The sequence below is a fragment of the Megalops cyprinoides genome, chromosome 13 (assembly GCF_013368585.1).
Source record: "Megalops cyprinoides isolate fMegCyp1 chromosome 13, fMegCyp1.pri, whole genome shotgun sequence".
Lineage (NCBI taxonomy): Eukaryota > Metazoa > Chordata > Actinopteri > Elopiformes > Megalopidae > Megalops > Megalops cyprinoides.
This window is the reverse complement of record NC_050595.1, coordinates 27,726,549-27,870,727: the sequence shown is the minus strand read 5'-3', so window position 1 is coordinate 27,870,727 and position 144,179 is coordinate 27,726,549. Positions and strand designations below refer to the sequence as shown.

General features: G+C 45.6%; 1 protein-coding gene across 2 annotated transcripts; it reads left to right on the top strand.

The window, feature by feature from the left end:
- The first annotated feature begins 31,559 nt into the window (after positions 1-31,559).
- Positions 31,560-130,839, top strand: LOC118787966 (SH2 domain-containing adapter protein F-like). Of its 2 annotated transcripts, XM_036543755.1 has the most exons (7): positions 31,560-32,255; positions 52,765-52,894; positions 104,021-104,236; positions 111,557-111,703; positions 119,118-119,292; positions 120,381-120,500; positions 128,814-130,839. In XM_036543755.1, the coding sequence occupies exons 1-7, from the start codon at positions 31,815-31,817 to the stop codon at positions 128,998-129,000; spliced, it is 1,416 nt and encodes a 471-aa protein (XP_036399648.1). In that variant the 5' UTR covers positions 31,560-31,814; the 3' UTR covers positions 129,001-130,839. The 2 variants fall into 2 exon arrangements, with proteins under 2 accessions (XP_036399648.1, XP_036399649.1); XM_036543756.1 differs by lacking the exon at positions 111,557-111,703.
- Positions 130,840-144,179: the final 13,340 nt, after the last annotated feature.

The following is a 144,179-nucleotide window of genomic DNA, read 5'->3' as shown; positions in this document are numbered from 1 at the left end:
GGAATTATTTTACCCTATGGGTTTTTACTTTATTTATGTATTTCCTTACATATTTACCGACTATCTTTCGAATAAGTTATATAGCTCTTACTCAGTAGTCCAACTTAACTACTTTAAATGTGCACTTGGGATGGTTACATTTTTAGCCTCAATGCTATATTGTGTGCAAATGTACATCTGAGAGCAGAAATTAATTCAGGCACAAATTCACAGGCGGACGTTAATACATAGATAAGGCTATGTAATTAAATGTCTGAGACATGGAATATCTTTCATGTTATCTTTAACTTAAATGAAAGATAAAGCAAGTGCTTTGGCACTAAGCTAAATTCAGTAAGTGGAAGTAAATTATATTTATCAGTTTTGTGTTTGTCTGTATACATCCGCGTTTTGGCTTATTTGTCTATAGTGACGTCATAATGTCATTTATGAATTAACCCAGTGTTTTCAGTGGAAATTTCCCATCTTGCTGTTCCAAATGCTACCCTGTCTTGCCTGTACAAAAAGAGGCTATTTTTCTTTATTATTTGAATATACACATAACTGTCTGTAACATATAGTAGCTTCTGTACAAATGTGTAGGATGGTTGTATTGACCAGTTTTCATGTGAACATTGTTCAGTGAACATTTTTGTGTGCAAGATTTCACTCTATCATTGCAGCATGTGCTAATTAGAAATAGAGGTTTTCTGGCAATCTGGCATTGAACCTGCCTTTGAAAGTGGTCTGAAGAGACAATTCATTTTCATTACCATAGGAGAGAACAGTTCCATTGAATCCATCACTGGTTACATCACACTACCAGTGAAAACAGTGATATTGCTGTCAGTCAACACCATGACATTACTACTGTACATGACTTTTGAATCTAATTAAGCTGTATGAATGACTGTTGAATAGCAGTAGCAGTTGAACAATTGATCGGTTTGTGGAGGGAGGGTGAAGGCGTAGGGGTTAGAAACTCATGACCCTGATAATGGGTAACATTTTCTGGTGAAAGGTCACTGTCTTTTTTCAGATCTCTGAATGCAGCCATATTATTCTGAATTGCTTTCCCTCCACTCATGTGCTTTTTATGGACAAAACTTCTCACAAAAGAACAGAATACAATGAGCTAATGTTAAAAACAAACACTAACAAACCAACAAACAAAACCGGCCTGAGGAAACAGTCATCCGAAAAATGAGCCCTCCAGCCACACACCTGTATGTAATATTCCTTTAATTAAGCAGGTGTGGCTCATGAATCAATGGGCTGGTTCACACAGACAGAGACAATTATCACTTCACAATTAAACAATTATCCTGTATGGAATGGAATTGATCAATGAACTCAGTTATTTACAAGGTTGGAAATAGTAAGACAGCAATCTTTAGATATTCAACAAGCAACAATTTAAGAGTCCTGGGGAAAAGTGAAGGTTCTCTTTCACTTTTTTCAAAAGTAAAAGTCAAGCGCTTGTTGTTTGTAGAGGGCCATAGCTAGCTAGATACAGCTTAGCTAGCTATCTGGCCAGCTAACTGTTGGATATCAAGCATTCAGGTTACTGTTCTGATTGTATAACATACCTGTTGTCTAACATTTCACCTAAGCTGACCATTCAAGTATGCATGGTTATGACAACCAGCCATTGTCTGTGAGGGATTCACTTTAGTATGCATCAGCCACCTACAATTCATTACAGGTAACTAATTTGCTTGATAGCTGGCTATACATCTGGAAGCACCACTGAAGTGCCATTGGGGTACTAGGCTGTCACTGATCCTTGGGCTGGTGATGTAGAAACACTAATCTATATTTCTGTGTCTTTTATATAGCTATAGTATTGTATACAGTCCAGTCCCTGTGCTGAGTGATAGCACGACTGGACGTGTTGCTTTGTACTTGTTGTACTGGATTTATTCTGCTTTTTGTTATTTATTTATACTGTAAGTGATACAGTGTGAACCGTCATGTGTATCACCTCTCTGAGAAAAATGAGTCCTTAGGGGATGTTAAAAGGCTGCTAATTCTAATTTGGAATCTAGTTGTACTGAAGTGATGCACAGATGTTGGAAGAGACTGATATATGACTCATGAGAATTTAATTACACAAAAAGACTGAATCGGTGAACAACCAGTGAACATCAGGATAGGTCACTGTAGTAAGTTCAACAGTTAGCAAGCTTATTTGACCACATGATTTATTGTAACATTCATTAAAAAGAAGCTCGCTAGTCTCACGTCCTTCATCTCTGTGATATTTAAAATGATTTGGATTTTAACTACAAGGTTATCATTCACACAAGATGCTCTTTCCATTTTCTCTATAAGCGCTGCAGCAGAAAGTCCAACCCAGACAAAAGAGGCGCAGTTCCGCAGCCTATAACACTGTGTCAGTTTCTTTGTTGGCTGCTCCTTTGTTTGAAAGAGTCAGCCAGTGAGTGAAGGTTATTTACCTCTATTACGTGCTGTGTCAATGGGCTGGATTAAGGGTAAAATTGCACAGAGGCAGATCAATGAGGAGCACAATGCACTTACTGCAGTGCCATCTATCTTACCTGGGAGGTCATCCACAAAGACCATAAAAAAAAAAACAAGACAATTGGGAAGGTAAGGAATGGGATTAACTTCTTATTGTCCTATTATTGATGTCATCTGACTTGTTACAGCTATACATTTATATTTATTCACAGAGAGAGAGGGAAAATTTGTCTAATCCATGTGCTGTGTTGAGGTTATGATTTTTCTTTCGAGTGCTGCCATGTGAGAGGACATTTTCGGCGGCCCATTTTTTTTTATACCGAAACCGCAGGGCATTGGCGAGGACCGAGACTGACCGGAACATCGGCTCTCCGTCACATCCACCCCTCTCTCTCCTGTGAGTGAAGCCTGCCCCGGGGCCGCCACAGTCGCTGACCGCCCAGGTGGAGCACGTGCTGGAGGGAGGGGGGGGGGTGCTTTATTAATGACACAGAGCATCGGCAGACAGGGCCGCCTGATGGCTTCATCGGGTAAAGGTGGGGGGGGAGGGAGCGAGGCGAAAAATGAAGCTCACGGAGGCCCGGCCCAGCCGAGCCAGGCTATTTACTACCCCCACGCCCCCTCCTCTCTCTGTTCCTCTGCTCTGAGGATCTGCAGGGCAGGCAGGCTGGGCTGGTGACAGATTGCCAGGGGTGAGGTGTTGTTTAAGTGGCTGATGAATGGGAAGTCTGGTTAAATGGCTTTGTAGCATCCTCTGAGAGAGAGAGAGAGAGGGGGGGGGGGGGGGGGGGGGCAGAGACTAAACACGCTTCTCTGCTATCATGGGGAAAGACCAGCCTTCTTTGCCTTTTGATAAAAGAAGCTACTATATCGGACAGGGATGTAAACTGTTGCATGCATGATGCATACAGGCATGCAGGCTTGGAAGCTGGCCTTGACTTTAGATGGCAAACAGTGTATTTACAGTACATGTGTATTTATGAAGACAAGGTAATGAATAGAAAAGAATGATTAGTTTGTCTTTGAGGTGACTGAATTCTTATGCTTTCACCTTATGTTGAGGGTCTCTGTTGTTGATGTTTCTTTTGGGTTTTAGAAATAGAAATTCCCTTTGGGCATTGTATTGAGTGTTCCTTTTTTCAGGTATGTAGACAGTATGGTTACTCATTAAATTTGATAGGCTTCATATTACAGGCTGTACCTGCACAAATGAAAACAGAATATATATTGCCATAAATGCCATCTTTAACGAATGATTAGAAGCGCCTTGGATTAATGCCCCACATGATCAGCACGTCCACACAGTATTAATAGGAGGCCACATTGGCTGCTTACCCAGTCAGATTATCGGTGATTGCACCAATTGATCAGTAGGATCAAAAGCCTCTGACCAGACAGAGGTGAGGCTAAGGCAAAGCCGGGCTCTCAGTACAGGTTTCCACCACGGACCTGAGACTGCACTTACATGATCTCTGTCTCTGCGCTGGGAGGCCAGAGGGTAAGAACACCCCGGAGAGATAAACCACCAAGCCTTTCGGGCGGGATAACCATCTTATCAGCTCGCGAGCCTTACCCTGCCAGGAGACACCTGCCATAATACACTGCTAGACAACCCCAGCTACCTGCAGATAAAGGCTGATTACATGTCTCCCTCTGCGCTGGTGCAAAAAACCAGGCAGATTACTCTCTCAGTTATTTCGGGGGTCGTTTTTCACACTCGGCACAAACGTTGAGCTTGTTTTCGAAAACTCACTCAGCATCATTTGTTACCATAGATGTTTGTTCCCCCCACCCCGTCCCAACTCAATATTCATCATCATCATATTTTAAGTATATGGTAATGTGAAATGTCCGCTCCACCGATTAAGACATCCGTTATTTCCTATTTTCTTTACCCAATTAGGCTGAAAGTCTCCAGGCTGTTTTCCTTGAAATATGAACGCGCTGTATTGTTTTTTTGTTCTGACAGCCTCTGCGGAAGCACTTCATTTCACACGTGTGTGAATTATGCCCTAAAGAGACTGCTTGGGATCCCCCCCAGCTGGATTGAGGGGGATGGGGCGTCGGCACACGTCCGGGTGTCATCAATCAGCGGGTTCATCTGGTTCATAAAGAGGGGTCCTTCATCTCCCCCTCGAAACGGTCCCCCGTGCCAGCTCTCACAACGGGATCCATCAGCAGCCACCACGCCAGAGCGTGATGTTCATACATGTTATGGATAGAGAGAGAGATAAATACATTGCCATTCTTCCCATGAAGGCCACTCCCTCTCTGCACTGTCCTCTCTACCTTCAGCATCCCCCCGGTGTGACATGCTGCAATCCATCACTTACAAAGCCGCCTCACCGCAGTAAAAGTGGCAACCCATGATCCGTCTGAACGACCATATAAGGCTAAGACAGTAATGAAACCTGTCAACCTCTTTGATTTAGCACAAATCATTAACATTTCCACAAGCAGCGATTGACACAGTTATGTTTGTTATTGGTCCCCAAAAATTGCTCTGATTGTTTTCAGCAAACGCATGCTCCTACACACACACTCTTACACACACACACACACACACACACTCTGTGGTTTTCCAAGCAGTACTGAACATTTGACAACTAGGCTGCTGTTAGAGTCATCTTGTACAACTCTCACATCGTGATGTTCTCCGTAATCAGACAAAACGATTTCCTCCCGCACACTTAAACCCGTGTTCTTGTGTCCCTCGGAACAGGGTAAGGAATTAGCCATCCTGAACATCTCTGCCTGATCTTGACGTGCCTCACAGCGACAGAGCGGCAACAGAATGCAGGACCGGCGGCTGCTTGTTGCCTCGCTTTGATGCGCAAGCTGCTGAATTGCTTTTAACTCATAAGCCACTTGACACGAATGTCGGGGACATAAACAGGGTCCTGTTTCCAAGACAACCATTGCTGTTTTGAGAGGGACGCGTATGACAGCGGTAGATTTCGAGTATGTGTTTCTCTGGAGCGCTGGAGCGACACGCAAGCCTCTAACCCTATTTCCCAAACATATCTGAAGATGTGTGTGGTTATTACATGTGCCCTGTATGCATTTTTTTCTGTGCTCGACAGGGAGCTTAATGGACATTGTCAGGCTTGTGGGGGAATGCCGCTTCCTCACTCACTTTTGGTGTGCGGTGTTTAACTGACACGTTTCCTCCTGGTCTGTAAAATATATAAACGCTTGTGATGTTCATTTATTAGATATTTAATGACCTGCTCATAGCGATTTGTGTGATGAGCCGTGTGCCAGTTATTCATAGGACCTGACCAACCAGGATCTGAGTGCTGAGAACCACGGGCACTTTCAAACCCAATTCACTTACAGGTATGAAGGAGGAGCCTTCATCTGTCCCCAAAATGGCTGCAAAGTTATATGGTGTTAGTCATGTGTTGTGTTGGTAATTGTTTAATCATCCTTATTTGTTTTCCAACATACTATATTTGCCATAGACAGACTACCATCAGCTTCATTCCATACAGGTTAATTGTTTAATAGTCAATTGATAATGGTCTTTGTCTGTGTAAGCCAACCCATTGGTTAATGAGTCACACCTGCCTAATTAAAGGCGTATTAAATACAGGTGTGTGGCTGGAGAGCAGGAGGGTCACTTTCTTCACCTGACTGTGTGCTCAGGCTGATTTGTTTTTTGAACACTTGTGCTTTCTTTTTGTTTTTGAAGTGTCACCAACTTCTCTACACAGGTGATACACATCTGGTCTGAGATGACCTGTTTTGTTCTGGTCATCTGTTTTAATTCACATCCTGGTGTGGTTACATCATGGTCAATATTATGTATGTATTCTCAAATTGAACCCAGCTGCACACCTGTTCAAATCAAAGAGCCAAAGGTGTGAAAATGCCCCAAGTGTTTTGTATGTTGTCGTCTGCGTTAGTAAGGGGTTTGAACCAATTCCCATCCACAGCTTGTTTCTTCAGTGAACATTACCACCCATGATGCTTTTGATTCCTAAAACCCAACAGGTCATCTTTTTAATCATTACAGTGACAGAGGAGGATCAACTGGTGTCAGTGTGTGTGACTGTCCAGTTTAGAGCTGTTTTGAAATCCTCTGTAATCCTTTGCCCAAACTGTTTCGAAATACAGCCTCTGCTTTGTCCGTTGGTTTTCCTCCTGTGTTGTGACCACTGTAATTGTTTCTATCCCTGTGTAATCCGTAATAATTGCTTTTTAATCAGGGAGAGAGGTTGTGGATGACCTTTTCTGTCTGGGGTGGGTTTGGAGCCCAAACATGAAGACAATGCTACTCAGAACTCTCTGAACAGGCCGATTCTCTGTGGAGTGGAAGGAATAGATGAGGGTCATTTTAATTACTGCCTTCTCCCCATGGGCCGTGCTAATGACCATTTCCCCCCTTTTAAACAGGCTATTTATATGCAAAGTCTGTTTTTTATGGATTATTTTCATTATTTATCAGTAATGTATTAATGTGCTCTAATGGCAAGATGTTGTGAGCGCTAATGTTATGTGGTTTCAGTTATTACAGGGAGAGGCTATGCCAAGGGGTAACCTGGGGACACTGAAGTCACCTGTAGAACACTTGTCGCTCCCTTCCTCCCCCACTGTCACCCTAAAGAAGAAAAATCAGTTCTATGTTTGTGGTCAGGAATTGTCACTGCAGGTAACATTCACTCGGTCAGTGAGTCAGTCAGTTAGTGACATCACCCTCCTCTGCCTCCTCTAGTCTTAGCCCAGATGCATTTTAGTTTTACCCAGAAGGCTCGGTGGAGTCATTAAGCAGCACGTGACCCTTTTATGATTTCCTCCTTTTGCTGTTCTTGTTTGACCCTGACGCCTGTCATATAAACTTTTAAGGACCCATTATAACATTTATAACATTATATCCTGTCCATAAGTAGCATCATTCACTCCAATTAACTCACCAGTGCAATTCTGATTTAATAGATTCCAGAGCTGGATCTCTCATGGTAGCTACTAGCTGTTTGGTCACAAAGTTACTGGGGAATTTCTTCTTTTCTTCTCTTTCTTCTTCTTCTCCTCATTATTTGTATGAATATTTTATTAGCATTATAAGTGTTGCAATTTCCTCAGAGTAAATTGAGTTCAAGGCTTGGTTTGGAAAAGAACGTGCTGTACTTTCAAGTGTGAATCTGTCTACAGCTACACCAAAAAGCCAACTTCCATTTGCTGCTGTGGTCAGAGTGTTCTGGCAATGTTCTTGGTTATGGATAAGAAATGGAGAAGGGCGTAGAGACAGCAGAGACACAGGAGCACCTTGCCTTGCCAAAGCGGCCTAATCCGATATATAAGCTCGTCCTTTATATCATTATTGTACAGACTATGCCGCTCGAGTCAAACACAGCTCTCACTTCATTATGTGCATGACTCCATTCTGCCATTTCTAAAAGCGTTTTCACCTTGAAGGTTGCCCTTTTAAGTACCCCATTACCCCTGTAATCAGACCCACATTGTGGCGAGAGGAGTGTATCTCCGTCTCCCGGCTCCTCCACGTTTTCCCAAATAAAAGGTAAAACACGATCCACTGTCCGCGGTCTCTGCACTCCATTTCCTCTGACCGCCAGTTCCATTACAGGCGACTGCTGCCCGAGGGGGGGTGGAGGGGCTGCTGAACCTCTTACAGGAGCAGAATAAGATACGCTGGGACGGTGAGCCTGGGAGGGTGTCAGTCCCATCCCACAACGAACCTTATTAATTAGCCCTTAAACCTCCACTGCTTTGGGCTGTCACTGGCGCCTTGAGTCCAGCCCTTCTCTCTAAGCACACAAGTCCTGTAATTAGAGAGGGACATTTCTTATTGCCTCTGTTTCATTTATTTATATATTTTGCCATCTTATTAAAAAACACAAAATCTTCCCTCCCTAAGCCTCAGACTACTCCAGTTTCGGGTTGCTCCATAATTCCCTCTTTCTACATGAAGTGTATTTGATTTCCACATGGGGGAGAGGGGTTGGGAGGGTGGCTGGTGTTTAGGAGAGTGGCAGCACTGGGTCCGGGAGCCATTGCTGTCCCCATTGGGCCTCGGATACGCCGCTGCCTTCCAAAGGAGGTGCGCAGACAGGAACCCTTGTGCAATTATAAATGGTCGTCCGTCCAAATTGAATTTGTAAAAGTGGCTTCAGGGCAGCCTTTGGAGAATACTATTAATTCTCTGATCTGGCTCTCAGCGGTGTAATAGGAGCGCGGCTGGCCACATCCTGGGGGAGGTCAGGAGCAGCCCCTGATTCAACCGTGCAGGCTTTCTTCAACCAACGAGAGCTCTGCCACAGACAGTTAATTGTGCACATACCTGTCAAGGGCGCCTTGAGATTTTACCAGAGAGACCATTTATTTTGAACCCATTAAATCAAATCGACTTGCTGTCCCATTTCTTACGGAGGGCTGGGAGTCCACGTCCTTTTGCGAGTTTAGCAACAGGATATAACTATTTCATTTCGAATCAAATCGCACTACATGTAGTGTGGAGCTGTGGTTACATGTATATTTTCTTCTTGCGGGCTTTCAGTTAGCTGGATTACACTTGCTTGTTTGTATCAGCTCCAGTGTGAAGCTGCAGAAGTGCAGGACTGCGAGAGAGTGTTTAGAACTTTCAGAGAGAAATTTAAATCTCACAACAATATGAGAATGACATTCTCTGACAGACTGTCCTGTGTGTGGAATTTCCATCATTCCTGACAGCATTCTTCAGTGCAACCTGTGTGTGTGTGTGTGTGTGTGTGTGTGTGAAAGTCTGAAGAGTAGGCATACCAATAATGTAATATTACACCTCACTCAAAAGATGTGTGATGAAGGACAGTGTATTTACTCAGTAGGTGAACTATAATTCTGGACTGTGAAAGAGGGAAGGTAGATATATATACAGAACTAGTTGTCTTTGGTAAAAAAAAATAAATAAAAGTGCAAGAATAAAAATAGCATCATTTCTGCAGCAGGTGTATGCTGTGTGCCGTATGCTTGGTTGCCCTCATCAAAATGCTACACTTCATAGATTATACAGCAGGGATGGGCTGTTTCAGGGCTCAGGGGATGCAAGATCTACTAGCTGTCTCTTTCCTCATCTCTTAATTGTTAAATTGCCACTGTTTGGATCCGCAGTCAGCCTGGATGGTGTATCTGGTATAAACCAGTTGCTGACTGAAGGGTAACACTAAAGCTTGCAGGACTCTGGCCCGTGTGGGCAGGAAACATCAATCCCTGATATACCGTTTGTATGAGGAGGTCCAGTATTGATTTACAGTGAATGGCAGCTTTATTTATCTACAGGAATAAAAGAGTGAGGTAATTACATACCACTTATGGGAAAGGGGATACACTGTCCTCTACAGTTGCTCATGACATCATGCGATCTGATTTATGGTGTGTGCTCTGGATGGACTTTTAGACAAGATTAAAAAATCTGATGCCCTTGCGGTTTCATCAGCTGATCACCTCAAAGTCATCTTTCCATGGCCGCAATTAAGAGGAGGAGGATTAAAACGAGCCTACATGGTCTGATTAATCTGAATCGTGACTGATATTCACTGCTAGAGCATGCTGCGTATAAAGTCACTGTTTCTCAAAGTTTCTGCACTGCGTTCCGGCTACTATTCTCTGCTTTTGATTGATATGTAGGTAAGGTGAGCCTTGCTTTGTTCTGACTCTGGCTTCATCGATTCGCCAGTGAATTGGTTCGTTCATCTCTCATCTTCTTTTCAGCCCTTAAAGCGTGATCCTGTTTTAACTTTGCTGTGCTCCTCACATCTTTGGCCTGTTAAAGGGCCGCAGAGGGGAGTCTGCGTCCCTCCATAAAGCGGTGCAAATCAGTTGGCATTTAGACCTCTCATCCCCTAAACCCCCTGAGTCAAATATTTGGTGAGATTTCATTTTTCAGAACGGTACAGTTGATGAGCGGAGGGTTCCAGCATTGCAGAAGCAGGAGGGACCGGGGTGGGGCGTGGGTTGTTGGAATCCAATGGTGGCGGTCGACTCTCAGAGGGGGGCGCAGGGGTGAGGCCAGCCGGGCGCGAGGGCCACCGATCTGCACATTGGATTGTTGCATCAAGTAGCTGGTTATCTGGCTGAAGGAGTGTGGCGGAGTGTCAGCACAGGGTGAGCATTCTAATGTTGACCGCCAGAGGACGGAGAGAGAGGGGCACTTAAGTGTGCGCGCACACACACACACACACACACACAAGCAATCACAAATATTTTGTTGCAGAGAGAATGGCTGGTGCAGGGCAGGGCACAGTCAAACACTCAGCTGCCTGGGTTTCACATAGGTGTTTTCATTAATGGTCTCTTAACATTTTGAAAGGCCCATTGTCTGTTCATTGTCCTCATCACCATAGTCCCAATTCTCCTACTTGCAGTACAACAGCACAACAGTACAACTGAATCTTCCTGCAGTGCGGGAAGCCATTATATGAGAAGCTGTTGTGCTTTTTGTGTGCAGTTGCAAAGAGCACTGTACAGGACCACCTGAGCAATTCTTTTCAGAATAAACTGGTAACAACGCAGGGGAAATTATTTATGGAATTATTCTCTTTGATACCCAATATGTCAATCGATATGGCTGTGGGTTGCAAACCTGGAATGCAGGTTTGTGTAAGTTTCCTAAAGGCAATAAAATTAATGTTTGTTTCTTATTGTTGTGACTTCTTACAGTCTAAAAAGTAACTAGGTGAAAGTTACAGCTACAGTCCTCTTCAGTTTATTATATTTAAATTATTTTTCATTGATCTGCACAGTGATATCCGCATTCCTGTTGAATGATAAGGGCAACCCACGACAGAAGTAATTATAGTTATGTTTGTTCTTTGTACTTACATAGTACTTACGGCTGAGGGGCTAGGCATCTGTGATGTCACACAAAGACAGCCCATTACAAGGAAAAATTCTTAACAGTCTGATGAAAGCAAGACACACCGTGAAAGGCCTGCAATCTGTGTGGATGGGATTACAGTCGCTGTTCAGCTGCTGAGGTTTTCTCCCTGCAGGAGGAGTCGTTCAGGCAGTTTACACAGCCATAAACCGCCTCTATGTTCTGCTTCACCCAACTGAGTCAGCTGTTTGGCTTTTTTAATTCATCCTCCATACCTGGCTTCCTGTGTACTCCCACAGGAATGCCTTTCAAATGCCATATGCTGCAGTTGCAGGAAAGCCTCCGAATCAAATGGCAAGGACAGCATTGTCTCAAGGCTAAAATAGCCTAATTAAAGTAAAAGGGTGTTAAGAGTGCTTCCACCTGACACCGCAGAGGCTGATAGAGTGAGAGGGAGGGGGCTTTTCCCCCCATTAGATTTCAACTTATACTGAGTGCATTTTCAGCACCTGCTGTTGTGTGCAGGTGTGGTCCAGCCATATCCAAAAACAACTTCCTTCCCAGCCCATTGTTCCAGTACCGGTCGTAAAGGAAGAGCACCGGCGTCTGACTATAAAAAGGCCGCTAGATGAGTGGGACTGGGCGCGCCGAACTACGCTTGTGCGCTATCTGTTGACGTACACCTTGGCCAGAGGAGTGCGTAGCTCTGCGGGGCCGTGGAGCTGCTCTTTCCCAGCGATTCCCAGCCTGCCCATTGCCTCCGCAAGTCACATATCTGAAACAGAGGGCCAGTGGAGAGATTTGCATGCCACTACTCTGACCGAATTGGTATAATTATACCTGCACGTGCGTCTCCTGGGAGTCACCCTCTGTCCCGCTGCGTGTGCGCACATACAGGGCAGCTGGAAGCAGGTGCACGGTTGGCGGTACATGTTCGGAAAATGCAAACGCAAGAACCCACTCATTCACACTGAAGCGTTAGCGCGTCTGCATGTCTGCAGTCACCTTCGGTTCGTCGTTACTCACATTCCCATAGCGGGGACAAGCCCGAACGGCACGAAACCTGTAGCGCACCAAGAGCGAGCGCCAGGGGCAGCCACTCATGATTCACCCACCCTGTCAGGTGCAGAGAAAGGTCCTCGGGGTTCACGTGTTTCCATATTAGAAATGTCGATGTGATCCATTTTTTTCCCAGCATACCTTTGCCCCTCTTTCCCGGTGCGTCGTCTGTCTCTCCCGGATTGCTGTGCACAGTGAGATCTGATTTAAAAGCAGGTGAGATAAAATAAGGTGGGTTTCAGAGTGAGGGCGGAAAAGTGGAGTGGCAGGACTGCATCCCCCACTGGGCCAGAGGGTAATGTTCCGCCCACCTGCCGAGGGGGGTGAAGGGACAGCAGGTGGAGGAAAGCTGAGTTCTGTGGGGGGTCACGCTCTAAAAAATTCCCCTCCAACTCCAGGTTACGCACCATACCCTCATATGTCACAGACGGAAGATACAGACAGAGCTCACTTTTGGTTCACAGCCCTTAGGGTGCCCCCGAGCAGTACCACCTCTTTCAAGTGACCGCATAAACTCAAGGTTCATTGGATTGGCTTCCTCTGAGAACCCTGCAAAAATCGACACTTGACATCACCTGCGGTTTTGGTAATGATTTGTTTGCAGGGAAAATATGCTCTCACCCACGCCTCACCCGCTGCTCTCATTTACTTGGATCTCTGCAGATTTGTTAGCTGCTGATTATTCAGATTTATGGATACTTATTTATTTTCTGAAGATGGGGAGCTGTTCCAGTGTCCTTCCTCTCTCCCTGATGTCCCCGGGTCCCTCTCCTGGAATGTGATGCTGGCGGGCTCCCTGTCCCGAGGTTCCAGGAGGGCTTTGTACGGGGGGGCGCTGACTTACAGGCTCTGTCGGTTTGCTTACCACAGTCCCCCGCGCGGGCTGGTGATTACAGTCCAAACTCGGGGAAATCGAGTCACCGCCAATCTCACTCAAACCCACCCCCCCTCCCCGTCTCCTGTCTCCTGTTCCTTTTCCCATTCTCTGGCCATTATTTGTGTTTCGGCAAAGGGACCCCTCTCTGTATCCATTAAGTTTGACGTTCCATTCTGGTTTTTAATCACCTCCTTCAATTTGAGCCGGCTGGAGCGGGCTGAGAGATATGGGGGTATTGGGGTCACGACACACATCCACTGTCCTGGAATACCATTGGCTCTCACACACACACACACACAGACACTCACAAACAAACAACCACAGTCCCATGCCTAATCTGTACAAACAGACATCAGGCCGGATCCAAAAAAAGCTTGGAACGTGTGGCAGTGTGTATGCGCCTGCCGCACATTGATGCATGGGTCCGCTAAACTGCAATGAGCATCATGAAAGGCGCTGACGTTCAGAGGGCAATATGAATGCCCCTCTGTTGGATATGTCTTTTAGGAGTGACAGGTGAGTCAAACACACGTTTGCAGTTATATTTCAGTCACCACTCCCCTAACCTTCCCCAACCACCACCGCTGCACCCCCAGAGAGCACTGTGTGCTCGGTCATTCCCCTGTCAAGTGAGATCTGTCTTTGGCCCCCAGCCCTCCCCTCTCCCTTACTGGAGGGGATGTCTTTGCCTGTCCTTGGAAGACAGCAGGGTGGGGGGTGCAGGGGGATGGGAGAGAAGGTTGCTGTTTGTTTTTTTTTTTTGCTTCAGGGATAGGCATTTATATTCTTCTCTCGCCTGTGACAGAGAAGGGATTGGGGGTTGGGGGGTGGGGGGAGTCACGGCAGGGCTAAAGAGGGGCTCAGAGGTGCCCAAATCAAAGACTAAACATTCTAAACACTCCCTAATTCTATCCCTCTCTCTCTCTCTTTCTCTCTCTCTGCCTCCCTCCTTCTTTTGCTCTCTCTCTCTCTCTCACACGCACATGCACACACATAGATTTTTAGCATATGTAATCAGAGAAGGGGTGCTCAGCCCTGTTCTGTACACTATGGATGGAAACAACTGATCTGGTTGGTGTGTGATTACAGATGGATGAAATGGAACATCAGACGAATTGAATTTTTAATGCCTTCAGAGAAAAAAGGCAGGATCAGATAGGCCGCAACGACAACAAGGCTGCACATTTGAATGGTCGTTTAAATTCTACAGTTGGCCTCTATGGTATCGCGCAACGTTCCTGGTGTAGATAATTCTATCTCTCAAGATATAAAGCTGCTATCCACACACATACACGCACACATACACACACATGGTCACTCAAGTCGGTCCTAGCCATGAGACAATTAGCATTCTCAATGTGCAATATAGATATCAATTACTAATGAACTGGGTGTCACACTGGAGTTGTTGACAGCATGTAAACAATCCCATGGCAAGGATACCGATATCGATCACAGGAAAGAGCACAGCAAACGAGCTCTAAGTGGCACGGAAATGGCAGTCTGTCACAGATATAGTGTCATTATCACATCACTTAAACCCAGAATGACTTCCTCCGTCACTGCGGAACAGAACGAGGGCCGGCTGCATCAGGTATGCTGATTACGCAGCCAGAAGTGCAAACGGTCAGCGCTGCGGTGCTGAGTGAATGAGAGGGAGGCTCAGATTCCTGAGGGGGGGAGGGCGGGGGCGGGGGGGGGAGGGCGGGGTGGCTGCAGCCGTTCCCCACTGAAGCTCTGACAGCCCAGGTGCACCGAGGTCAGCTGAGAGACAAGGGAGTCGGCCGCCGTGACCCAGTCAGAGCTTTGCTGCAAGTTTGCCAGCGGTGCTGTCTGGGGAAGAAGGGGGAGGATTATGGTGTGCATGTATGCATGTATGCATGTATGCATTGTGTGTGTGTGTGTGTGTGTGTGTGTGTGTGTGTGTGTGTTTGTATGTCTTATTGTATGTATGTGTGTGTGTGTATGTGTGTATGCATGTGTCCCTGTGTGTGTCAGAGAGAGACAGGGGCAGTTCAGGGGAAGTTCTCAGCCTCAGCACTCCCCGGCCTGACAGGTGCCGTGGAGTGTGAACCGACCCCAGCGCAGGACCGACCTGCTGCCGCGCCGACTCAGAGGGTCGTGACCCCTCTCCCTGGTGCTGTCAGTGCGTCCAGCCCGGTGCAGGCAGAAGAGAGGGAGCACACGGCCATGCAGAGTCTGTCAGTGCGCAGGCAGGGGATGCGAATTTGAGGAACTGCGTAACTGCATAATTGCATGACTGTATAATTGCCCATTCTGTAGTCAATGCAAAAAGCCCTTTTATCTGATGAATGTGCACATGCAAAACACTGCCTGTGTATAATCTTCTACAGTAATTCCTTTTTTCCTGGTATGGCAATAGTACTTATGTTTGATTTATCCCTTTGGTTCCTTCAGTTCAATTAAATATATTGTGAGGGCATTGTGCCCCTGGGGCTCTTTTTTTTACCACTGAGTGCTAATCATGACAGGATGTGAGGAATGGACAGTGAATACTCTCTTATGTTAGCTCTGAGAGCAGGTGAAGTCCAGTACTCATCGTGCTGGAGTTACAATCAGCGCATCAGAATTTCATTGTACAGTGTGAGAGGTGCAATGCTGGCACAACATGCTTTCCCACAACAGGCAGATCACTGTGTCCTCCCGTCCAATTACCTTAGGCCACCCAGGGCACATGTGCGCACACCCACTGACCTGCACACTGAACCACACACACGCACACACATACACATACATTAGAACCCTCTGTCTGTTGTCTCTTTTCCTCTCCCCATCTCCTCATTTTAGCCACTCTCTCTTGCACACTCCTCAGGTTTTAAATAGTGAAGGTGCAGACAACGGTGCTCCTGGGAGATGAAGGGAAACAGCCACATGGATGCATGTCCGGAGGAAGGGGGAGAGTGTCTGTGTGTGTGCCTGTCTGTCTCAATAAATCAGTATGATTTTGTACATTTCCTTATGTGTTCTCAGACTGCCAGCGTTCGCAGGCACCATCAAGATTGTAAAACGCCAATCCCTTAAAATGAACTAATTCTCCTGGCATAAGCTGAGATCCATGATAGCTTTTACAGTACAGGAGTCTCCATGCATTGAATACAGCACTATAATCTGCGCTATTTTAGCCTGATAAAACCGTGGCCTGACTATTAGCAGAGAAGCTGTAATCCGTCAGCCTCAGGGAGGAGAAAGGGGGGCATCCACTCAATTAGGAGCCCCCTTTTGTCTGAACGGCAGCTTGACGTGCAGCCCTGGATTTGACAACTATAATTTATAATCAGCAATTTAACATGGTTTTGTGTCATTAATGTCAATTTGAATAGACCTCAGTGGGTTCATTTCTGGCACAATCGGTGACGTCTTTGTCACTCATTGTGCCATCCCATGTGACACTCCGCTCATCTAAGAAATTGGCTGGGAAGCAAATCTGACACTCAAGGAATATTCACTCCTCGTAGTACACTCTCCAAGGAAATGGTTGCTCTCGCCTTGATGGATGTGACATTAGCAGCAGGCCCTCGGACTCATGGCTACTTTTTCTGCCTGCTGTTCAGATGGGGATTTGAGGCCGGGGCGAAAGCCCAGCGCCAGGGTAATGCAATGGGGAATTGTCAGGGAAGCAGAAGTTTAACGTACACAAGGACTTGCTTTGTAAAGTGCAACGAGGTCTCTGAAAAGGCGCTATGTGGGAAAGACTGGCCATGGGGCTTGCGTCAAAGGGAAGCACAGCGTGTAGGTGCACGAGTGCCCGTCTTTGTGTGTGTGTGAGAGGAGAGAGATGGGAGACAGAGGAAGAGAGATGCAGAGATGGAGACATTCATCTTATATATAAAAATTTTGTTTAAAATTTTGTAAGGAAAAAAAAACAAGTAAGAATCTACAGATAAAAACCTGGAAAAATCAAGCACAGATACAAACCTAAAAATATGATGGAGAGTATGTCCCCTGGTCTGGTCAGGATCTCTCCCACTGATTCTCAGCTCTCATATTGGGAAAAAAAAACAAAATGAAAACAAAGCCAAATTCATTTTAAAAAACGCCCGCATCATCCCCAATTCTCACAATATCATGAGAAAATTACAACCTCAGTGACAGAAGAGCAGCCCCGCTGGCTGCCTGGAGAACCTGGCCAATCTGTCAGATGCCCAGGGACACCGTGGCCCGCGCTGCACCTCGCGGAACACAGTGTGCTCTTCCCTTTAGCGTTAAATCATACGCTATAACACAAGAAAGTGTCATTTTTATTTTTTTCAACACTTACACAATATCTTGACTTTGCCATCTGCAGACGCTGACATGAAATGTTGGCCCGAGACCCAATGATAAAGCAATGCATTAAATTCACAGCTTAGCCCAGTGTGAGGTGAACTGGCATCTGTGGAGCACATCTTATTATTTATTTTAGATCCATTGTTAAGGTTAGTGGTCATGATATTTATTTCATTACTAAATGGAACATTTGTATGCGTTATGTTTATGCGGTTGTTGAATATTCTGTGTGCTGCCAGTCACTCCCTTTTCTAAGTGAAATAAATGACTGGTGACTGTATGCTGATTACTATTCATACCATGTTCAAGGCCTAACGGGACGTGAGCAGTGAAAATATGCACAGAAATGTGATCCATCTCAATAAGGCGTTTCCGAGTTTGAATGTGAGAGAGCGGGAGAGCTGGAGTTCGTTAAAGACCTGTGCAAATTGCTGAGCGCGTGGCAAAGACTGTGGAGAGGCTCCAGCTCTCCCGGCTGCTTCTCCAATGCACCATGTTCCTGGGCTCATTATTTTCAATAAGGCCCACTGTAGTGTCAGCCTGAGAGGACAGCTAAGGACAGGAAGCCACCGTGTGTAGCTCTTTAATCAATCAATCCATCTACGTGTCAAGGTGTCTGCTTTGCCTCGTCGTAATGTATGAGCGTGCACGGGTGATTCATTAGCCCTTCCCGGCTGGGCCAGGGAGCCCGTTCTTCAATGTCCCCTCAGCTTACAGGTTCAGCACGGAATGACATCTCCGAGAGGAGAGACACACACTGCAATGAATTATGGGATGCTGGAGTTGTGTTTCCTCCAGGACAACTGTTTCCCCTGGCCTTTTTAATCCATGTCACAGTATATTGTTTCTTATAGCTACCCAGCCTTTACCCAAGGGAGAACCAGGGGGACTGATTCAAGCTGGCACTAGTTCGAATTTGCACCTGGCTATTTTTCTCAAAGATTCCAGGTCATATTTTCACAATGGGAGGTTAAACCTGGCTAAATGCACTTATAAAGTCAGTTCAATGATTTTATTGATATTAATTAATATAAAAACAATATTAATTAATTGGGATATGTATCATTAGAAATAAATTACAATTATATGCATACTTAACTCAGCTTATTACCAATTACTTATAAGAAACACACATATCTTTCTTTTTACCGAGCAAAAACGTTTTTTCCTGTGTCAACGCACAGTAGTTTTATATAACCGCTACAGCTGGCTTACCCCCAATCTGTCCTATCTATCACTGGCAGCGAGAGCAGTACTGCTTTGAACCTCTCACTCTCACTCACACTAAGGAGAACGCCACCATTAGAAGTGGCGTTCTCCTTAGATAAACTGATTTAGGCCACAAGGAAACAAATGACGCTCCCTTCGTTAAGTTTCTTTGCATCTCAATGGCGGCGCTGATGAACATCACTCAGCTGCTCTGTATTCACCTCCACTGCACAGAACTCACACAACAAATCATTTAAGTGTTGGCCCATTAGAATAATGGCTTATTTGTGTGCTCCGCTCTCTGCTTGGTGTTGATTTGCAGAATTTGTTGGCACATCACACGGAGAACTTATTCAAGGGAAGGCCTCTAAACTCTCGCCTTGCCTCTGCCCAAGCTTGATGCTTAAAAATGTTGCCCCCCCTTTTTTTTTTCTTTAAGTTTTCTTTTCAAGAGATTCAGCTCTAATTGCCTGCAGAGGGAATCCTTTCACATCAGGTCAAGAGTTTAAGAAAGCAGTTCTGGTTCGCTGCAATCCAGCAGGGGGCTTATTTCATCTCCAAATCCACCACAAATGCTCTTCTTCACCTCAATAGAAAACCAGTCTCTTTTTACAAACAATCCCTTCACCTTTCCAGAGAGGTTGCGCTAAGGTTTACAAGAAAATTACAGGAATGGGGTGCTATTTATTTTCATCTAGGTGCTTGCTTTTGCCATCTAGAGCACGCAGTACTGTGCTGATACTGTGAGAGATGATACAGAGCATGATGCTGTTGACTAGAGAGAAAAACATCCTCACACGATGACTTGGCTAAAGATAGCTGAATTACCTGCAAAAACTAATTTAATCATATAATTTGAGTTGAGTGTGGCTACGAGCTAGCCATACACATATTTTTTTTCATGCTTTGGATTGACGTCAATAAAACAGACAGCAGCCACAGAGGTGACGTGAGACCAATTGGCCATTAGTGAAATAGGTTCTCTCTGCCGCAGTAAAAAGGGCAATCAAAGCTGACATCATGGTGGCTGATGAACAGCTGTTGTGTTTCCAATCACGGATAAACAATGAATCACAGTAATGCCATAATACATCACCCATTTTTCTCCAATGCTGGCCCTGACTGAAGTGATCCATTGAAAGAAAATGCATGCGTACCTGTAGGTTTAGATTTGCCCCGGGTGTGCATTAAATAAGATCTGTCATCTCTCAGGGCTCTGCAGGGGACATAATACATTTTCTGCAGATTGAAAAATGAAACAAATAGGATGTGGATGCTAAGTATATTCATATACCCTACAGTGAGAATACTGTACAAGCTGCCAGGAGAGACAAATGTTCACTTCTGAGAGCAGTGGGGGCATTATGGTTATGGGACTGGACTCTGAGTTGGAGGATTACATGTTCATATGATGAAGTATGACACTGGTATTACCTACGAGTAGGATACCTCAGATGAACTGCTGGAGTAAATATCCAGATTTATAAATGGGCAAAACCTCAAATGTGTGTCATCTAGAATAAGGGGGTCCATCAAGTAAGTAATGTAAATAACAGATACTCAAAGTTCTGTTTCTTTCTATCTTTCTATCTTTCTATCTATCTATCTATCTATCTATCTATCTATCTATCTATCTATCTATCCATCTACCTATTTTTCTAATTGTCTACAGTATCTATTAGTTTTAGAATTAAGTACGTAGTTTCCCCTGAAATTGTGTTTCTCTCAAACTGGATGTCCTGCCATGAGGCCATAGAATAGTCACTGTTTAGTGTCAGGCAGTGTGGGTGTTAAATTGACCGTGGGTGGTGCCACATGTCACCGGTGATGTCCCAGAACATGTGCAATGAGTCTGTCGCTGTGACCGGAAGTGGCGGTTTTCAGGAGTTGACTGAACGCCCCGCAGTCTCCAGAATCCCCTCTGGGAGTCATCCATCATCTTCGCCTCAGTCCTCCTGACCGGTGAGCCTCAGTGGCAGAGCCTCAGGCCGCTGTGCCTGCAACCCTCCGAGGACAGGGCCTGTTTATCATTCACGGGCGGGTAACCGTCGCACACTCTCACTCTCGCTCACAGGTGTCTCGAACCCTTTTCTCTTTCTGTCTCTCTGTTTGCCCCAGAACATTTCATTTCAAGTGAAACACACACTGCAATAATCTCCCAGGATTCAGGTCCATTAAACACTGAAACTCTGTGGCTAATTTGTCTTGAAAGGTGTTAAGAGGTACCCAAGAAGGCTACATTTTGAGGCAATTTTGAGGCAAAGAAATCATTAAGTTAACGGCTCTGTCCACCAGCAAACACGGGCACACAAACTAGTTATAAAATGCAAACTGAATATCCACAGACAGAATTCTCCCACTGTCATATTAAAAAAAAGCATAAACAAATATTAACCTATACTTCTGAAACAGCGAAATTGGTTCAATTCATTACACTTCACTATTGTATTTCTATAATACCAAGAGGCAAATACATAGTGTGTGGCATAGTACAGTATTACACAGTAGATCTGTAATCCATTGTGGAGGATATGTGCCACAGAGACCAAAAGAGAAAACAGTTTTAATGTATTACATCCAACAGTCCCTAAGTATTTATATAACTACCAAGAGCCAGTGGGAGGCTTGCCTTCCTAGGTGTCTTGCAGTGCTATAAATGCATTTTTTTTTCATTATATCAGAGGGGAAATTAAGATTGTACAAGCCCTGTGTGGTAGCCCTTAAATCCTTAAAGTGGTCTTGTGGTCTTGCCACATATAAAAAGTGCAAATAACATTCCTCAAATAAAGGTGAGAAATCGATACATAATTAAAAGACAAACAAGTTATTGATATCAACAGAAGATGCCTGTTATTCAGTGAACCGGGGCATGAAAACACAAGCAAGAAATCGAAAGATAATTAGACCAACATAATCACTCCAACCCACCCTTGTGGTTCTATAAATTCTCCCACATGGATGTAGTTTGGTATACAGAAGGAAAACTCTGCAAAAACGCCTGAAAAGGGGTGCTTTTCCCTCAAAGTGACAGCTAATGATGGAGCACCATGCCTGCTGTCCTCTCGTCAGAGAGTTTGGCCCACACGTCGCTGCTCATTTGATGCCTAACCCACCAGCAGTGCCGCGTTTAGCTGTCAGATCCGTGTTTATCGCCAACATCTGCCTCCGACGGTGTCCTGTCACTTCCGATGCCGGTTAGCAGCATGATGGGGCAGGTCGGGCGGGCCGAGGCTCTCTCCGCACTCTGCGATAAAGCGCACCCGAGCTGCCCATTTCCGCAGAGCGCGGCGGAGTGAAGTGGAATTAGCATTAGTATAAATAGAACGCCGTCTCTGGAGAGAGGCAAAGTAATCATGTCCCCACGTCTGCCTGCTTCCTCTGTCCCCGGCAGACCAACAGCTGGCATAATTGCATGACGACAGCATGAAAGACAGCCAGAAGGACAAAGGGGACTAAACCCCTCCAAAAAAAACATTTTTGTTGAAGAAAAAAAAAAAACCCTTGAGGTGATCCTTTTCAGCCTTCCTTGCCTCACGTTTAAGTCGGCAGTTGGATGAAAACCCGTCTTTTATAACCTCCCTGAGTACCCAAGCAAAGCACGTGCCTCAATGTTTCGAAGAACCAGATGCTTTGAACACTTTGCTGTGAGGTGGCAAAACACCTCAAATACCACGCAGCCCCCCCACTGCCCCTCTTTTCAACCAAATAAGAGGTGCGGTCTACCTGCACAGCGGGGAAACAATGCCCATCTGAAAAAAAAAAAAGAAAAATCCATTAAAACAGACAGAGCGAGACAAAGGGGGAGCCGTTTGGGCCGGCTCAGTGCACCATTCTGGTAGCGCGACCGCTTGGCAGACACCAACATAACCGTTGGCAATTCCGACTTTTATACTTGTGAGTCAGAATAATCAAATCATTAGGCAGGCATGACCAGCATAATGATCACGGTTTAATTACAAGTGCGGAAAGAGAACAGCGGAGAACGCGTGCACCATGCTAATTCATCCACGGGAAGGGTGCGTTTTACTGCGGACTCATGTCGGTGCATTACAGCGCGCATTAATATGGCCGCGCGTGGCAGAGGTTTATGAAGCGCTTGGGTGAGGAAGCAGAACGGAACGGGAGCTGGCTGCGGACTCTCATTCGTCAGCTGCTATTGAGCGTGGCAGGCTGAGCAGAGGGGCGAGGCTGCGGTCAATGCAACCGCGATCCATCACAGTCAAAGGGTACAGTGAGTTACAGCGGGGGAGGTGCAGCAAGGAAGAAAGGGAACCAGGGGGGCCTGAAATACCTGCCAAAAGGCATGATGCCCACATCCAAAACGAACTTTCTGAAAAATGATAAAACCTCTGGATACAGCAGCTTCACATACTGTGATTGATTAGACATTCAGTGCATCAGCCTGTCATTAAAATTACTTTCCAAAGTAAATGTGCAAAGGCGTATTTTAGATATCCATTGATATTACTTACAAAGCAGTTTTACATTTGGCACTGTAGACATACAACATATGTTCAATGTTGTCGAATTCTAACTGAAGAGGAGCCCAATCATCTTGACAGGACTGACTGAACAATGTGTGTGGTCTGTGTATGCTAATCTGATTGAAAAAGGTCTGATGGATTTGACCTCCTAGCTCTTAAAACATGCCCTGTAGCCCCTGGGGTCACAGAAGTCAGACAGAGTAACCTGCATCAAACCAATCTAGGGTCTGGTTTGCTGATCTATACCAGAAACAGGCTTACATTGGTATAGCTATGTGTTTACTGCTAATCAGGGCTTCTAAAGACAATGATCTGGTGTGTGGCAGCACATGGCTCAGTAGTCATCAGGTCATATTTGTGTGACCTGATTTGAACACCTCACTCTGACTCCCTACCTAATCTTTGATGTTAAGAATGGCAGGCCCTTTCAGCTATAAATATCAAGAGCACCATGTTAGACACAAGACTTTCATGTCAAGAAATATTTATTACTCTGGGTTTTGTGGACCATACATTTTGGCCGTGTTTCCATACTCCCAGTGTAACCATCCCAGATCAGTGCACAAGCTGACAGATAAAAGTGAGGTTCTTTTATGACTTTCATGGAACTAGGTGACACAGTTGGAGGGGGTCATTAGGTCGTATATATCATATTCCATGTCATGGTGGCAACAAAGTACAAAACTCCAGCATAACAACATCAGCGGGGAAATAAAATAAAATAAGGTTGGGAAAGTGAGGAAAGAGCTTTGGAGAGATAAGAGATGCACCTCATGAATAATTGACTTGACGTGTTGCAAACTTTGATATGCTGTCAAGATCGAAAAGAAGGAAAGGTGAAAGAGGACCTTAAGGGATGAAATCCACACACGAAACATATTCAAGCTCTGAGAGGGGAAGAGGGGCCACGCATCACCTCAGGGGGAGTTTTTAACCTGAGCAAGAACATCGGAACAAACGAGTTTTTTATTTATTTTGCGGGATTTTATAATCCAAGCCCCGTTTGAATGTATATTTATAGAGCTTGAAAACACCACCCCCACCCCAATCGCACAAATAAGTGGGCCATCCCAGCAGGTAGTCCGTCTGTGTTACTGAGGACTGACGCGCTGGAATACGACTTCAAAAAGCAAGTATCCGAATATGCTTAAACGGCTGAAAACCCATGAGGCCTGATATTGAGGCACACGCACAAATGCGCCTAAAAGAAAAGAAATTGTCCATCTTAGGGAAGTGGCTGTTACTAGGTCCTCTGTCGTCTTCTCTACTTTGGTGCTGCTCCTCAGAAATAAAGTATGAAAATGATTTATTGTAAGTGTGGTGTTTAAAAATAGCTGCGCTCGCTGATAGATGAACGTTAAGATGAATGTACCATTGGTAGAAGCAGACTGATGGCAGCACAGACAAACTAACTGTAGACAGCTCCCGTTACATGGTCTTGAACAATCAAATTAAGAGGCCGCGTCCAAGTCTTTGGCACTGAGATCCCGAGAGATCATACCTGTTGTTGACCCCACACTGTGTGACCCTTTCTTAGTGTTATACTTTTCTCTCTCTCTCTCTCTCTCTCTCTCTCTCACACACACACACACACACACACACACACACACACACACACACACACGCACAATCACAGTCAGCTTCAAAGAGGTTAAACCTCCAGCACGTGGGTCTTCCTTTGTCCTTTGCAGATGAGACTTCTCTGTGCACTGGAAAAGTTATTTCAGGTTGGAATTCACATGCAGCTGTGCCCATGGCAGGGGAGCCTACATCTAAATCATCTAAATGGCTATCCATCCCGCTCTCCCTCTTTGGGTCAGGGCAGCATTAATATTGCATTTCATTTAATCTCCGGGAGCTTTAATCAAAGGCTGCAGGTGTCTGAGACGATGGAGTTGTACGAACTGCAAGAACCACCTGCCCTTAGCTGACGAGCCTTGTGTAACCTCTTCACACACACACACACACGCTCACGCACACACACACAAACTCACACTCACACTCACAAACATACATTCTGCCACATACACACACATACGGACATGAACACACACACACACAAACACATATACTCACACTCACACATTCTCTCTCTCCCTCTCTCTCTCACACACACACTCACGCACCTCCAGTGCTTGATTGATAGAAGAAGGAAGCAAGCGAAACCGTGCAATCAAATGGCACAAACTGTGAAACGGATCGCTCTCCAGGCTGAGGCAAAACAAAAGGCGAGACGCTGACCTGGAGATTTGCCGCAGTATTGACATATCGCCAGAAGATACAGGAGGAAGGAGGGGACACTTCAATCCTGGTGATTTGCTATGCAACCTTTGCATTTTGCACTTTCTTCTGCAGAAAGTCTTTTTTTGGACACTTTTCGCCTTCCCATGGCTTGATTGATGGGCCAGTCTTGGAGAGGGCAGATCCATATATAGGGTATATATTTCAGATGGTGTGCAGGCTGTGGATGCTGGCCTGCGTTCAGTGACTGATGTGCTGGGTGAACTGGGTGATGTCAGTGGCTGAGTGAGTGTCTGGGAGCACAGCTGCCGAGGGGGCTTTTCAGCACATTTAAAGAATATCTGTGTCCTGCAGTCACCCACAGTATTAGATTACTGGAAAATAGCACGCCCCTTGCCTCAAATAAATCAAACTTTTGGACACTGGACTATCAGTTACCGTAAATGTTGGGTTTGACTTTAATTGAATTATCGCTAAAGTAACTGGTAACACATATCTTTCCCTTGCCGTCACTACTTTAACTCTTTTTTAGTTCATGAAGTAACCAAACATTTTAAAATGTACCTATTCAAATCCTACGAAGGGTAGTGGCGGGTGCACATTTAGAGTCTAAATCCAAAAGACTTTATTAAGAGGGGCAGAAGCACATTCAGGTTATAAATCTAAAAGAGTTTGTAAAATGTTGTTTATAGCTTTTATAAAGTATGTTTTTTGGAAGACATTATTTTTCACTACTAGGGGGCTGGTAGGCCCTTAAAGGAGATCTCCTGTCAAACATTAAAACCCGATATGTTTTATGATATGTACCTGGTACTTACATGCATGATTGAGCATTCTGGACTGTGTCCTGTAAGCCTAGAACCCAACCCTCCTCCTCCAGTGGATGACACAAGCCTGCCTTTGTCTGGGAAACTTTCCTTTTAAAACAGGTCTACAAGTGCAACAGCGCCTACCAATAATACCCAGATTTATGAATAATGCAGTTTCAGTCATCTTCAGATGCATTTCTCATCTCGAGCTATAAAATTGGACTGGAATCGATCATTCTTTTGAGTAAATTTGTTGGAAAATAGACAACGTGGATGGAAAGATAATGTAGATGGAAACAATATACAACATTTTCCCTAAGGTGGGGAGACATCAATGACATTTACAGCTACATGGTGTATATACCAGACAAAAGTCAGACATACAGACAGACCGCCTCTTTTTGGGGACAACCAGGGATCTGTATCCAATCTAAAATGGATTACAGTGGAGTACAATGTTCAGATGGATTTAAAATTCTGAGACAGTGCTTCCTTCCTGAAGCTAGACCTGGAATCCTGCCTGTGTTAACTCAAATAAATTATCAAGGTAACAAAATGTGCCATCAAAGACAGGCAGCCTTTCAGGCAAAATACACTTCCTCTGTGCAGTTTATGAGTTCACTTTTCTATGGCATTTGTTTATCAGTGAAAAGCGTGTAACCGCTTATCACTACAGTCCTTCTGTTGCAGCCATCACTGTACTGATCCACCAAAGTGGATTCAATAATAAAAAAAAAAACATGTAAAAAAAAAAATTAGCCCCTTGCGCACCCTGTGTCAGACAGTTATAAACATGCCTGGTAGAGTTTTCTCATCAGCCCGGTTCTTTCCAAGCCAAGCAGAACCCAGCCCTCATCATCACCGAGCGAGCCTGCAGATTGAACGATTGAATTTGAGACTGCAAGTGTCAGAGGTGTTAGCTAGCAAGGCAGATTTGATGGAAAGCATTGACACGAAACAATGCTGGAGAAAAAAAAAAAAACGCACTGCTGGGAGGAGTTAAAATGGTTGCTATGACAGCAAATTGATTATTGGGTAAGAATCTTTGTTGCGTAGTTTTCCTGCTTGAAGCATATGCAGGGTCAGATATAGTTTTGGTATGGTGAATACTTATGAGTGATCATTGTGATGATGCTGACTGATCATTGACCGAGGCTTATACAGAAAAAAAGTGGAAAAAATCACTTGAGGATTAACATTCACAAAGTATCATTTAAACATTCAGGACTGATCAATTGTAACCAATCAGTGCTCTTCACTGTGATGAGCAGAGACTTGATTTGCATAGATCAGTCAGTCATTGATGAAGCAATCGCCTGAAATGAATGTTCTGTGACTTGCCTTAGTCTTTATGACACGCCTTTCCCTACCCCATATCTCATACTCTTTATTGATCTATGAAACCATGAAAACCCATTGACAATCCCACTAGACTGTAGGCTAATGTATCCAACTCATTTGCTATTCTGTTGTCATCTAGAAAGATGGGGTCAATCACACACAGAAACTTATGACATATTGGTTCTTCTACAGATTTCAGACCTTCAACAAAAATACGGTACCTTTATCACAAATGACATGACATGCAGTGATACCGAGGGCTATACTGACATCAGAAAACAGGAAAAAACAACCAGTGTTGAAATTAGGAATGTGAAGATGACATTTCAAATAATTTCTGTTTACGTCCTTACCGAAACCTTAAAGAGTAGGAGCAGTATTAGTCATTGGGGCCTCATTTTAATTTGGGCAAACAAACTGCAATTTTGTTTAATAAAACTCAAAAGTGCTCCATTCTGTGGAAAGAGCTTTTTTAATGGATGTGTCATGTTCCTGCAATAAACAGAAATCTCAATCCTTCCTGTGTCCTTAACTCAATATCCTGATCGCCCCTTCCATCCATTTATGAGTGCACTCCTGCTCCGCTAACAGCTTTTCCTGTCACAGGCTGGACTGGAGTAGGCCCGCTGATTGGCCAAATATCGGAAGGAGCTGACCATTCAGGGTGCTGGTGTGGCAAACTGACCACCCACCTCACGCTGCTTATTGCTTCGCTCCTAAATTAGCTTCATTGCGGGGGTTGGGCAAGCAAATCCCTGTAGTGGTCGTCTGTATTGAACATTCTGCAACCCTTTCACTCAATGGCTTTGACAGTTGCGCTGCTGCTTGCAAAATGAAGTATGGCGGCAGCGATTTTGCGAGATCCACTCCGCTGGTTCATTCTGAACCGGGCCAAATGAGGCACACTTCACCTGTTGGCGCTGATGTTCATCAATCAAACGGACAACGACTGCTGTGACGGAAAGGTTATTAATCTAGCGCCTCATTAGTCCCCATTGCGCAGGGCCGTGAATGCTAGACAAGGAGCTCTCTGCGCCCTGTGATGCTCCACATCGGCGGAGGGGCTTGTGGGGGTTAATTATGGAACCATGCATCCCACGGTGAGCCTATATGTGGAACACATGTTGGCACAGCAACAGAATGCCACAGCTCTAATTAAACTTACACCGGCGCTGCATCTTTTGAGCAAATTACCTTATCGCTCAGCTGGCTTAACCTCTCCCTCTGTTAGATGTCATCCCTTTTATCTTCCCATTTAAAACATTTAAGACGTTTGCGGGAAGACCTCGAGCACGAGCATGAGCGGGATGAGCGATCAGTGTTGTGCACAGCTAGGTGCACTCACCGCAAACGCAAGCCATGGTCACACTTTCATAAGCTGACATGTAAATGGGCTCCAACCTCTAGGCTGGATAACCTATAATGCCGCAAGATTTGTCTCCAATTGCTTCTAATCTGCAATGCAAATCTTGGAGCCAGCAGTGACCCGGGTCTATAAAGCCTTCGCCTGATGGCAGGCCGGTGATTGATGACGGCCAGCCTTGGCACCCTCTTCCTGGAACGGACTCATTAATCTCAGGGGGGCTGTGCTGCTTGTCTCACGGAGAAAAGGTGGGTAACCTTCCTAAGCTGGTTATGGCTGGTGCCATGGAGGATCCTGATGTGTCTTGCAGTCATGCAGCATGCAGGAGTAACTAAATGACTAAGCACAGCCGAATGAATGCTGCTCCACCCCCAAGACAAGTACACACACAGAGTACACATTTTCTCATTATATTGTTTGTTCTTCAAAATATTTCGTTTTTGATGTTACGGAAGGGATTGCATGCAAATTGCACCAATCCAGGGCTACCAGCAAGCACGGAGCGTGTTTTCCACCTGTATTTAAGATACCACTGCCTGCAGAACTGGAAAGTAATGCTAAATGTGTTCAGTCAAGCTAATGATTAATTCAGTCATGTGCTTGGGTGCCAGGCTGGAACAGAAACCTGTTTTCATTGCAGCTGCCCTAGACCAGGGCTTTGTAACGGAACACATAACCCATCTCTGAACACTTCTAAGCATGCAGTACATTATTTATTCAGCAGATGGCCTTACCCAGGGTGACTTATTTAGCTTACAGTCTGATATATTAATGAAGCTATTCAGGTTAAGTACCTTGAAGGGTACAACAGCAGTGTCCCTTGGTGGATTTTAACTGGCAAAGTTCAGATCATGAATACAGTTCCCTAAGTTTCAATGTTATGTCAGATGTTTGTGGCCACAGGTCTGTGCCGGGATTTTTACAGCATGTGTTTCTCTTCCCTTTCCACATGATCATGTGATGTCCCCACCACAGATGAAGACATTACACACAAAGCTGAGAGAAGCAACATAATCACTGTTACAACAACAATAATAAGAATAAGAATTATTATTATTATTATTGTTTACTGATGTACATATAGGGGCTGTATGTTGCTCAGTGATTGGACTTCTGAACACTGAACCTTACGGAATACTGCTGTTGTGGGACCAGAGAGAGAGAGAGAGAGAGAGAGAGAGAGAAATGAGACATCAAGCTCTGTGGATAAAGCACATAGGGTTTACTGTAACAAATTGCTACTCCTCCAAAAGTCTTGCAGATTACTTTTATATTCGATAAATAAAGATGTTTTCCCCAAGTACAAGGTTAACCTCCCAGCTGCATAGTGCGTTCTTTGACTAGAAAACAGTTCATTTAAAAAGACATATTGGTTCATAAAAAGCTATGGTGCTAGGCCCCATTTGTCTCTATCCATTGATGTCGCATTTCCACGTGAAGAGGCACTGCCTGTGTAAGTCGCCAATTCAATTAGAGTTTCAGACATGCGCTCAAGGTCTCTGTGTTGTATGCGGCTTTTTCAATGTGTGAAGGGACCTAGACTGACGGAAACTGTCTGACACCCACGGTATGCTGCGTTTCTTTGTCTTTTACAAATTATACAATGGATAACGGTTTAAACAATTAAGCATTAAAACTATCAATCTGAAATACGAGCGCTGCAGCCATCATAGTTCCAGTATTGGTGAAATATGTTTTCAGTTACAGGAAATGTTTTTAAATGAGTGTTCTGCTTAGGAATTAACAAAAGAAGCAAGCAAGGCACCAAAGGCAACTACAATTCTCATGGCAGATCAAAATGACTTTACCTGCTGGAATTCTAAGCTCATCTGCGTGCAAGGCTCGGCAGGTCGGGAAGGATTTGTCATGCTGGCAAGGGCCAAGCGCAACTGAGTAATTGCAGTTACGTGTCATTCTTCCGGTCAGCTGCAGTGCATGCCATGATCAAATCAGCCTGACTGGTCATTGAGATGAACACGCCCCTCCGCTATATGCACACAGTGTAAGCTGATATTCACCTTTACCGCTGTGCTGCTGTAGGACTGTCGAAAAGGAAATGTTGACCTCTTAAACTTAATAAAATTTAAACACGCTAATATTTCAGCGAGAGAACGGCACGTATTTGGCAACAGCGGTGTAAAGACTTTCAGCACAACAAACTGTGACAGTCACCAGGGGGAAAAAAAAACTTGCGATAGTGTTGAGCTACGGACCTCGAAGGGGTACAGTTGTCTGTTGCACAGATCTTAGTAACGAGCGATTATGCCTTTATTTACCATGTCAGTAATACGTTGCGACTGTTTCAGGAAGCTGTATAAGCGAACTGGTTTAATCAAATGGGGTGGCTTAATCAAGAATAGTTTACATATACATTATTAATATTTGTTCATTTTCTTTGTACATTGGAAAAGGGAAAAATATAATGGCTAAAAGCTTTACTGTCATCATTATTTCTGTTGCCATCATAATTATTATCATTATTGGTCACCTAGTATCACAGTCGAACACTAGTTTTGAAATAAAAGTAACAGATCAGCCCGGTAGGTGGCAGTGAATGTTCTCAGGTAACTGGTCTGGGAAACTATCGTATCCCATAGCCAGATGCGCGCTCCCCCATATTGCTCGGCGGAGATCGAGCGCAGAGCGCTTTCGCTGTCAGTGCGATAGTGCCAGAGTTACAGGACAGCACGGAGTGGTTCGGGCTCTGCGCACTTGGTCAGCGCAGGGTAAAAGGACGGAATCTGAGCTGGAGAAACACGCAGCAGCAGGTCGGGGAGAGCCGAGGACTCAGCCGCACACGGAACGAGGACCTCGGCAGGAAAAGTGGAACGAAATATTAAAACAGACTTGTGAGCAATGCGCTGGCAGCATGGCCAAATGGTTCAAGGAACACCTGGGATTCAAAACCACCAAGGCGCCACCTCCGGCTCCCCCGAAGCCGGACTACAGACACTACCACCCCGCTGTGCCCGGAACGCCAGGCTACCATCAGCCAAGCTCAGGGGCCACTTCTCACTACCCGAGCCCCGCACAGCCGGACATTCTAGCTGCCTACAAACTACAGAAGGAATTGGACTTCGAGGACCCTTACACGGGAGGCGGAAACATTTCATTTTCAACAGGCTTGAGTTCTGTGGGGTCGCCGGACATAAAATACGTGTCGCCGAAACACCGGCTTATCAAGGTGGAAACGATCGAGAAAGGCAACCCCACTACAGGCAGTGGTATTATAGCAGCCCCAGCTGTTTCTGCTGGGAACGTGAAATCTCCCACATCACCTCCAGTAGAGCAGGAAAACAAGCAAGAAAAGGTAATGGCCCTTGCCGTCTTAAAGGGAGACAACTTCCGAGTAGCCTTTACACAAATCACCACATGCGTGTGCGAAACCCGGAGAAGTTTACAACAACTTCGAAGGGAAAAGTAACTTTTTTCTCGTTTTGTTTTCTATTAACTATTTTTAAACGGCGACAGTTATTGTTGCATAACACTTAATCGAGTTCCTAAATACTTGCTGAAACAAAAGTTACATATCCACGCCGCACATAGTCATTTTACTAGACAGATAACATGAAAACCGGCAGAACAAGTTATTTAATTAGCTCCTGAGCGGTGGACACAAATCCATGCCAGACAGTGCACGTTGTTACCAGGTAGTGACAGACATTCCCCAGTTGACGCTAGACAGATGCTCTTTACACACTTGACTTTGCGCACTGAAACGGCGTCACATTTTTCAGACGTGTGTTCCGTCTTCACTTGAGCTCTCTGAGAGCAAACAGAAATGAGACGAAATCACATTGTACGATTTGACGTGTAAAGAGGAAACCGTTTTTATCTACATCGTGCTGTACAACGGCTGAAATCTGAAACCTATTGCAGTGTTTATGTCAATAATGTATAATTCAGATACACAAGATTACATTCAGTTTAGAGTATTGTTGTAATGGGATATCGAAAATGTGAAATAAATGTCAGCCACAACCAGGCATTCAAAACAGTCTGATATATAGATAGCATGTATAAGCAACTCTATTCGGCTAGACAGAATAAATTGTAAGCCTTGTTCATAACATATGTTTATAACCACATACAGCTTCGTATATCATTCCATAGCTGGTATTCATCCCTTAAGTTTTATCTGGAATGGGATCATAAACCTGTACTGTCCGCCACTGTTTTGAAAATGGTCTCTGGATAAAACAGGGGCAGCTGCCAATCTTGATTTGTATTCTCTGGTTGCTTTGGTGATTTTGATATTCCATTGGTACCTTCATGGCTGATGCTGTTGCAACAGTTTGAAAATACAGCATTCATGTTTTATGTAGGTCGTACTCTGGGAGAGGTTCAGTTTATGCCGTTTGTTTCTCATCGGCCCGGGAAACTAAACTGTAGCAATTTTCTGTTTCATCAAGGAAATTAGATGTCATAATATTTTTTGTTAATTTTGCTTTTGTTTGTCAGTTGACACACTCTGATTGTGCTATCCATTGTTACTTGTATGCTGAATTTACATATGTGTGGTCTGAAATGACCATTCTTTCAATTCTGAGCAATCCTGGATTGATTGACAGGAAGGGATTGGTGATGCAATGGCTGACAGCCTGCCGATGTTCTTTACTCTGCGACATTGTGGAGTTCAGTTCATTTCAGTGCTTTTTTCACCTACATGGTTTTTCTTTATTTCTGTGTATTCTCCGCTATCCACTGCATATGCTGTCTGTGTTACCCTCAGAATAGCACTTTTGCTCTCTTTTCAAGAGGGTTTGGAGCCAAGCTGAGTCTGTTTTCACTCAGCGTTCACACAAAGACGCTTGCGGAGGCAGGTGCTGAAAGTAATGAAACGCATTATCGACTAAGTTTACAAGCAAACACAGTTTTCAGTTTCCTCCGCGCGCATCTGTATGTGACTGCAGCCTGCAGTGTCTGCCTGCCAAACACGACCCAGGGGACACATGATTTTAGAGTGTGAGGGCTTGCTTACTGCACTGGCTGCAGTCACGCTTTGGCATATCTCAGTTTGGCAAAGAGGGCCCAGGGACTGTGGATTTGTACGTGAGAGGGAGTGCAGAAGTATTGCCCAATGCAGGCAACACCCTATCTGTAACTCCCACTGCGCCCGCAGTTGCGATTCACCAGGGACCAGTTTTGTTTTTTTTTTTTTTCCCCCCCCCGCCGCCGTTCCTCCATTTGGCTCAGTGCGTCAGATTCGATCATAGTAGTTTTGAAGTAGGAGGAGCCCTGCCGGAACACGATCGAGGAATGCACTCCGGAGTGCTGCTGGGTATGTGCAGCTTCGGTGACTGTGCAGTGTCTTTCGCCCCCATTGTCCAATGAGGCGCTTCCTTCACGCTTCATGTCCCACGCCTACTGGTTCAGGGCGTGGCTAGCACATTGCCGAAGGCATGCTCACTGAAAACTCCCGAGGTGCTGTTTGAGGTTACAGCCAAAAAGGTTTGTTTTTAATTTCCTGGAATACTTGTCACCACACTCGTTGTCCTGTATATGCTGGACAATTTAAGAAAACATTTTTTTTTTTTTTCCGTGGCCTTTCGGCTTTGTGTGTTCCTATAACAGCAGTTTTGTGCCGTGTTCCACCCAGGCGTGAGTGAATGTAAGGATTGCAGAGATTGCTGGTATTGCATTGTGCTGTCACGTTCTCGGAGAAAGCAGCAGCTGTTATCTCTGGTTTATGTCCCCTGGTTGAATCTGATGACCGAGCAAGGTTTGCGTTTGTGTAATAAAGACTGTTCCGGAAGAGTTCATCAGATAAAGGCGATGGGGAACTGAGCGACAAACTGTTTTTCCTGAACAACTGAAGCTGCTGCTCGTCTAATTAAAAGGATTACTGCTTTCTCTTGTTAATTGGGGATTATTTTGTTCTCAGACATCAATTAGGCACAACATTTTCAAGGAGCGATGAGAACGTTATGTCTGCCTCCTCCTCCTCTTTATCCAAATGCAAAGAGTAGGGACAGGAAGCATATTCTTTTGGGGTAAGACAGACACACTCATTAGGATGAGCGAGAGCGAGGGAGGCTTTTCTGTAAAGCTAGCATGAGAATGAACCTGTGAGGACTCTGTGATGTTAGGGAGGCAGTCAGTGAGATCTTCATCTGATGCTATTGTGCCAGCGTTGGCTGCTGCTCTCAGTGACTTTGACTGGCAGCATGGCACTGCTATGCCACAGAATGGCCTCCTTAAAATTAACATACAGGCCATGTAAGAAGGGGCACTTCAGGCAAGAGACTATGGGAGGGGGGCAATGCTGCTCGTCTAGGCAAAAGTGAACAGCTGTGAAATGAAGTAAAATAAAAAAGAAATAAATAAAAACCAAGAACACAGGGGAGATGTTGAATGGATCACTCTATTTATTGACCAGAGAGGATAAATTATACGCTGTTAAGGGACAGAGCTCTAAAATAAAGTTTAAAATAGCACATGGAACGGTGTCTTAAATAAATCCGCACGTAATAGCCAATTTCACGATTCACAGAGAGCCGGGGAGGGCCACCTCACTCCCGAGGGTTGTCATGGCAAAGACTTAAACTGGAGGGGGGCCCAATCAGATGTAGCAGCAACCAGAATGGCTATTAAAAACTTTCCAACCCACCCAGAGCTCAAATATGGCAGGACTCAAACCAAGGAGGTTGTTTTCCATTTTGGTTTTCTTTGGTTGGCACAGCGGTCTGACAGCTGATACAATTGAGCGCGGGAGCGAGGCTATCATTTCGGTCCTAACTGTGGTACTTGGCTCTGTGTGATGCAGGACGTCTGATTGCAATCAGGGGGTGGAATTTCAAGCAGCCGTCAGGTATGATTGCGTTTATTTCAGTGAGCCGTGCTCTTAGCTGCTGAGAGTTATAACCTTCTCCTGTGAATTTCTGAAATGTGTGGCCGGTGCCACTTACAGAGCACTTAGGAGTGTGCTGCATGCAATGCTTGAGTTGAATTTAAATTGAACGCACAGTCTTGCCACTGTCCACACTCACCTGTGCAGGAAAAAGATATATTGTGGTATATGTTCTCAACGTACATTTAAACATTTTTTTTTAATGTTTTGCAGTGGCTCAAAAATATTTGTTACATTATTGTCATTTAGCAGACACACTTATCCAGCTTGCCATTTATACAGCTGGATATTTATTGAGGCAATTGTGGGTTAAGTACCTTGCCTAAGGGTACAGCAGCAGTGCCCCAGCGGGGAATTTAACCAACAAAATTTGGGTTACGTCTTACTCCTTACCGCTACACCACACTGCTGCCCTAAAACATGTAAGTATATTAACATATATGCTAAATGTATCTTGGAATATCTGACAACACAAATCCTATGTTAAGAAAGGAGTGAGCATATATGCTAATACTGTGAATTCTGTTTTCATTAGCATATATTGCGATACATTTCTTGCCCACAAGGACACCACTGCCTCGTACTTACACTGGAGAGAGACCACTTTCACTATATACCTCACGTTCACAAACGTGAGCATGCTTCTATTCGGTGCAGGCCTTGTCATGACAGAAGCGTGTTTTTTAGCGGAGACGTGGAGGCCTTTGTTTGACAAACACCTAATTGGCTGGCCAATTGTGCAGGCACAAGCCAGGTTTGAAGTGGTGGAGTGAGAGAGTGAGAGAGAGAGAGAGGCAAGTTACAACTCTCAGATTTACTCCCTGAGCTAGATTGATGTTTTAATTACTCCGGCAGTGGATGCTAATTATGTAACCGCTTACCTAATGCCTGTGCTGCCAATAGTTGCGTCCAGCGTTTTGCTGGATGGTTAGCGTCTGAAGTTCATTATTTATTATTCTCAGTCTGTGGCTGTCAGCATGGCTGCTAGTGGAACTCCTTCTGGAGTGAGTCACTTGATTTCATGCACACGGCAGTGTGATATAGCTTGCCTGATTAGAAGTCCCACCTGAGGCGGTTTCACTATTTTACATTTTGAATGACAGGAGCTGTAACACAACAAGCACATAGAATAGGAAAAAAAAACCAACCACATTAGCTTTGATTGTTGTTGTTGCTGCTGTTTGTAAATTGTATTTTGTTTATAATGACGAGACCTTCATGGTACAGTGAATGGAAGGAGACGATCAATTATTTGGCCACCGTAGAGCTAATTAAATCCTCCCTCTCGCAGCCCCCCTCCCCTCCAGCACAAAGTTCTCAAAGACACTTCAAAGTTAGGGGAGGGATACAGAGAAGATGAACTTGCAGTCAAAACAAAGCAGAAGTGCAGATCATGGAAGCTGTCTCGTAAATAGAAAGCTGAAGGCTTGCCGTTTGAAGTTTGTTATTTGTGTGACTATGAAGGACTATTTAGGCCCTAGCTTACTTGGCTTTTATTTAATTACTGTGGTTCTTGTCAGTTACAGTTTAGGTGAACTTAGCAGTTAGCTTCATTTCTTTCAATCCTGTGCACTATTTTTAATGTATGTATTTTACTTGACTTTGTCAAATTTAGAAGGTAAATTTATCATTCCCCCAAGAGACTATCCAATGAGATTCCGAGAACATTTAGGAGAGGGAGACAGGTGGACCATGGATTCCCAGCATGCCTTGCCTCTGGGATTTTGCAGTGCCACATGTACTGTATATGAAGCACGCATGGGAGGCTATCTCTATTTTAATGATTATGGTGGAAAAAAAAGGTTGCCTCACTGATTGTGTAAATGAGAGGGACCGTGACATTACCCTTGCTGGGGGTCTTTCTGGTTTCTCTCCCTAGACTTCTGAGTAGCAGACTATGAGACTGGCTACAATTAAGGGTTTGATTTAAGTGAAAGTATTTCAACTATTATGGTTCCCTCAAAGACCAATAGCCCTGCTTTATATCCCTTTCAGTAAACAAACTGTTTAATAGACACAAACATCTTATCACTCTTTCTCACATGGTTACTGTGCGGGCTACCAATACACGCTGCACTGACAGATTTGCTTCACAGTGATTTGTTCATTTCCTTATTCTTCTTCTGCTTCTCCTTATCTTTTAATTGTTCTTGGCAAAATGTTTTCACAGACTACTATGTGTAGAGTTGTGGTTCATCATCTGAAATCATTTTGTTGTTGGTTGATAGCTGCACCCCAACGCCCCCCCCCCCCCCCCCCCCACCCCCCCAACAAATTATTTGATGTGATGAAAACCGAAAGCACTCATTTCCCTGAAACTCATCCAGTAGTGTGTTTTCACAGAGGAAAACAGCTGAACTCAAAGATACCCATTTCATTTCTTTTCTCGTTATCATTATTATTTCACTGCCAGCTATGTTATCTGCCTGCGCCTCACTTCAGTCACTTTCTTACTTTCTTTTTTTTTTCATTTCAAAATCCAATTTCCATTCGACTTGTTTTGTTTCTCAGCTCTGTAGCAAAGCGCGCAACGTTGTTTTACATATTCATGCGAGAGCACATCGCCCTTCTCACACCGCCTCAAAATGGACGCAGGAAGTAGGCCTCAGCTGCTAAACCTATATTGTCAGGATCATATAACAGATAATAGAATCAAAGGAGATGGAGGCATCCAATCAGGTGTTGTTTGGAGGAGTCCTTGAAGGGACAGTTTTGCGTAATTAGTTTATGAGAGCATTTTATGTCATGCAGAGATTTAATCCTGTTTATTTTCAGTAGAACCAGCATCATGGCACTCACAATGGTTTCTGCTGTCTACTTACTCATGTTCTGTTTAATCAAATATATTTTTTTTTACATTTTCATTTCCTTTTCGGCTGTAATGATCATGTTTGTCTTATTCATTTTCTGTTTGCTGAGTTAGTTATGGGCACATTCCTGGGAAGTGAGAGGAGTCGTTTTGCTGCTTTGTAAAATCAGGGCTGCAAACGCGCGAGGTTAATCTCACTCTTCACTGATCTACCTGCCCTCCTCTCTGCCAAGATTTCATTTTCCTTTTGAGGCTGCGAGATGGAGAAGTTGTCTTTCAGTCTTTAAGGGAGGACATGCTTTGAGCATCTTCCCTAGCCGCTGCTCTCCGCTATTGCACAAAGACGCGACACCAGTGTCTGAATATTAGCTGGGTTTCATGGTATGAATGTGAACCCACCATTGTGTTTTGTTTCTTTGGCGCTAAGGAGGGAGCGTCAGTGTGAACGCTGTCATACCCCTCCTGTCAGTGTTCTGTCAGGATTCACAGCTAGCTCTGCTGAATGTCAGATGTCGAAATAGTGCTGGAGCGGGGCCCTACAGTCACACTCAACCTACCCGTGACCCGGGTGCCTTTGGATTGCGCAATGTATGCAAACAAGCAGCCCCCCGAGCCTGGACAGGTTTACATAAGCAGATTAGCCTGGCGGACGTGGCCTTTGTTCTGAATGTTACTCCAGTGGCCAGGAGCGAAATGCAGACGAGAGGTGGGGATTTATGTGGTTCACCAAGTTTTATTTCCTGCCCAGAATGAAGCCCGTGTGATTTACTGGGGATGGTTTTGGGTTGTGAGCTGGGCGGATTGGTTAGATGGGCAGCGAGGCATGCTCTCTGACACATGCTGACTGCACCAGGGCACAGGACTGGGGGAGGCGCCTTCCAAAATGTCAGCCCCTAATTAAGGAGCCCATTGGCAGCATTACACACACATGGAAATGCTGGAAAGCAACCCATTCCAATTAAGCCTACCTGTATCTCTTGCCAGGAGTTAGCAGAAAGTGCATGTGTCATTAATTTAAAGAGCGGCGGTGTGGCGTTTTGGTTAAGGGACTAGGCACACCAACCGATGGCTGCCGGCATGAGTCCCAGGTGGAGCACTGCTGTTGTGCCACTGTGCGAGGCATTCAACCTGAATTGCCTCAGAAAATATCGGGCTGTATAATTGAATATGCAAATGTGTAAACTTGGAGCTTTGCAAGTCACACAGGATTGTGTGGCATCCGGCAAACAAATAAATAATTTTCTCATGAATACAGTCATGACTCTGTTTGCATTTTTTATGTTTAGTAGTAATGATACGACAGGGGCCATTTTCAGTAACCCGCATATCTTCTCTTCCAGTGTAATCTCAAAGCACATGAGTCGTAATGGAATGCTCTTTCATGGTCTTATGACCTGTTGTTATTGGCAGGATGACTACATAGACGCAAAAAGATTATTGTCAGTGACTTTGGTATGCGGTTGAAATGTTTGACGTCAGTCCTCAGGTCACTGTATATGAGACAATCAGATTATTCTCTATGGTGCACTGTAATGCTATACACCTTTCAAACTGTTTGAAATACCCCACATATTTTCTAGAGGCAGGACAGGTGTGTTTGAGTGTCAGGGTGCAAAGAACATCCTGTCTCCACGCCATGCTACCGTGTTTTGTCAGAGGTATGCTTTCAGACCCTGATAAATGCATGGATTATTAGAAGAGGAGTGGTACATTTTACCCCATCACAGAGTGGAAAAGACTGACACCACTGAAGGTTGAAAATATCAAGCTACATGGGTCGCTCTGAAATAACTGTGAAGTGTTGTCCATTTTTGCTCCAAGTAGGTCTTGATGACAATACGTTATAACCATAATTGCATGTAACCTCTTTGTTTTTGAACTGTTATTATTTTACAGTAATAATATATTTTACAATAATAACATATTGGCACACAAAACAACTTAACACTAGTAACTATAAGTCTCCTACACAATGCAGGTTGTTGAAGTTTAACCCCTGGAAACATGCTGAATGTACCAAGCACACATTAATTGAGCGGCCATTACAAGGCTCATTCATGAATGCCTGATACAAACACCTTCCCTGTGTTTACCCTTTCCAATGTGGTAAGGCCGACAACAAATGATCTTGTCAAAAACCGGAGCACATTGACAGCGCCCTTTAAGCGAAGTATTTCTCTGCAGTCCCTCAGAAGCTACTGTCCGTACTACCCTGTAGCTCAGCTTGTTAGCTAACACGCGTCTGAGTTCGTTTGATCCAGGAACTCTGGAAGTCCTCACGGGAGGAAGGAATTCGGGCGTTTGCGAGGCCTGCGCCGGCCCCGGCCACGTTGTTTACAGCTGACCTCAGTGTCTGGATGATGTCATCTGAGGGGAAAACTACAGGAAGACTAGGTAGCCCTAAGAAAGGAATTTGGCTTGGAATTACATGCATGTAGGAAAGGGAAATCTTGTGCAGCAGTAGGTACGAATTCATCATAATTAAGGAACCATAGCAGAGTGTGGATTTTTCTTTTGAGTTACTTTGTAATTCTCACTTCTTTGATATTTAAAAACTGAACTGATTACTGTAGTCTGACTATATTCTATAGTGTGTAGCTCCAATTCTTCCTATCTGTTGAGATACCCCACTAGACTCTGTCCTACTGAAGACACTGTCTGGCAGTCAGAGAGCTGCATTGGTCGATGCATTCAGAGAAGCTGTGGACACATGGCACTGTTTATTTTAATGACCAAGTGAAACAGTGCCTGAAAGAGGGGGCTGCTGGGAAACCAGATCATCGCAGGCTGATTAAAAGGAAACAAATTGAGCCCTGAGGTTTTGTGCCATCCAGGGTATGTATATACGTGCCGCAGAAAGCCTGGATATTTTTAACCGCCCCGATGGTAAAAGTTGGAACGTTTTTACTTTTTCTTTTTTTTTGCAGTGAGTACACAAAACGCTAGTTTACACCCATAAATGACCATCTTCCCTTTCCAAGATGAACACTGGACTTTTGAACATTGTTTGTCATTCCCTCTGGTGTTTAAAACGTTGGAATTATTCTTTGGAGGAGACCAGAGCAAAGGACTCCATATGGTCTCCCTTGTATCCAGGGCAGCGGTTCACAGGCCTGTGGTCCGTGCCCTTGCCGGTGGTGCTACCTTGTTACCCGTTTGTGTTATGGAAGCGCTGTGGCTGCAGTCTCTGCACCCCTTGGGAGGGTTCCACACCGAGCACGCTCACAGTCTGCTCCCGTCAGCCTCAGCTCTTGACCACATTCCAAGCCTGCCCTAATATTCCACCACAGACATTCTACCTGTCCAGGAGTAAAGAGCGTTTCTCACGGGAACATCTACATTTATTTTTAGTGACATCCGCATAAGTTCTAACACAGTCCGTTCAGATTTTCAAGAAGGCAAGGTCTTTAAGCATGGCAGATCTCAGAGTGAGGTATTTTTGGATAGGCCATAGCATGATTTTGTCATCTGAGAGGACTGGAGCTGAAGTATTCCTAGTGTTCCTCTCTCGGCTGCTATAAACACAGCACATTTACAGTATTATGTGGCTCCCACACTACTTTGTAACAGTAGCCTTTTGTGTACCCTATTGTGGCCTATTGTGGGTTGGGGGTTCAGAGAACACAAAATAATTTAGTTATATCAAAGCATAATTTATTTGTATAATATATTGTAGATATTTCTATAAGGAATGTTCTGTCTGTATACATGCAACATACAGACCAAGGGTACACAGTATGTGCCTTTATGATAAACAAACCAATAGGCAAAAGAACGCACAGTGTAGCAATATGGTGTTCGATATGGCGGCCAAATTGTGTCCACATCATTGTGTCCGAGTATGTAAGAAGGAAAGGAAGCCTGAATAACCACAAAGGAAGTGTGTGAAGGCCAAAAAAGTGAATAAAGGTAACCGTTGGCATAATCTTCAGGTGTCGTTTGCTATCTGCTGGGCAGCAGGACTTGCCTTTGGGTGTAATTTCAAAGAGTGTATGCCTTTCTTAGAGGAGCAAGCTGTCAAGGGATCAGCACTGAGGTAAAGAGGCAGGCATCTGCTTTCATTTCCTGGAACATAAAGACCGCGAGGGCTGTTTCGGGATTAAGGAAGTGCTCCCTTCCTGACAGGAAGTGTTTACAACTTGGCGACATTCCCTTTTCGGCTGGGCAAGTCAGTGCTTGCCACTTGGAATTCTGGGAGTCTCAGTTCTTTTTTCTTTTTTTTTTGTAACCAGAACCAAATTTGAAAACGATGCCGATATATTTTTTTTTTCCATTTGCGTGTCACGGTCTGGAAAAATCAGATGCCGTATCCCATGGGATTGCATTCTAGGTGAACGCCTGGAGGGCAGACCGAGGCAACCTCCCTCTCCCGCCGCGGTCCTCTGGAAAGCCCCGGAAAGATGGCTGTTTGATATGAGACCTCGCCCAAAATCCCACAGTTCTCAGTCTGTCTGAGGGGCCGTAGGCCTAGCTGCGCTCGCGTCACGCAGGGGCTATCCAAGGCGATGGCGCTTCCGAGTGACCTCATTTAAACGATTCGCTCCTCCAGCTCCTCATCTCCTTTCATTCCGTAGAGCCCTTTGCTGTTTTTTGCCCCCGCCTCCTCCAGTCCTACACCCTGCTAATATACACTGCTCTGTGGGTTTTAGTCTTTTTTGGTCTTACATAATCCGACCCTCTTTTCTGCATTCTGAAGGCTATTTTTATTTCAGAGCCTTTTTTTTGTAGTCGAACCGACTGTACTTTTCATAACACTGATGCTGAAGCACCCGAGGATACGTTTGGCAACATCCAATTTATTTTCCTGGTCTCTTTCAGATTTGTAAGTCTTTGAATTTGAGACTAAGATGTCACAGTCGGTGCAGAGGAAAATGTTTGTGTGTGTGTTTGCATGTGTTTACATAAGTTATTGTGTCTGTGTGTGACTTTGCGTGTGTGTATTGTGCGTACTCCATTGTAGCACTGGCCATCCTTCCATGCAAGTTTGACTTCTCTCCTTTATGAACTCTCATCCTCAACCACTCATAAATCTGCGAGCGAGACAGATCAGTAAAGGAAATTGGATTTTGTCAGACGCATCCTCGAGTGCTTAATCTGTTGTATATTAAGAGCACCTTGATCTGCTCAGGAAACACTGCAGGTCTCTTTCGGTACACCGCCGCTGCTCTCGAGGGGAAAGGCGTGAATGCATCGCATTTGCTCATCTGAGCAAAGAGTCAGCCATCTGGAGAAGAGGATGAATCGTGAATAAAAGGGTACATTTGGTGGGGGGGTTTGTGAGGTGGAATCCCTTTCATACCTAGAGGGTGTATAGGGACAGGGCTCGGAGCTGGAAGCCAAAGGAGCAGGATCAGAGAGGAGTGGCGTCTGAAGCTTCCCCCTGTCCTGTTTGTTCTGTTGGGCCGAGTTATACAACGTGTTTGTCTTGCCTGCATTTTTCGTAATCCCAGGAATGAGGAGCGAGAGGATCCTGTGGCTTTGGGAGCCTGGAGGAAAGACGGAGCGGGACAGAAACCGCATGCTCGTGCGGCGCGGTCCCGCGGCGCGGTCCCGCGCGCTTTCACATCGGATTGATCTGTACGGCATTGTCACGGAAACAAGAGGCGGACAGCCTTCAATCTCAGTTTTCGTCCTCTCCCTTGTTAAGCGCAAGAGAGAGAGAGAGATATCAAGGGCACGACAGAAAAACCCAGAACATTGTTACAACCATTTTAAAAGGCAGAGGTTTTAAAAGCTACCCTCTGTTTTCCCTGTTATTATTACTGTCCATAACAATGACAGACGGTCTTATCCAAGCTGACTTTCAAGACTTATGGCATGATATATCAAATGCATACCTCAGATGTATCATTAACGACCACAGTAGGTGCATAAAGCCCAGTGCATTACACATCAAGGTGAAGAACAGTGCTAAAATTCAGTTAATAACTACATCATCTGAAAGAGCTACTTAATATTTTAGAATTTACTCAAGGTTGCTGTGCTAACCTATGGTACTCAAATAGTAAACCTGAATAGGTTCTAACTTTTTAGTGACAAACTATGTCACCTGTCTACTGCTTTGTGCCTAAGAATACTTGTTTTCTAAGATAAAGTTGATGCCAGCAAACCTGTTGGAGAAGCATTTGGTTGGAAGTGTTGTATCTCTCTGATGATAAACATGTAGGCTCTTTACCTATTTTTTCTGATGTGTATCAGAATCAGAATCAGAATAGACTTTATTGTCATTGCACGGTGGGGGTACAAAGAAATTGTGGGAAATTGGTAACTAATATGTCCGGGATGATTGTGTTAAACGCTGAGCTGTAATCCACGAAGAGCATCCTCACATAGCTCTTCCAGTTCATCAGATGACTCAACGCTCTGTGAAGTGTTATGGCGATGGCATCCCCCGTAGAACGGTTTGTAGATCGGTATGTTTGACTCCTGGGGTTCAAAATAGTGTTCCAGACAACTGAACCATAGTGCTCTAGGATTTCATGTCTGGCAGTAAAAGGCTAAAGAATAAGAACAAAACAAGTTTGCTGTTGTAACCTTTAGCCCTCCTCTGTCCAGTCTTTTGACCTGCTGTTCACATGATACTTGTGAACTTTTACTGCCCCCCGGCCCATCCCAGATGGTATCTCCCTAGGCTGAACCCAGAGCTGTTTTAGGAGGCAATCTTAACTCCAGTGAGGATTGCATGCCTGCAGCCATCCCAGTCCATGCCAGCGACAGCTTTTCGCAGTCCTAGAGATAGCAGTCTGGCACTGTGGATCGCAAACTCTCCAACTCCAACTCTCCCAGCCCGTGCCAGCCGCTTTCAGAATTTTCTCATTTTTTGTTTAATGATGCCAACATTTTTTTTTCCTTTCATTCGGATGTCTTTTTTGCCAAGTGCAAATGACCTGTAGCGCCTGTACTGGAAGTTACGGTTGTGTAATTCCTAAGCAGCCGAGCTTTGCTGCTGGACAGTATTTTGCCTCATAAAAGATTTGCCGGTTTGCGACGTAAATCACGGTCAGTGAGTAAGCGCTAATCCCCACCGTTTGTACCAGACAGTAATCGTTTCCTGACTGCAGCATGAACCCCTCCCCACGTGAGTACAGGCTCAGAGAACAGAGGAACCGCGCTTCATGTGGCGTGAAACTTTTAAGAGCAGCTAATAAGTTAGACAACATGAAAAAACCAAAGCTGTGCCTTGAAAAAAAACAGATGTCCTGGAAATGAGCTTCAGATGGAAAGCGCACAGGGACATAATTGTCCACAATGCAGCATATTAACACACAAAAAGCGATAATGACATTAGTTCAAAAAATAAATAGAAATATCTGCAATAAATGGACATGGATTAGCTGATACATGTATGGCACAGAATGCTTGAAGCAAAGTATATTTATGGATTCCAAAATTGTATCTGAATAAAAGCAAATGTATGTCACATTTTGGTGCATGGTTTATGTTTTGTTTAAATGCTAATTTCAGTACAAGGCACATTACCAACAGAAACTCTGCTGTGTGAACTCTCTTCTTTGTCTGAGTGATGAGCTCTTAAGAAGTGCAGGCAATATGCGTAATTGTGCGGCGGGAGGGAAATAAATGCAACACGTTTAATCTCTCCAGTGTCACATTCTTACATACAGGGATTAAATTAATTACCTGAATATCTAGTGGGACAAGACAGCAGAGCCTTGAAAGCTAAGTGTGCTTTTAGGTCTAAATTGCTGCTCCGAGAACACTACATTACCCATCAATTTTCTTCCATTGCTTTTTTCTCCAGTATTAGTGGCAAGCCGTAACCTTGAACATCGAATTGGAGAGCCTTTTCTAAGGCTAAAAGCAAAGCTAACAAATGAATTCACCCGAAGACAAATATGCTTCTGTTCACTTCCGAGCACTTTTAGATTTTTTATTCCCCCCGATTGCTGGTGACTTGTTGCAAAATTAGGAGCCTGCAGCAGGACGGCTTCATGAGCTTTATTCCACGATTTCTACGTAGGCGTACAGTACTCATAAATCTTTGTTGAAGCCGAGCTTTGAGTCCCGGGTTAATTCTCCCAGGAAATAATACTTTGAAGCATGTGGACTGGTCTGCGACCAGCTTAGGCCTTGAATTTCCCTGTGGAGGCAATCCCTAATAAAAAGCAAATAACAGACATCAGTATCACCTTCAAGTTCACAGTTGATAGAAACCATGCAGTGTGCATGGTAAATGAGTTCAACCCTGATTAACCTTTTTGTGGGAACATTTGGTGTCAAACTGTTTCACTGCACATGACTATACACTTTAACTACATCTGTGTGAGAATATGGGTGTAAGATGGTGCATTTCCAAAAGCTGTTCACCTCTGGTAAGGCAGCTGGGTGGGTTTCTGAGAAAATTAAATCTGGGGAAAGTGTTTGATTGGACACCGGAAACATTTCTAATTCAGTCTGCTAAGGACAGCTGGGTAGGTGTGTGCTTGGTGCAATTTAAACAGTCATTCTGCGGGATGTGCATTTTCAAATGATTGACTTTTTTGCTGGAAATCTTAGCACTGTCAAGATCCAGTTTGATTTTCTGTAATCGCTTGTGCTGATGATTAGCGGTGATTTGTCAGCGGACACCCCTACCCCCAGACGCCCTTTAAACGCTTAGGAAGCGAAACAAAGGCCGGGCACCCGTTTCATTATGTTTTGCTTATCACCTGTTTTCCGGAAACGCGCGCAGGCCCTGTCCTGTCTTGGAGGACGCAGCTCTGGGGAGACGGGGGGAGCCCCGCTTTCATTTCGGCCCGGCACCTGCTGCAGCTGTTTATCCCCGACGCCAAGACGGCTTTCATTTGTTCCGATAGCAGCCCCTTTTTTTATTATTAAAGAACAAGAGAGCAACAGCCACAAAAAAGTCCTTTGAAACGTTGTAATGCAATAGAGCCGCTAAGCCTCGAGTCGTATTAGGTTATCTCTGGCTGAAATCCCCCTGTGGCGTGAAGCATAAATCACGAATGTCAGGTTTTTTTCTCTCTCTTCCACCCTCTTTCTCCTCTCTCCTTCCATGGCATGCGGAGGTATCTGACTTTCTCTCAGCCCTTTTTGTGGGGAACAGTGTTGAAATGCGTGCTTTGTCACGCTGTTGGCAGCGGTGTGGCGTAGTGCTTAGGGCCAGGTCTCCCAAACCAAAGGGTTGCCTGTGGCATTCCCAGCTGGGGCCAAGCCGTGGTGAAAAAGGAAAGGATGTCGTACCCTTGAGGAAGGTGCTTAAAAACTGAATTATTCCAAAAAATGCACAGCTGTATGAATGGATGCTATGCCGGTTGTTCTAGATATGGGTGTCTCCCAAGCAAACAGCTAATGCAGCACTGTATCTTCTACACAGACTTTCAGGCTGTAATATGACCTTTGGTTAAGATGACGCTGGTTGCAGAAAATGTTCCAATCAGTAAAATTGGGCTTTTTGTATATGTCTATATACATAATGACTGTAGCAGAATTTGACACTGTGGAATGGTGAAGGACAGAGCTGAATATGGAGATGCAGAATGGCTGGGATGTGGCAGGCAATGTGTCTGGAATCAAACTGGTGCCAGTGGCTAGGGACTTCATTTCCTGAAATCAAGATTAGAAATGAGACGTTTCATTTTTATTGCGCCTGATGCTTTATATTTTAATTGTCTGCTAAATTCGTTCCCCTGTGAGTGTTATGGTGTATATGCGTGTATGTTCGTGTGTGTGTGTGCGTGTGTGTATATATGTGTATTTTGAGGGGGAGGGGCTGTTCTCATAGGCCTAATATACTTCTGGCTCACAATTGAATTTTAATCATCGTGGCTTCAGTAACTCATTGGTGCACAGAGCAAGAATGGCAGGTGCCTATTACAGTTCCCCCTCTCAGCTCACACACTCAGCTCGGGCCTATTTCGAAACGGACTCCGTTCCCTGAGAGCTGTACTGCATGTTAAGCAGTCCCAAGTTTTTTTTTCCCAGGTTATCTCCTGGATGACAGGTGTAAGACGTGTTGCAGCCGGGACTGCGTGGTCCTGGAATGCATGCAATCGAGGAGCGTCCTTTCTGCCTCTGCGGAGAGACGACAGGCGCTATCTCCAGTGGGATGGGCGGCGGACCCGCGAGGAGTCCTCCGAGCCCGCTGCTCCGCTCGCGCATGCCGAGCCACGCCCGGCGTAAGGTGGCGGCGCTCTCCCGTTCCGAGGCCCCCGCAGCGCCGCGGTTGGGTCTGACTTCCGTCGCAGACGGAGGCCGCGTTTCTGACACACCCGAGCGTGCCCGCCGGCAGATGGGCCCTCACCAGATTGGCCTCTGCTGCGGAGAGCGCCTCTGCCCCCGTGTTAGTCGGCCGCTTTTGCTTCGTGTTAATTACTCTTCTGTGGGGAGCTTTCGAGAAAGGAGGGGTTTCTGGCTTCCTCTACAGCCAATCAGGGGCTAATTGGTTTTACTGCCAGCCCACCTCCCCCCCCTTCAGCTCAAATGTTGGGCAATGAAAAAGGAGACATCTGTAATACAGGGAAAAATTATCACTACTGAGAGCAGCTAAATATACATGTGTAAACGGAATATGTAATTAATGATTTCTTATGAGCAGCCATGTGCCATAAGCCGTTTTTCACAACGATGATGATGATGATAAAGGTGATATGATCTAGCTGGTAATAGAGAAGCTGATGGTAACACTGAAGCTGATGCACAGACACAAACATACAGAATTTGTAGCAGTGAAGAGCAAAGGATGCTCTGTGGTGTCTGTGCACCCTTGGGAACTCGACAGGTGGGTCAATAGCTTTGCATGGGAAAACGCCTGTGGCAGGTTAGAGAGGTGTCATTGAGTCTGGTGTGCTGAGAGGAGCAGCTTCCCTCATGACCACGGGCTTAGAGAAATCTCCATCAGAGCACGTTTAATGGACAGCAGTGGTGTCAAGTTCCAGAGAAAAGGAGAGCTACTCCTGATATTCTGCGTGAGGATTCTGTAAGGCAGATGCACTTAAACCGAAATCCCTAAACTTTTACAGGGCATGTGCACTGGCACCCAGTTCTTGGAGGGTGGTACCCTGGAACTGTAATGATGCCAGGGTTAAAGATGGGTTTTCATATTCAGATACAGACATCACATATGCATTTGGAGCAATGGTAGGATTATTATCGATTTCTCTTTGCTGGTTTGTGACAAGACCAAAACATACATGTATCAGAAACCAGTATGCAATAGCCTATGGACCCTGTACAGCACGCACAATGAGCAGTTTGTACAGTCCATGCTTTCAGTCCATGACCTGACACAGCCTTTCTTTATGACAAACCTACCATTTTGTTTAACTGCAGTGTATACTAGATGCACAAACAGATGGCTGTCAACATATGGTGCCCTACACATACATACATACATATTGCATGTGGCCGAATTCATGTATTTATATCCCACAGTATGGAACGTGTCCAATCTAACCACACAGCTAGTGGTTAGTTTCAGTCACACTTTCTTGCGTGTCACTTGGTTGGATTTATTTTTTGTTTTGGTCAGGATTACCCATAATGCAGCAGCAGAAGAAATATCCCAAACCAGCTATAAGCCTACAGGAAGCAAGGCAGTAAATAACTTAATTTCTATGTAAGGAGGGTTGGAGAGGTAATGTCGGGGTGTCAACATGTCACTTCCAGACAGCACGCACTTTGACATCAGCTGCTGAAAAACTTGCAATGCGAGCAATTTTATTTAACTCGAGCTGTGGGTGAGATACGTATATTTGTGGTACAAGAACAAACCAAAGATTGTTTACATTGGATCCTTTCCCCTTTTAAATCAAAAAAAGCAAAAAGCTGCAATTATGCTGTGCTAAACTGGTCAGAGGGTGATTGGCTGGAAAACTTGGAAAAAACCCAAGGAAACATTTTACATTTTCATTTTAAATCACATTTTAAACCCTTCCAATCCATCTATTATGAATGTGGTCTGGTTGAATAAATATCGGTTTTATTCATTCTTTGAAGCCTTAACTCTGTTTTGTCTGAAAAGTACTTGAAAATCAGATATGCAATTTCCTATTGATATTTAACATTTTAATATGTTATCTATGATTAAATTCTTAATAAAACAGGAAGGTTAATGCTTCTCAAGATGACTGTAAAACCTAAGTATGTAGTCCACATCATTAAATTTGAATGTGACGGGATCTGAAGCCAGATTTTTGTCAGATCCATCTTTTCCTCATGTTATTACACAAGGCTTATTGGCAGTTTGTAAGGCCCGCCCCTTTGCAGTCTGTGAATTTCCTGTCGTTGGGCAGTTTGTGAGGCTCTGCCCACTTCCGGTGTGCGAAGTGTCTCTCATTGGTGGTCGGGCATGGTCCTGCCCATTCCCAGTCTTTGATGCGTGTCTCATTGGCTGTCTGCGAGATCCGGCCCATTGGCAGCCTGTTGGGTGCACTCTGGCCTGTGTGGGGGTTGGTGAGGGAGGCGTGTTTCGGGAGAGAAGGGGAGATGGCACGGACCAGGCAGAGGAGCGCAGATAAGAGCAGGTCCTGGCACTCCCTTGCTGGCCCGTCTGCTGGAGGAGTGATGATCTAATTGCGAAAGAGCAATGAAACAAAAACCTTTCCTGGTCAAAGATGACTCATCATGGGAGAAGCACCCATTTTTTTTTTTTTTATGTTCCTTCTCTTTTTCATTCTTTTTGTTTCTGTTTGTCTTTCTCTCGCTCCCTCCTTCTCTCCCTCTTAATTAGATGTTTCTTTTTTGGAGGAATCCATAGCCCTGCGGCTTTTTTTCTGTGCCAGAGTTTGTACAGCTCTCCACAATTCGGCTTTTTTTTATTCTCATGGTGGCCCTACATGCAAGTACCCCAAAATTTGACAATCTCCTGCTGGTTCGTGATCCAGCTGGATTAGATGGGGATATTTTTATTTTAATCTGTGCTAAGAGAAAGCTCTCCAAATCCCCACTCCTCCGAATCGTCTGTTCCCCTGGTCACTTTGCAGATTGACTGGCACCGGGCTCGCTGGTTTCTCTCCGTTCCTCGCGATCGGGAAGTCCAAGCGGTCCGTATGGTAATCTCCGTGAAGCTGCGGAAGATGGAACATATTCACAGCTTGTCTGTAACCTTTCCAGATCCTTCCTCCAAATCCGCCAACAGCCTCTCCAGAATCCTGCGGGTCGCAGGGTAGAGGTGTTTCATATTCCTCTGTTTAGAGTGGATATTTCTGTGTCTACGTCTTATTTATCTGTCATCAAAAATAGTCTCATCGCCAGAACAGCACTGCCTTTGAAATTGGTGAATTTGAAAAGAAAATATTGCCCATGTGCACCTTAATGTTACAGATCAGTTTGAGCCAGATATGTGTCCTCTCTTGAGATTCTCTGTATTGACTTGGATCAAGAGGATTTGTTATTAGGGGTTTCTCATATATAAAGAGACAAGATGCTATATATGTATTCTCTATTTCTCATGGATTTGATTCCCCTGAAGTAGAGTGCAGATAGTTATGATTTTCAAAGCAATAGCTGTATTTGTAGCACTAGAATATCATTTAGCAATTATTCTGAACCAAAGGCAAGGACATGTAGTGTTATTCTAAAGCTAACTCTTTTTGTAATATTGTCTTTATTGAGATTGTTAGGTATTCTAACGCTGTTCTCTCCTGTTTACCCTGTGACTAGAATCCAGACACAGTCAGCAAGTGTATGAGTCTGTGAGTATATAATTACAAAAGACAGTGTCAGTTTAGGGCGCATAGGCAGAGGACTGAAGACAGAACTTTAATGCGAATAGAGAGATGTAGCCATTATGATCTGAGTGGAGTGCATCCTCAGCCCACACCCCCCCCCCCTGCCCCCGCCTTGGCGTTGAGTCAGCTCTGTGGCTGAGGGAGAGCAGAGGCACCGGGGTTTGGCATATGCTGCGCCACCTCATCTGGCCCTCTGTCCAGCTGCTCGGGGCGCCTTGCTCCGGCCGCGCTCCCATGACCACGCTCTCCGAGCTGCTGCTGTGTGCTGCGAAACACAGCTACAGTAAACAGATCAGCAGATTGAATTGTTCTCTCTCTCTCCCTCTCTCTCTCTCTCTTTGTCTCTCCCTCTCTCTCTCCCCCTCTCCCCCCTCTCCCCCTTCTCCTTCTCTCTCCCCCTCTCTCCCTCTCCGTCCCTGTCTGTCTCTCCCTCTCTCCCCTCTTCCAACCTCCGTCTCTCCTCCCCTTTCAGCTCATCATCCTTGAGGACTATGCAGACCCCTTCGATGCCGAGCAGGCCGGAGGGACCCAGGTGCCCACGGAGAAGGCGACGGAGAACGACGGCTACATGGAGCCCTATGAGGCACAGAAGATGATGGCAGGTAGGCCACAGTGTGATGGTGCGCTGGGCGTGTGCAGCGACAGCTGTAGCTCCACAGCAGTTCTGCTTTTTCTGGTCTCCATGGTTTACGCAAAGTCTTTCCAAATCCCTGTGTGCTCAACATGCCCATTTCATTCATATATTTGATTCGTGTACCACGTTAACAAGTACTATCAGCCACTCTTTAAATATATCACTGATACAAGTACGAGTCACTTGTTCTTATCCCCTTGAGAAGTTCTATTGGGGAACAATTTCACCTGTTCTACTGAGATAGTATCAGCTCCATGCCTTTCAGTTTGATGACCGTGTTGACGGTCTGTCTGTTTGTGGGTGTGTATGTGGATGGGAATGGTGTGGATGGATGGGAAACTACTCATACTGTAGAGTGTTATACAGCACAAGGTGCCAAAGGGAGGTCACGGTGACAGAGTTCTCCAAACGGTAATTCACACTTTGGCATTCAAACAGGGTTATGCGCCGCCGTAGCAGGGATTTTCAAGACAGCCAGGCTTTCATATGTTCCTGCTGCCCACGTGACAACGGCGGGCTTTGTTCGTAGGAGACAGCGCTCCGAGGCTCTGGCAGATTCCACTGAAACAACAGTTCATCCAACCCCACAGCTGTATCATCTTCTCCCCCATCGTGTGCCTTCACCGCAAGCAAGTCGTGACAGTTTTCTGGAGCAACTCGAATAAAGATATGACTTTTGTGTCTGGCAAAGAAGACGTTTCAGTTCAAGGAAAGACAAACTCCGCATTTGGAAGAGCATTGTCGTGCTGGTATTTTTTCCCCAAAGCGTTGAGCAGCAATACAGTGAAAGGGATGACATGAAATGAGCAGTGGGTTGTGCTGTGCCAACTTTCACCTTTTATAGGAAGTTTCACCTTTTATAGGAAGTTTCACCTTTTATAGGAAGAGGTTTTGTTCCATAGTGCTTTGTTCAATGACACAGCCCTGGTGACAAGGTTCATACTAGGTGGGTTGTGTTTGTGCTTGCATGTGTGTGTGTGTGTGTGTGTGTGTGTGTGTGTGTGTGTGTGTGTGTGTGTGCGTGCGTGCGCGTGTGTGTGTGTGTGTGTTTGTGTGTGTGTGTGTGTGTGTGTGTGTGCACGCGTGAGGGCAGATGGGGAACAAGCGAGAGACGAAGAGCGGAAGAGAGAAAGAACTAGAGAGAGAGACATTGAGAGATAATTACTGCAGAAAAAATAGATTCAGTTGTGCTTCCATCTCTCCTAATGAGGACCAACAGTGTTTCTTACAGCCTCCGTCTGTTCCTTCCCGAGTAACTACATTATGCTCACGAGGCCCAGTCTGATTGCTGATAGGCTAAATGTTTTCTGTCTGGCACCATTGTGGGTGATGCCGGAGACACCTGGGAGCTCTGGAGGCTCGATTCCCAGCAGACAGCGAGATTGCTCGGCTGAACAGTGTAGGAGCAATTCCAGATCCACAAGTGCCGATCGTGTCTGGCCAAGGAGCTGCAGCCGGGCCCCTGAGGATTACGCCGCTCTGAAAATCGAAAAAAGAAGCGAACCGTTTTCCTCCCCCCTCCCCCCTCCCCACCATCTTCCCAGCATCCAGACGGCCCTCTAACTCTCATAACCCAGAGGGGCCCTTAATGGGCCCGGTGTCTGTCTCCTGTTGTCATCCATTTCGCTGCTTTCGACCTCCGACCCCTTCAGAACGATTCCGCCGTGCCGCCCGTTGATCGGCAGGGCCGAACATTAAGATTTAATACCACACGCAAGCGTCCCGCTCTGAGCTGTTGAGATGCCTCATGTTTCTCAGTGTGTGTGTGTTGTGGTAGTAGCACTTCGCAGAAGGGCTCCCGTATCAGGTGAGACTGCGGTGCTGCACATTTAAGTGAGGTGCTCTGTCTCCTTTCATTCTGTTGAAAATACAGCCACCACCTTAGATACTACTTTAGCCTGCTAAACAAACACGTATGTGACAATAATCAGGGCAGCATTCACTGAGAGCGGGGAAGTACGATGGAGGAAGTGACCAGGTCTCTATCCAGATGATTTTAAATTCATCATCAAATAACATTTGTGTTGACTGTAAATTGCTCCCCTGAAAGATTGAAACAAACTATCGATTTAGATTTTTTAAAATTGTTTTGTTTATTTAGAGGTGGAGGGTGATAATGAACTGCAAATGAGACTAGCAACTGAAATGCTTGTCTTGTGTTTGAAATGCAAAAAAGAACAAGGTGAAGTATGACACTGTTTTCTTTCTGTGGCTGTCTGGTACATAGGGCACTCTGAACGCCAACAATAAAATAAGAAAAAAAAAACCACTCAAATTAAATTAAATGCTGCCAGACAAGTGACTGACAGCAGCTTTTTCAGAAAGGCTGGTCTCAGCTAGTACACAATGTCCATTTCCCACATCTAAAAAAATTCTGGCTGAGTGGTAAAGTTTGATTTTAAGCAACGTTGGGGCCTTGGTATCATTTGCTGTGTTCAGGCATGCTGGTACAGTCAAGTACTTTGTTCTGTTCCTGTTATTCTGTTGGAGGCTGAGCTGTCACTTAGTGTTTGAAATTCTGATGTCGCTCAAACAGGCATTTGTTTAGTTTAAGCCCACTTCCTCGTGATAACCAATGTAAACGAGCTAGTGGGAGAGTGAAGGTAAGCTTGGCTGGTCTCAATTGTTCTGTCAAGCTGGACCCTCATGGGGGGCTGAGACCCCCTCTCTCTCAAACACACACACACACACACACACACACACACACACACACACACACACACACACACACACACACACTCCTTCAGATCGAGAGATAAAGGTCGACATTGTTACTGTTGTTACCATTTGTGCACGGTCCTATTATTTGGAAAGCTAGTGGTGTGGCTGCTGCAGATTTTTTATTACTTGACCTGTCAATGCTTTGAGATGCTGGGAATGTTTGTCATGCCCAGTCACAGCCTTTGGACAGCACTGAGATTGGCCAGTCAAGAGAAAGGGGCCACTGCCATGTCTACTGCAGTCGGGGCTCAGTCAAGCGGAGCGTGATTGCAAATGCCTCGCTGGGCGCTCGTGGTGAAAATAACTTCTTCATGTATCTACCCTGTATGTACCTTCAGTGGAATCGGGTCAGGAGCTGTTTCTGCGTCAGGTGGAGTGGAATTGTGGGAGGGCATCACTTAGAAATGTTTCCAAAGCCTGTGTTTTTGGTTTCAGAAACATGGAGGGATGGGCATTGGTTCTGGTGCTCTCTAAAATGTGACAGACCTGACACTAAGTCTTGACACTGCGCAAAGTTGTGGACAGTGCGTCAAGTTCAGCCAGTTTGCTGTCCTGTTCAGGGTTGTCATTATCAGAGATCTGAGCAAATATCACGAGAACCCAATTCATTTTTTGTACAAAGTACACCGATCAGATGTCAAATACTGCAATTCATATTTTCACCTTTGTAAAATTCTGAAGGTTCACGGGAGGACGGGCTCAGAGTTCCATCGGAAGAAGGAATGGATCCAATTAATTGAAGCCGCAGGATTAATAATGAATCGAGATAGCGTTTCATTTCTATTAGTTATGGTATATTACTCTCTGTCATAGTGTCTGCCCATTCACAATTGGAAAAGCTCTGAAGGTTTGGATTTCTTGGCGATAATTCATCCCTTAGAATTCCCCTTACTTGCATTGCTCAAAAGCAGTTTTTCTGCCTTTGCCACCACTCTCTGCTCCTTGTAACTTCTGAGATGTACAGGGAGGGAAGAGGTCCATGGACACATGGATTCTTTCAGCTTCTTGGGCAGGCTAGGCACTTGGTGAGATCAGCACTTTTTTTTTTCTTTTCTTGCCTTTGTGGGAAGGGAGGGGGGAAGGAGGGGTGGGGGCTGTAGGTCAGTAGCGGGACGGTTGATTGCTACGAGGCTGTGCCCCAAACCGCGCAATCAGCCTCTCCCTGGCCGTTCCATGATCTCAGATCAGTGCTCAGCGTGCCATGTGGATCGCTCTCTGGGTGTCACTTGGCCGTCACTGATCTGAGACCACAGGATTCTGCGCGGTTTGGGATGTGGCCTGAGACTCCTCATCTCAGTCATCTTTTTGCAATGCTCTTTGGCCCTTTTGTGGACTGCAGTGCTTTAAATATGTCATTCAATAACTAGATTTGTAGCTGACAGACCTAGAACTGGCTACCAAGCCAAAACGAACAGAGTGTTACTTGCACTTAGCTAGTTATGTCCAGTCAGGGAGTAAATGAATGACAGTGGAGCTGAATAGAAAGCTTTGCAGTGACAGATCCCGCAAGGAAAATCAGACAGAAGGCAGAAGATGGAGGCGAGAAGCAGACAGCAGAGACGGAGAGGAAAGCGAAAGGAACCGCAAGAGAATGACTGTCAGACGTAAAGAGGAAGCCGTCAGCAATGCCAAGGCAATGCGTTAGAAGAGCGAAACGTGAAAATTAAACTGTAACTTCGGTTGTTAGTATGGACAATTTTTTAATATAACGATTACAGGCGGTCAATTTCAAATGTGTGTGGACCCTGCACAACGCCCCCTTCCATCACCCCCCACCCCACCCCCAAGTCCTCATTTTCTGAAAGTTTCCTGCCATTTCCCCATTTGTTTTCACTTCCATCTCTGGATTTAACACCTTCCTGCTATTACATGAAAATAAGCTTGTCTGTTTGTCTGTTGCATCATCTGCAACATATAAGAATACTAAAATGATTCATTTTATTTTTGAGCCTCCTTTACATATTGTCATTTAGAAGCTGCTCTTATCCCGAGCAGCTAACAAAGTGCAGATAATAATACAGATGAACCGCAGTGTAGGTAAAAGGATCATTTAAAGCACAGCTGAAACCGTGTCATTGTATGGCACGGTGCCACAAGCACAATACTGTTATGCACCATGCCACAGTAAAGGAGACTGCAAGTATAAGACACGTGTAGGATGTGTTTTAATAGCAATCAGAAATAGCACCAGTAATCAGGAACCTGTAGCATTAAGGATGTAGTTCTAGATGGGAGAAAATATTCTGGGCGGAGGCATATGAGATGCCCTTTAAAGACGTGGGGTCACAGTCTGGGATTGAACATGGCCTGTGTGACTCTGGCCAGTGTGCTGCTCTGACTCACACAGGTAGCTTGTTCCACCGATGGGGGGCAAGGATTGAGATGCGCTTTCACTGGCATGCTGTCCCCGCAGGTTGGCCTGAATTTAGTGCAAGCCATGGCCGGTAGCCAAAAGAAGGGGATGAGCAGCGGCGAGATACGTCAATTAATTCAGATTGATAGATTTTAGATGAGTCGTGCCACGGCATTCTGGGTAAGATTGAGAGGCCTTATGGCATTGAGAGTTAAAACAGTCCAGATGGGAGAGCGTGAGGATCTGGACTAGGAGCCGGGTTGGGTTGTGCTGCAGATGAGAAATGGCCGCAGTCTATGGATGTTGCAGAGGAAGAATCGACAGGACCGGCTCACCGACGCTGTGCTCTCAGCTTGTTGTCTAGCACCACACTGAGGTTCTCGGTGGACTGAGATGCAAACACTGTTGTACTATCAAGAGTGTTAGAAAGATAGTGGGGTGGGGTGATGAGGGTTTGGCTGGGAGGGAAAGCGGCTCGGTTTTGGCAAGGCTATTTTTTAGATGCCGATTAGTCATCCAGTTTCAGATGTTATTGAGACATGCTGCGGTGCATGATGAGATCTGCCTGTCCGAGGGAGAGAGTCAGAGAGAGAGAGCTCAATATAGTCAGCACCGCTATGATACCAAAAGCAAAGAAAGAACACAAATTTTGTGTGGGTTACTAGCTTCGCCTGATATCTAACTGTAGACGGCCAACAGAAACACAGAGAGGACAGACTTGTAGGCGGCTAGGTCAGCGAACATGTTTGATTTTTTTTTTCCATTGCCTTCCAGATGATAGTGGCCTGGAGGAGGACGGTTGAGTGGGTCTGGAGGAAAGGGGGCGGGGCATGTCAAGAGTCAGCCAATAGCGTTGAGGAAAACTAAACAGATGGCCGAAGACAGCACCATAGCGGAGAGGGTGGGGGGAGAGAGGTCAGGTGACTGGGTGTGGCACCAGAAGAGAGAGGAGGGGAGAAGGATATAGTGTAGTGGTCAAAGATTTTAAGACAGGTCCCTGCAAATTCCCAGCTGGGCTGGTTGTGGGATAAGGCCAGCAGTGTGGGGCTAGTGTAATTGGATATTAGTAACCCAGCAGAATAAAAGTAATGCTATCCTCTGAGAGGAAGTCCAGTAATAATCCAGTAATCCCTAAAATAACCTTGTTAATTGCAGCCAGAAATATATATTCTAAATGCACAGATATGATTTCATCTAAAACAGCAACTCATTGACTGCCTCTGCACTGTTACCACTAGAGGGGGAAAAGGCCCGCGGAGTAGTCGCAGCCAGTATGAACCATGTCTGTTCAGTTCTTCTTTTAATGATGCTTCATTTCTTTGCTCAGAGCAGAATGTGTGCCAGGTCTCTTGCTGTTGGAATGCACTGATAGCACTTTTCATCTGAGGTGTTTTGCACTGCTCCAAAGATACACCACAACTCCTCAAAGACATTTATAATGAGTCCCTCTGTGACCAGCTCTCCCCAGTACATTACGAAAAATAATAATGTCCTTTTTGTCTTCTCTCAAATTTTGAGACCATAGTAGAGGGTCCTTTTTAAAGAACAAAGGAAAAGCAAACAAGTAGAAGCCATTTATGAAAGAGAGTGCAGAAATATACTGGCCTGCTTTGAAATTTTTGTTTATGTGTAATGACAGAGCAAACGGTATGATCTGAATTAATCACCCGGTCCCCTCAGAGTGGACACCGGGCAGGTGTTGGCTCCACAGTAAGCCTGGAAGACCTCTTTCTGTAATCCATCTCCTTTCCCGGCAGTCAGTGGCTGAGAGTCCGGGGCTGGTGATTGATTAACCTGCTGGAGATGGATGGCACGACTTGCTAACCTGCAGAGCCCTGCTGATAATCTCCCTGGCTCTCCAGGGGGTGCCAAGGGGCCCCGCTGGCTGTGAACCGCTGCAACTGCAAACTCGCTGCAGCTCCTGCATACTGTTTCATAGCTGTGTGTCTGTGTGTGTGTGTGTGTGTGTGTGTGTGTGTGTGTGTGTGTGTGTGTGTGCCCGCGCCTGCGTGTGTACGCACGTGTGTACAAGCATATGCGTGTATGCTCGTTCCAGTGAGAGTGTGAGTATGTGTTCGCATGTGGGCATACGTGTCTGTATTTGTGTGTATGTATGTGTGTGTATGTGTATACATGGGTGTGTGTGTGTGTGCGCATGTGTGTGTGCCTGCGCACACGTGTGTACATGCATGTGCAGATGTGTGTGTATGCTTGTCCAAGCGGGAGTGTGTGTATGTCTTCACATATGTGTATACGTGTCTGTATTTGTGTGTGTGTGTGTGTGTGTGTGTGTGTGTGTGTGTGTGTGTGTGTGTGTGTGTGAGCGTGTGTATGTGTGTGTGTTTGTATGTGTGTGTGTGCCTGGATGCATGTGTGTGCACACGTGCATGAATGTGAGTGTGTGGGCATGTGTGTGTGTGCGTGTAGGCATGTGTGTATGCATGCATGTATGCGGACCACAAGGAATGCAGTGGTTTTCCTCTCTGTCAGCTGCCGTTCTGCCTGGCTGAGTGTTGTTGGCCCTGCTCTCGTTAGGGAGCCTGCCCTGTAGGAGGCTGCTCTGTCACTCCTCTCAGCTGTCAACTCATCGCAGCCTCTCAGCCGGGAGCGGCTCCGCAAAGTACTCGCGGGCGTGTTCGCTGACGGAGGCAGCGCCAGAGGTGCGTGCAGGTATCTCCTGCTCCTCCCTCCCTCCCTCGCTCTCTCCCTCGCAGCTCGTAGGCGCTCAGACTTGTCGGAAACAGGCAGGGCCGGACGGGGTTGCGCCTCGGGGCCATTCCATCCAGGTTTTCCCCTTCTCGCCTCGCAGACGTGACTCCCCCCCTGCGTGCGCTCCGGTGTCGTTTCCCCCCGCACGTTCATGTCCCGACAGCGCAGCAGCGTGGAGATGTGCCCCCCCCCACACCCCCCCTAGGCAGCTTAACGGCTTTTCCCACGATGGAAAAGGCACCCGTCAAGCCAACGTCAGCAGTGACGGAGCTCTGAGGAGCAAAGCTAGCTGGCCTGTGACCAACCGCTAGACCCTGCCTGTGCTTAAGACCACCTTTCACCTTAAACTTAACAAAAATGTATTACCTCAGGTCAGGGAAAAAAACGAGAGAGAAATGAACATGCTTACATTGCAGGCTTAGGTGTGGAATTGTGTGTGTGTGTTCACCAATCCACTTCTGACAATGGCACTTTTGCTGTAGCTGACTTCTTTTAAGACTGGGAGTAATTAGAAACTCAGTCATAACCTCAGCTTCCTATTACAAACCAATCACAATATGTTGCACAATGAAATCTTTCATGAATGAATGCTACAGGTACTGGTTTCTGTTGTCTGTGACTCATCAGAGACATGTGCTTTCCTATTGCTGTAACTGTAAGAATTCTTGCAGTGCTGGGAAAAGTTTGCTAATGGTTCCTGTTGTGTTCTTATCCAGAGAGCGCAGGCTCATAGTACCAAACAGATGTGTGATTTCTGCTGAGATTTATTAATGTAATTACTCAGGATTGGGTGGCGCTGCAAGCACATTCCAGAATATGAGGATGTGGGTTTACAGCATCACTTATGGGTAGCATATGCATTAGTTAGATTGGGAGTTCATTTGCAACATATTTTAGTCTTTGCCTTAATTTATTAGGGCACTTAGACACGAGGTAAAGGAAACACATTATGCAAAGTGGCTTCTGAGCTTTTGTCATTTGAGAAATAGTCTCTGGGAAATTCACTCCAGGTGTGGACATTTTTTTTTCCGTAAATTTCTTTACAATGTAGTGCTTACAAAAAAATGTCACACAAGTGTCAGTATTTGTCATGTGTTGTACGTAGAAGGATGAAAGCGATGTCTGACCTAATGGTGACTCATGCAGTTGGCACCCACGCCATCGCATCAGGTTAGACCAGAGTCACAGCTGTGCTTGGCCCCAGCCGAACTCCCGCCACATGTTTTCACAAGGCTTTTTTCCCCAAACTTAAGTCAACAGTCAGGAACTTGCTAAGAATTCGCCCTGGATTCTGATGGATGCCGCACGCTCTGTGGCGAGGCACGCCGTTCACATTAATTCCTAACTCCAATCCTTCATCCTGCCACCCTCTAGGAATTAAAGGCCAGAGCTCTGCATTCGGCCTACGGCAAGATGGTGTGGCCGCAGTCGCTGTATTGAACATTGAACGGACGGTCATGGGATTTTATTTTGCAGTAGTGTCTTTGTGGCTGCCAGGGGCAATTTGAGGAGTCCAAGACAAGGAAGAGAGGAAGCAGTGGGCAGCACCGTGCCCAGGACAGAGGGAGCGACAAATTATTGACGAGACAAGAAGTGTTCTGCGCTAGAAAGCCGGTACGCCTCAGCCACTGATGATGAGTGCTCCTGGGAAATGTCAAAATCCAAACTCCAAATTTATCTAAAACTGTTTTTCTTTTTTTCTGGTGTGTTCCTGACTCATGCTGTGATCTGCTGACATTTACATGATATTATTATTACCAGTAAAATGACTTTCAAACTGCCCACCCCTTGATAGTATTTACATATGCACCAGCAGAAGTGTTTAGCTTGATATTCACATCACACATCTAGGAAAATTCTTTCCCTGTGTTTCTTTCATGCAGTTGCAACTTTTGTGCCTTTTAACACTAACATTCTGACTTCTCTAGACTGTGTTTGATTTCTTTTTGACATTTCTTTAATAAGCTCCTGGCTGTTTTGGAGAATGACAGCATTCAGCAAATTAGCGTGGCAGCCTCAACAACATTCCAGCTGTATGAATGGGTAACATGTAAGAATGTAAGCTTTGTGAGTTGCCCAGGATAAGAATGTTTGCTGTGCAGGTAAATAATGTCCTTTTTTAAGTGGCCTTGTTCAGTTGAATGACTCTCCCTAACTAAAGGCAACATGCTGCTTGTGATTTTTTTCCCAATAGCTTTCTGCCTCTCAATGTGCCTGTTCGTCAAGGACAGGCTGTTCAGAGTAGCGCTTGTGGCTGTCACGCGCGGCGATGCCAGTGACTGTTCCAGCATGCATTCATGTTCCATGCATGTGACCCCACTGTTCCTCTTAACTGGGAAGATCAGCCTGGCAGAACAGACTGCATTGCTGGCCATTTCTCTTTCATCAGCATCTAACCCCCCCCCCCCCCCCCCCCCCTTCTGCAGACTGTGAAACAAACTCAATCCCATAGTGTGTGCGCACGCGTGTGTGTGCGCGTGTGTGCGTGTGCGTGTGCGTGTGTGTGTGTGTGTGTGTGTGTGTGTGTTTGGGGGGCTTGGGAGGTTGCAGCCATCAGCAACGACAGGGCTAAAAAAAGTGAACGTGGCAGAAACGGCGGCTGGTTGCATGCATCTAGTAGGGAGGCAAACCCTGCCTGACAGTACCTTCTTCAGTCCATCACCCCACCTTGAGCGGGGACTAGGGCAGGGGGGATAAAGGGGGGGCAGACTCCCATCGTGGGGACCTGGGGGAGGGTCATTCAAGCCCTGCATTTTCACTAAAGATCACCGGCTCGATATACCCCCATCACTTCATATACCGCGGTATATGGCCCCGCAGCATCCCACCTCCCACACCATCAGTCGGTCAACAATGCGATTTTACACATCCTCTGAGTTGCGTCCCAAATTTTTGACAAACTAATCTCTGCCAGGAATCCGGTGCTCTAATTATTTTATGAGCCAACAATTGACACTGAACCCCTTCCAAATTCGGTTGTAATGCCGGTTTCAGGCTGGCCGCCGTGAGTGTTATGAGACGTGAGAATTTTAATGGTTTGCGTGGGTCCAAATTGGCCACCTCTCTGAAAGATCCAGTTTCCTCTGGTTTCGGTGGAGTGTCCTGGTCTGTAGCAGCACCAGTTTTGCCTCTTGCATGCAGAGCAGTTGCTGTCGCCCGGTGACAGCAAACTCTATTAGATGCATTAGAGTGGGCTGAAGCCAGTATTGTTGTTGTGTGTGCAGTGTGGGAGCCACCTAGAGAATGTTTGTCTGGGATAAAGTCTTTTGGCTACAGCGCCAATCTGATCGCCTGTATGCAACGCTACGGTTGTGCTCAGGAGCCAGCTGTCTGAGGCACTTATGAAAAAGAAGCGAGGATTAGATCAATGAGGCAAAATAAGATCCATCATCTTATTGTTCAGTTCCATTCAGTTCAATCTAAATGCTAAATTCGTGTGTCAGTCTTCCTAATTCCCAGTCATAACCTCATCAAGCCCTGGTCCTGGGAGCTTATTGTCCATGCTGGCTTTTGTTCTAGTCCTCCACTATTAGTTTTGACTGAACTGAATACTGATTTGGATTTGACAGTACTTAACAAGTAACAGCATGTAGGTCTCTATAGAAGAGATAAGAACTGGAAGTATGCTCTCACAGAATGCTAATGTCATGGTAATTCTGTAAATTAGATATATTTTAGCTTGAGTGAATTAGCAATAGTTAGTAGTAGTAACTGTATTGATTAAGAGCACCTCAGGTTTATATCAGCTAAAACACACTTCCAACAGCACATTTCTTTCACAAATGATGTACCAGACATTAAATGTAGAGATTTGAAGTGAAGCTTGGTATTTGCACAGTGGCTCAATCAGATCTAATTAACTGAGAGTTCAGGAAGGAACACCAGCACACACAGTGTGTCCCCAGGGCCAGCACTTGGGAATTTTGAAATGATGGTTACATTTTAGAGTGGGTGCTGAGCATTAAGGACTGTTCTTTATGGTTTATGACTAAAATGTAACCCTACACAAGCTGAAGGAGTATAGGAGTATATCACGATTCCTGCATCAGGAAAACCAGTCTGGCCACGGGGTTGGATGAAACGCTCGTGGCGCCAAGCAACCCGATGGATCCATCATGTCAGCTCACCCCTCTGCTTGTTTATCAGTCCGAGGCTGTAGTGTGACGTTTGGCTCAGTCCGATAATCCATGAGTTTCCCTGTAAAAAGCTTGTTGTCTTTTGTAAATGACCTGAGGGTTCTTTTCTTTTTCTGCCTTCCCTTTTTCAGCTAATTTATATGTGACATTTATACAGGAATGGCCCTCTGGGATTCAGTGCTTGCTGCTCATTGTAAAAGAGAGCTGTTACAATCACTCTGTTCAGGGAACCGGGTGAAGTAGTACCAGTGCACCACTCGATATTCTTGCACAGAGGGAATGTTGGCCTGCGTTAGCTGTTACTTCCCACACTTTGTATATATAATCCATGCAATGCCATGAGCAGTACCCATGCATACACATATCAGCACATGCACATTGTCCATTACCATTTCCAGGCCAACGGCAAGCTGTAGAAGATTTTTTTTTTTAATGGCTCTGTTGAAGAACTGTGTGTGTGACAGGATTGACGAGAGCGTGCACTTCAAAGGCAGAATTGTCACTGCAGGTGGACTGTTAATTAAGCAGGAGGAAGGACTGAGAATGAAGGGCCAGCAATGGAGGGACATCTGTTGGTTTAAGGTTAGTGACACAAATGAGGGCTTGAGTTGGCAGCCTGACCTGACTAATGATGTCTGCACAGACACTGTAGTGTATTTAACATCATATGGCTCATTGTCCATTTTTTCCATATACCGATTAAGAATCTTTGGTAGGAATTCCTTTCTCAACCCTTAATAAACCAGTAAGAACAAATTCATTGGATTGTTTCTATCACTTAGTAATTCAGTAGGTTGTTTCAGTAATTTATACAAGATTAACAAGTAGTACTTAATGTAATGTTAGCATTAGCAATCATTCCTTTTAACAAATGTATTAGTTTCTGACAAGAACCTAGTTTTTTGCTCTTAAGATTGCGATATTAAGTCGTAATTAAGGGCACTTCCCCTACAATGTGTGGCTTCTCTGCACAGAAGCAATAACTAATCCACTGAATTAAAGTGGCATAGAGCTGTTAAGTAACATGCCGCTAAAAGCAGATATAAGCACCTTATAAGTATTTTAATGTTATTTTAATAGAAGTTACCAACTTAATATATGAAATTACTGTATAGCAAAAGGTTCCTAATTATTAAGATACTGTATGAGAAAGTGCAGTGGTGTCATTTGTATGGAGTTTGACTGGATTAGAAAGCCAAGCAACTGGGAGTAGGGTTGAGTGTTGCATTGGCCTAAATGTTGGCTAAACGTTAGCCTGATGCTATTATTGCCTTTTTTCCTGCCTTGTAGCTGCTCCAGCAGAGCCCTCTGGAGCCCTTCGCTGTCCCCCACCCTCGCAGCCATTTGGCTGGGTCTGCCAAACGCGGCTTATCAATCAATAGCAACAGACCATGGACAGCCAGCCTCAGCCGGGCCTGGCGGGCCTGAGCTGTAATTGCTTTCTGCCGACTGTTAATTTAATACGGTATCTGACTGAAGGGGGCTTATTAGGGACATGAGCAGGGGAGAGGTGCTCCTCCCTTTCAGCATGTGCCGTTCCTGGACATGGGAGAGGGTGGGGGGGGGGAGGCGATGGGGGAGAGAGCAGGGGCGATTACGGGAGATGGACTGCCCACCCCCCAGTGGAATATGTATCCAAAGCGAGTGATCACCTTTTATGGATATTTTGACATTGATTGCTGAAAGCTCGAGAGGTTGATGGACAGGGTCGATTGAGACTGCTACTGTAAATATGGCGTCATGCTGGTCCATGGAGTGAAGTATGATTTAAACGCCCATGGATGGGAGAGGAGCATCTGTCCTGCGACTCTGCCTCTTCTGCATAATTGACTCATACAGCATATCGACTTTCTGGTTAAAGTGATTAAAGAGCAGAGCCCTGGACTGGAGTCTGTGTGTGTAGGTAGGCTCAAAGCTTGGGACCTGAGGAGTATCCAGTGACTTCCCTGGATGAGATCTCTCCAGACGGCAGCGATCAATTACGGAGGCAAATCAAATTGAGAAATGCCAATCGTCCGGCTGAGCTAAATTGAGAGGCAGCAGGGTCATCTCAGTGGAAGGGCTGCGTTATCTCCAGCTCTGACTGCTTAGTGTCCTGCTCTGGCTGCACAGTCACTGGCTGTGCAGCCACTGGTTCTGGCTGCGCAGTCTCCTGCTCTGTCTGCGCAGTCTCCTGCTCTGGCTGCACTGCCTCCTATATTAGTGCTGTGGCTTATCCACAGCTCCCCTCACTTTCTTGTACTGGATGACAGATGAAGTGATTGTGATTGGCTACGATGGCCCCTTATGGGCCTGCAGTCACCAGTTGCCCCTGTGTGTCCACCTGCCTCCACTCACTTGCCCACAGTCCCCTCTGGCCCCCTCGTCTGAGCAAAATGCTTCTTGTTGTCCCTGACACTGCCCCATTTAACTGACCCAAAGCCCCAGACCTGTAATACAGCCACTGCACACAGACCATCTAAGAGTTTCCGACAAGACTTCTAAAAAGGAGCCTGGGTTGATTCTGATGAGAGGGAGGGAAGGGTAGCACTTGCGTGCACGTCTGATACACACACATGCACAAAAACACACCCACACACACAAAAACACACCCACAGACATAACAGCACAGGTTGTATGTAGGAAGGGCTTTGTGAGGCAAGGCAGTCTGTCAAAGATGGTGTGGAGGGTGACTTGGTGTCCTGGTACTTGAAGCCAGTCAGCTGGCTCAGCTTGGGCTATTTCACTGAACTGTGGATTTGAGTCAAGTGGTGGGAAGTATAGATCTCTGACTTGAGGAAACGGGACACAAGTATGTCCTGGCACTGAAGTAAGAAAATCAGATCAACTCCAAGGGTAACACAGAGTATGTATAAATCTGAAATGTTACTTTTATCTTCACTGTTCATGATTGCAGAGCTCTGTTCATGTTACCTACACTTTCTGCAGTCTTTGGATGATGTAGGGGAGCTAGTCTAAACTTTAGAGCCAGTTTAGACTGAACCTCAGAACACATTCACAAAGAACGCTGACTGTATTTGGTCATCCGTGACATGCTGACAGTGGCCATCCAGGCAAACACAAACCCTTTCCTCCGAAGTCTGAAGTTTAAATATCGGAGACTTTTGACCCCACGGCATTTTCATTTTGTGGCGCGGGTGATAACAAGGGAAAGTCTCAATCCCATGACCCGCGTCTTTGTGCTGGCGAGCTCCCCATGTTTGCAGTCGACTGTTAAAACATCACCGGAGCTGTGAGCAGACAGCGTGGTGGCCACGTCCGGCGGCCTGCAGAAAAGCCGGCCTCACTCCCTGGTGGCTCCGTGCGGAGGCCTCTCTGGTTGTCTTCGCCGAATCCGGCGCTCATTAGATTGAGCTGAATGGACAGCCCAGAGAGGCCGAGCGCTTTGTCGATGTGGGGGTCTGTTGATGATGCCTGACAGCGGGTGGCTTCGCCACACGAGTGGCAACAACATCCCCACCTCCGGAGGAGGCCGCGCCTCCCTGCATCCACTGGCAAGGGATTGGTGCCATGCACAGAGGGAGCTTTGTATTGGCTGAATAACATTAAGGATTCTGGCATAGTGCTACACAAGGTCAACTGTCTGCTCAGCAGCTTGTATTTTAAAGATTTTTTCAAATGTAAATTTTAAATAAAATTTTAATATTTACAAAAACTGAAACTTTACAACTGGTTTGCTATGAGTCTGGAGACACTCAAAAAAAGGTTTAATTTTGTTAATTATAAGCCTAATAACCAGCCATAATGACAACCAGTATGCTCATATCTTATTGGCCACAAGCCACTTGGCTTTTTCAGCCATGCTTACATCCAATTATTATTTGTTTAATATCCATTAAGGATGAGCAAGATAAAAACATAAAAATTAATTACGAATGATTTCCTGCTGTGATTAGAGGTCACAAATCAATTGACTCAGTCTGTTTGATCAATACATTGAGCGTCTTTCATTGTAAAACTCGTGGTAAGCATTGATTCATAGCCAAGGAAGTTTGGCAGCTGCCAGGAATGCTGAACGCAGTTTGCTTTGTGGAGTGCAAGTGGCGTGAAACTTTCAAGCCCAGGCTGAGGCGGCGGTGGTGGAAAATGAGAAGGAGAAAAAATATGCGGCGAGTGTTTAACACTTGAGAGCCAGGCTGGAAAATCTCCGAAAGTCACCCTGAGTTTTGTTGACTCCTAAATTCCGGGTGCCTCGCACTCGGCCGGCCGCGCGAACACCTGCACTCGCAGCCCTTTTTTTGTGACTGGAGGCATCCATCACCCTCAAGGACAGGCGAGGGCAACAGATGTCTGGCAGTAACCGCCTGCAATAAAACGCTTGCAGGCTCCGAGGCTCACTCCGACAGGCACATGTCCCGGTGTGTGGTGTTCTCAGGGCGGTAGGGAGAAAAACTCCATCAACACCTCCCAGGTGTGTCTGGGCACTGATTGGCTGTGTTCACCGTAGGGGGGCGAGAGTTGCTATAGGGGTCGCCAAGCCGTTGCTGCAGTGTTGCTGTGGTGTCTGGCCCTCGGTAGGAGTCTTCATTTCCGAGGTGGAGCATATGGCCACGGAAGCGTGCCCGTGGGTTCGTCTTTGTCGTAATTCAATTAGCTGAGTGGCATACCGGAGCAGGCCATTGTTTCCTCTGGCGTGCGCTCCGGCTCACCTCTGTGGCGGCTGACGCTGAGCAGGCCCCCGGCCGGCGGGCCGCGTGACTCGGCGGGGTGACAGTGCGGTGCGGCGTGCGGGAACAGCTGGCCCGGTCGGAACAGACTGCCGCCGCACGTGAAGCCTCGCTGTCGCCCCCGCGCACACAAAAAGAGAGAGGGGACTTGGCTTGGCCCGGTGCTCCTGTCCCTGTGCCTGTACGTCTCTTGGCTGCTGCCCTGATAGTGGGAGGGAGAGAGAGAGAAAGAGAGAGAGAGAGAGGGACGGAAAGAGAAAGAGAGAGAGAGGGAGCGAGAGAGAGGGAGGTGGCCGAGTCCTTGCAGGATAACAAAATGCCAAGGAAGCTAGAAAGGAAGTTGAAGAACAGTAGGAGTGTGTGTGTGTGTGTGTTTGTGTGTGTGTGTGTGTTTGTGTGTGTGTGTGTGTGTGTGTGTGTGTGTGTGTGTGTGTGTGTGTGTGTGTGTGTGTGTGTGTGTGTGTGTGTGCGTACGTGCAGGCGCTTGTGTGTGAATGTGCGTGTGCATGTGTTTTTGTTTGGTTGTGTTTGGTTGAGTGATCAGTCAACAGAGGGAGAAAAGGAGGAGGAAGTAAAACAGGAAGAGAGAGGCCCTGAATCAGAATGCCGGCTCACAGATGCCTTTCCCTGTACGTTTGCCTTGTCAACCTGTTGTAAATTATAACAAAAACACTGTTCAATTGTGAAGAGAAACAGGTCCTAAGCTAATTACACTGTGCGGTCTGAGACACACCTGTTCCTGCTTTCATGAGCACCAGAGTGACAGTCCCAGCAGGCACCCACAAAGTGAGAAAGGGAGCCCGAGCTGGTCGTCTTGGGTGTTCACTGGTTGCTTGGGCTGTTGGGATGCATTCTTAAACATATGGACTTCAAATAGGGATCTGTTTAAATCATGTCAGGTACCATACACTTCAAGTTTTTTTGCTGGAATAAAATTATGCCGGGACGATGATTTTAAGCTTCCCTGGCTGGAGAACGGACGTGCGGGCTCGATCATTTCCCAGAGTGCTGACAGGAGGCCCTGCGACGTGCTTTCAGTGTCTACTTTGTCTCTTTGAGAGGCTGAATGCTCCTGTCCCAAATACTTGAACAACAGGCAATCAACTTGAATTGCCCCAGATGGGTCATTTCCTGGCATCCATCGACTGCGCACCGACGCGCCATTAGAATAACAATAAGACCTCTGCTCCTGCCGGCCGTGCTGTCCGGAGACGCCGCAAAGGATTAAAATAACAAAGCACCCCTAAAGAGGCTGACATAAATGAGTCCTAGCATTTTGTTGTTTTATTTCCTTTCATGAATTAACACACAGAGAGACTTCCTTTCCAACTGAGATTAGTTTTGAAATATACCTGCAGTGGGGAGGGAAGAGTACTGTGGATAGCTGTGATGAAAGTATCATGACTGTATATCCCCCAAGGTCACCTGTACAATAATTACCATCAAGCTCTTCAGTAGGAGACGTGGTTTTTATTTTGAAGGCTAAACGTGTTTTAAGCTGGTTGACAGAAGAATGATAGATTGGTCTTCGCGGAGTATGAGCTATGGAGAAGAATGAGCCTTTGTGCTGTACATGAATGCTAGAAGAGCGTATCAACCGAAGCAATGGCTGCGGGAGACACATTATCATTTTACCGTGTAACCTCAGGCAGGGTATGTGGCATGGCCTCGAACCTTCAGCAGGCGGAGTTCCTCAAACAGCACAAACCCAAATTCCCAGCATTTTGATCGAGGCCTTTTCCTTCTTTAACGAATTCACTGAATATTTACAGACTTTTATCCTTCCCCGAAATCAGCTTTTCTAGCAAATTTGTGTTTTTTTTTCCCTCCTCGCATGTCCCTCCGCTATGTTCAGAGTTCTTCTTTTATTTATTGAGAATGCAGAATAGAGCAGGCAGACAAGGAGCCATGTGAGAGAATACGCCATCCCTGTCCTTTAGGTAATGCACACGTGTTTTTAAAGCTTCCGGCAGGATGGTGCTGAACAGCTGCTTTGCCTTCCATCAGCGACCAGTGACATTTGAGGACCCTTTTCTAAAATTCAAAGGGTCATTGATGTTAATGTTAATGTTATTTGGTTTCGATGGTCTCCGGCTGTAATGTATTAACAAACTGTGATTTTTTTTCCCCACACAGAGAGAATTTGTATTCAATCTGTCGAAATCGTTATACATTATTGCATTCTGAGCACATGGACTGTGTAACCTATAGGATGATGCAGGTTTTCCTCGCTCTGCACAACTGTTATTTTGCTTAAAGCTTACATTTCACTGTCTGACATACAGGTCCCGACAGAAGCGAATGGAGGACGTGCAGTCGTCTGCGATCGATGCATTTTAGTTTTCCATTTTCAATCTAATGTTGGGGGTTCTGTGTTTCTGAGCCAAGCTCCTCCTGGCTTCCAGGGAACTCCGTATCATCCTGTACTTACTCAAAGCCTTTTCATTTTTTTCTATTCAGTCAGGTTTTATCTATCTATTTCATGGGAGTTTGTGGGTGAAAGACACTGTTATTAATTCTGTAATGGATCTGTTTCATGTAGCTTTTCACTAGTTTGTGTGTGTGTGTGTGTGTGTGTGTGTGTGTGTGTGTGTGTGTGTGTGTGTGTGTGTCCATGTGTGGGGAGAGCTTTTGTTTTGGCTGGCTCAGCAAATGTTTCATAAACATTTTGAAGATGTGGCTGAGACTGAGTATTAGCACATGTGTTGGTCTTGACAGTGACCATGCCGATCAGGTACAGTAACTGTCAATGAGCTTCCCCACAGAGGCTGCAACCCAGAGTCCAATTCAAGCATCCATAGAAATCTGCAAAAGTGCCTCGCCCTCCTCCCCCTGCATCCTTACTCGTCCTTTTTTGATTGGTGTGCTGCGGTTTATTCAAAAAGGAGATCAGGGAGGAGAAAAATCCCTTTTCTGCTCAAGTCCCTCTTTCCCTGAAGGGAAATTATATGTTTGTCTACTGTGGGGGAGAAAATGAAACAAAAGAAATAAAGGTCAGGTTCCCGAAACAACGTGAAAGGGAGTGCTGGACACACAGGCTCAGTCTGAAATTCCTGGAATGATCATGGCGGGAACTCGTTTTTTAATAAAGCTGCTCGGAGACAAAGTGACAGCAAGGCTGTTGAAATAATGAGTAATAAATCGCTTTCTGCTCCAGAACCATTCAACAGACAGAGGACAGGTTGATTAGTTTTGCTCTCTACAGAGGAAAGCACAGGTGTGTATCTGTCTGTGAAAGAAAGAGAATAAGGATAGAGAAAGGGAGAATGTTAAAGCAAGCTTGGGAGATATCTGGAAGATCTGAGCAAAATAGGTCATTGTGATTATTGACCGTAAAGGGCTTAGGTATATCTTTGACAGACAAAGCTAGATAAGATTATGGGGGAACAATGAAACAGCTTTGAGTTCAAATGCTTGCTCTAAGTTATGTATTAATGTTAACGGGGCCAAGGGAAGGATTTGCATGTACATGAGGTGGTGTGATACATTGTGATTCTTACCTACCAAATACTTGAATGATGCCTGAGTAATTTCCCCAAGTTTATTGATTTTATGCTGCACTTTTCTTTGATGTCCCAAATGGCATTCAGTCTGTCTGGCTGTTGGCTGTGGGCTTTTCAACTGAAAAACGGCACAATTGATCGTTTAGTATGTCTCATCCCAGTTTAATTTCCTTGCCCACTCAGTGCTGCTGACTGATAGCGTTGCCAGGAAGCTGACAGCACTGCCACAACGTTGTCAAACATGTCAGGTGATGGCTATCGGGGTTTCGGGGACACACAGGCTGGGCTCCCATGGAGCCAATGTGGTGTGGCCGCTGACCGCAGTCGGGCCAATCACAGACCTGCGTGGCACACTGCGGAATAGTCCACTGTGTGACGACTCCATAGGTAGCACGCGGAGACTCCTTGTTCAGGAGCGAGTGGGGTTCACGTGGTTAAGAGCATCGAAAAAACCCTGAAGGCCTCTGCACCATTAATCGCCTTTTCATCGGCGGCTGGTGCTTTAATAAAACCGCGTAAGTGAGTTAAAGTGGATCCTGCAAATCACCGAGGAGCAAGTGAGAAAACGCACGCGATTGAAATGCACAACTTGGGCCACACTTGTACCACGGTCAAGTGATGGGCAGGCGGGAGGAGGCGAGGAGAGGAGCCTTTGAATGAGAAACGGGGGCAGTCTGCCAGATGGCGTCCGCTGTCCGCGCGCAGTCTGCGGAGTCTGACAGCAATATCCGCTCCATTCAGACCCAGCATTGTGGCCCTCGTCCTTCAAGTGGTGATGAGGAGAGACCGGGCAAAGTCAACATCCAGCAAGAACCCTGAAAGGAAGAGCACATAAAGGCTGAGGGGAAAGGCCTATTGAGTATGCAGATCTAAAGGATATCTAATTGCTCAATGCTGTCTTAGACTAAGATGTCCACTAGCTGTAGCAAGCCAAGTAAGTAGGGCTATGTATTTACGGCAAACGTGTTACATTTTTTGCATCTCACAAAATATATGTTGTTTCGTCACTTACATCGAACACTGAACTCACAACGCTTTAGATTCAATATGCACCTTACTCCAGAGCCTGCTGCTTCTTGATGATATTACTGTATTATTCTTAAGCGGCGACTGGTGGAAAAGTACGTGGGAGACGGGAGGAGTGCCGACTGTGCTATCAGTGCCTCGAGCATGGAAAATCGAGTCTGGTGGGCGGAGGGATGTCCAGGCATGGGAGGGTACACATGTGTGCAGTTTCGGATGCTGTTCCCCTTTGGCTGACGCTGAAGTGGGGACGGACTGTTTTGAGGAAACTTTCAGGCTTGCTGCTGCTGTCAACACCAACCATTCCCTGTGAGTGGCGGCGTTCACTACATATCCCCCACTCACCTCATGTAGGTATTTGTGTTTTAGTCTTCCGGCACACCTCCCACCTGCTTAATAGGCAGTTCATTAAAATGCAGTGTAGTGCTGCAGGGAATTCACTGTATTCAATTGTTTTTTTTTCTGCTGAAGTTCATTTGGGGAAAATTAGAAGTGGTTATTAAAAGTTGATTGAAAGCGTATGAACTGAAATGGATTTCTTTTAGAAATGGTCCATGGGAAATACGACACATATGACTGTGATGCATGCTTATATATATTTTTTTTTCTTTTCTTTGATCACATGAATTATGAACAACTGTTAGTGATCAAGTTTGAGCATTTGGGGTGAAAAAAAAGCAAACTGTTTCCTGAAAACAAATGCGACGCAAGAAAATCTGTTGTTTAATTTCCAAACACCTAGTTTAATATTTAGCCCAAATGCAGAAACATTTCCTAATCCTCCTTGTGTTTATTACAAACATGGCCTAAATCAATAGCAGTTTGCACAGCACTGTATCCATCCTTACCCTGCAGTTCAACCTTGTCCTGAAATGTGCTTTGACAGGACTTGGACGCCTGTCAGCTGGAAGCTGTTCAAATGTTGATACAAGTGTACAATAGAGGGCTGGCATTTTATGTTATTATTGTCTGAGACGAGCGGACGAACTACACCAGTCTGACACAGCGACCCGTGACATTTTGATTCTCTTATAAATATAGACTCGGACTTTACAGAGCAGATGATCCGGCCGCTGTCCGCGAGCGGCTCACATTGGGTCCTTCAAATAGTCAAACATGTTCAGTTTTGATGGGTCAGGGGTAGTTATGAGATAAAGGTGCCGAGTGGAGCGCTGCATCATCCAGGTGTCTTTCTTTAAAAATATATTATTCTCACTCTCTGTAGTCCCAGAACCTGCGGGTGGCAGGACTAAGGAGAGGGGATTCTTATCTCATACGTAAGAAACCGTTTCTGATACAGCATCTCACATCTCAGGTGGGAGATAAACATAGGAGAAAGAGACATCAACAGCAGATAACCTGGCAGGAGAAGCAGGCAGTGCTGGTGCATTTGGGATTGCAGATGTCATGCCAGCAGAAGGTTTAAGGGAAACCCTCACTGCGCTGTGTATGCAGGTCTGAAACGATATTGCACAAATTTGAGCCAGGCTGTTTGGCTGTGCATGCTGGTGCGAAAAAAGGCTTCATATCAAAATGGTCCCGGCCCAACTCAGATCAGGAGCGCTCCCTACAAAAAGAACTGATGTAAGCGCAGGCTCGGCGCCAGGACAAAATACAGAGGGGTGCAAGTGCAATCCAGGGGGGTAAACAGAAAGTCATAAACACTATGTAGACTTTGGGATATAAGGAGACAACTGGGGGTGCAATGCACCCCTAAGCACCCCCATAGTGCCGGGCTTGTGTTAGGGTTCCCTCTGCAAACATAAATCTTTTCACCCAAAGTTCAATGTCAGGCAAGAACAATGGCTTTCAAACAGAAAAAGAATTACCAGTACAATGGCTTTAGATTAGAAAAAGGCTTACGTGCCCAGCTCTGTGTACATGAATGTATTATGCATTCTATTTGAACAGTGTAGCTGATTGTCTTACCTTGTTTCAAGCAGTAAAATAACAAACTATTCAGACAGCCTCATAAAATTAGACAGGGGTCATTTCTGGGAGTGTGGTGTATGGTTTTCAGGGAAAAGACTTCTGTTTTTGCCAACTGTCTTGACTTACACTGAGAAGAAGGCAAACAAATTAGAAGGGAATAGGTCTGAAATGTGCATATCTGCAAATGGTTCGGTTGACATTCCACACATTCATTTAAAAGTTATGTGAAATATTTCCAATTAGTCTGGAGCGCTCCCCTACAATTTGAATACACTGTGGGTCATTCCCCCCAGGTACAATTAATGTGATGAGTAAGATGGCAGCGAGACCTCTTTCAATGCGCCATCATTACAGAACACACCATTTACCAGCGTCAGCCCGTGGTCAATTAAAATGGCAATTACCTGAACTGAAAGGAGGAAACTCAGAGATTGAATTGAACAGCAGCTACTTAAGCGTCCAGTGCACCCACTCCTATCCTATAAAGTGACATTTAATTAAAATATAAGATATTTTACTGCGGTGAAAAGCCATTTTAACACAGCGCGCTGCACTAGTCGGTCGAGCCGAAAACGCCTCTCCAAAGCTGAAATGAGATTGTTGGAAACGGGCGTTGTTTTGTCGGGCCTGGAATCGTAGAGTCACATGAGCGGGGAGATGACCGCGACAGCTGATTGATGATCTGTGATTGGTTATTGGTGAAGTGTCAGGTCTCGATACTCGCAGCACATGTTGGACCCTGAGCATCTCTCCAGTGTTGTTCTTCTGTGTTTAAACACCATGAAATTGGCAGATTTGAGCTCAGGCTAATTTGAAGAAATAATAGAGTTGATGTTCCCAAGCCAAACAGTCAGCCACTGAATAACCCTGTTGTTTACCCTGGAAACGGCATTCTTTTGTAACAAGACAAGCAACCAATTGGATGTCCAGGCTGTTAGATGTTAGTGGGCTGTAAAATCTTTGCCTACAAAGCATTTTAATGTGGTGCCAAATTCAAACCACCAGTGCATTAAAATGCCTTTTTGTCAGTTTTGAATCTTGCCCTAAGCGTATTAGAAATCACCCGCCTCATGAGAAGTGTCATGAGGCTCAGAGCTGCTGTAATGCCTGCAGCCCTCGTGATTTTGACTGAGGCAGACAGTGTCTCGGCTGGTGTCGGAGACTAGGGCGGACCCCTCCGTAGCCACCCCCCACCCCCTCCTCCCGATGAGCTTGTTGGAGAGACGGGAGCAGCTTGCGTGACCCTGATGAGAAGGGGGCGCCGTGCGGAGTGACGCGCCTGCGTTTCGGCCCCACTTCGCCGCGCGTGATTAATGGGTCCAGGGAAATCTGCGCGTGAACAGACGGGCTTTTAACCTTCCAGGTACCGGCCCCGCGGGTGTCGACCCTCACACTGGGTGTCAGTGTGACAGGGCCACCGGGGGGTGGGAGTGTGCCTTCTGCTCTCTCTCCCTTACACCACACAGACAGATTCATATTCATGAACACATAATCATACACATGCAAACATTACATTTATAGAAGCATCCCTAATAATTTATGAGCTTCTCTACCAAACACAACAGAAAAGTGAAATAACCTTATTTACCACAGAGGAGCAGCTCAAATTGCAGACTTAGTGGGCGTTGTTGTGACACCTTTTCGTGTGTTTGTTTTACTTTATCTTCAAAGTGCCTTTCATGCATAGTAGCAAACTTTACAAGTCATAATCTTACAAATTAGTGTCTTAGTTGCTCTTATTCGGAAGTTACAGTCATACAGTGAGCTCATTATTTAAACAGTAGCGGACAATTACTGGATTTTTTCCCCAGAATCTTTCTTCTCCATTGTGCTCAAATCATAGTTGGACCTTTTAATTGCTGGTGTTATTGAGTTAATGAAGCATGTCCGTGTATGGCCATAGGGAATACAGTGTGTGAATAAAACTACTTCCCCAACACTGATGGATTGTCCTCTCATTTTTTGGCTGCAAACTGTGCGAGACACCAGTTTGGGCATCTCAGTAACACCGCATTGGCTCCCAAATTTACAGAGGCCCACACAGTTGAACTTTTCTCTGCAAATACAAGGGCCTTTCACTATCTCGCTCTGTTCCTTTTTCAAGGTAAATGGTCTGTGATACCGAATTAATTATTCACCAAGCCTTCTGCACGCTCTCTTTCAAATGTGTAAGGTTTGACACTCGCCCTGAATCTGAGATGGTGAAATGAATCTTTCTTTATAGGCATTGTTCGTGACAGGCTGTACCTTTCATTCTTCGGCGTAATTTGCAGAAAGCTTCGAAATGGGAGTAATCTGTGAGCGTGGATCATTACTGCCCAGATAAAGACAGGAGTCTGGCGAGAATTGCCATGCCGTTCTTGTCAGGGGGTGCATCTGTCTTTTCTTTTGATTTGATTGGGACATTAAGTGTGATAAAACTGGCTGCCCGAACAGATAACTACAATCAGCATAGCATGGAGTAGGCGTGTACACACACATACACACATGTGTAGTCCCTTTGTACACACAGACACATACGGACATGCACACAAAAACTTTTTTTTACCCCATTGCTTTGTTTTATTATGAGAGCTGTCTTGGCTTTTAGAAATGGTCAATTAAACAGAAATGGGAGCCAAAGCAAAATCTGCATGTTGCAGTGAATGTCAAGAGACAAGTAATTACAGCATGTCTTTAGAGCTTGACTCCTTTCACAGCATAGAGATACTTTCCTGTGATTCATTAAACAGAAACTATCCTAATATGCAGTATTAATAATGGTGACAGCAACATCAGTAAAGACGTAATGACATTGGAAGAATACAAAAAAAACAAGTGTAAACAGTTCTATGGTAGCATTAATGCTTTTAGTTCAAAATGGAGTTGCTTATGCGTCAGCATCTTCTGTAAATTGAATATTATTCAGATGGTTCTCCCTCTTCCCTTTTTGCTCCAGGGTTGTTTTACAACATCTTGTTTCTCCTTGCAGTGAAAGAGGCACACACCGGGCATCCGTCTCCTTTAAGCTGACAACATGAATTGCGTCCCTGTCAGAAAGCGAAATTGGCTGCAAATTTCCCCAATGTCAGTTGCTGGACCGTAATTCTTGGAGCGTCTGGCAAATTCTTTCATTGTCATTTATGGAGCTCGGGAAAAGAGGCTTGTAAGGACTGTTGGGTTTTTGCAAACGCTGGCGTTACTCCGCTCCTGCAATTTCTTTGGTTGCTGAAAAGGAGGTGCTGAACAAAGATACAAAGGCAACCCTCTTTGGAATCTTCATCGCTGTCCACGTGCCCTTAGGCCTTCCTCAGCATCCCGCGACCAATCGTAACAGCCTCTGGCAGTTGTGAACCTCAGGCCTCTTCTTGTATGCCTGTGCTTTAGCATCCTTGTCATTTGTTTGTTGTTTCATTTGTCTGTTCACTTCTTAATGCTTGAATAGGCATGGTAAAGTCCCAGGCCCTGCAGTTCTATCTAAGACAATCTGTCTCAGCTGCGGTGCCACAGTTCTGCCTCCATCTTATCTTTGTAATTCCTCCACCCTGGTGACGTCAGTATCAGACGAAGCGTGTCATCCCTGTTAAACAGCGTGTTTTTGCCAGGAGCCTGGCGGCTCTCTGTCCGTTTTCTGCTGTAGAATCTGAGGTGTAACATCTTTGGCTGTCTGTCTTTCAGGTTCATGGGAAAAAATGAAAGATATGTCATATCTTGCATAAATATTGTAAAATATATTTCATATTCAGCCGTAGCATTTGCTTTAGTGATAAGCACCTCTCATTGGGGCCATGCCCTCCCCACCTTGTTTCAAAACAGCTTCATTCCTGTGACTGCACCTACCCAATGTTCTGACTAGTTCTTCTTTCTGGGTGTCAGGTTATGTCTGCAGCGAATCCCGTGTAGTGCATTTGCAGTTCTTTCATCTTGAACGTCAAAACAGCTTATATTTTAATACTGTTGCTCAACTTACACTTTATTCAGCATGCAGCTGAAATGCAGTGCAACTGCCTGCAGTCCCCAGCATGTGTAGCATGTTAGTTTGATCCTCCTCCCTTGATTCCAATGCGAAATGCATTCTGGGGTTTGTAGGAGACTTCTGTTACCAGCTGGTCATAAAACCACACCAGAATTTCAAATTTGCTCATTTTATAGCATAATAAAACTCTTTGTGGCTCTTCCTTTTGGTATTGTACCGTAAGTACACGTGAGAAACAGCCATATATTTTTGTAAAGGTGGTGGTATTCAGCAGTATGAATTCTTTATACTCCTACTGCTGACTACCATGGTGTATGAGCAGGGTTGGATTTTACCAAGATACAATGGGAAGAAGTGGGCTTGGAAACATAATTAAGTTATGTGTATGTTGTTTTTGAGGTCCAACTGTGTTTGCACAGCTGAATTAAAGTCAAGTCAAGGTCCAGACCAGATTTTGGTTAAAACAGTAGGAACAGAACTTTTGTTTACAGTAAAGCAGAGGATTATGGTCCGAATCAAACTGAGCAGGGTAGTGTCTCATATTGAGAGACAAGAGTCTGATTTCATGCACTGATTTGTGTCTTGCTGGCAGAAAATGCCTCTGTATCCGATGACAGAATTAGCCTTTTTGCCAGAAAAGCATGTCTCGTTGCCCAGACTCTTCCATTATGCAGTGCAGGGAAATAGTGAAAGTGAAGTGTTCAATGGGAATGGAGTAAAATCATCCTACAAAAAACTGTCAGCTGCACCCAATCTTGTCTGCATGAATAGCGAATTTTCGACGAGATGTTTTTGGAGTGATTTGTCTGTGATTATTTCCAGCACCCCACATGATGTGCACACACATACACATACACACAAACATGTACAAACACGCTTGCAGATGCGCACACACAAGCATGCACTTGCGTGTGCTTTTACATGAACACACACACACAAAAGCAGCATGAATATCCTGAGCATTAGTGTGTGTGTTGTAAACATTATGCTTTTTGCCAAAGTACTTTTACAGATATTCCTCTGTGTACTCCAGGCTGTGTCTCCTGTTCATTCTGCAGTGCTCCTTCATTTGTCCTGGTGTTTCCACTACACAGTGTAAGGGGGGAGCCTAATTTGAAGCCACACAGGTGCTCCCATCGCACTGCTATGGGGTGTGCCCGAGAGGAGTCTGGGTACGCTCCCCTGCTGACACCTCAGCGAATACGGCTCATTACCAAACTTTCGCCTCAGCAGAAACGCGAAACTTCCCTCAATCCCACAATATTTATGGGACCCAGTCCCTGCTTTAGATATATGTTATTTCCAACTGGGACCAGGTTGCATTATCGCGTAATTATTTTGTCCGCTGGTTAAAGTTTCCAACCCTAATGCGGGCTGGGATCCAGCGCTGCGGGAGATGGAACCAGCCAGGCTTATTTGTGCGGTCGGCTGCGTCCTGACCGCCGAGCAGGGGGTGGAACCCTCGGGGCCCCGGCTCTCTGCCGGTGCCTGTAACCTCGGTCGGGGAGTCACTCGGTGCATTGCCCTGCGATCGTGCACTCGCACAGGTTCGATGGCTCTTCTTGGTGACCTGTACGCAAGGGGCTGGAATTGCAGACGAGAAGGCTGGACCTCTGTCTGGCTCCCTCGCACTCACTCAGACCTGGGGTCACGCCGCCCCGCGGAGCAGGAGATTACGGTCATGACTCGCCGCACGGGCCGAGGGTTGCCTGCTCCTTCCATTTCATGTTATTCTCACTTTCCTTTCCATTTCTTTTAGCTGCTGGCTTGAAATGTATTGGTAGTGGGTGTGCCAGATTAAAAAGAAGTCATGCCCATTATGAAGCTGTGACGGTGTCAGTTTCTCCAATAAAACCAACGAGGCATAGGAATGTGAAACCCTATGCTTCATAAACAATGTGTCAAATTGGTGTTGCATTGTGGGATAGAGCCATTTTGCAGGGGCAGAGGGGGATGTGGCCCCTACAAGACACCATTGTGCATTTCTTCATTATTTAATACATTATAGTAACATGACACACCTTATAGCTGACCCTTGTTGCTGGAAAACCCTGCGAGATGGAGACTTCTTAGTGTCTCTGTGGAATAACGCCAGTGGTCATTATAACTACCTCGTTATGCAGTCTGTGTCCCCAGAACAGTGTCCGGAGTGTGCTTACTGTGCTCCTCTGTCTGCGAGATCCTATTTTTAACCACCCTCACAAAAAGCAGCTTCGCTAACAGCCCCTATTTAATCAGCACAGAGTGAACTTTTACTGTGATTTTTAGTGAGCTGAGATGGAAAGATGACTTTATCAGCTGCCGTGCATCACAAGTTGGCAACTGTTAAAAGACAGCCTGATCAAAACTCTCTGTCATGAAGCCTTAATAAAGGGAATGCAATCCTTATTGCTGTTTAGACATCTTCTACAGAGACAGGACCCCCTTGGAGGGACATTCTCTGGCCCTTTAAAACTTCTTAGCCTTTGCTGTGGCTCCTTGAAATTCTGTTGTATTCTGCTGAGATTCCCCCCCTAGAAAAGCAGGAAAAATGACACTGCTGCTTGTCATAAGCGCGCCTTTGTAGACCGGGGTGAAACAGAGGATATGTTCATTGAGATCTGAGGGAGAAATGACAGAGAGGAGTTAACAATCCAGCGGTATCATTCGTGAGTCCTGGCAGGCAGCCATGTCTTCCTGTCACAGGAAACCCGCAAGCGTTATTGTCGTTTTTATCCGTTTGAGGAACAGCTCTTGAGCACCTTCTATATTTAGCGCCCATGCACATTTAATTGGTACTTTACCAGGGTGTGAAATTAGCAGGAGCTGAATAGCAGGGACTATTACAGATCCATGCTTGATTAAGCTTTTTTATCTTCATAAATATAATCCTTTTTTAAAGGATATGGTTCTGGGTGAGGGAGATGGCTGGATGTGCTTGGTTTTAAGCACTGGCATTACGAAGAGTAGCATTTAATCATATAGACATTTACCCTCATAGCTGACAGAAGAGAGTGATTCAGAGTAGCAGAACTGCAATACGGAAATAAAAAAGAAAGCAGTTTAACATTTCTAGCAGAATAAGAGGATCAGTTGACGTAGTCCCAGTTGATGGGGGTCTTGAATTTTGCTACATTACTGGCTCCCACCCTTGGATTTCCCAGTATAATCCTCATTCTTTTCATTCATCTCTAAGTTTATTTATCCATTCATGTGTCATATGTCCTTTCTTCATTGTTTTATTTTTCTCCCGGTCTCAAGCCCATAGACACAAGCCGTGCCCCAGCGCAGTACAGCAGATGGTGGATTATCCAATCAAGCCAACAAATTACCCATGCTCCCCCTCTGCGTCTGAGCACTGTTGAGGGTGGCAGAGACCCCACAGTTTAGAATGGAAGCCAGTAGGCCATTTGGCAGCAGGGCCGGCTCAGGCGGAGCCGAGTCACTAATGCTCTTACCCCCTTCCCCACCTCCTGTCCGTTTGCCACTCCTTTGGCACAGGGAGGCACAGAAGTGTGAAGGGCATGGATCAGCCTCCAACATGGGTGGGGTCAGCTTCGGGGGCCCAGTAAAAGCCAAATGGTGTGCTTACTCATTGAGATTGACCCACCATTGATTGTGATCCCCACCCATCAGCCTGACTGCTCTGTTAAGAGGCACAGATGTAAAAAGTAAAGCCTAAATCAAAGCCCAAAGGGAAAAGGTACATCCTCAGCTCTTCAGTCCGGTGCAGGAGATTACTTTTTGTGAGACGTTCGTGGCCTGGCTACCTAATGCTCCATTGTCAGCGCGTAATCCTTGATTGTGATAGATTGGCCTCTTAAGTATACCTATGGTACCGCAGTGATCAAATGTTATCTCTTAATTGAATTGCTGTGTTTGCGTTTCATGGATGGTGTAAGGGTATCGGTGCTACAGATCGCCCAGAGGAGATGGCAGGTTCTCAGTCTTTAGGCCAAATGGCCCTTGAATGCCTAATGAAGGTTATTAATGAGAAGCCTGAGCCCTACCAGACAGCATTAAAGGTCTGTCTGTTTCAGAAGAAGCCACGCGAAGGGAAAGAATGGCTCACAACCACAGATGCTGTGATCCATGCTGTGGCATATGAGGCCCAGCTGTAATCATCATTGATATTTCCAGCATTATTTATCATTCCACTTCAACCCTTTGATCTTTACAAGGCCTCAAGTTGCATTAAGCATGTTGCTTTGTTAAAGGTCAGCTGTCCCTCAGCAGTAAGGGTAACTGTTTGTTGGTTCCGCGGCGTTCATGTCTAGAGGAATTTAGATAACAGAGGCAGAAAATACCGCTACAAGACAATACTGTTGCATAACCATTACAGAACCATTCAAGTCCACTCAGATCAGGATTTGGACTTGACCTTGGGCCTCCCCACACAGAGTGGCATGGTTTTTGTTTCAGCTAAATCTCCAAATCAAATTAAATAATTGCAAAAATGCATTTCAAGTTTTTCCATGATTGCTTTTGTCATTAGACTGATTTGCAAAATGGCTTATTGCATTAAATTACTAAACCAAATTGATGGATGGATGCATGAAAATTTTATTGCATTGTAAATTTAGGCTCATCATACACCAAATTAATGGTCCATCCATTCAAAAGCATCAGCACGTTGTGTTGTTTTTATGCATGTTCTGTTTCTGATGGACTTTACACCAAGCTAGCCCAGTTGAAACTCCAGGTTAACCCAATAGCCTAGTCAGCCTTTAACCTTGTTGATCACAAAGGGTCACCTTCCTGTCTCCTACATTGCCAGCTCAGCATGAGTAGGTCAACAGCACAGTTACAATTGAAAGTAAAGAAATTAGTTTTGAAAGGGCAGAAGTGCCCTTGGATGTGTGAGTGTTGTTGGGGAAAAACACACACAGTGTGCTGTCTGGAGGTTTCATTTCAAGAGATGATGCTTATTTGTATTTGATCAAATAACCAGATAAGTGACCTCACAGCCAAGCATTGTGGAAGGCTGCAGGTACTGCTCTTAAATCTCCACAAATAAGCTTTTTAATCAAGTAAGCGTTTTAATCTTTTTAAAGATTTCCACCCTCTTTTCACCCTGATTTTTGAATGGCCGGTTTTGCATATGTTCGTCTCACCTCCAACATCCTCTGCCCTTACACAGGAGAGCAGAGGCACAGTAAAGGCTATCCTCCATCACACTTACATTGTACCAGCAACCTACACACAAGTCCCACATTGCTCCACAGGGGGGCAAATGCCGAATGGGGGACAGGCACAACCCCCCCTTGATGTCTTCTGAGGAATCCCTCCCTCCTGACTAGAGGGTGCTATCAAGTGGTGCTGTGAGATGGTCCTGGCCTACATAACCCACCCGACCCTGGCAGAAGAGGGCCAGTTATGTCCCACTACTGTGGACTCCAGGTCATACAGTCTTAAATTTTAAACTGATTGTTAATGATGGAACCATCTAGGGCAGCATTTCCCAAACCTCTCCTGGAGGACCCCTTGTCCTGCATGTGTTAGATCTCTCCCTGCTCCAACACAGCTGATTTAAATGATCAGTTTGTTATTAAGCATCTTCAGGAGTTCATAATGATCGATCATTTGAATCAGCTGTGTTGGAGTAGGGAGAGATCTAAAACATGAAGGACAAGAAATCCTCCAGGAGAGGTTTGGGAAATGCTGATCTAGGGTGGCCAGTGTACTGGGGACAGTTTAAATTTAACAGCCAGGTGTCTATAACTTTTATGCGTCTGTTGTGATCATCCAGTCAGTCATTAAGTCAACCAGCCAGTGAACTATTCCATTTCTTTCCGAAGGAGTTGTTGTAGAGCATATTATGGAAAAGGAATGCATTACTTGTCTGTGAAACAAACCCAAGCAAGTCCTTGAATAAATTAAATATTTCGTTTTTTTTTTTACATAATTTGGCCTGTCATAATTTGGCTAATATGTCAGGTTATTGCAGAGGGCTACTTCATAGTACTATTACCAAGCTAGCAGCTTGTTCTCTTTGAGGAGTAGCAAATTCTCTTGGAAAGAAACCAGAGTACACACGGAAGCCCCACAGCCAAGATTGAGAATGCTTTATATTAGTCTTCCTGGTACTCTTACATCAACATCACCACAGGCTTTTTTACACCTTAACATTGTGTATTTATGTTTACCTAGTACAATGTGTCAGAGAGCCTACGCTCAGTTGAATGTTAAGTAGATGGCATGGCCAGATATGGAAATGGTATTTCCTTCCTTTCAACCCAGGATATATGGTCACATGTTCAAATAAACTGTCACAGTGGTGTTGGTGGGTCTTTTCAGAGGCTATTTTGAGGTCCACATAAGCGGTTTAGTAGGAACAGTTGTGTCGCTATGGTGAATGTAGTGGGAGGTTGGGAGTTGGGATTCCTGACAGTGCAGCTCCTCCCCTTCCTGACAGGAATCCTGGAACTTCCTGTGTCTCAAGAGGAAGTGCAAGAAGTCATGCCAGAGCTTTCATCTTCCCTTGCAGCCGTGGAGCCTCCACACCCTCTGCTGTGCACACTAATACAGTCACACATCATATACATATATTTGCTTGTGTTGTCCAAGCGCATATACTCCTATTCACACATGCAGGGATCCAAATCAAATGCGACTTGATCTCCTCTCATCTTGCCTGTTGCTTCTGTTCATATGCATGCAAAGACTGTAAGCAGTTACATACCCTCGCTGAACTGAGGTCAGCCTCTGTCCCTGGGTCAGGGTTAGATAAGGGTAATGGAATGATCAAGGTATGACAGAGTCAACGGGTCATGGAATTTCAGCAGTATGCCACGTATACATTTTAGGTAAACTGCTACTTAATTATAGCATGGTATGACCGAAGGATTTTTAATATCATTACAATGTTATTTCAAAAATTAGTTAATTAAAACTAATCCAAAGAAAATTGACGAGATTTAGCTTCTTTCTGAAAAAAGAACTAAGTCACCATGCCGCTAAAAATCAGAGTTATTAAGCCTGTGTGCAATCAGCAAAATGCTCCTCTGTATTCTTTAATGTATAACTTTGAAGGGAAGCACAGGAGGAAGCGAATAAAGATAAGTCAGTTTGGTTGGCTTAAATGCATTATACTGTAAGTTACTTGCTGGAAAATGGTTTTGTCACCAGTTCCTGGTGCTCGCATTCTGACCCTGTGCTTTTGCCGAAGCCTGCGAGGACACTGCGGTTGGAAATGGCCGCCACTCTCTCCCTCCCCCAAAGCTGGTGCCGCCGCGCCTGTGCGGGGTGCTCCCCTGGGGGGTGAGGGGGAGGGAGGGAGAGGCGGCAGGTGGAGGAATGCCGCAGCAGCTCGGAGAGGGTGGGGCTATGCCCGCCCCAGCCCTGGCACTCACTCTCCTTGCTCCTCTCTCCACCACAGGAATGAAAAGGGGGGGGGGGGGGGGTTGGGGGGTGGAGATGGGAGGGTAGGGGGTGCGCTGGGGGACTGCAGCACCTCAGCCAGCTGAGAGCGATTGCCCACAGACCCGACGTAGAAGAATTCAAAGCGTGCAATCTCTCTGCCATTCTTCTCGTTCACAGAATGCCACACAAGGCTGGGTTATACATTTGCCTTGCAGTGTTATGTATTATGCATCAGTTGTCTATAGCATGTGCTTTAATTCTGAGTCATCAGTGGTTTTTTTCAGTGGCAGGTTGTCTGTGTGATTGCATTGTGTTTTTGATTGCATGTAGCTAGGAGAGCACAAAGACAGCGTACAGCACCTGAAAATGGGTGGCGGTAGATTCTGTTATTGTTAGATCATGTCCCTGCCTCTGAGACGAATTGCATTTGTTAAAATTTAAATGCATCTCCTTTGATGCTGCATTGCAACCTTCCCCTATCAACTGATCGGTTTCAGGGTAATAACATTGCCTCTGCAGACACAGCAAGGGGATTGCACATTCCCCCACAGAAAATAACAACTTCCAGCTTTGCGTGCTTCTTCTGCACACGGTAATGTGAACTTACCATAATTGTAATATTCATGGTCATATGCAAGTCCCTTATGCCATTCATCTATATTATGAAAATGATGAGCCAACAGTAAAACCTCCTCTTCTAAATTAAAGGTAATTGAAGTTTAGCTTAACTGGTATTTTACTGGCAGGATGAGTTTGGCTTCAGCTGTGACATTCCTGCGTAAGTCAAGATGGATGCCAAACCGAGAGAGGGATCAGTGAAATCCTGCACGAACCGCATGATGGTTTTGGAGGACGGTATCATGTCAGGCCTGACCCTTTGTCTCTTTCCTGTCACTGTTAGTCTTCCTCATACTGGCGGGTCTTTCAAGAAGCGCATTACATAATAATCCAAAGAAGTGACCTGTCCTCTCTTTCACATCCACTGTATGTTAATGGATTGCCTCTCAACTCCAATAACGCCACCCGCAAATTGTACAGATTTCAGTTAGGCCTGTGTTAAAGTGTCTATCAAGAAACCGGTCAGTTCCATTTTACTTTGTGGAGCCAAGGTCCTTTCCTTACATTCTGATATGTGTCAGGTTGAAGTACTGTTCACTGCAGAGGGCAGGATTCTGGGTTTTTTTGAAGAATTCACATATGGCTGTTAGAGATATGTAGCTCCCAGAGGATAGAATAGTAGTGAGGGTTGTTTGTTTGGAGTAGCTATGTGGAATATCTGGTAGTGACGTGGCTCTAGCGTGGTGTTTCACATTCATAAACAGGACTTCCACCCATAGCTTAGGCAGGGGAAACCTATCCAGGCTGAGATCCTTTCACCAGGAACATCAAGCCCACTATATAACAGTGTTGAATGTCTGTGTCATTCCACGGGGAATACAGCCGCATCCGCCTAATGTACTGCTTGTTTTGTGATGTTCTTCATGACATGTAGCATGGTGCATCATTGCCCCTAGTGATACTCTAATGTCACTCAAAGGGAAAATGCTGGAGGTGGAAACTGTTCTTTCTGACTAATTCGTTTAGGGGTGTGTTTACCGGAATGGGAGTTGTGTTTGCTCTGAGGGGCTGACACGTAACCAAAGCGTGATTCAGTCTTTGGATGTCTCGTCAAACTCTGGGAAAGTCTGGGAAATGACACAGCAGTTCCTTTAGCAAAGCGCCAGCAGGAGCCGGACCCTCGTTCTCCTTGCTGTAGTTTTACGAGAGGGTTTATTTTCTGGTTTAGCGGTGAGCTGCGAGGCTGCGCTGACTGATGCGTGGCCAGCGCCTCAGAGCCTCGGCTGTGGAGGAGCGTGCCTACAGTGCCGTCAGTGCCGCTGCCAAGCCGGTAAGGCAGGCCGCTGTAAAACACAGGCGCAGAGGTTCAAGTGAGAATCGCTCAAACATACTTCTGCATTTCCACTCTGCAGGTTCATTTCTCTTCCATGAAATGAAACCATGTCTGCGGTATACTATAGTTTTCTGCCATGGTTATTGTTAACAGTGGGGCATTTTGCTCTGGCCCAGAGTAACAGGGATAGGGTAAAGGTGAAGCTGAACTCTGATATTGCTTGAGTGCATCCATGGTGAGATATGCTCAGTGAATGGTGCACATTCTGAGAGGCCCCAATCTGACAATTTGTGGTCTACCTTCACCTGAATAAAGCCAGTGAGGCTCAAAGCACACACACTGTCCCCGAACAATTTAGTGGCACACTGCTATTTAAAATCTAATTCACATAGCTCTGTTTGATTTTTATTATTTCAGTAAATATGAATTTTAATACATCAAGAGGCATTGCTGTCAATAAGGGTGTAGAAGCGCTGCTCTTTCACTTGTAGTCCGAGGAAGGTGTCGAACCTGGCCGTGGGCTTAAGTTGTCAACCTGCCCATTTAGAGATCATAAACACAAGTAGAAATAAAAGGAGGAGGTGGTGAGGAGGGTGGATGCCATGAACAGCTGAGGTTATACCTGAGTTTGGCATGGGTTTGTTAATTGTGTAGGAATTGTTTAAAAATTTTTCTCCAAAATCTTCCCTCGGAACTTCAGTAAATAACTGAACAACTAATTGTACTGTAACCAAACAACTGTAAAGGACGTCTGTAGTGAAAAGTTTGTCTTGAGTGAGTTTGCCTTGTGACTGTATAGTTATTTATAGTGGGTGCTGTCTTTATATTGGGGGGAAGAAGGCAGGTGTGAATATCAGAGGAATGTTGAATGTTTAATAAGCATGACTCCATGGTGCTAAGTGGGGTGTCATCTCTGATACCAGAACAGGAAGGCAGATCTCACACGTCTTCTTCGCTATGACGATTTTCAAGACAGGCCAAGAAGCTGCAGAGTTCAACAAAACCCTACAAGATGTGTTAGGATGAACAAAACACCCCTGTAGAAGCACATGGATTGCACTCCATGGATAGCAGCAACAGTGATAACGTGATCTACCTACCGTCACTGAGGACCTGGCAGAATGGATAGTAAGCAGTAACTTACTTTTTAAAACCCTTCCAAGGTTGCAATGTGACATTCCACTGTAAAACTGAAGGTGTCAATAACGTTGTCTAAACATGGTGAGACAACATTGCATAACATTTTGACAACATTACTGGCACCTTCAGTTGTATGCTGTGATAATCTCACATAAAAGTCCTTATCTGATAAAATGAAATGACAGCTGTTTCTACAGTAATCAAGCTAAAATCATACTGCATACTATGTGGATAGTGTTACTTCTACCTTCTTGATTCCTGCAACCAAGGGTACATTGAAAATGTAAAAATGTCATTGCAGTTTAAATGCTCAGGTTTATTTGCTAGCCTTTGCCATGTGTCATCCACGAATCTTATACGATATGCAGTTTCAAGATAATATACATTTAAGCTAAATGCACTGCCTTTGTGTGGGTTAAATGGATTGTTCTTAATTGCCTGTGTTATCATTCAATTTCTCTTATGTGGCATGAAGGGAAAGAACACTAGTACCTGAGATACAATTAAAGAGAAGGGAATTAGCTGTCGAACGGTACAGATTATGCAGTGAATTAATCACATGGCCGTAATCAAACAAAGCAAGCAAAAACGGGTTGAGTGCAGTGATGAGTGTAAAGGGTGCAATTCTTGTGCCGCCAACGCTGGTGCGGCTGAGCAGCGCCGAGAAACTGGCTCGGGCGCTCTCCACAAAAGTGGCGGGCACACAAGTTACACATTAACCTTCTAACTTCAGCCTTCGTGCCGGTGCTATCTTGTTTAGGCACACGCAGTTATTTTAGATAAGACCTCGAGGCTAGCTCCATGTTGTTGTTGGTTTTTTTTTTCATTTCCTGGGCCCTGAAGGTTTAGTAACCACTCTCAGAGGAGCCATTGGAGCTGAGCAGTGCACCAAACAAGACCCAGTCAGTGGTGCCCGCACGCAGTGGAAATGAGGCATGGGACCAGCTGGCCTTGCAATGGATGGCTGGAGTCATATTTATTAAGATTAATGGTCATGTAAACAGTTTTAGTGCTTGGTTTTGCTTTCCGGAGAAAATTCAGTACAGCTATGCCAGCAGCGATCCAGTACAGTCACCCCTGTGCGTAACTGCATTTTTGCTTTTCCTGGTTTGGTTTTCAGTGCTATTATTTGTAACAATTTTGATGGACAGTCATACGTGGTTCTGTTGAAACAAACTTGATATACTGTATAAAATACACAAATATCGAACATTTGCCCAAAGCTTATTTTGGGGGGCTCCTGAATGGCTCATTCAGTTAATGCTCTTGCTGCGAGCAATGACCGAACACCACACACTCAGGTTTGAGGCTGGAGTGTCATTAGCCGACAGCGAGTCCACAGCAGCACAACAGAGTTGGCATTGTTCAGGCAGTGGAAGGGTGGGTTACAATGGCATGGATCAGCTTGTCCCACTGCTCATGACTGCCCTCTATTGTCTCATTAGGTGCCTGCAAGTCAGCCAGCGAACTGCATTGAAGATGCCCCTATCCTCTGTTTGGCGTTTGCTCTGCTGCGGTGCATAGTACCAAAAGAAAAAAAAAAAAACATTGGTTGTGACAGGAGGAATGTGTTCATTCAACTTCAACACTCCTGTACTCATAAAAAAAGGATATTGTTGTGTGGTGAGCATAATGTAATTAGGGATTCCAGAGTTATGGCATACATGTGTAATTTAGATGTAACCCACTTCAGTAAGATTTATACATAAGTAATTTATGTGGTCTGATAAAAGTAGTACAGCAAAGACATGATGAATGTGGTTCAGGCATATATTAAGGCTATAATTATTTGAGAATGGCTAAGCAAAAACAGGTCTTGTACCTTCTACCAGGGAGCAGCCCCTGAAGTTAGCTTCCTGCCAATATCACAGCCAAAGACACATTCATGATAATAACAATTTCCACTTATACTTATATAATTTCTTCTTATACACCCAGCTTGTGCGCAAACACATACCACACCTTGGTATTTTATTTTTTTCAAACTTTAAATCTTTCACCATCATGCCAAACGATCAAATGAATTTGTCAAAAAAACAAAAAAAAAAAATCTCAAATAGGAAGCCCATGCCACAGCTCTGGCAACTCACTCAACGGGAGGAGTTTTACAAGTCTGTCCAGCACCAGACTGCCAAGCAAACTAAATAATAGTGTTATCTGATAAACAAGATGACAGACTTTGGATACCAAAACTTTTTAAACCACTGTGTAATATGAAGTCGTTATGAAACTGAAGTTAAAAACTTGTAGGAAACGTGGCCTTTTATTCGATTTTAGTGTAGTTACAGATTTGTATTTTTAATTGTATTACTGTTGTGTGACACATAATTGCATAGTTACCGTATTTGGAAAAGTCTGATTTCATGTGTAATCAGCCACAACATCAACAGCGTGACCATAATGTTGTCACAACGTTGCACTGACATCAATCATTCCACAAACTTACTGCAGGAAAATATGGGGCTCATTGCTTCCATGAGACCACAAGCACTCACCTCAAATTCTTCCATTTAAATGGCTTTGAATGTCTTCAGTGTTGACATAGTTGACACCCCATACAGAAATAAACTGTAACGTTGTGAGAAATATGTTGCTCTGAGGAAAGGCAGACTGTAATGCCATGCACATGTACATGCATGGAGCACTGAAGGCAGAGCATTCAGCTGGATCTCCCTGCATTCACTTTCATTAGCAGGACCATATCCTTAGTAATACAGGACCCCAGAACCTAATTTCCATTTGCTCTGTACTGTCCTAGTCCGAGATATATTCTGCTTGTTTAAGTCAGACAAGCTTTTTTTATGGTAATATCTTCTGAATATGAGTGTGAATATCAAGACGTGAATAAACAGAGCAAACATATAAGCTGGCTGGGTGAGCTGGCTGGAATTTTGAAGAGAAAATAGTTTATATATTTTTTTTTTTTTCAAGCAGGTAGTTTCATTCTTTGTACAAACCATGATACACGGGCTGACTTTGAAGTGCGAAGTTCCATTACAAGCATTTTTTTTGCCTTCACAGCACGTATTGTTTGTGTTTATTTGTGAAGACAGTATTCCCCCTGGAGGTGTAATTAAAAAGGCAGTGTTTCTACATTCTCAAACCGGTTTGGGAAGGGACCAGTGTGGCGTGGCGTCTCACAGGGGAGACATTTTATACAATAATAACCAACTGTTTATCTTTTCAGATTGAGGATTAGCTGTCGGAAGTCTCGCCTCCTCCCCCTCAGAACAAGAACCTGTTCTTTGTTCCTTGACCCACAGGCTGTTTGGTGTTTTTCTCTCAACGTGATGAAGGAATTCGTCACACTGAAATGACGGTTAGAGTCGTCCAAGCCCCCCCCCCCCCCCGGCTTTATTGCCTCTTGCCGCTGCTCTGCGCTCTGCCTTGCAGTCATGTGACTCCTTGCGATTGGCTTGCGCTCTAGTGGAAGCGGGGTCTCGGAGAGGTCTCGGAGCAATGGGGCTGCATGGCGTGGTAACCTCTTCATCCAGGCCCTGCTGTCACATCGGATTTCGGGGGGGGGGTTTGTGCAGCGCCTCTTGGGGCCCCCCTCCAGCTGTGACGCTCTTGACATTGATCTAATGGAAGCAGAAGGGGGCGGAAGTGTCCTCCCGCCTGCGGACCACCAGCAAACCCGTCGCCCATTTCACAGCGATTTCACCCCTTCCCTCTGCTCCAGTCTTCCATCAGCATGTCACATCTGCCTGGAGATGACAGCTCCATACTTCATATTCAGTGTATGATTGGTATTTCATGTGCGTAATATAAGGAAGTGTGGAGTATCCAGCACAAGGCAGAGGAATGCAAGAGCCTGGAGCTGAAATGAGGGTCAGGGCCTGAGCCAAAAAGCAGTTGACAACATGGGCACCTGACACATGTACTATTACTGTCGCATGGCCACAGAAGAGTATTCCTCTGTTTCCCGTCACATGTCATACATTGGGACAGTGGCACATACATGCCCTGCCAGTTGATGATGATAGAATGTTCAGATTACCACTGCCTATGTGACTGAAAGAAGTCAATCCACCAGTCAGAAAATGTCTCTGCGACATGATGGAGACATGCAAGGACTCCAGTTTTAAGGGTCTCAAACTGGATGTTCATGCCACATCGCCAGTGCATTTTTAGGCCACCATTACTTCTCCATTAATTTCATAAACTACTACAGAATAATTGATTCAAATTCAGCAAAACCTGACTTGTTCAAAAATGATTTATTTCACTGTAGCGCACCTTTGGACTTTGTTTTGTATTCAGAATAAAAAGACAAAAAGACTAGATTCCCCGTCAGTTTCTGTTGGCCACCAAAGTGTTCAAGTAGAGCAAGTCTAGACATTTATTGCCTATCCCTGGCCTAGCTTCACCTCTCAAACATATCCAAAGTGACCTTTGAACTATGTGAAAAGAGGCCAAGATGTGTGATCTGGAAAAAGGCACGATGACCTTCCTCCTCTGTGGTTTCTCTCACTTGGCTGGTTGGACAGATAGGTTTTATCCAGAGGTGTTTGCATACGCCAGTGAAGGCTGAGGCTGAGAGCATGTGCAGGTGCGGTTGTTTGCTGTTTGTCTTTGTGAGTGAAGCGCTGGCCTCCAGGCCCTCACTGTGTACCTGAGCGTGCACTGAGTCCCTCTCTGCATTTCCCTGCAAGAATCGATTTTGTGTCTCTTGCTCTTTTCGCTAACTGTCACTAACACAGTGGCTGTTTTCATTGACTGTAGCTCCTTGGTGTGGTGGCCGGGTTGAAGCTGGATACACTGTTCAGCATAGCCTCAGAGCCACATTAAGATCTATGGTATATTTCGGGCTGTTTGTTTTTTTTTACCTTTTGACCTACCTAACCCTTATTACAGTATTGGTTTGATTTAGTCCTTTCATTTAACCTTTCTTTGTAAGTCACTCTGGACAAGGGGCTTTCACAAAATTAAGAAAGAATCATAATGTGAACAATATGAAAGATAAGTTTGGCAATACCATATTCCACGCCGTTTTCTCATCTGTGTCTCCCACTGTTAATTTCTCATTCATGGCTCCGTTTTCATTCAGTTGTTTCCTCTCCAACCTGAACTTCTGCCCTATTCTCTGTTTTTTTTAGCAGGTGTTTTTGTCATTAAGATTTGTAGACCAGTCGAATGTGTAGTTACCCTAAATTTAATGTGTGCTTTTACGGAGAAGCCTGGCTGTGATGTACTAGAACAGCGCGGATGCTCGGCGTATGGGTCTGCTGGGAGTCGACAGAGGCCGTTCAGTTCTAGCTTCCTCCCTTCATCAAAGGGCTGCAGAGGTCAGGTTCGGTCGCCACTGAACGGTGGTAATCAAAAGGGAGGTTTTACAAGGAAATAGAAGCAGGCTGTCAGAGAGACACAGTGTGAATGCGGAGGGAGGCAATTTCATAGCATCTCTCTGCACTAATGGTGCCGCAGTGCCAGCCAGAGGACGTGACAAAATCAGCGCCCCTCTTTCCCCCCGCATTCAGAAATGAGGGAGTTTAATTTTCCAGCGGTTTCTCCACTGCTGACTCTAAATGCTGAGCGGGGGGGGCGGAGAGAGAAGATTATCGGATTATCACACAATAAGGAGGAGGATTTCATCATCCCCTCCGAAAGAGCAGCCATTTCCTGGACAGAGCGAAAGCCGGCGTTTACTGCACCTCCGAGGTTTGGGGTTAATTTCGCTCTGAGCGATGCAAATGATCGTTAAAGGAAGCCATTACAGCGGGAGCCAGATACAGCGGCGCTGCTGCAGCCCCCCCCCCCCCTCGCCGGGATCTGTGCATCCTCTGTTTGCACACCTCGGGTTTCCCCAAATCGGGTCGGGGTGCGTGTTCTCCGCACGCACCACTACAGATATCCCGCTGTCTTTGTACCCCCCACCCTTGTTCTCCCCCCAGGATAGGACAGATCTCTGGCTCTCCTGTGACTCCCTGGAGGGTTTCTTTTGGAATGGAGGAGGAAGCGGACAGTCGCCAGAGTCTTGTCATCAAGAGAGATCCGCTAATGGGCTGTCGACCCCCCGCGGGTCGAGTGGCTATTCATCACCGCCGCGTCAGCGTCGTCCGCCCCGCGCCGTCCACCCCGATCAGTGGAGGAGATTAGCCGCCGCGCTGGCTCCGCCCCAGAGACCCTGTTCAGGGTCTCCTCCGCTCTGTGACGCCCCTCCCAGTCGAGCGCTGGCCTCAGAGGCTGAACTCTGAATGCACCCTCCTCTAATCCGTGCCAGTTTTATCTCAGCCTGGAAAAAAAAAATTGAATGAAAGGCTGTCAGAATACGGGATTTTTCAAAGTAGCTTCCTTCCCTCCAAAACGACACGGAGCTTTTCTCACCAGTCTTGGAGGTCCGCCTGTCAGAGCTGGCGTCACTCGTTTGTACAGCGCAGTCAGGAAAAGTAAGCTCTTCAGTGTCAGAAAGCATCTCCGACTGTCACCAGAATGGAATTTTCCGACTTCTTACAGAGGCAAGAGAACTCAAACTGGATATACGTAAAACCTATATAAACACATACCTATAATCTGTATAAGTACTGTATATATCTTTATCGTCACGGTTGCCTAATTGTCGTGTTGGTTCATGCCTTTCTTTTTAGCCCAGGGATATGTAGGGACAGTATGTTTCCAAGCCAAAGCTCCCCATTTATCTTCCATTAATGAGCCTTCACTGGAGTCCTAACGAGCTGTAATGCCCACTGCTTGCTTGGCTGGGATCAATGCTTCTGTCCATGCGGTGGTCAGCTGGGTGAACATGCATTTGCATGAAGCCTGTGCAACCTGACTCCAAAACAACACCCTGCAGGATCAATAGAATTCCTGAGTGGTCCCTTCTTGTTTGATGAGCTTACAATCGTCTCTCTCCCTCCCAAAAAATGAGAATATGCAAATCTGAAGTTTGTTTTGATCAGCAGTCATCAACATAATTTCATTGCAGCTTTTATTATTCTAAAAGCCTGGTTCCTGCTATGAATAAGAGAGGGCTTTGGGTTGGCAGAGAAACTGCAGTTCATTAAAAAAATCTTTGGATAACCATAGCTTGCTTGCATATCAGCCATAACCAAGCTTGTATATTGACCACAAAGACCTCAGTAAATCTCCCATTTCTGTATGTATCAGCTGAATAAACCTCTGAAACGTGAATATATACAGTATGCCATTATCTTCCTATTTCGCACGAATTCTTTCTTGCAGCAGTTTAATTTATTTTCAGTTCGAAGCAATATTTCAGGGAGAGTGAAAACACTGTCTTGGTAAAAGGATAGTTGGAAATGCAGCAAAAAATGTTTAGCTTACAGTTTCTTCGATTTTTTTTTTTTTTTCATGTACAATATTTCTTTTACGCTTTGCATTTCTAGGGAGGAAACTAACCATGCCTTCATGGAGCGCTTGTGGCTCAGTGTTATACAAGCACAGCAGACAGCAAATGCTTGTCACAAGCATAATACAAAATCACTCTCCTCTTTTCATTAGAGCAGAGCCTATAGGAAATGTTTGTAAGTGCTGGCAGAACACTGTAAACTTCTCATATCTCTCTTTCTCTCTCCTCGCTGCGTTGCCGGGTTGAATTTCTTACCTCTGCTTAGCCACTGGTGCTGAGAAAGAACCTATGCTTAATCTATGTATGTAGGTGCAGTCAGGAAAAAGATATCACCTTGGTTATTTCTTAAGGCCATGCAGGACCAAGGGGACTGATACTCCCATAACAGTGTTGGTGACTGAGTGCCTACTTCATCTTTCAGTAGCTCCAGTGTACAAACACACATTATAAGTGTCATTTGGTTTCCTCCCACACACAATTAACCTCATGGTACATATATGTGTACACGTGCATGCGCGCATGCACACATACACACACACACACACACACACACACACACACGTTTATAAATCCCTGGGTTCCTCTGTACATGTCATGACTGCCTGTATTTTTTCTCTGTACTTTTCTCTGTAAAAATGATCTAAGCTCTCAGATGACATGCATCATGTAAACATCGCCCAAACCCAAACTGCGAACGGCGAATCTTAAAACACATCTTTCTTGTAATCTGTCGTCATGAGTGTACCTTGAGGTCTGCAATAAAGGCCCTGAGGGAAATGCTGGTTTCCTTTATTGTGTCTCAAACCGCAACCAAGAGATGGTCCGCCTTCCAGTTTGCTTGCCAGCCAACATACTTTACCAGGAAACCCGTTCCACAAGACCCAAAATTATCTGCTGCGCTCCCGGCCACCAATGAGTAGGATGCAAGACTCAGTCTTCCTCCTGCCTTCCCGAAAAAATATTTCTGTCACGGGGAGCGGGGTACACTCAGTACCCTCTGCGGCTTGGCAGGGCGCAAGCTGGGAGCCGGAGGGAAAACTGGACTGTCGCCTCTTGCGTTTTCAGAGGGGGGCGAGCAAGGGCGGGGCGGTCCACACTGTCTGTCTGAGGACACACTGTTACAGAGTGGCAGGGAAATGGCAGGTTTTTGATCCGAGGCGCTCTCCGGTTCTCACCAATTCTCATTCGAAGAGGTCATGTGGAAGCACCAACAAACTTGGGGAAGAAAATTGAACAAAGTGTCTGGGAGAGGTGCAGTATGCACAGGGAACTGTGGCATTTTTCCCTGTTTTTCTTTCCTCTTCATCTAAACTCTCCCCTCATCCCCCACCCCCTGCCCCCGCCTCGGAGCCCTCACCGCGTTTGCTTTGACGAGCACCTGCGCTCCGGCGCTGTCAGGGAGCGCACTCTGCCCCCGAGCCCCAGACCAGTGGAATGGAAACCAGACAGACCCACGCGGAGGCTGAAATTGAGCTGTGACGGGCGGTGAGGGGGAGGATGGTGGCAGGGGTCAGATGGGGTCGTGTATGAAGAAAAAATAGGGGGAAAAAAAGGAAGAAAAAACAAAGAGCGCCAGCGCCGGGTGCCACCTTTGCACCTACGTGTGGCCGGTACATCTGAATCAGAGTCACATTCTGATTTATTGCACCAACTGGCATCTTGTACAGGCCCATTTGTTTGTGTTTAATCCACGGTGATTACCTGTCTATGCACGCACTTAGCTTAGTTAGCTGGACTTGGATGCTGTCGAGCAATCTCTCTCCATACCTGTACACAGCCGTCTAAATACCTACATTCAAAACTATCATAGAAATGTCTTCAGCCCAGTGATCTTTAACATTCTACATTGAATTAAGGCTCAGATATCTCCTCAAAAATCAGTCGCGAACACCCAGTCTGACATCGCCACTTGAGAGAACATCACAGCTAATGTTGTGGCTATCAGCTGTTATGCTGTCCTCTCTGTTTTTTCTGTAATTGCTGCTTTTCTCTGGCTCCACTCAGGGAATAATCTAAGAAAGAATAGATTTTTTTTTTCCCAAAACGAGTCGGTCCATTGTGTCGCCGTTCGATTTAAACAGCGCTCGAAACCCTACCCCTTTCGTATTGGCGCGCTCGCTCCCTTGATATCCCACCAGCATCAGGTTCCATAAATATTAATGCCGTCCCCCTTGATGGACTTCCCCCATTGTGTAGCCATTCTCCCGAGGGCTCTGTTGGGAACAAAAGGCACCGCGATGACACTTCATCAGCGCAGCCCTCCTCCGCATGTGTCGAGCTGAGCCAATCACTCTAGTGTATAGACACGGGTCATGGAGCGCCTGCGATTGTCTGCTCACATTCAGGCTGAGGCGGGATACCTCTGGGCGGGCTGAGATAGCTCTGAGCCGGGGTTGCGGGGAGTCGATAGCACGCTTTGTGCTCATATGGCGGAAATGATAAGACAGTGACTTTAAGCGGCATTAAAAAAAGAAAATCCAGCAGTGAGAGAGATACTTTGGCACCGCAGCTTAGCTAAGCAACCTCTAACCTGTTCCCATACGCTGTCTTCTCTTTACGGGTGGAATGTTCTCTCGCCATGTTCGCTCATCCATTCAGGACAGTCTTGAATAATGTTGACACGCCGGGCTTTGCTGCCTATTGGAAACCGAAACATTACTGCGGAACCTTCCAGCAGATCAATGCGAAGAACTGGGAGACCTCTGCCCTCTGACCCGGCAGACTCTACAGCGATCATGGCTGCGGTGATTTATAATGGCGGTGTGCAAACAGGCTGCGTGCCGACTGCCTCTCCACCTGCGCAGGCCGTGCGACTGTTCTTGTAGTGAAATCCTTTGCTGCGTCCTGTGACCTAGTTTTAACATACACAATGCAGAAAAGCTGGCAAGCTTAAAAATAGTGTTACCCTCCGTGCACATCAGAACAGTGACACACATGCAAACCACGCCATGTTGTAGGTGGAGTCCACGACAACCTAGTAATTCGATGATAAATGCAAGCTAGACTTGCTGTAAGAATAGCCTTTCAGGTAAGCCAAGAGGTCGTAGCCATGAGCTAGGTCTGGCATTTTTCATAATTGCTAATAACGTTGTAAAGAGAATCACAGGCAATTGTTAGAGAAGAGACAATCCCTCTCAAATGGTACAGAACACACAGACTGAGGAGGTGCTCAGAGTTAAAGCACAGCTTGTTCTCTGGCTCCATGCAGGATTGCACAGGTTGACAAGTGGCATGGTGGTCATAGAGCTCAACTGGTCACCACATGGTTGAAGTTTTGAATTTGTGCACCTTGAGTAATGTACCTAATATGATCTACTTCAGGAAATATGTAACTGTATAAATAGGAAATATACAAGGTTGCTTGAATTAGATGATAAGTAGTAGTATTGGTATTGGACATCCGATACCTCACTTTGCTGATGTACGCAGGCTTTCTGAGTGGTAGGAGATGTGATTGGGGAAGTCACAGCAATGACTGTCAAGGGCACTGTCTTAGATTTAATCCAGGACGTGCGTATTTCCCACACGCGGTGCATGATATGCCCAGAGGGGGCCTCCTAAATGGGACAGGATCCTCTTTGGGTTTGCCTAATTTCTAGTTTTCCATCCCACAGGATTTCTCTGTGCAGATGTCAGAGAAAAAAATGAGAGACAGACCATACAAAAGAGCTAACCCAGTGTGCCATGGGGTATGTTAGAAATAGTCTCATTCTGTTATAAGTGCCACACACAGCACCATGGGTCTTGGTTAGGCCTGGGAAGTTTCTGCAACTGGTAGCAACCTGTGCCTTATGGGTCGCAGTGGTACAAAGTGGTGTTACAGTAAGGAGTCTGCCAAGGATCACTGTTGGCCTGTCTAGGTGTTCCCACATGTCAAGAGGCCCCTTGGAAGGTGATCCCATTGGCTGTTCCCTGGGAAAACTCTCACACACCCACTCTGCCTTTAGTCAGATGAAACCTGGTTAAGCTCAAATTGTCCCGCTGTTATATAGTCCAACCCATCTGCAGTGTATGGAGCTGGGGGGCTGCACAGTGACAGCAGCTGCAGCTTGCCTGACCCCAGATCAGGTCAGCACGGCGCCAGCATGGCTCTGAGGGGGTTTCTGCGTGCGGCGGGGAGTACGGACAGCAGAGCAGTGGACAGGGAAGAAAGGCGGGCGTGGCAGCTGTGTGACGACTTACAGCAGCCTCATTAATCCGTCCAGACAAGACTCAATCCCCCCCCGATGTAAACATCACAGGTCAAGACTCAACAGGGAGACAGAAGAGGAAGTGAGGCGCTGTGGGGTGGGATCGTGGCGGCTGCAGGACTTCCCAGAGCCCACCTCTCACACCCCTGCTGAGGGAGCCCTTGTTGAGGGGGGAGGAGGGGGGGGTTGCCGAAGGACGGACAACCTGCTGCGGCTCTTAACCTCCCCCAGTAGTTTATATTAGACATCACTCTCCCAATTAGAGGTCGCTGCAAGGGAGATTTACTTCCTCCCTTCCCAAAACCCCCACTACCCCCCGCCACTGCTCTTCCTGCACACGACTTTAGGGTTCTTTTTTTGCTTACCCCTTTTTTTCCGGGCTCTTCTATGTTTGTCCTCTGGGGTGGAGGTTTTTGCTCAGTCCTGCAGGACCTGGTAACGATGCAGCCTTTTGCCAGGGGAAGATCAGAGGGGTGAAACTTTGCTTTCTGCTGGATTACTTAAGGATTTCTCCCGCACCCCGCGGGGAGGGTCCATTAGGCTCGACGCTCCTCTCATTCTTCCGCAAGAGCTCCCTTGAGCTAAGAAGCAATTATGCAGCGGCGTGGCATAATATTTCACTCCCCTTCGCACTGCGCTACTGCGCGCTCGAGCTAACGGCTTCATACTAGCAGGGAGGAGGCAGGGCACAGTATTGTGTGTGTGTGTGGACGTGTGTGTGTGTTTGTGTGTACGTGTGTGTGTTTGTGTGTACATGCATGTGTGTGTGCCAGGAGGGGGGAATGGGGAGGGAAAAGTGTAAGGATCTGACCTCTCTGTGTGCCAGCCCTCAGTCACACAACTGTGTCCTAAGGTTCACATTGCACACCTATACTCAGGACTGCTTATTTAGAGCTAGACCCTCATGCAGTAGTCACACAAATATATATTATGTATTGATGTGTGTCTGTGTATATAGTGTATATATGCGCATTCCTTTTTTCTTTTCTTCTCTTACTGTTCTCTGCCTGTCTGAGGGGCAGCCTGAGGGCAGGCTGCTGTAGATGTAGGAGTGGGTGTCGCACCGGCCCCGCTGTGTGCGTCCACGGGCTCACCCCACACTCCCAGCAGCCAGGGCTGCCGTTTATCAGCCAGCGGTCCCACCGGCGCTGGAGAGGCCCTCTTTAAAAAGCCAGGAGATTTCCCAACAAGCGCCGGTGATTAATGCGTGGGAGAGACGGAGATATTTAACTCGACGAGGGGGAGGAATCGCACATCAGAGGACAGGCAGAGAAAAAAAAAAAGAAAAGATCGTTCCCCCTGCTTTGCAGATTCTTGTTCGTGACCGCATCCCACATGACAGCAGCTGTTGGTGTTTATGCCCTCATGGCTTGTACAGCGGGTGGTGCCGGTTCATGCCTTCCAGATTGTGTAGGCTGCTGCAGTTAGCAGGTATTTAGAGATTCATTACGATCCACAAAGTGGTAATAAGACGGTTTGATGCTCCCATCTTATATTCATTCTTGCATGAATCAAAGAGGACTCAATGGAATCGTTTGCTGCAGCTGACATGTTAAAGACCTACTACAAGTACATAACAGTACTGGCTATGTCTGTGGTTAATGTAAGAAAAATGTTTCTTGTCTTTCTTTGGTTACTCTTATGATGTACACACCCTCTGTTTTTCCCTCATTATGCTGAATATTCAGGGATGGAAATAGCCCTCCCAAATGATAGCAGTTTGAGCCAATCCAGCATTTACTAGTACCAGGTTAGTGTACTGAATGGAATTGTAGCAGTGGTAGGTTAACTTGCTTCTAGTATGATATGGAATGGCTCAAACCATTGCACACGCAGTAACGGCTTGTATCTTGCTGCGTTGTGTATTAGATGTTACGTGCGTCGGCGAGCGAGCGAGTTTCGAACCGAGGTTCTCACTGCTCACTGCCAACCCCTTATGGCCGGCGTCGTTGCCAGTTGAGCTAAAGGCAAATTGCCCTTAGCCTTTCGGCAACAACGCTACTTAACCAGGTCTCGGGGGAGTGACGTAGCCGCTGCAACCGCTCGGCTACCTGCTACCCGCTACCTAAGGCTTTACGCAGGACTCACACAAGCTAATCACTTCAGCTCTGCTACACAGAGAACTGTTTCCGCTTGTATTGTTGGTCACAGAGTTCGTGTCAGGCTTCTTTTACACGGTTGACAACTGAGTGAGCATTTGCCCTCTCCCTGTTCCCCTCGGCAGAGATCCGCGGTGGACGGGGCCCAAAGGAGGGGCCGGTGCGGCAGCTGCCCCTGTACGACACGCCCTATGAGCCGGCGGAGAACGGCGGGGACTCGGACGCCGAGCCCCCCCGCTGCCCCCGCGAGAGCCGGCTGCCACAGGACGACGAGAGGCCCCCGGAGGAGTACGACCAGCCCTGGGAATGGAAGAAGGACAGGATCTCCAAGGCCTTCGCAGGTACAAGGACGCGGACACGCCAGTATGTTGCATTGTAATGTTCACCGGGTTCTACAGGGGCTTCTGCCTACAGGGACACTATCTGGAATGTACTGGTTTTCTGTGTCAGGGTGATGTCTCTGTGCACTACATGTGTTTTCAAATATATTTTCATATTTGAAAATAAATTCATTTTTATGTTTTGTTTTAACCATCCCCCCATTCAAGAAAAAATCATTGTTCTTTTGTTACAATGAATGGAGGCTTTTACTGTGCCTCTGTTTGTGGGTCTCTCTGGCCCGGGAAATAATGACTGCATTCCTATATGTGAGTAAGTGTGTGTACGTTATTATATCCCATGTTGAGAAAAGGTTAAAAAGGTTAACTGCTGGAGAGACGAAGCCAGTCTTCCTGATACAGCCATAACTGAGCAGGGCTGTTCCGGGAGAAACAGCCTTAGTAAGGAGAAGGAAAACAATGATGTTTCAGAAAGCATGTCTTTCATCAATTTTAACTACCCATTAGCATTTTAAATCCTTGAAGGGATTTGTTTTTTTTTTTTTTTTGTTTAATCTTTTTTGTTCTTTTTTGCTTTTCCTTGAGTAGCACTGCTTTGTTGTAACTGAATTGAGTACAAGGGCATGGTAGTCCACATTGGTTTGGCTTGCTGCAATTTCAGAGAGTAAAAATTGTTTCTCAATTGCTCGCAGGCACCATGGGACAGGAGGGGAGTGGCCTGTCTTTTGGTCCTGTCTGTGGGAGTGCATGTTTACCTGTACTCTGTGTTTTCTACAGTAGTCCTTGACATAAATGTCAAGATATGAGATAAAAAAAGACAGTGTGTAATAAACCAATGCACTACTGGTCTTTTATTTTGTTTTTTGTTTCTTGCTTTTTCTGGAAGCTACATGATGCATATTCATAGAGCTGTGCATGCACACGTGCGTGCGAACACATTTGTGGATAGGGAAGGGTCACTTTTACCGTCTTTTATTTTTTTATTTGTTTTTACACCGTGATTGCACTTCCTTCCCATAATGGTTTATAAACTGTCTTTGTTGCCTCGGCTGAGACACTCAGAGATTATGAATTATCTTTATTGTGTCTCTCGTTTTTTTTTTGTTTTTTTTTGACTCTTCAGTGGGTGTATTTTGATTTGCTATTCATAAAGAGGTCTGGTATCACGCTGAAGCTGGGTGATGATTAATTTTGTTTGATGCGAAGCTGAAAATGATTACCACAGAGGGACGAGGGTAACAAAGGTGCACTGCGCTTGAAAGAATGGCAGCAGAGGTATGCGTGTGTGTCTTTTGGGTGCTTTGATTCGCTTCATTCCTCGCCTGCTTTTAATGTCAGATTTACCTGTCTTTGTGATCACGTCCGTTGTTTCAGGGGGAATGGGACAGCTCAGATGTTCAGTCATGGGGTAAAAAAAAATATCTAAATTCTTTTCGACGTCTGTGACATTTTTCTGCGGAGACCTCACAGTGAACTGTAGCTTGTTTCGGTGTGCAGTGACAGTGTAAGCATCTGTCGGAGAGCCGCGCTGAGCAAACCTCAGCTCTGCAGTTGTCTTGCTATCAAACGCTGTAAGGCTTCCATTCAGTCATAGCGCCCAACATTAAGGGCCCTTGTCTGTGTTTGAACATGCTGCCCTGCGGATGTTTATATTAAACAAAGCTGCCTATATGAGGAAGGTTCGTTCACCGATGGAGGTCAGTGGATTAAAGAGTCATTTCAAAAGAGACATGACAAAGCGTGAAACAACAGCTTTCCCTCCCTCTGGATTTAACGGTTCACTTTAGTACGTTAAGTGCTCTTTGTCCTCATTCGAGTTTGTTGAAAGTTCTGATGGCGAATATGTGCATCGCTTCCACCTTTACCTGCACCACCTGCATTCTCACGTACAGTGTGTACAATCTGTATTCTTAACTGCACATACCTGCACCTCCATCCGTATCAGTTCGAGCCATAGCATCATCTAGAGCACCTATTTCCTTATCCATATCACCACCATCCTTATCCGTACTCCCTTGTATATTTATAATGTCCTTGTCTGCACCTTCTCTATCTCCTGTACCTGTGCCTCTTGTGTGCTGATCTGCACCATCATTACCTGTAGCATCTGTGCTGCATAGGGGCAGTCTTAAAGATGAGGCTACACTCGACTGGCTGCTACTTGGTTATTAATCACTGCAGGGTTATTGTCTGACAGCTGTGCTACGGAATGCAAATATCGGCTATTGTTGAGGTTTGCGGGGGTTGTTTACATGCAGTCCTATTAATCGCTCACCCACCCGTTTGACCCCGCCCCCAGCGCTTATTTTGCCCCCCCCCCACCTCCAAGATGTGTCGGGGTGGTGATGGATGAGATGGGAGAGGGGAGATGAAGAGGGATCAGAACGTGACATTCTGAACGGGCCTCTGTGTGCGGAAGACAGGAGGAGGGGGAGTGTGTGTGTCTGTGTGTCTGTGCATGTGTGTGTGTGTGCGTGTGTGTATGTGTGTCTGTGCATGTGTGTGTGTGCGTGTGTGTATGTGTGTCTGTGCATGTGCATGTGTGCGCGCGTTTGTGTGTCTGTATGTGTGTGTGTCTGTGTGTGTGTGTGCGCGCGCGTGTGCATACGTGTTCTTCCTGCACAGCACACGTGTAGGACAGGCAGGCGAGGGAAACCCGAGAAGCATCGCGACACAGTGGCAGCATTACTTAACCAGCACCCCCCCTTGCGCCGCTCACCGCCTGCCTGCTCCATTAAGTTGGATCCCGGCCAGCGCGGGCCGCTCGCCTAATGCAGCCGAGACAAGGGCAGGTATGTCTTACACTCAGTTGTCAGCCCGGGGCCTGGAGCGCAGCATCATGGGTCGATGTTTTTTTTTAATGAATCTTCAAGGGCTTAACGACCTACAAGTTGGAATGCACCGCGCGCTTAGTTCAAGTAAATAATTTAACGGGGTTAAATCCTCTCACGGTTTCTGTGCTGCAGTGAAATTAAAAGAACTGCTAAGATGCTGAAATGTTAAAGAGACATTGACAGAGGTACCCCCCCCTTCTCCTCAGACCCCACCCCTCCCCAAACGGAGCCTGACCTGTCATCGTACTGTCACTCTGAACCAGCTTTTAATTTCCCCTGTCCCCCGTGGTGTTGATAACCTCGCCGACAGGCCTCTTTCATGAGGCTGAAATGTGTCCTCTGCCTTTTGAAACCGCTGTGCGTTCCTGCTTATCTTCTCCCAGACACATTGCTCGCGCCCGCTCCCCAGCCTCCTGGCTCTCCCCCTGCAGACAGCCTGGCCGCAGCTCCCCTCTCTCCTGTGATCTTCCATCGGTCAGCCATCTCTCTCTCTCCCTCTCTTTCTCTCTCTTCTCCCTTTCTCCTTCTCTCCATCTCTCTCTCTGTTCCCCTCTCTCCTGTGATATCCCTTTGGTCAGTCCTCTCTCTCTATCTCTCTGCTGCCTCTCTTCTGTGATCTCTCTTCTGTGATCGTCTCTCTTTCTTTCTCTCTCTGCTCCCCTCACTCCTGTGGTCTTCCTTTGGTCAGTCCTCTCTCTCTCTCTCTCTCTCTCTCTCTCTCTCTCTCTCTGTTTCTCTGTTTCTCTGTCTCGCTTGGCTCCCCTCTCTGAGTAAAGCAAAAAGGCACCATTGCCACCCTTCAGAGGTGAGGAGTTTCTTCCACGTTCTTCTTGCTGAAGTCATTTTTGTCACTTCTGCATCAAAACTGCTTCAGAAATGCTGCTGACGACAGGGTTTGCTACAGCACCCCCTAATTGCGCTGAGTTCATTGTGTCCTCCAACCGCAGGCAGCAAAACAAAAGTTGCAGGAATGGCTGCTTTGTTATTCAGAGCGCTGTCGTGTTCAGCTGTGAAATGCCGCCAATATTGCAATCCACCAACTTACTTTGCATATGCATGCAATTAGCGGGCCGAATTAAGCGGAACAAAATTAAACGCCACTCAGCACAAACAACTGTGTCTGTGATTTATGTGACAACATTATTAACAGTAATTATTTATTACTAACTAATTAAACAATGAAACGGACTAATCCAAAAAGAAAAATCCCTGCATCTTAGTTCTACAAGCGTCTTGTTTGAGTAAGAATATCAATAACCCGGGAGGGGGGGGGGGGGGTGGTTGGTCACGGCCACTCGCTCGTCAGTCCCTTGACTCACACCGCTGCATGGAGGCACAGGGCCTTCCCAGGGAAACCCAACCACCCCCCGCCCCTTGCCGCCCCACCCCAATCCGAGAACGCAGCTATCTCGCCTTTGTAGAAAGTCCCCGGATCGCAGCCAGGAAAGTGTACATGGGCGTGAGGTGTGCGTGGGAAAAGCGCCACGCGGCGTAATTGAAGCCACTTGTCCCCTCTCGCAGCTCGTGTTAAGGGCTTCTTTATTCTCAGAGACAGAGCAACAACACCGGATGACTTTTTCCAGCGCCAGTTTTTGGTCCCGTGGTTTTCACGAGAATGTGTAAAATAAGTAATTCAATCAGCAGCCAGTATATTGACCAAACACTTTTTAATACTGAGTTGTTCTGTGAACTCCTGTTCTTATGCTTTTCTAGCCCATTGGATCGGCTGTAAATAAAGTCATCAGATAATGACTGTGCATGTCTCCGCTTGCTGCTTTTTAACAAGGAGAGACATTTTACGAGACGACAGCTCAGAAGACCCATAAAAAATAGAAAAAAGCGTGTGTAATTCACTTGTGTCTGTTCTCAGTATCGCATCTCAGTGTATGGGCTTTTTACGGCTCTGTTTACTCGGGGGAAATAACAATGTAATCTCTGACTCGGCCCATGGCTCGTTCTCTCTCTGCTGGAGGTCAGATTGGAGAGCTTCGGCCCTGAGCGAGAAACCCGCCGTGCGGAAGAGTGGTGCACCCTGGGGCCTGGTGGAGTGTGGAGGGCTCGGCTGCACGCCGGGGGGTTCGTTCCCCTTGATCACAATCAAGGGCTGCCCTCTGGCTCTTCGCCCGGGGTTCAGACGTTAAGAGTTTTAGAATGACCTCAAACTAGGACTCGCTCAGGTCAAGGAGAAAGTATTTGTTTGGCGAAAACACTCATTTATAAATGGGTCTTGGAAGGGAAATGGTATGCACCTGATGTGTCTGAATGAACACTTCTTCTAGGGTTCATTCAGGAATATTGTCTGGCTTTAGTTCCAGGAATCTTAAAATCAATTTTGTTAAAATGCGCACATTAGATAACAACCAACTTGTGTCTGATACACTTCTTTTGAGTTTCAGAGAACACAGAAGGGTCTTCTCTACTTCTCACAGTTAAGGCAAAATTTTGAGAATCTCTGGAGTCTGTTAGTCAGTTTAGAAACTGAACATGCTTATCACATCAAAGCCAATGGACTGTCTCTGGAGATACAGGTCACAGTGTCTTCCAGGAGACTTCCTCTGTATGCCTCCATTATATCTACTTCTATCTGAAGTTAAAAAGAAAATATTACCCAGCGCTTAGGAAAACAGGCTTTTGATGGAGTATGTTGTTGCTGGTGTCATGACCTTTAGAAGCAGCAGTGCTTTAGAATGACTTTGAAGCTCGGTCGCTACCATAAGCGTTCATTTGTTGACATCTTACGGGTGAAGGGGGAGAGTACAATGCATTTATTTAAGGTACAAAGGCAGTCACCTGAATGAGTTTAACTGTAATTTGAAAGTTCTCTGTGGCATAGCGCTGTGTTGTGTGACTGTGCAAAGCTAAAAACTAACTTCTCCGTAAGAGCCTGGGCTCCGCGGCAAAGCGTCCGCCAGGCTCCTGTCTCCCAAAACAATTACGCGGTAATCTGTGATGGGAAATGCGAATTAGGTCTGCAGTCATGCTGTTGAAAGCCCTCGGCCTCAACCCCTCCCACTGAAATCGGAGTTATTAGTTTAGCTGTCAGGGAGGCTGAGCGCTTCAGCAATCTGACCTCCCCGCGACACGGTACCGTGGTTCCACTGACTGTCACTGCGAGGGGACGGAGCCGAGCACAGCTTCCGCGCTCCGGCGCCCTGCTTCCTCCTTAACGACTTGTCTTACTTAATTTCTCTCTTTTCCCTCTGTCTAGCGAGGCGGTGTCTTCCTTTATTATCGTATTCCGTGGAGTCTCTGACAAATTCTTCCTGGTGAAAACTAGGACGAATTTTATTGGGTTGCTTTCATGAGCACGCATCATGAAATCCGGTTGAAGCATTGAATAATATCTGCCGAAACACAAGATACTGTCAACAGCTGGGCATCTCTTTTTCCGGGTCCCAGCAACAACAGCAGTGCACTTCTTCTGTTGTAATGAGGGGAGAAGTTTGAAACTATGAACTGCCATGCAGGTTTCAAAAATGTATTTTTGTTTGGTTTAGGCCTGGTTTTATGGCCTAAGTATAGATGTTATTTGTGTGTCTGGTGACCTCAGGTATTGTTTTTTTCATGTCCCAAGCTGTTCATTTATACTGTGTAAAAAAGGAGAATTGTGGGGGAAAATACAGGGTGCAGCAGTTGGTGACTTCCCTCTACGTGCCATTGATCCAAAGAAATGATCTTGAGCCACTTGTTCCGCTTGATCGCATACGCCTTGAGCCTGCCTCACAGCCCCCGTTAAAGTTTAGCTGAAGCCTCAGTACATTGTATTTCCTTATTAGCTGCCACAGCGAACACATGCTCGTCCCCTACCTGTCTCTTATTTTATTATGCGTCCCGCTCTATTTAACTGGCGCGCGGCTTCCAGTGAAAGATACGCAGTTAGGCCGGCGCGTGATTTACTCGGCTGATAGCCCCGCCTGGACGTGAGCGAGGCATTAAAGCGGGAGCAGTGAGATGTGGGAGCCGGGTTTGACAAGCGTGCCATTAGAATTGATTGCATAGCATCTCGTTGCGGCGGAGGGGCACCGCTCAGCGCGTAGCCACGCCTGTGCACACATCAGACAGGGACACATCGCCGAATATTTCCAGCGAGACAATGAGCGCCAGCAGAGCTCAACCCTCTTTAAATGCGGTGAGTTAATTGTCTGAGCCGCGTCAGTATTTAATTCGAATCGCTTTAGCGCCTAAATCCAAAGAGGTAATTAAGAGTTGCGAACGCTAATGGATAATCATTTGCATGACACTTTGCTGAGAGGAGGCGGAACAGGATGAGGAGGCCCTTGTCAGAAAGACAAAAGAAATTAGATAAATGCTAAAAAATTCTTTTTCAGTCCTTTTCTGGTCTGCAACCTGTACTGCACCTTCCTGGGTTGGTTCTGGCCTTTCCTCACTGTCATTCTCACTGTGCTTTCCTCTTTTTCCTCCCCCTCCCTGTCACTGTGTGTCTCTCCTTCTCTTCTTCCTGTGCTGCCGACCCCTGCGCCGCTAGCAGTAGAGATTAAAGTCATCAAGGATCTGCCCTGGCCCCCGCCGGTCGGGCAGCTCGACAGCAGCCCCCCGCTGGCTGAGGGCGTGGAGGGCCCCCCGCCGCCGTCCCAGCCCTCGCCCGGACAGCCCGCCGGTGACCAGCACCATCACGGTGGGTGTGTGCCTGACCCCAGGTGTCTGTGATGTCACCAGTGTCCGTGATGACCCCCTCCGCATCCCTTCCTGTCACTCATAACATGTGCCCCCCCCCACATAACTGCTCACAGTCCTCCCTTCATTCTTTGTCTCATGCCTGTCCTCCTCTGTACCTTTGTGCTGTAATTACAGTATTCTTCCATGGCGCCTCTCTGCCTTTGTGAAGAGGGAGCCGGGACAGTGGAATGACACCCACATGGCTCTCTACCTGACAGATTTATCAAAATGTGAAATGTATGCAGCGCTGCTCTGTCATTATCAAGTCTGGGTATGGTGACCATGTTCCCTCCATTACCAAAGGAGCTTTTTAGGATGAATTTAAATTGCATATATTAACAGTACCGCGCCCTCAATACATAGGCAGTGTCATTTCAGCCGAGATAAGAGCAATTCTCCATCTGGTTTGCCCGAGGCGGAAAATTAGCCGTGCCAGTTTAGGCTTGTGCAACAAGGTCGATTAATTGTAATTTAGCCGAACGTCCTTCGGCATGGATAACTGCAACTGCCGGTGACCCATGTTCCCACGGCCTGTGAATTCTCGTAAACGTTACCAAACCCTCCCAGTCATTGGCCAGATAAAAAAAAAAACACACACACACACAAAAAGAGTCTACACCTTTAATAAAGGAGCCATTTAAATGGCACTATTTCATGCTTATGATTTATTGAGGATGTCCACATGGTTCGTGAAGTGTGTCCAGATCACTGGAAGGGATGGATGGTGCTTGTGTCAGTCCTACAGCTCATTCTGCCGGGAGGACTGACATACCTTGCGGAACTATGTGTTGCTGAGTCTCCTTGCGTCTCCCGAGACCGCTCCGAGGCTGAAGAGGGGGAGAGTCTGTAAGGGGACACCGCTCGGGGGGTCTGGCCGTCTCCCAGCTTGTGGCAGCTGGGGGAAGCCAGGAAAGATGATGCATGTGGTGTCTGGACTTTCCTTGATCTCCCAGAATTCCACCCTCCCCCACTCCCACCCCCAGCCCTTCCCCATGGTAACCATATCTATTTGTTGGTGCGGTCTGGTTAGAATTAGGTGTGTGTGTATGTGTGTGTTGGTGGGGTGGGGACCCCCCCTCCCCCCCACCTTTGTGCCTGGTCTAGACCTTTGAAGTGAGGTGGGCAGTGGGAGGCAAGGGAGAGCCAAGGCTGAGGTCATATCCCAGCCTCCACGCACCATGCAGTATATCTCCACAGTATGGAGAGACTGATGAAGCATCGCAGCTCAAAGCGGTCAACCTGGATTCAAACTCAAGCCTCCCTGTGATCCCTGAGGTAGCACTGTGTATGCAGATAGCAGTGTGGCACAGCTGTGAGTGAACTTGCCCAAAAATCAGAAGGCTGCAGGTTTGATGCTACCATTGAGCAAGGTATTTACCCTGAATTGTTTCAGGAAGTATGTAGACATAGAAATATACTTGTGCTGTCAACATTAATGTGTCAACTTAAATTATTTTTAAATAAATGGCCTTAATTAAATCTAACAAATAATTGAGGTTCCCTACATACTGTATAATGTCAAAGGTCAATATACAGATGTCAGGTCATCACTGTAACATGTTCACAATTGACCCTCCTGGTTAAATAAAGGTTAATAGTATCAGCTACCCTAATCTGATTTTATTGGAAATATGGAAGTGTGAATGTACAAATACATATCTTGCAATCTCACCCTCCAAAGAGGGAGGAATTCAGCTAATTGAGAAATACGGAGTTCTGGGGTTACATTTTTAATAATTACCAGATGATTCTTTGGATAAAACCTCAGTTAACTGTATTTACTGTCAGTTCAGATTTAACTATCAAACGAGTACAGCTGATTTTACGTACCATTTACAATTCCTTAACCCCAAACAGAATTTTAGAAGGGTTTTGAACAGTATTTTAAAAAACAGCCCCTGCCTTTGTAAAATGAATAGCTACTGATTGCGGGTTGCTCAACATTGTAATAAACTCACAGAAGACATGGTGGTGCCTTGCAAATGGATTTTCTCACTCTTGGATAATACTGCAGTTTTATCACCTGGGAATGTTGACAAGCATGTCTGCTTCAGCTCTGGCCCAGGAGAAAGAAATAGGATTAAAATGAATTATAGACTTTAGCACCATCTCTGTGTATTCTCCGAGAGAAGCCAGCAGTGTAAATCTTACTATTTTCTATTATTGTGAAGATTTTAATACGACACACTGAAGGTGCAAACTTCATGTTCCCTCAGTGCTTGAATTACTGTTTTCTGTGCACATATACAGCTGATTTAAAAATGTCTTGTTTTGGTGCCAAGTTGTTTTGTGGAAGAGAAATTTCAGCTCAGAGCAATTGTTCAAGCAACATTCGGCTGTGTAAATTGTGATTGCGCCACAGAAGATTGATTGGAGGAAAACAATTTTAATTTAGTATTTATAATGAAAAGTATGAGCCTTGATTGCTTAGTATTCTGTACGCAGAGACGTTGTACTCGAGTTGCTGAAAAGCATCCAAGTTGGCTAAGCCTGGGCTTTATTGGTAAACAGGAACCTGCATCAGAAGTTGACAATTTCTTTGTTTTCTTTACTTAAGAACTTCTAATGCAAAACAGTCATTTAGATGCTGATTTAATTGTTGCTTACTTTCAAACACCCTCTTTAAAATATCAATATAACAGTTTAAAAGTGAGCTTAAAACAGGTATTTAATCACAATCAAAATTTACAATTAAACTCTGCAATGAATTGTCACAAGCTTTCGAAAAATATTTGCATGATTTATAACAAATGTAAGCTCTGCAAGTTAGCTATAGAAGTATCAGCCTTAAACAGTCATAATTTTAAGTAGATAGTAGTAATATTAATCATAATGCTACACTCTCCAACTGTTGGCTGGCTAATCCACATGTGGATTCTGTGAGTTTACCCAGTGCTGTGCGATGCTGGGGCTGTGTGTATTGGGAATGGCAGGGTATCTGCACTGTAGGGAAACAGCAGTGGCTGTGTGGCGTCGTCTCCCCATCAGCACTGAATGCCAGGCAGCTCTGCAGGGTCCGTTCACACTGCCGCCAGCTGTCTGAGCTCACTGCGCACTTGTTACATTGGAAGGTGTAGATTGCTGTGCCATTGATGTGACCTAGTCTCAACGCGTGTGCTGCAGTCACTGGATTTTGAAGCATGATCCTTGAAGGTTATGTTCTCAATTCCTCGCCGAGACACACTGAAGGTGTTAACATTGGTTAATAACACTCCCTCTTCTTAGAACTCTGGGTCAGAAGAGCTGGATTTATGGGTAGCAGCTCCGTTATTGGCCGGTGTCCTGTTCTGGCTCTGTGATAGGTTGGTACCTTTTCCTGGCTCTGCCATGGGGTCGGAGCTTATCCCAGTTCCTTCTGAGGCCACCACAAGATACAAAAATCAGGATAAGCTTTCACCCACTGATCTAGGGTCAGCTACGGTTTTCATAAAGCTCACTGTGCAGCAGGGTTGCGTGGGTGTATTGTGGGTCCCTTTAAAATCAGCTCACTTCAAATTAACAGCCCTTAACCTGTGAGATACAGCCTTTTCAGAGGGAGAATGTGTCTCTCCAATTCCCCGTCATTAACATATTTGAATATTTCTTGTCAGGAAAGAAATTACATCTGCATATAAATGGAAGGAGATCCTTTGTTTGGGTGTGATGAAGAGCTCCTGCTTTTATTTTCTGACAGGAATTAATTGTTAGCATTTCCAGGCCTATTTTTCTTATTTTTTTTCTCGGCTTTTGCCGTCCCAGAACACAAAACATTGTAATTAAAAAGAAATCCCGATTTGATCTTGAATAAGGAGAAAGTTGGACTCATTGTTTTCATCAATGCCTTTGTGACTCTCACTTGAATATTTTTGGCAGTAAAACTGCAGAGGAAATGTCTTGATGTTGAGATGATTGCAAATTTTGTCCGTCAGCATCAGTCAAGGTGCCAAGGGTCAGTTTAATCCTTTCGGTCAAGAGGGGCCACATTTTGTCAATGCTCTGTCTGAAGGTTAAAGACTCAAAATTAGGTACTGCAGTGCCAATGCCCCTGGTAGCAAATTTCATTATCCATTTTCAGGAAGCTGCCATGCATTTTAAAGAGCTTTATGACATGTTAATTTCCTAAAACATCAAAGCTAGAAAAGAAGGAATTGGAAGTGCACAATCAAGAGCGAACTTGCCCAGTTCAGTAGCGCAGCGGTGTGATTGAAATGGCATTTGTAAATGAGAGCTAAATCGGCGGCTTAATTATGATATCTCCTCTGAGCTGGTGGCAGAGAACGTTTGTGTAAAGTTGCTGTGCCTGGTGAGCTGCTCTCCTAACCCTCGTTCTCGATAAGGCCTTTGCTTGGGGACAGCAGGACAAGGCAGGTCAGTTCCATTCATCAATCTGCATGCACACGCAGCTGTACAGTACACAGGCACTTACACACACACATCAACACACAGACAAACTCACACACATACACACAGACACACTCAAACAAACTGGCAAATGCACACACACACACACACACACAAACACACACACATACACACACACACACTCACTCTCACACATACACATAATGCTGTGTACATAAACATACATATGCGCACATGCTGGCAAACACACACACACATACGCACACAGACGCACACACACACTCTCACTCTCACTCTCACACATACACATAATGCTGTGTACATAAACATACATATGCACACATGCTGGCAAACACACACACACACACACATACTTGCGCTTAAGTAATTTCTTTGCTTTTGTGAAGCAAACCAGGGAGGCTGTTCTGACGGGAAAGGTTGAAGGGGCGAACCAACCCAGGATAACCATCTGCCCTGCGCAGGAAAGAGAAAGAGAGGGAGAGAGAGAGAAAGGGAGATAGAGAGAGAGAAAGAGAGAGAGAGAGAGAGGAAGCGAGCAAAAATTTAATCTTATTCAAAGATGAGGCTCAAGCTCCGTGTGGAAATGTTGTTAGGTGTCAAGGAGATTGTAATTACCTTTCTTAATGCACAGCAATTATGGTTTTTCAGTGGAAATGAGTGCGGGAATTGAAATCCAAAAATGAGTCGCACGTGCACGATAGCCTTCGCTCTCTGCCAGCTCACCTAGCAGAAAGCGTGAGGAGTCTCCCTGTGTCCACCAGAACAAACCGCAAAACAGAGGGTAGAGATCGCAGGATGCACCGCCTCACCTGCGTCCCTGCAAAAGCAGGGGATGAGGGACGGGACCAAGACAGCCGCCACGGGCACGAGGACGCGGCGGAGCCTCTGCTCTCAGGCCCCTGCGTGTGTGCCACGCTCCGACCCCGTCGCCGGGGCGATACAGTAACCCCTAACCGCGGGAGCGAGGGTTACCGGGGTGCTTGCGCGCCGTCGGCGTCTTTATGTTGTGATCTGTCGCAGCGCACGGCGTCGGGGGGCCACGAGCGCACGCGGGCTTGCCGGAGACGTTGCCATGGAAACTGACCACTTCGCTTACGCACGTACACATTATACACACACATGCATGCGGATACACACACACAACATACAAATGTGTCTTTTAGTCGGTGAACACGGGGTCTGTGGATGTCTGTTAGCTGGGGAAATTAAGTACCTTAAGGCAGAGGGCATTTTCACATATTTGAAGACAGTTTTATTTGTGATGGTTAAAAAATAACAGTAATAGAAACAGGAAACCTTGTGCAAAAGACTGGTCGTGATTATCATGTGCACCTACACACTTTGCACATTTGAACTGAACTGAAGTGAATTTTTTACCAGTGAATTTCAAAGTGGCCAAATATTTGCATTGAAATACAACCTACTCTGAGGAGGTAGAGGGGAGCCCCTGCTGGTTAGTGTAGGAATAGCATATTTTCAACTGTAAGAGTACTTTCATAAAATCTTCTGTTTTTGTCCAATAACCATTGAATTACTGATGTTTTTTATATTTTAGAGATACAGTGCTAGAGCTACTGTGCTACAGGATTACGAGCTACGTAAATTACTTTTTGTAAGTAAATTAATAATTGTTCAATCCTCTGAGATTTATGAGAGGACATTTGATGTTATGATAGCCTCCAATTATCAGGAAAGCCATACTCCTGACTCCAGTTCGGGTCCAGACAGCAGAATTTTCTCCCAAATCAATATGTTGTGATTTGAGTGCCTCGCTGTCTGCACTAGTTCTGTCGAGTCAGTGTAATTAAACCCCTCCAACAAGATTATCCGTTAAATCATGCTGGAAACCGGGAAGATGGAGGAATATGAAGTGTAGCTTTATTAAATTTCCTCCCTCCGTCGGGGGCAGACTTTGATGTGTCAGTTTTAGGCCTTAAAGCAGTCCGACAAGCACGGGAAAGACAAGTGCGTTCGATTTAAAAGAGTGATCTCGGTCACCGTGGGGTTAACTCACTGAAACTAGCTTGCATGGCTTCCCTCCACCGAACCACCATCAATTAAAATGATTTGGAGTGCCATTTCAAAGCTCCCACTCACCAAGAAAGAAGCCATATGATACTACGAACAGCACCCCCTTCAGTCTGCCCCTGCTCACTTCACTGTACCTCACCCAAAGACCAAAACTGGGAGGAACACGGTCGAGCGTGCTTTTTGACCACACGTGTGTGGTATTTGTTCTCTGCATCCAGCCTCTGCTGACCATTCCTTTGGAGCTGGATTTGTGGTGTTTTCTGATCTGTTTTGTTTTGTTTCCGGTCCACAGCCTGATGTATTGGAAACAGCCAGAGGATTCATCTTTGCTTCGGTTGCCGTGATTGTTCTCAAGGTCAAACCTATGATTAGTACATACTCTCTCCCCTTGGGTTGTGCGCATTGTAAGGCTGGATTGATTTCCGCTCCTTTCTTCCTTTGCCACAGCCCTTTGAGAGGATATCACATGTTTTTAGGAATCGTTCACTGCCTTTAAACGCGGCGCCTGACTTTTCTGCCCAAATACCCGCACCTCCGAGCTGACAGGGCTTCCCTCAGAGGCGCAAAAGAGATGTGGAGGAATCAAACGCTCTCCATTAGGATGTCAAGATCACTGAGGGGAAAAAAGCTGCATGTTGTATGTTAGAGGCTGTGGCACTTTCAACAGAGCTCGGTTTCCCCTGTAAGATCTGAGAGCTTTCTCACAAAGGCTCCACGCTCGACAAATCAGCTAATCCATTTGGAATACGATCTGTCTGCTGGCCACTTCAAAGCAATATAACCGCTCGCAAAATCCCCTTTGCCCTTGTATGAGAATCTAGACTGTCTCGTGTTGTGAGGCTGTTATGGGTGTGATGATTGTATATAATGTTTGTTTCCACTCACACACCAGCACCTCATTCTTTTCTGTATAGAGGTCCAGCTGGGGGGAATGCTTGGGTGAAATGACCTCCTCGTGTTCCTTTTCCTCCCCCTCGCAGTCCAGTTTGACGGCGTGGAGAAGTCACGAATGTCGCCCACCAAGGAGGGCAAGGTGCGCCCGCTCCAGCGCCACTCCAGCGGCTGCCTGGTCAACACCAAGCTGGGCTCCCAGGACCACTGCATCCCCAGCGTAGGCGAGCGCATCGACCCCTCCATGCCCCTGGAGAGCCAGTTGTGAGTGACGCCACCCTGCATTCCTTTTGGCTTAGGTTAGCCAGGTTCAGTGTCTGTGGTAACATAGTGGTCACATGTTGACCTAACAGCATTTTTAACTGTGGTAAAAGCTGACTGCATTCAGTACCACAGAAAAAGCTGATAGCAGGCAGTGCAATAATAAAAGGTAAAAGTATTCTGTTCCACAGAGAACTAGCTCAATATTTACAGTACTGCAAATGTGGAAGTGTGGAGGGATGCATCACCATTGATTTATTGTGTAAACACTGAAAAATAGACAGGGTGGCTCTTTTGTTATTTTAAGATTTAATAAAGCTCAAAAAATGTCGACTCTCTGGAAAAGTCAAAACTCAACTTTGTTCTCCTCTGACCTTCTATGTACCCCCACCTCTCTTTCATGCTCTCTCTCCCTCCCTCTTTCTACGTCTGTTTCTCTGTCTCTCTCACTCACACACACACGCACATACACACACACACACACACAAACACGCAGCCACTCTCTCAATACAGTTCAGTTGACTGTATTGCGAAGCCAAACATATATGAATGTTATACCATGTACCTAACTTACAAAGGAAATTATAATTATAGTGTAGCACCAGAATACAATAATAACCACTGCTAACAATTTGCAATCAAAATAAATAATTACAGCAATGGAACAGAATAAAAACCTGAAGTAAATTAAATAAATATAAAATGGAATAATTCACAGTGAAAGGAATTATTCTGTTAAACAGTTTAACATGAGTGAAGTGTTTCACTCACTGTCCCTCAGGCAATGACAGGTCACAGCAAATTATACTGCCATTACTACACACTCGAGGATGGGTGATTTATCTGTATAGGACAGGGAATTGTGGGGAAGATTTGTTAGTTTCTCTTGACAGTACTTCCCCATACTTTTTTGGCACATTTCTTAGCTTCATTTCAGTCGGAACCTGGGTCTTTCTTAGACAGAGACAGATCATTTGCCAAAATATAGTGTCCTTTTCGTACTCTTTCGCCTTTTTTGTTTGTGTGTGTACAGCTGGATGATGTACGTTTTCTTTCATTGTGGTCTCTCTCTTTCTCTCACACCCTCCCAGCTGGTACCACGGAGCGATCAGCCGGATAGATGCCGAGTCCCTGCTGAGGCTGTGCAAGGAGGCTAGCTACCTGGTCAGGAACAGCGAGACCAGCAAGAATGACTTCTCCCTCTCCCTGAAGTAAGAGCGCCAGGGCATCACCCTACCCTGCTCACTGTTTATGGGCCACTCGCGGTCCTTTTTGAGCACGCTGTGTGATAGACAGTCTTGTTCCAGTCTACAGGCACCCTGGATCACCACTGTCTGTTACACCGCCCCCCCCCCCCCCAAAAAAGCATGTGTGAGTGTATGAGTCAATGTGTCACAGAGTCATGTTAGAGAGCATGGTACAATATGGTACAATGCCCTGCAGTGTCAAGTTTTCCTGGCAAACTATGGCGCACCACTGCAGTGTGACATAAGTTTGTGGCAGACCCAGCCTTCCTTCTACGTAAAGACAGCTGCGTCCTTTCCCACTCTGATCTGCCCCAGCCCCACAGCCCTGGTCACATCCTGAGTGGCTGACGTGTGCAGAGCTGAATCAGTCCTGCCCGCCCTCTCACTTTTGACCCCCATCCAGACCTGTGGCGGCCCGGGCGATGGGCCTTGATTTGTTTGTTCTGACATTTGGCGGAGGCTACCTGAAGGGAAGCTCTGGCGTGATGTCAGTCATTCGCGATGTCAGCCCATCGCCCCAAACCATCCAAATGGGAGGGAAGGAGGGAGGGGGCAGGCGAATGTCAGGTATGTCAGGCCTGTCATTTAAAAGAGAGGCACTGCAAAGGACACCTTTCAACAGCACAGCTGGGAGGATCACAGGAGGCTGACTGTTTGTATCGTTTCAATCTGATCTGCTTGTTACAGCTCACTTGTTCAGTTGTATTTGTTGCATCACTATTACCAGAGATTGTGAGGGGGCTGGTAAACAGTTAATTGTCCCGGCTATATTTGCTTCGTGCTGTCACTGTGCAAGCGCCTCCTAATGTAATCTGGAAATACTATCATTAGAGAAGAAGCTGGGCATGGTTTGACAGATGCCAGACTGTTATTACAGGAGATGAGCTGTAGTCTGGAGAGGCAGCGTTGGGTGGCGCGGCAAAACCCTTGTCACCCCAATTTAAGCTGATATCTGCTGGCAGGAGAGAGAGATGCTGTCCGGAGCCATTCCCCCCGACCGACTGGCAATTCAATTAATTGTGGCTGGGCCTCCGCTGAGCCCGGGGACAGATGCGAATTAGAGGGTGAGGCTTGATTGGGAAGGTAGACTTTAGGAGAAGGGGGGGAACTGGTGGTTTGGTCACAGGGGGTTAGCGGCACCCCGCCGGCCAGTGACACACTAGGCGTACGTCGTCTGCAAACTTATGGGACACAACAGGGGAGATATCCGGTGGCGTGACACCTTTCTGCAGCTACCGTTTTTGGGAAAGCGTTACCTCCGCTCCTCTTCTGTCACTTCTCATTATTCCCCCACACATTCCCCCCTCATAGCTGACAGGTATATCATGCTCCAGCTGTGGGAGAGAAAGTACTTCATCCGTATCGTCCAGGCCCCCAGGGGCCACAAGCCTGCCATGGGACACCTGGGAGTCTCGACAATCGACGGCGGTGCTGCTGAACAGAACAGTCAGTTTTAGTCTAGCTTTGAATGAGAATCTGAGCCACAGGAGGCGCCGAGGCGACATCGCTTTACCTGAGAAAGTGTGGAATTCCATACTGATTACTTTTGCAAAACGGCTGCTTACAGTGGAGAATCCCATCAACCCATTCGCTCATTGTCGGTCGCTGCCCTTTTCCCACGTGTCTGGGAGGGCTCTCTGAGGTACGGAGAAAAGCAATGATACTGTGATGGCTCTCTATCAGTGTTCATTGGCTTCAGCAGTGTAGCTAGAAAATGAGATACATGAGTGCTCTCCCACAGGTGCTCTCACACTGGAATGTAGCATCTTGATTTTGTACATGTGGTAGAAGCTAGGACTCCATATGTTGGCTGGTGCTCTTAGGCCTGTAAGAGCTGCTCACTGGCTTCCACTCCTCCACACAGCTATATAAACGCCACATAGGGAAGTGTAGCATTGCACAGCAGGCTGTTCCACGGGCCTGTCAGCGATTGGCTGATCCGAGGCCTGCTTGGAGTGCAGGTGTACGGGGTGAGGGGCGTGTGGCGCGCATGCCATGTGGCAGAGGTTAGGTTGACGGCGTGGCAAGGAAATTAAGGCTGCGAGGTCAGCACGATGACAAGAGAGACACGCTCTCTGAGCAGGCCCCGGGGGCCCCCCGCCGCCTGCCACTGAGCCACGCGACAAGGGGAGGGCCTCGGAGTTCAGCCCGCCGGTGTTCGACACGCTCGTTCCCCCCTCCACCCCTCCCCCTTCCCCTCTCAAACATTTATGCCTGAGACACCGCGCCCGGACGCCTCGTCTCGCGCGGCTGCTGAAAAATTCATGGCGCCACCGAAACGGCGCGTTTGTGCTTTGCATGGCTGATGAGCGCGCCCGCTACCGCGAGGCTCTTGGCCCACTCCTGGCCTTCTGGAGAGGATCTTTACTCCGTCACCCCTCGTAAGATAAACACCCTTTTCCGTGCTTTTACACATTTTAGACTTTCATGAGCACCTGTAACTCACTGTTGCTTTAACTCTAGAGAGGGATTTTTTTGCATAGGTTAGCTTTATGGTGACACAGTGGAAAAATGAACTGGCAAAGAAAGGAAAAGCAAATGATTTCATGCTGTTTGATGATGCAGTGCATGGGAATATGGATGTGCTGGGAGATGTTTAAATAGGGAAAAAGGTGTCATGAAAATAGTGAGAGAACTAATTTGATTTATTCCATGTAGAGTTACACACACACACACACACACACACACACACACACACACAAACACACGCACACCACACACACACATGCTACCTGAATGCATAGAACAGAAAAGACATCTATTCGGTTAGTGGCAGTACAGTTACCTCTCCCCTTAGGAGTGATTTCTTAGTAACCTATCTTGCTTCTAATGAGCCATTTTCAGATAGCAGTATCTACAAACCTACAGTACTAAGATGATGTAAAAAGCAGAAAGCTCTAATTTATTTTTCATAAAGATCATAAAAGTAATAAATTAAATTGTGCCACATGTGATAAAACTGTTTACTCCAGAACATCCTCATTACTAAAATACAAGCAAGTAGCCCAGTAAATTCACCATGTTCATTTTAATTTTTAATACCTAAACCCTTAGATGATGTACTGTGCTATATTTTATTTCCATAAAAATGTCCAAAGTTTAAACTTGTACTACTTCCATGATTAATTTCACACTTTAAATAATTTTCATGCGTATGAGTGTGGGTGTCTGTATGTATGTATGTATGTATGTATGTATGTATGTATGTGTGTGTGTGTGTGTGTGTGTGTGTGTGTATGTGTGTATGAGTGTGTGTGTGTGTGTATGTGTGTATGTGTGTATGTGTGTATGAGCGTGTGTGTGTGTGTGTGTGTGTGTGTGTGTGTGTGTGTGTGTCATCGCAATGGTAAGCAGCAGCTAGATAAGACGATTTTATTGCCTGTTTCATTACATGTGTACATTACATTACATTACATTTGCTCAGCAGACACTCTTACCCAGAGTGACTTACTTAGCTTTACTTAGCTTTACTCATTTCTACCACAAGATATTTACTGAGGCAGTTAGGGTTAACTGATAAGGGTACAACAACAGTCATCCAGCTGGGAATGGCAGTGGAAATCTTTGGGTTTCAGGCCCTGTTCCTTAGCACTGCATACAGTAGAACTTGAGCTTAATGCTAAAATAATAGAATTAGCATGAGACATCATGCATGAATAAGAATGACAGATCCTGTTGTTAATGTGTCATTCACTTTCAAAAGAACCTTGTTAGCGCTGTCTTGCTTTTTCCTCCTTTTTGCCATCCACGGCATTACCACAGCATGCAGTTATTAGATTATGGCAGTATCCTCGAAAATATGTCAAAAGCTGGCCAGCTGTGCTTACATAGTTCACTAACTCAATTTAGCAGTCTTCCTATGCCGCTGCATGCATCCCTCCACCATTAAGCAGCAGGAACTGTTCAGGAGGCTTCAGCAGTGAAACAGGTTGATCCTTTCATTAGCGTCAGCCTCCATTATTTGCTTTGTTTGTATTTACCTTCTTTTTGTGATTTATTCAATTTATTGCTCTTAAGGAAATCATTATTTGTTGTGTAATCTAATTGCGGACGACAACCAGGCCTTCCCTGTCAGTCTCTCTGGCTGTGCTGGGGATTAGTGGGTTCAAGTCGGAGTCATGAACTCAGATGGGAACCAGACTTACAGTGTGAAATTTATCCAGATAACACAAACAAACAACAAATGCTCGAGGGATCCATCTGCCTTCTGACAGCTTGCGAAGAAAATCAGAATTCTCTTTCTTTCAGAATAGCCTCATGTTTCCCCCACCAGCTGTTCTGTGACTAATTTGCCATGGTTTCTGAGCTGAGCTGCAGCGTGATAAGTGTAACTTAGCCAATGAAAATCAGCTGGGAGTTTAAGAATGCTCATTGATGTTTGTGTCTTGTAAGTAAAAAAACTGCCGTGACTCTCGTCATCAATGGCTATCTCTTGAAAATGGCTTAAAATGTAAAATACTGTTTTGAAAGCAGCTCCTGCTGCTTTGACTTTGGAATCACACAAAATGCTGTGGGTATTGTGTGCTATGACACCCTGTAATGATAAAATGAACATTCTGTTGATAATAGCTAGTTACTCAACAGGATGCTCCTGTAACTGGTATGAGTAATGGGGGAAATAGTAACTGTTATTTATTTCATGTTAAGTACAGAATTTTTGGAGGAAATGAATATAATGAGTGAAGATCTACAGCGGGGTTCCTTGCCTCCCTGCCTCTCTTTGTCTCCTGTCTGCCTCAGTCTCCTGCCTGAATGTCCTTCCTCTGCTCTGCCTCAGTCTCCAGCCTGTCTGTGCCTCTTTGCCTGTCTGCCTCACTCTCCTGCCTGTCTCTGCCTCCTCTCTGCCTCAATCTCCAACCTGTCTGTGCCTCTTCCTCTCTGCCTCAGTCTCCTGCCTGCCTGTGGCTCTTCCTCTCTGCCTCAGTCTCCAACCTGTCTGTGCCTCTTCCTCTCTGCCTCAGTCTCCAACCTGTCTGTGCCTCTTCCTCTCTGCCTCAGTCTCCTGCCTGCCTGTGGCTCTTCCTCTCTGCCTCAGTCTCCAACCTGTCTGTGCCTCTTCCTCTCTGCCTCAGTCTCGAGCCTGTCTGTGGCTCTTCCTCTCTGCCTCAGTCTCGAGCCTGTCTGTGGCTCTTCCTCTCTGCCTCAGTCTCCAACCTGTCTGTGCCTCTTCCTCTCTGCCTCAGTCTCCAGCCTGTTTGTGCCTCTTCTTCTCTGCCTCAGTCTCCAGCCTGTTTGTGCCTCTTCCTCTCTGCCTCAGTCTCCAACCTGTCTGTGCCTCTTCCTCTCTGCCTCAGTCTCCAACTTGTCTGTGCCTCTTCCTCACTGCCTCAGTCTCCAACCTGTTTGTGCCTCTTCCTCTCTGCCTCAGTCTCCAACCTGTCTGTGCCTCTTCCTCTCTGCCTCAGTCTCCAGCCTGTTTGTGCCTCTTCCTCTCTGCCTCAGTCTCCAACCTGTCTGTGCCTCTTCCTCTCTGCCTCAGTCTCGAGCCTGTTTGTGGCTCTTCCTCTCTGCCTCAGTCTCCAGCCTGTTTGTGCCTCTTCTTCTCTGCCTCAGTCTCCTGCCTGAATGTGCCTCTTCCTCTCTGCCTCAGTCTCGAGCCTGTCTGTGGCTCTTCCTCTCTGCCTCAGTCTCGAGCCTGTCTGTGGCTCTTCCTCTCTGCCTCAGTCTCCTGCCTGTCTGTGCCTCTTCCTCTCTGCCTCAGTCTCCACCTCTCTGTGCCTCCTCTGCTCTGCCTCAGTCCTATGTCTATCTCTGCCCCTCTTCTTTGCCTCAATCTCCTGCCTTCTGTGCCTGTGTTTTGCCCCTCTCTTCCTCCACCTTCTCCTTCTCTCTCCGTCTCCTGAACGTCACCATCCTTCTCCTGTCCCTCTCTCCCTCCATCCCCTCCTGATCCCTGCACATCTCTCAGTCTGTCGTGCCTCTCTCCCCCTCTCCGTAGCTTCTTCCCTCCCTCCACTGGCTCTTCTGTTGTCCTGTGTTCTCCCTCCCTCCCTCTGCTGCCCCCGGGTCAGGGCTGAAGATGTGCTGGCAGTTGGCTAAGCTCAGGTGACAGGAAGCCTCCGTCAGCTGCCCGCTGTTGTCCCTCAGGCTGACGGTGACCGACATTCTGTCAACGGTCCAGTCTGCACCTCCCTGTCAGGAGCCCTGTGTGTCACCGCCTGTGTTCCCAGATCAGTCTGTGTGCGCTCTAGTCTGTACATTCCCATATCAGTCTGTGTGCTCCCACATTCGTCTGTGTCCTCTGGTCTGTGTTACCAGATCAGTTTTTATGTTGTCCTGTCTTTGAGTTCTCCAGCTGTGTTCCCAGATCAGTTTGTGTGCTCTCTAGTCTGTGCATTCCCATATCGGTATGCGTGCTTCCAGATAAGCCTGCATACCCTCTGGTCTGTGTGTTACGATATCAGTTTGTATGGTCTCCTGTCTGCCTGTTATCCAGCTGTGTTCCGAGATATTTGTGTCTGTTTTCTGCAGTCAGTGTGTTCCCAGATCAGTGTGTGTGTGACCTCCAGTCTACTAACTTAGAGCTCCTGTGTTTAGAGAGGTGGTTAGGGCAGTTCGGTTAGTATGGAGGGCTTCAGCAGTGCCTAACAGTTCATCATCACCCCCCTCACGATTCAAATTTACATCGCCTGTGCTTTCCTGGTCAACAGAACCCACGTTTGCATGCATCAGGGGATTAGCAGTAATATAACACAGAGATGCTATCGGGACCTTAATACATTATCAACAGGAGAAACAAGTACTGCAGAATCACAGCCAGTAAAACAGCAGAGTGATTGGGAGGAGTGACTAGAATGAGAACGCTGCTAATTTAAATGGAAACAAATGGAGGGTGTGGAGTTGCCTGGACGACGCTGTATCTACACATTACCCAAGATGTAAAGGACGTAAAGCACGACACTTTTCCTAATGAGAGGGATAGGACAGATTTCAGCTTCGAGTTGTAAACAGATGGGTTCTTGTCCAGGCTAAATGGAGTGCTAGTATCCTCATGAAGGTGTGGCTTCTTCTGCTCAGTGGAAATGTGGCCTCTCTAGCGCATATGTGGTGCTATCTCTGCACCTTTGTTTTTCCTCGTTTCTGAATCGGCCAGTGTGGCTGTAGGCAATGCAATTAGAAGATAAGCAAAGGGTGGACTTCCCTCGCATTGAAGATGCCCAGCTACTGCCGCTGTTTAGAGCTGATAGTGGGCAAGCACACAGACAGACAGACTTACACACACAAACACACATACACACACATACACACACACACACGCTCACACACATAAAATCACATATTTTCTCCTTTTAATCCATTATCTGAATCCACTATAAGGCCACAGAGGACTATGGTTTTCTTACCAACATGCTGTCTTTTGCTCCCTGTCAGCTCTGTTTTGTGTACAGTACAATGTTTCTGTTGACAAGAATAATGAAACTCATGCAGCAGAATGTCATTTATACACTCAGGCTGACTCTGTAAGTCACAATGCTGCTGATTTAGTGCTGTCTTGGGTATTACAGCATATGGAAAGAAAAAGAAAGGAAATTATTTGCGGGGCCCATGAATCAGTTCCTGTATGTCGAGCTGTATGTCTGGAAGTGGATGTCAGATTTATGGTTTCTGGAGGCCTTTTTTTGCCCAGTAAGAGGTTCTCCTCTACCCATTATCTGCAGTGTGATTAAAAGATTGTGTCACCGTCCTTGTGCTGGCACTTTTTGGCCTGTGTAGCAAAGCCACTTTAGTACAATAGCATTCCTCATTCAGACAGGCATCCGGAGCAAAGGCACATTTAACAGCTGCGAAGCAGGGAGTTGCAAGTCTCCCTCTTGGCGATCTCCCCCTCTGGAAAGGCATTGTCACCTGGAGAAGCTTTTCATTTGCAGTGCATTTATTAACCAATATGGCGAAAGTGGTTTCACATTAGTGTGTTCATTAGGCGGGCGGCATTTTTTCCATACTCCATAATGGAACGTGTCCTGAGTGAAAACTAGCACTTCCGTATGAGCAATGACTAATGATAAATGTTGTTAAAAACCTGTTGGTGCTTCAAACCATATACCCAAGAGGGGATTTCAATGATTTGACCTCCTGTTAATCTCTCCCTTTGTTTGTCTCTCTCCACTCTTTCCCCCATGCTCCCTCTCTCTCCCTGTCTCCCTTTCTCCTCCCTCTGTCTCCCTCCCTCTCAATCTCTCTCACCCTCTCTCTCTCTCTCTCTCTCTCTCTCTCTCTCTCTCTCTCTCTCTCTCTCTCTCTCTCTCTCTCTCTCTCTCTCTCTCTCTGTGTCTCCAGGAGCAGCCAGGGCTTCATGCATATGAAACTGTCCCGGACCAAAGACAACAAGTACATCCTGGGTCAGAACAGCTGCCCCTTCGACAGCGTGCCGGAGATCATCCACTTCTACTCCAGCCGCAAGCTGCCCATCAAGGGGGCCGAGCACATGTCCCTGCTGTACCCCGTGGCCATAAGGACGCTATAGTGCCACTCTCTGAGCCTCCGTGGCCAGAGGGGGCTAAATATCCATCTCCTCATCCCTGCATCTGGTCCTATACCCACTCCCCTCTCTCTCTCTCACTGGATCACACTGGTCACTGGTCAGCGGGGGTGAGAGTTCAGAGGTCAAAGTGCGAGGAGTATGTGTTGGGGGGTGGTGGAAGGGTTGAAGAAGATCACAGCACCACATCAGAGGCTAGTAGTTATCTCCCTCTCCTGCTCTCTGACCTGTGACCCTTGCTCTTCACATCCACTCTCTCACACAGGTCATCCGTCTGTCACAATCTGCCCTTCTCTCTTACATAAAATAGTCACAAAGGTCATCCCTCTGTTCTCAGATCTGACAACTTTTACCACTACTGTTATATAAATCACTCACACCACTCACCAGGTCACCACTCTGTTCCTAGACCGGTCACATTCTATATATCTGTCTCTTCCATAACTCACTCACACAGGTCATCTCTCTGATCTCAGACCAGTCACCATCACTCTATCTCTGTTCAGGACACATGCTCACTCAGGTCAACTCTCAGTTCTCAGACCTGTCCTTCTCATTCAGTCTCTCCTCACAGCACTCACTCACAAAGGTCATATCTTTGCCAGGGTTTGGGCCATTCTGAAGGGCCTACTGTGTCTCTGATATGAGCACAAGGCCATGTGGTGTGCTCAGTGTGGGCTCAGTAAGACTCTTCTACAGCCCAGCACTGTATAGACAGCTCAACCCTTTCTCTGTTTCCCTTTGTTCTAAGGCTAGGCCATATTTCAGAGAAACAGCTGTATTGATTGAGGATGTCTAGTTAAGTGGATTTTAATGCTTCTTATTGTTTGGTCCGTACAATCAAATCTGATGCTTGCTCTTGTAGGATATATCTGAGTCCCTCTATTTCCTGCTGACATTGCGGTCTTTGAACCATCAACATCCCGACAGCTTGAAGGAGCTGCCCAGGTGCAGACTGGTTGGTGCCAACTAGTGGCTAGTAGTGGAGTGGACTCTTAAGTCTCAGTGGCCAGTAAGAATCAGTCACCATTTTTCAAGATTGTTCCATTTCTAATCTGCTGTTCATGGTTGCTTCATTAATTTAATGTTTCCTTTGTGGATTTGGTTGTGTACATGCATTTGTCAAGTTATGAATCCGATCAAAGCATTGTAAATGTGGGGAGGAATCGACCAATCAATCACTGCAATACATTTTTAGTGCTCCCATTGGTAGCTAAAGGAGATAGGTGTATCCCCATCTCCCCCCAAAAATAAATATCAAAATAAGATCCTATCTCAAATTCAATAGAAAAGCTCTAATTCAAGGCACTTACAAGCTTTCAGTTCGTGGTCCCTGACTGGGAATGTATGATACAGACCATCAGTGTACAGCTTAGTTTAATCGATTAACACACACCCGCTGAGTCCGTCAGTGACAGGAAGGACTCCCCGGTGTGTTTATAGCTGTTAGTGCGTACACACCGAGCACCCTGCAAAGTGATCCATGTGTACAGTGTTCTTGAGTCCCACAACGTTCTGTCCCGTGATTGGCTGCAAAGTCCATAGTGCTGCCTGAGGCCACTGTGACGCCTGTGCCGGTTCAGTGCGCACCCCAGACCAGTCAACCAACAGATGGAGCAGCCTGCGTCCTCCTGCTCTCTCTCTCAGAGGGGAGGAGAGGGTCCTCTATAAAATGAGCCAAATAGTATTTGAATCCCCCACAAACCCGGGACAGCTTTGCATTGGAGGAACGAAACATACCTGCATCGTCTACCTCAGAGAATAAATGTTGTTCGCCCATCTTTAGATCAGTAGGTACAATGGGATTGCAAATGTTGATTATATTCCCCCTTCATTTCCAATATTCACAAAGTCACATCTTTTGTTTTAAAATATGCATATATATAATATATATTTTTTACATAGAGCTGAAGTTAGTCAAATGAGGGTTGAAGTTTTTAAAACAGTTCTACGTCATTGGTCAAGTGTATGTCAGTCTATAATATTGTGTGATGCCAGTAAAAAATGTTTGGTTAATGCCTTATATTGCATGGATAAAATCAGTAAACGATGTCAGCTGATTTCCAGAGCTCTACTTTCAAAGATTGTTCTGTAGTTGTAATTTATTATGGGGGATTATCACTCATGTATTTCTTCCAGACTGTAGGGAGATATCCCAGTGTCCCCCGCTATACTGTACCATGTGATCGTTTGTGGGCGGAGCTTGAAAAGCCTATAGCTACATCTACTGTAGTATTTAATGGTTGTGTTTTGATTTCTGCTTCATATCTCGACCTCTGTGGCCTGACTCTATGACAGCCCAGGGTGTCCAGTGGCAGCGGACCTGTGGAGCAATTATGTAAAACTTACAGACTAACAAGAGGGAGGCTTATTCCCTCTGAAGAGCAGTGTCAACAGACCAAATCACCTCTCAAAGTACCACCATGACTTGTTTCTTGGGCGAAAATGATTTCTCTCCTCATTTTCTTGTGTTTCTTCCTTTCTTGCGTATTCACCTCTGTAATTGCCCTGCTTGGTTCTGACGCCACTCCAGAGCTCAGAGTCGTCCTGCAACACCCTGCTGTTCGTCCGTCTCTCCTGAACTGGAGGACTGTCCTCAGTCATCTTCAAATTGGAAGTGACAAGAAGTGTGGATTTCCACAAATTCCCCCAGGCCTGTGAAGATACAGTGCTCTCTAATGTGTCCTTGACAGCGTGGGATCAATGGACTGTGAAGCTGTGTATGTGTAGGCCAATAGGGGGTTACTCACTTTAGTTTGGGGGGGATGGGTGTAGAGGGCAGGTGTCTGAAGACAGAGTCCTCTTTGTCCCCTAGCTGGCAGTGATGGTTCACTGGACCCGCTACAGTTAAAATCCAGAGCCTTCAAAATTCAGTTCTCAAATTACACCTGACCACAGAGTCTGTCAAAATGAAAGACCAGAGGATGGAAATTCTCTTTCCAGGAACTGTGTCAGCAAGGGAGGGGCCAGGAAGGACAGATGGTATGGGAGTTGTAGTTTTTGCACTGTGGTTTGAAGGGTTAGGGGGCATGACAGGGAGGGGCCATCCAGGAGCTTTAATGGGGGAATTTTGTGGTGTTGCTGTATCTCTAAAAACTACTAATGCAAAATGAATATGTAAAAAGGGGGGGGGGGGGTGGATGAGTGAAGCTTCCCGTGTCACATGACAGGAGATGAGGCTTGGTGTACGATTTTCAGCCTGCCCGAGAGGTGGGGGGAGGGGCACGAGCTCTTGGGCGGAGGAAACAGCCTCGTCCCTGTCCGTGGACACATTCTGGCTGTGTGGGAGCCCGCGGTTACCTAGCTCTGCCCGGAAGCGGCCTGCTGGATCTAACCCCATGTGTGCTGTTGTCCTTTGCTTGAGGGTCACGCGGTGTGAGTGAATGGTGCGTGTGAGTGCTAGTGTACATTTTCCTTCCATGTATGCACTAATCAAACATATCCATACGGTCCCTCTTCGCCAAATGTATATACTGAATGTATTGTATGGGGACACGGAGGCAGGATGCAATGACTATGGAAATAAAGAGAAGTTCATGAGTCCAGCACTGTAGTGTCCATTCTTTTTATTCCATGTCATGTGTGGAAATGCCAGGTTCCTCCAGCATCTAAGAGAAGCTCAGGAAGCAGTGACTGGCACATCAGTCCTTATTGGATCTCATATCTTTACAGCAGTTTAAGTATTCTAGGAGATCCTGACATTCATGCATAGTTTCAATCTTCTTTGTTGTAGTTGTCATTCACTGTGCTGATCTAATCTATGCTGATTCATATTGTGTCCATAATCATTGAAAGTAATACAATGTCAGGCACAATCTGGAGTAATGAAAAAGTATACAAATTATTTACAGATTATAGTATATTGTTTAGAGATAATTGTTGTGGAAATACAATTAATCCAAGGGATTTGCATTGCAAGGAATTTAATATGTAACATTATAAAGAGAGCCAGTGCACAATATTTGCAAGAGAAAAAACTATGAGTGAAAAATTGATATAAGAGTGAAGATGTCAATTTATATACCCCTCAGTGTTGTTAGATATTTTCAATACTGCTTTGCCGGCCTTATGCAGTCAGGTATTTTACAGCTACCACAAGGACATGTCGTTATTTATTTATTTACGAGCAGGTGAGAATCAATGATGATCACAGTTACCTACCAAAGTGTTACTGAAAACATGGTGAGAGAGCTTTGTACAGTAGGCACTGCTTGGAACATCTGTTGCCATGGTGAACCATTAGTTTGAAGGTAAGTGCTGCGCTGTGAGTCTGTGTTGCTGGTGTCAAGGACAGAGTCGACACAAGAGGCCTGTGGGTGGGAACGCAGGAATGAAGGGACACGCTCGGTGTAAAATTAGATGTGACATAGGCCCCGCAACATGTGTCTGTCGCCTTCTCTGTCCAGCTGCCTGGAGGGCCATCGCCTCAAAGCCCGCACCAAGGCCACATCTGTATTCAACATTACTTCCACCTCCAGTAGGTGCAGGAGTGCTTATGTTGTGTGTGTGTGTGTGTGTGTGTGTTTGTCCACCTGATTTTTATGTGAACACAATGAAAAACCACAAGTAAATACAGTTGAAATTTAGTGAAATGGCTGGCTTTGAGGCAAAAAAAAAAAGAATACAAACAAAAAAACACAATTTGATTTTAGAGCTAATACCACAACAGCAAAGCGTGGTACAGATGCATAGCACAGAATGTCACTGTATTTTATGCATTGTCACTGCACTAGAGTCATTTAGTTTAATCATTGATTTGCAGTAGATATGCGAACTAGTCAGTGACCTACATGGTTATGTAACACAATTCTTAATGAAGATGAAGTTCCCCCATTGGGGAAGATATTATTTATTTGTGTTTGCTGTTTTTTGGCATCATTTAACAGTAACCCCAGAAAGCCTTGCTAATTATTTAGCACCGTAGCTGTCTGGGTTGTTTGTGTTCTGTTCTGAAAAGCAACCCAATGGACTGCTGGCCCAGCACATTCACGCACATCCCCTTCAGTGATAATCACGTTTGCTTGTGCTTGCCCCCTGCATCTAATTTCACAGTCAGCAACCTGATCAGGGCAAACAGACACCTTCCCATTCCCCTGTGAGCCTGACTGAGTGGTTGTGAAAGGTGTTAATTAGTTAACAGTAAAAGATCCACGCCAAGGAAACTTGTTAATTGCTGTGACGAGCCAACCTTGGGTCGGGTCCCCAGAGATTTGATTCTAAAGAGCATACTTAATTAAGCATTTTGAAATGAGGACAAAGAGATATGGGGAAAAAATGGGAACAGTATATATATAGTAACAAAACCATTTGCTTTGATAATGTTAAGATTCCTGAGGAACTGTGACACTAGTAACACAGCTTGTCATTAATTAGCACCTGGGATGCCCAAAGTGTGAATTGGTGGCTTTGATACCCCAGTGGACCTCAATTTCAAACCATGGGCTTTATACAGGAAACATATTAGAAGACTCACACTTGCCTTGCCTTCTCTATGGAAAGTTCTAGAGCAAGATGTAAACAACCTTGGTCCTCCGGTCCTGGAGGTGCTTCAGGCTTGTGTTGCATTCAAGCTCTTAGTCAAACATTGGAACAATTGTTACACTAAGGAAATACAGGTAACCAGATGCAACAAAGGCTCATGGTCACCTAGGTTAAAGCAGAGGAAAAATTGATCCAATCATGTGATTAAGATCTTGGTTGGAACAAAAACCAGAACCAGCTGTAGCACACCAGAACCAGGGTTGCCTATCCCTGCAGAGGAGTAATCTGCAGCCTGACTGGCACCACCTAAGGGGATGGGAGGAAAATGTTCAGTGCGTAAAGGAGGTTGACAAGTGGACACTGGACCTGGACCTACATATTTTTCCTGGAAGAGTAAGATGGAAATCAATTCAAATGAAACCACAAACAGTATGCAGCCGGAGGTGCAAGGAGTGTGCAGCTAGCATGGAGGCTTCATTAAAGGAGATGCAGGCATTGATGACTGCAAGCACATCCCGAAAATTGACAAAGGCGGGACAGAATCCAGCCCTGCTTGGAGCTAATTGGCTGTTTCAGACACCGCCTGAGAGGGCCAAGGGGTTATGGTAGGTAAATGAGGAAAGGGGGATATGAGCCAGGTCAGGGTAATTGGGGCCACCATATAGGCTTGTGGAGACATGTGCTAACAAGTTCAGTGTGTCAGTTACAGAGTAGACATTCGGAGGTAATTACCACAAAATTAGACAGACGGACAGACTTCACCGGCCATGTGTGCCTGCATGTGTCTTTCCAAGCTGAGAGAGAGCAGGGGAGGGGATGTTGTTGACAAATTCAATTCAAGGACATCCGAAGGCAAGCCTATTTAAAAAGCAGCCTAGGAGGTTGGATCCGGCCCATGAAATAATTTGTACTGGCCCTTTAAGTAGTTCTTGCTAATTAATTAAAAGAAAAATAAAATAATTCCGGTTTATAATTTCTGTATGGTCCTGCGTCAGAATTATTCTGGTTTGTCCTGCCCCGATCAATGTAAACACGCAATCCCTGGCTGATGCAAGCTGCCATGTTCTGCTCTCGCCTAATGTCACATCCGTAAACATTCCAAACATTCTGATCTCTGTTGTCCCCAGCACTGTCTCTCTCTGCACTTGTTTCTAGCTAGTTTCATTGCCAAAAGGTCACTTTCTACTTTAAAAAAGCAAAAAGTTGATACAGAAAACAGGCAATTTAATAGACAATTGAAAGAGAAGTATGTGTTTATTATCAGTTGGTACAAGGCACGTGTGTTTACTATGCAATGAGTGAGTACTGGTGACAAAAGAAGGCTATAACATACGAGGCATTTTAAGACAAACCATGCTAACTTTGACAGGACCTTCTCACTGTGCTCTGATGCTTGAAAATGTGGGGGCTAACCTCCAGTTATGAGAAAAGATGTAGCACCATGTTTTGGGTTTTTATAGAGCAAGAGAGACCTACAACTGCGACACTATGAGTGGCATGGATATTAGCCAAAAAGAAAAGGCCGTTTATGGATGTGGAAAATGTCAAGGAGTGTATGCTAGCATCAAACAAGAGGGTGATTACTGATGAGAAAACCTGAAACAGCATGATCAAATTGATGAAAAGCATTACCAGACATGTCAGCCATAAGGAGGTCCTTGAGTCAGATATCTTCAAGACTCTTTTGGACAGACCGAGAAAGACCGCGGTGATGTCCCTTGCTGTGGATCAATCAACCAACAACAGCTGTGCCTGTATGTTAGATTCTTTGATCGCAACTGCTTTCGGACAAATTCCTTTAGAGGGCCACAGAAGTGGCGAGACAATTTTTAGTAAAATTGTGTCATTCTTTGAGGAGAACAAGTTGGATTTGGAATGTATTAGTATGCTGGTAACGGATGGTGCACCTGCAATGATGGGCAAGACACAGGGCCTGTCTGCCTGGTTGGCTGCTTTGGCTCCACACCTGAGATCGCTATATTGCCTTATCCATCAAAGCCTACTGTGTGTCAAGCTTAGTGGCAAGTTAAAACAGACCACGGACTCTGTCATGGCAATTATTAACTTTATTCGTTCTACCTCCTTTGAATGTAGAAATGATGTATGTGTCTTGATACAATGTCATACTATGCACTCATGTATTGTCGTTACAGTTGTGTTCACTATAATGAATGTGGTCTATTAGTAAAAAGAGTGAAATTCAAAATTTTAGTGACGTGATATGGCTCACCTGGACTGATTTCTGAACAGGGCATATGTTGCCATTTGAATGTAGAAATGACTCAGGCCTCCGTGTCTTGATACAGTACTATGCACTCATATACTGATGTTTTCTATGCATTTTGAAAATACAGTACAAAATACAACAGTTGTTGTTGTTACAGTTCCATGCACCTATATGTGTCTTGCAAGATACAAGTGTATCTTGGAAATGTTAATGTGATTATTCAGATATCGACCATATTTCATATTTCAGCCACATTTCCCTGGCCCCTCGTTCGGGATCATTTTTATAATTTGGCCCCCATTCCAAGCTAATTGAACTATCTGTTCTACTGTAATAACCCGTCTCGGTGTTATCTCTCAGGAAGAAACTTGGTATATTCCCTCGGCGTTACAAATTTTATCTGTTTGGAGGAGATTGCAGCTTTCTAACCTGTCCCCAGCCTTGCCAGCAGTCACCCGCGGAATTCACGATCTCAAAGGGGATTATTCACCAAGGGTTAAACCGCACCCACTGAAATGGATGAAAGCATCCTTTGAGAGCAAAGGATGACCTAGAAAAAGAAAGAATAAAAAAAAAAAAATACTTGAAAGCAACAAATGCATCCACCAGCAGTGAAAAATAGCCCACGTCAATCACAAACTAATTTCATATTCCGCTCAGCCGCGTCCAGCTGAAAGCAATTTCAGGTAACAGACTCGATGCTAATAGCCCATGAACTGCATCATTAAAATGAGACAAAGAAGAAACAGCAGACAAAAAAGTCACTGTCACCGTCTCTCCTCTCGGCATAATTAAGGAGGAGACTCGTAGTGAAACCTGTCATTACTGTCCAGAGCGTCGGCGACTGCTCGAGTAGCTGTGCTTTTAAGAGGCCCATTAAGGTCGCGCCTTGCGCTGACCAGGTAGCTAATAGAGGCCTTTGCAGTCCTGTCTCCTCCTAATTCCGCTCATTGCTGTAATCCGAATGCTCGAGCCCGGGGGGGTTCTCTATTGATCAGAGCATTCAGTGTGGATTGCACGGGTGAAGGGGGCACAATGGTTTCTAGTTGTCCCTGTTTCTTAATTTCAATTTCAACTTCAGCTTGCTCACTGTGCATTAAGGAACCTCCAAAACTTGTTCAAACAAACAGATACACAGCCACGGAAGCAGAGGAATCTTCCTCTGTAAATTCGCTGCATATTCAAAACCTCATTTTTAGAGGTTTTGCCTTCCAAGCTGTTCGCGTACAAATAATGGATAAAGGCTTCCAAATTTATACCGCGACTGCAGTGCAGATGAAAAAGACATCAGACGTCAGCTGGGATCTCACATGAACCTGGCCCGCTCTGGAGATGAAAGGCTCTTTTCCCCTCTCACTCTGCTCCTGTAGCGAGCAGCTGCAGCGTTACCTTTGAGCAGGTCGGAGGGGGGGGCGGGACAGGACCGGAGAGAGGGGATGCAGGGAGTCATTCTGCACTGTCTCCTCACTCTCCCCCCGCTGTCTGTCGGCATCAGACAAATAGTGTCTGCTTAGGGCCTGCTTAGGGCTGCTTAGGGTCTGCTTAGGGCTCACTCCTGTCCTCCTCGCACCACTCCTCCTGCTACTGCGCACCCGCTGTCTTCTTTCCCCTTTTTTCGTGAGGCTTTCAAGCCAGAAAGGCTTCCCATCATGTTGTCAAGATGTGCACAAAAAAACTTTTCACTGCTCCATGTCATAGGCCCACACCTGTAAGGCTTCCAAACATGTCTTTTCTAACAAATGTGTCCATAACTTCTGAAAGCGATGACTCGTTAATGTTATATTTGCCATACTCGTCAGGTAGCGCGGTTGTCCTGCTGGGGAGATCCACTGATTTTCATGACACATGGATGGATTGACATGGTGGGAGGAGAGCATGAGTCAAGCCATCCAGATGGTGTAAAGACTGCTGATTCTGGGCAGAATTTTGCATAGTTTCCAACTCTCAAATAGGACCATCATCCCAACTTCCGTTTAAAACTGTTGTAAAGATGATGGTCCCTGGCAACATGGCCGTGTCCAATGTACTTTCAAAAACAAGACTTCTGAATTTATTTAGCTATATTTTATATATTATCATATTTTTGCATTGACTGTATGCTGATGGACATTGTTTCTGAATCCCAGCACCAAGGCTTTTTGGTTTTTATTACTAGATCCCTGTAAGGCCATATTGTTCCCCTTTGAAAAAAAAAACAAAAAAAAATTGTTTCACAGTAAGGAGGCAGCATCCAGAAATTTCAGCTTTGTACGAAGTAGTAATTAACAAATTTGCCCTCTGGCATATTTAAGTCATGTGATCTGGCTTTATGTAAATTAAGAAACTAATTGACCTACATATTGACCTTCCTTAACTAAATTTATTGGGAAGATGTAAAGTTTGTAAATACGCAGTAAAATGCGTATTGGTTTGATTATTAATGCAGTTATAGTATATTAGTATTAGTATATAGTATATTAATGTAGTTTTAGTATATTCACATTGTATTACAGTATCACTCACGACGGGTGTTTACATATCTGTCTGTGTAAACAGCCTAATGAAGAGAGCTTGTGTTTAGGGGTGGGTGAATTTTCGGCTGCTACGGAAATGAATCTGACCTCTTGCCGATTGGCAGATTACGGAAGGTGTGTGGAAACGGATGATAACCGGTCCTGTTAGCAGATGATAAACGGTTGTCTAACGCGTTCCATTTCAAAGTGCGGTCGGTCACACGCAGCGCAGACGTGGACTCTTTCTTTCGCTGTCCCCCTCCTTCTCCTGCCCTAGACCCCTGCTGCATCCCACAGCGTGCCTCAGTAATGACCTCAGGGGTCCTGACACAACCCAGCTCCTGTGGATCTTTTGGACAGGTACAGTCAGGCCACATCAGAGGTGTCACCTGCTTTTGGTTTTAGTCCGTGCCTACTTTTGGGGTGCTTTGAGGATATTGAGGAGCGCAGCAAGCCGCACGGCTGCATCTGCCACTGGTGCTGTCAAGAGCATGGCCTCTTGACAGGTCGGCACTCCAGCTCCATGGTTAACCTTACTAATCAGATCAGGTGTGCTTCCTGTCCCTTATCCCTCACACCCAATGAAACAAGTGGTGTACTGCCTCCACTTTGTATTCTTGTGTGTCTGGAAACATGCTGCTTGTGTCAGTTTTGTTCTGCTTACATTGGCATTTTTCAGTAAAAACAGTGAATCAGTTTGGTCTGTTGTTAGATGTTCAATGAATGACACACTGACTGCTGTTCCATGAAAACCAAATTTGGAGTGGAATATGTATATAAAATTTATAAGTGGGTTCTGAATTTTCGTCATCTCCCTAATCATAATATCCAGTCAGGAAAATGGGTCCCAAAAGTAGGTTCTCTACTTTGTAATATCAGCAGTGAAATAAAGTACAGATAAGCAACGTAAACACAATTTACTATTTGAATTACCCTATACGTATTTTTCCCGTTGAGGACGTGTCCTTCGTCTCCTTAGTTACAAAGTGAGAAAATTGAGTCTCCATAGCAACTTTTATGAATGTAGTGATGCCACGCTGTTAGATGTACTGCAAAACACTGTTGAAGCTCTTTGTGTACAAGCTGTGGGACTGAATAAAGACAGGAAGAAGCCCAACACCAGTAATGATCCGCTGCACTATGACCTTGGGGGAACAGATGGCTATAAAGGGGAAGGGATAGCAATATGGCTGTTATGAATACAGCTCCTTTTTTGTAATGCAGGTTTTCAGCTATACGTGATGAATTCGAAGTTCTACTTTATATATTGACAGGCTGATTATTATGAATTTACTTAGCCAGCACTCTTATCAAGAGCATATTATATAACTATCTCACATGTAGTCCATTTGTACAGTTTGATCTTGCTTAAGGGTACAACAACAGTGCCCCACCTGAGGAAATGAACTGGCAACCATTGGGTTACAAGCCCTACTCTCACTTCTGTTTTATTTGATCAGCTCGTTTTATCTCAGTTTAGGGGAAACAGGGTTGCCATATATGAGAAAAACTAATACTGCTCTCCATGGCTAAAGGCTTCACATTTGACAGAGAGGCCCCTGAAGCCCCTCCAAACTGCTGTCTGTTTCATCATAATTATAGGGGAGCAAGTGTGAATGATGATTGTGGGGGGAAAAAACATGTGATAAAGAAACGCCTCACTCTATGCATCTGCTGTTTAAACTTGAAATACCCATTCTATCACTTCAGACGGCGCGTGAGCTGAAAGCCGCATCATTAATTTCCCATTGCTCGGGAGGGGGTGCGGCCATTTTCCATTCATCTTTATGGAGATCATTAATGGAAGACCCGGTGCCTAATAAGCTGATGCAGAGGACTGGTGAGAGGACTTTGACGAGGCACCGCGGGGGACAGAGCACACGCTTTGAGAGGATATAACATTTGGGGCAGAGCGAGCGGTCTGAATTGAGAGCGCGGAACGAGAGGGAAATTGCGTACAGGTGCAGACACGTGCGAGGCGGCGAGACGGCCAGACGCTCTCAGACAGAGGCAGCTGTATTTTGGCGCTCTGTTGTCGGAAAACGGAGTCCGCTGATTGAGCGGGCGGATTCTTCTCGGCGGCGGCTGTCAGAAAACAAAGTGCAGTAATTGATTGGAGTGAAGTGGGGTGGGGTGGTGAGGGAAGCGGCTGTTTTTTTTTCCCTCGTTTCCAAGTGCCTCTGTGAGAGATGAAAACACAAAACCATACTAAAGAGCATGTTTATATGCAGCTCGCACCGGCTGGAACAAAGTGTAGCTAAGCCGTTTTAATCATGATCCGTGCAGTTACCTGCTCTGACGTTTGGATGCTGCTGACAAGGCCCTACCTATAAATGAGGGAAAAACTGGATCTCCTCAGCCATGACCTTGGTGACCTTGTTTTTTTCCCCACAGTTAATGTGTGTATTGGACACAGAGTCACTGTAAGCACTGCTATGCATGCACCACAATCTGTAGGCCTGCTCTGTATATAATAAAATATGTGACCGTTCATACTTTATGTGGTTCTGAGCTCAGGAAAATGATATGTACAATTTATGTTATGGAAGAACAGTATTAAGTTATATGTACAGAAAAACGTATCATCATGAACAGCAAAAGGATTCTCAGGACTATCTTAGCAAAGCAGTGCTGTTCTTCTCTGGGGCTAGTCTTTGAAAAGGCATTGCAGTCAAGCATTATTATGAGGGGCCTGTTCATAGTTATGCTACAAGAAGTCCTCTTAAACAAAAGGCAATTTTTCAGTGTTGGCAGCCAAGTTTTCCACAGGCAATTATGTTATTGTAACTTATTGCACTGGACCATATTATATAGCTTTAAGGCAAGAGTGATGTTTGCATAGTCAGAATGACTTTGGCAAATGCTAAGTTATGAAGCAAAGAGCAGGTACATCTTTAGTTCTTTTATATTTTCATGAACAACACATATATCATTATAGCGCCATCTATTGAACAAAGTAGAAATTAAGCCTACACAGACTCGCAACAATCAAGGTGCATTATTTAAATTAGAACACAAAATGCTTAGGTTGCACAAAATTACTATAAATATTTAGTGATTGCTTTATTAATTTAACAGCCACTTTTATGATAAGATACATGCATATCACATGAGTAGGAAGAACAAACACAGAATAACAACACAATGAAAGTATAATCAAATTAATAACCACACACCACTGACTGAAGACAATGGTATGATGCTGAACAGTTAGACGATGAATATGCATTACTGTCAGGCAGAGTGTAGCCACTGGAAGCTTGGATTGTGTACTGCCTCTGATATAAAACACCAGCTCTGCTATTGAGCAACACCTACTGTGTGTAAAACCATTACCCCACCTGAGGATTCTATCAAAGTCCAAATGTCTGTCTGACATCATCATGATTAAATTATGTTTACACAAAAGATTTATCACAATTTTTTTTTTTTACCATTTTCTTGCTCTTGGGGACAAAAAACAATTTTGAAAGAGATACAATTACAACTATTATTCCTCAGAAAATATACATTTGATGTCTTAGGGGTGTGTCAAAATGACTTGGTCTGAGGAGTATTCTAACACATTGGCAGATGAAGATTTCTTCATCTTAATCTGATGGTGAATTTTCTCATTTTCTCTCACACAAAGCAACAAGCAGCATGGTCACCATTGTGTGGTATACATCGCCACCTACTGTACAACCATAGGCTCTACATTAATCCTTTGAGGGTAATGCCTCACATTTCATAGCCAAAAAAAGGATGTACAGAACTGTCTCTTTTTTTGCTTTTTTATTTCAAATGAATGAATTTCCAGATATACACATGGTTCTGACAGCTAGTAGTTTTAGCACAAATAATTAAATAGCGAATAACATTTATATTTGACACACACACATATTTATATGTTATACACATATGTGATGGAGCAGCAAACGAATGTCCCCACTATAGCAGTGGCCCTGGGTTATGGGTGCTATGCCACCCCCAATTATCTCTCCTTTTCCAGACTTAAAGCACAGTCCCAGCTCAGCTGCTCTGTAGCTGCCACATCCTGGAGCTCCATGTCCCAAAGGTAGTGGGACTGGAACAGTCGTTGGTTCTGACACACACAGCACCAGCTGTAAGATCCCCAGCTCAGGAATGTTGAAGGGAGCAGCCCAGCATGGTTCAGGCTGCCATGATGTAATGTTGAGAGGCCCATCTTATAGTTGCAGCATCTGTTGTAAAAAAAACGCCAGCCCCTCCTTTACTGATCAGGCATTCCTCTCTTTACTGTGTGGGTAAGATACTACAGTGGAAACCCCCCAAAAGCAAATATGTTTGTCACTGAGATAATACTGACATCTTTGGGCTTGGTGAACTCTGTACCATACTGTATGACATCACTAGGCCACCTAGGATCACTGCATGGCACTATGCCTTTGGAATGGCCTGAATGTAGATACTGTCTGCCCTTAACAACTGATCATTGACCATGATCAGAATTTAACATTAATGATTGGGGTTAGAACTGGGGGTGGGCAAGCTAGGTCTGTTGTCAAGTGCTTACAATAACTGGAGCAAAGGCCTGAAGTAAAGAACCCTAACTGACCCTATGTTTTCATTTTCTGTACAGTTCTGCAAATTAGAAGAGCCTGGTACACCCAGATTCATCAAATATTATCAACCTGACTTTTATCCATGGCAATGAGATGTTAGATATCTAGCCTCCCCAACACATGGACTTGGTTTTAATCAGGAGAAGAAGGGCACAGCTTCACAATCAATTAATCACCATCCAGATTTGACTTCACAGTAATCTATGCCCCACTGCACAAGTTCCTCGGTAAAACTGGCACCACTGAGGCCAAAATCGGAAACTTAGCGACTGCGACATGGACACATTCTTGATCTTTTCAGAACATATTGAAATGGTTTTCTACCTTCTTCCTAGTCTGCACATTGTGTAAACCATTGTTTATCCCTTCAAAGTTCCAGGC

Bases quoted from the DNA above. Each gene is read 5' to 3' on its own strand.
- LOC118787966 (XM_036543755.1), top strand. From the start codon at position 31,815: ATGGCCAAATGGTTCAAGGAACACCTGGGATTCAAAACCACCAAGGCG. The intron at 104,237-111,556 runs GTACAAGGACGC...CGCCGCTAGCAG, and splicing joins GATCTCCAAGGCCTTCGCAG to TAGAGATTAAAGTCATCAAG. The intron at 120,501-128,813 runs GTAAGAGCGCCA...CTGTGTCTCCAG, and splicing joins GACTTCTCCCTCTCCCTGAA to GAGCAGCCAGGGCTTCATGC.